This window comes from Microtus oregoni, unplaced genomic scaffold, assembly GCF_018167655.1.
Source record: "Microtus oregoni isolate MIOR12 unplaced genomic scaffold, Mior012 000001F_ref0000356, whole genome shotgun sequence".
NCBI classification, from domain to species: domain Eukaryota; kingdom Metazoa; phylum Chordata; class Mammalia; order Rodentia; family Cricetidae; genus Microtus; species Microtus oregoni.
The window spans coordinates 92,662,012-92,789,872 of record NW_024543060.1 but is presented as its reverse complement, the minus strand read 5'-3'; the positions used below and the strand labels follow the sequence as shown (position 1 = coordinate 92,789,872).

Below are 127,861 nucleotides of genomic sequence, written 5' to 3'. Positions count from 1 at the left end.
AAACCCAGAGGCAGACACTGGAGTTCAACCCGAAGATCAGAAAAGCAAAGCAGCCAGCCACTAAAGAGGCCTTTTTCCTCTCCTGACTCTTCAGACCGAAGGGGCGAGAGAGATCCTGTCTCCATGAGGCTCAGACTCCACACCGCACTGAGCTCACTGAGCTCCTTTCTTTCCCCCTTTGTATTCCTCTCTCCGCCAGCCAGATCACTCCTGTCTCCACCTCCTAGTGCTGGGATCACTTTCTGAACTCTGTTTTTCTTTTAGATAGACATTCAAGCATAAAAGGCCCAATGGCCTTGAACTCACAGAGATCCCTCTGCCTCTGTCTCCTGAATCCTGGGATTTAAGGCATGTACACCACTGTCTGGCCTGTACGACTGACTAGTGTGGCTGTTTTGCATTCTGATCTTCAGGCGAGCTTTATTTATTAAAACACAAATAATATAACACTATGGTGGGTGTTGTCTTGACTGTTGTCACTGACTTAGAAGCCTTCTGATCTTGGTTTGTGTTGTAATTTGCACAACTAAGCATGTGGCTTAGTTGCAGAGTTGCAGGAAGACAAAGCCCTGGGTTTCAGTCTGAGGGGGTCATGACCTTGCTTCTGTCTCAAATATTTTAATTAGGTTTTTTTCACTTTATTATTTCTTAAACTATATCTGCATAGAATGATGTCTCCTACAGCTAATTCAACCTCAGCTAGACACACACACATACACATATATACACACTTAGGAATTTAGATGGTATTGTATTTGGTATATGTATAAATGTAAAATCAAGTCTTAATTTCAGTTTATATTATATATTGCTTTTATTTACCCAGTATAATGCTTTTGCCTTTAGCTTCATTAAGTAACATTTTTTTTCTTTCTTTCTGTTTATATTCCTCAGAATGCTGCCCTGTAACCCCATCTCGAAGTTTCCAGGCTGCCATGTTTGGGGTTAGCTCAGGACTGCAAAGGACTGAGCCTTGTCCATGATCCAGCTGGGGTATCTTCTCTTTAAAATCTTGATCCGTCTGAGTTTTCAGAGAGCAGCAGACACTTGCTGTCGTCTCCTGCTGCACTTGGTGTTATAGACTCCATTAGTTACTTTTCTCCTTGCAGAAGCAACGTAAGGCGGGGCTGGAGGGATGGACTCAGTGGTTATGAGCACTGATTGTTCTTCCAGAAGACCCAGGTTCAAACCCCAGCACCCACATGGCAGCTCGCAACTGTAACTCCAGTAACAGCAGACCCCCACACCCTCTTCTGGCCCCTGAGGATAGCACAAATGCATGTACACAGACGTAGATGGAAATAACACTCATATACCTAAGATAATAATAAAATCTTTGTGAAAAGCAACTAAAGGAAGGTTTATTTTGGCTCATGGTGGAGGAGGCGTGAGGCAGGGGTGAGAGAGGAATGCTGGCTCTCACCTCACTGTCTCCTTTCTAGGACATCTGGGACTCCAGTCCATGGATGGAGCAGCCCACACTTGGGGGCTGCCTTCCACTTTAAACTGTTCTGGAAACATCTTTACAGAGAGGCCCAGAAATTGGTCTCCCAGCGGCACTGTAAATCCTGTTAAATTGGCAATCAAATTAACTGTCACATAATCTGTATTTTAATCCTTCTAAAAATCTTCCTATCACGTGGTGTGGTTTCCAGGTCCTATCATGTGCACATGCTAGCTGACGATTCAGACGTTTAGTTTTTACTTCACTGATTTAATGTATTCAAAGTTTTTTTAGTAGTTTAATTTTTTTATGTAATTAATTATTTTTCATCAATCACTGGACAGACTGGGTCCCTCTTATGAAGCAGCAATCGAGGAGGCAGCTTAGAGAAGACCCAGGGAAGGTGTTGGGAGATGGCCTGGTTGTCCAGTGCGAGCCACACACCGTGACCAACTGCAGAGCCTTCTGGGGCACGGGCTCCTGTTCACACCCTTCGTGCATGATTTCCTTTTTTTCCCTCCTTTTCTTTCCAGTCCAATCCTATCCTGTCCTTTCCTTTCACCTCACTCCTCCCCTCCCCTTTCCTTGCTTCTCTATGATTTGGTTGCTGGGTGAAAAAAAAAAAACCCAAAACAACAACAACAACAACAACAAAAAAACCCAACTCTTTTCTAAGTTCAAAGTTTCCCAGTAGATATTTTTTATTTCGTATTTAGGTCTACGGTCCATTTTGATTTAATTTTTCCATTTTATTTAAATTTGTGGAAGGTATAAGGCCTGTAGACAGGTTTATTTCTATTTTATATTGTTTTTAATTTTTATTACTGCAGCGTCATTTCTGGATAAAAGATTCCTTCTCCGTTGATGAGTCCTTCTTCTTCTGTGTACGTCTAGTTGTGCCTTCAGTATTTAGTTCCAGTAATTAATACGGTGACTCTTTCACCAATGTCACACTGTCTTGACTGTTGTTATCTTATACTAGTTTTAAAGACCATTGGGCATGAGTCCTCATCTTTGCTCTTCTTAGTGTGGTTTAGGTGCTTTTAGCCTTTTGTCTTTTCGTGTAAACTTTATAATCCTGGTCAATACCCACAAAGCACCTTGCTAAAGTTTTGATTTGGACTGCATCTCATCTCTATGCTAGGTTGGAAAACTTGACATCTTAATAATGGGTAGTTTTCTACTCCATGAACATTGGCCAGCTCTCCATCATTGCATTGGTAAGGTCGATGGTACGGTACATGCAGCGCCTAATGGGTGCATTGTTACGGTCGATGGTACGGTACATGCAGCACCTATGGGTGCATTGTTACGGTCGATGGTACGGTACATGTCTATCCTGATCAATGGCCGTGAAATCTCGGGAAGTACTGCTGTGGTTGAACAGAAAGTTCCCCACTGTGGCTGAGACTGCTGCCCAGGTCACCCACATTGCTCCTGCCTGAAGTCTTGGAATCCAGGGGTGGGCTTGTCTCCTCTCTCTCCCATCACCTTTCCTTCACAGACGTTTGTGCACTTCCTACTGCACACACATTAAGGGCTGGGCTTGTTGTTTTGGAGTCTTGCTTCCTTTATCACTATATAGTGCTTCCTAATAATTCATTATGGTCTTCTTTGTCTAAAACTAATACAGCTTAAGGCTTTCTTTCGGATAGTGTTAAATGGTTTGCAAACTCACCCAAAGCTACAGGAAGCCTCTTTCACTGACATGGGGGTGGGGTGTTAACTTCAAAGAGCTAATTAACTCTAGACTGTCATATTAGCAACACCCAACAGGTACATTCAAGCCATAGCTTGCGATGACTGATTATGTATGTATGTAGAAGTACATACATGCATACATACATATGTACGTGTGTCTGTGTGTATCATCTCTATCATCTATCTATCTATCTATCTATCTATCATCATCATCATCATCATCATCATTTCTTCCTTCTCTCTAGCCATCAAAAAGGCACAGAAACAATTACCCACCCAACATAGTAAGACTCCCTACCACCTGAATTTGCATCTAGAAATATTTCCCATAAAAAGGGAGCTGGCTGGGAGAGAAACGGTTGCATACTGGCCTGAGACAGGAAATGTGCCACAAGGGACTGGAGAATCACGGCACTCTACAGGGCAAGGGTATGCAAGTTCTACTGAGCTTGTAAAGACTTGGGAGTCAACCTGAACATCTTCCAGACAACGATGGACCAATTTGGGCATCAGAAGGAGAATAATCACAAGTAATTGGGGCACTGGAATATTCGTAACAACAAACTCCAGACCCTGCTGGTTCTCATACTGAAGTATGCTAGGAAACTAATTCATATTTGACAGTCTGTATAGGGAAGGATCAAATAGCTGGTCTTTACTGTGTGAAATTTACCTCTGAAAACACACGGCTGAAGAAGGGACATGTCTGTAAGCAGCGTGCTCTAGTTACTACGTGAAGAAGTGACAGGGCTGCCATGTTCCATTGTGCACTTCCAGGTGATCTAGGTATTGTACATCCAGGGTGACTGACATCACAGACAGAAGGGCGAACTCCAAACCATGAAACTATTAGAAAAAAACATAGGGAGAATGTGTCAGGGCATTGGTCTGTAAGTTTACCCAAAGGCAAGGCAACAAAAGCAAACATTAACAAATGGTATTACATGAAATTGAAAACCTTTTAGAGCAAAAGAAACAACAGGAAGAAGACACTACCTACAAATGGGAGAAATGTTTCATTCAACAGGGATTAATTTACATAATATATAAGAAACGCAAACAACACAACAACAAACACAAAACAAAAGCAAAGAAAAAACAAAAAACAAAGCAAATAAGATGATTGAAAAAACGAGTCAATGATATGAAGAGACATTTCTCAAACGGCTAACATGTATACGAAACTGCTCCACCCCAGTGATCCTTGGGGAAATGCAAATCAAAACCAGGGCATATATCATACCCCCGACTAGAATAGTTATTATCAAAACGACAAAAAAATGTTGGCAAAGACATGGGGAAAGGGGACTTCTCCTACATTGTTGGTAGGAATATAAATTAGCCCAGCCATTGTGAAAAACAGAATGGAGGTGCCTCAAAACTAGAGCCAGCAGTCACGTGACCTGGCAGTCTTGCCTCTGGGTATGTATTCAACACAGATAAAGTTATCATGTTGGAGACACTGCACGTGCATTTTCATGGCAATGCTGCTTAGAAAAGCATAGGATCAACAGGGCTGTCCAGTGATGGGTGAACAGGTATGGAAACGTGGTATAAATACACAATGGAATATTATTCAGCAGAGAGAGAAGAGGAGGGAGGAAACAGGGGGGAGAGGAAGGGAGGGGAGGGGAGAGGAGAGAGGGAGACCCACTCTCATGTTCTCAAGCACCATAACTTCCTAGTCTGTCCACAGTGCTGTCTCATCAGATGGGTGGCTGACTCAGGCTGTTGGCTAGTCTCTCCTTGTCCTGGAGGTTCACTATCACAAGTTCAAACTCAGGCGCTCTCTTGATTTCTGTCTCTCAACTTCCACAAAGTCCTATCAACTCCACTCTCTCCACATAGCCCCGTTTTAAATCATCCTCCCCTTGGCTAATGTCTGTTCATTCTGAAGTTGCTGTGGCAGGGGCCATGCCCTGACTGCTCAAGAGTGCCCTCTGCAATTCTGTTGGCTGCTCAGTAGAAGAATGGAGTCTCAAGACAGCATTTGGAGTGGAAACACCATGAAGTCAGTCATCACTGAAGACGATGGATATAAATTGCTCGGCACTGAGAGTCGGTTACTCTCTCTTCAAAATCCACCCAGAACTCTCACCCCGAGGAGAGAATCTCACACCGGGAGAGGGGAGAGAAGATAGAAGACTACCTAGACCATGAGGACCTGGTTGGAGTTGTCTTGTTTCAACTTAATCCCTCCTCCAGGCTGAGCGTGTAGTTAAACTTGCCGAAGTTGTGCATGTGACACCCAGCCTAAGCTTTCCTGTGTTCCTTGCCCCTGCCGTGCCCTGAGAGCGAGCAGGGCATCTGGCTCATTTCTGCAGTCCTAGGACCCAGTAGAGCGCCCCCTATCTAGAAGAAGCAGAATTCTGTCTGGTGGAGCAGGTGAATGATTTAATTTCTCCTTAGCCCTTGCTAGAGGTAGGGAACGCTACAGTGAGGCCACCAACCTGCTCTATCTACTGGGCCAATGAACTGGCTCAAGGTCTCTCGTGGCTTGTCATGGTCTAACAACTGGAATGACGACTTTGACGGGAAGGTTCCACAGAAGAGAGAGCTAGAAGGCTTTGAGGCTCCAGATCAGGTGATCTGCAGAAGCTACTATTTCTTTGAAGCCCCTCTGTGGCTTGCCCAAGCCCATCCAGGGGCTGTGGCTGGATTCCAGCTGCTGTCGGCCTCTCCTTTGCTCCTTAATCCAGCTTTAACGAGATGAGCACCATTAGGAGAGGCGGACGCTTACCCTTTAAGTGAGCAAAGTGACTCTTCCCAGAAGGACTGATTTTAATAACCCAGCTCAAGACCCCCTTTAGGTACAGGATGATTCTGGCACATCGGTTAAGTGTTACACAAAACAGACGTGAGTCTTCAAAATCAAAGGCGTTTTTCATTCATGTGCAAAAGGAATCAGTAAGCTGCATGAAAATGGGGGTGTGTAAAAGTCCCTGGGGCCTCCGGTCCACAGCAGGAAAAGCTCAGAGCAGATTGGACACAGGGGGAGGCAAGCTCGGCCGCCCATAACTCAGAGATAGGAGGCGGCAATCTCCCCGCATCCTGTTTCATGTGCGGGCTCTTGCTTCTGATCTGCCAGCAGTTGCCTAATTGGCAGTGACTGTTTCTGTGGACACAAGGGCCTGCTAAATGTGTAAGGCCTGCATTTTTCCAGGGCAGACTTTTTCCTTTGCACGTAAGCCAAAGATTCCTTCATGCACAAATTCTTTCTCACGCAGGTCACCGGATTCTTGTACAAGGGACATGAATGCTGAGTCCTCCAGACAGAGCGGAGTATTTGCACACATATGCATTCTCTGCTCACACAGAGCAGCACGGATGCTGGGTGGGAAGCCACATGCACATTGTGAAATTCCCACACTCGTGCAAATACCCCGTAGGCCCAGTATCAGGGGAACATTTTGGTGGTTTGGCCAGTCAAGAGGACTGTCCTTTTGACTCTGTCTCCAGTGTGACCAAAGGCTACTGGGGAAAATGGTCTTTATTACGAGCGTGTTCATGTGTGTGCATGCAGAGGCAGAGGACAACCCCGAGTCATCCTCAGGCAGACACTCCCCCCTTTGGGTTTTAGAGCCCATCAATCAGGCCGGGCTGCTTAGTCAGTCTGCACCTCCACAGCAATGGAACTACAGGGACATGCTATCATGCCTGCTGGTTTGATATTGCTGTTTTTTCTTTCCCAGTTTGCATTTTGTGTGTGTGTGCATGAGCACTTACGTGAACATGCATGTGAAGATCTGAGGATGATGTCAGGATCATGAATCTCTCTTCTGCCTTACTCACTGACAGTCTCTCAATCAAATCTACAGATCACTGAGACAGGCTTGCTATCCAGCACTCTCTGGGGACCCCCTTCTGTGCCGTCCGAGGCTGGACGTATAGGAGAGCTGCCACAACCACCTAGCATTTATTTAACTCTGGGAATCTGAACCCAGGTCTTTTAAGCTTTCCCTGGCCTCCATGCCTGGATTTTTTTTTTTTTTCGAGACAGGGTTTCTCCATAGCTTTTTGGTTCCTGTCCTGGAACTAGCTCTTGTAGACCAGGCTGGCCTCGAACTCACAGAGATCTGCCTGCCTCTGCCTCCCGAGTGCTGGGATTAAAGGCGTGCGCCACCACCGCCTGGCTCATGCCTGGAATTTTTACATGGGTTCTGGGATCCAATTCAGGATCTCATATTTTCAAGGTAAGTCCTTTCCTGGCTGAGCCATGCCCTCAGTCCCACTTGGGAACTTCTGAATGAAATGTAAACTGACCACTCTGAAAGTAAAGCTCTGGTATTAGCACAACAGGTTGTCCACTGAGCTGAGAAACAATCGGTGAGTCCATCTGATGGCTGTCAATAGGGTCTATATGGACCGGTCCACTTCCCAGGAATCGTGCACAATAGCTGATATCATAGGATAGTTATTCTGTGGCTGGAGCAGATTAACTGGGTCGGCCCCAAGGAATTAACATCATCCTAATTTTATCTCACTTTTGCAGATGAGAGGCTGAGGCAAACTGATCTGCCCAAGAAGGTCGGCTGTGGTAGTCTGTTGGCTGAGTCCCTGCTGTGGCCACAGCTTGCTCTGGTCTCTCCGCTGGTTTAGTGCAGGATGGCTGTGAGTAACAGAGTGTGTTCAAGCGGGCCCAGACAGGGAACAGAAGCATGTGCGTATTTACTGCCCTTGATTTCATTTAGATCCTGTGGCATCTGCAGCCTCGTGATCTTTGTAACGTCTGCCGCTGCGTGAGTTAGTAAGAACCTGCAGACGGAGCAAGTGATGGAGAACGGGCTCCTGCTTCATTTCCTGTATGGACATTTCTGTCTCAGATACCGAGAGACTGGACACTTGCATGGACATGGGAGACCCACAGGGACTAGGAGGAGAAGCTTCCAGCAACTCACAGGAAGCTACTAATGCGTCTCTGCTCTGAGGACCCAGTCATGGTAGCGTCTTGAAGTGCAGGCCATCCTTCAGGTTGCTTAGGGGAGGGAGGGCTCTCCTGCCACCACACGATGGTTAATCCCGATTTTGACTTGGCTGGTTTGAGAGGTGACGAGGTTAGTAAAGCACACACCCAGAGGAGGACTCGGGGGTCAGGGAAGGGAGGACAGTCTTTGAATGGGAGCGGCAGCATGCTGTAGGCTGGGCTGCCAGATTGACCGAGCACAGCAGGAGCTCTCTCTTTCCTGTCTATTAGCCTTGGTCTTGTCTCTCCAGGTTCTTCCTTCTGTAATGTACTCAGGCTTCTGAAGCTGTGAGCCAAAGGAAATCCTCCTCCTTAGCCGTACTGTCACAGTGAGAGCCAACTGACACCCCATTCAGTCCTCCAGGGTCATTCAGGGGGAAGACAGAACCACTGTCTTTAGGTAGACCAGAGGCTGAACAATTCCTGTTACACAGCAGCCAGAGAAATGCAAAGCTGAGGGCTGCCTATGTCTCTGGGGGTAAAACAAGACAAGACAGGAAATTGGAAAGATCCAGCACAAAACCAAGTCACTGCAAACGTGAATAACAATGGAGATGGTGACTAGTCCTTTTATGTCTGTGATGTTTATAAAAGTCCGTGGTATTATTCACGTAACAAGCAGCTGATGACCAACATGGTTTAGCTGATGCCATCCTAACTGTGGTCTCACCCCGGAAAACCTGGCTCTGAGTTCATTTCACACTTCCTGGTGGAGTTGCTCTACCCAGACATAGGCCAGCTGTCAGTTTCTTGAGGACAGATTTGTACAGCTATAACTTTACGTGTATGAGTGTTTGGCCTGAGCGTATGGTTATGCACAACATGGATGCCTGGTGCCCACAGAGCCCAGAAGAGGTCACTGCGTCCATTGGAACTGGTGTTGCAGATAGCTGTGAGCTGTCATGTGGGTTGTGGGAACAGAACAAAGGTCCTCTAGAAACATAGCCAGTGCCCCTAATCTCTGCACCATCACGACCCACAACAATTTCACTATTGCTTCAAAATATAAACAACTTTTACAAGATTGCCTAAGTCAGTGGTTTTGCTCTGGATGTAATTTTGTCCTTCAGGGGATACTCAGCAATGTCTGAGGACATTTCTGATTGTCATATTGAAGGCATCCTGCGAAAGAGGCACGGAGTGTGGCTGAACATCCTACAGTGACAGAGGGCAACTCCCCCACTCCCAAATATCATTTATACCTACCTCGACAGATGCACTTGTCTATCTGGACATCCCCATGTACAAAGACCAGGATGCTGGTCTCACAGTCTGGCACAGAGCGGGTGCCGTTCTGCATTGTACCTCATCAGCTGCTCCACATCCAGAAAGGCTGCCATGTGGCAGGATGGATTTCTGGAAGGGCCGGCAGCACAGGTGAGCCATGGAAGGGAAACTAGGGGCTGCAGTCTGGAAACAGCAGGCACTGGGGGGAGCCATGCGGCGGGTACTGGAGGACAGCCACCTGCTCCTATCTGCTGCTACTCTCCACGCGATGACTGCTACAGTGGAGCAGGCTGGGCAAGTATCACGTGGGATCAGGACATGTGGAAGGGCAAGGCAGGGCAGGCCAAGAGAACAAGCTTTCTTGAGTCAGTGTCCTTGATGCCCCACACATCCCCAGGCGAGCTGTACAGGAGGGTGGCATGTACGGCTTTGCTTTTAGCAGGTCCTGACATTCCGGCTATCACCACGGACACCCACAGGGTCTTTACGTCTGAGTAGCTGGTTGGAAGACTTGGGAGAATCCCTGGCCTACAGCATCTCCACTGTGCCAGGCTGCCCCATCCTCCAGGGCTGTCACCAGTATTTATCCATGGAGGGTGGTGTTCCAGCATCTCCTGATGCAGTGTGAAGCCATCACTATCAACTTAGCAAAGGCACACTAATGGACGCAGAGGATTCTGGGCCCACTGCTTGCCTTAAGTTTCACATTCCCTCACTGCCTCCATCGATGTGGATGGCTGGAAGGAATCCCGACTTAGATTTATTGGGCGTGGAATGGCGGCTATTATGTAGACTCCAAGTGTACTTCTACTCCACAACCTAGATCCGGGAGTGAGAAGTTTTGCATTGTTTAGGAACTTTCTACCATGATATCCCAAGTTACAAACTTGATTTCCTGAAGCCGATCTGCTAAGTGCTTCTGGAGTCTCAAATCAAACTGGTAGCTTGCTTTTGGCAACAAACAATATACTGGGCCGCCACTTCTCACCCGTTTAAAACTTCCTCTTCAAAGGAGTGTGACTTTGATTTTAACCCATCTTGGCCCCGTGGTCTGGAGTAGTAAAAGTCTGACTTGCAGCCAACAAATGAAATACACATTTTTCTAAGACACACATGGAGTCAATCCAGAGGGGAGAGGTGTGATTTTTACAGTTGTTTTTCTGACCATCCATTTCACAGCGGAACGGGCCGAGGCCACGCGGAGAGGCCCAGCCACATGCCCCTTAAGTGCTCAGTCTTGTGTGACTCATTACTGCAAATAAAGGTGTTGGCCAAACGGCACCCATTACGCAGCACCCAATCAGGACCTTGTTAGAAGCGGCCCTGACTCCCCACATGGAAGCGTTCTGTGAGCTCCAGCGCTGACAGCTCGCCCTGACTTTGATGTCAGAGGGAAACGGTGATTCCAAGCAAGCATGTTCTCTGACTCTGTCGCTGTCATTCCTCATCACGGCTGTGAGGCGGGGCGACTTGTCCAGATACAGTTCTGGAAACCCCACAGCTCCTGCATTTGGTCCCCCTTCCAAAGAGCCTGGGCTTGCCTGAGTTGTCCTGCTACTGCTGCCTGAACTGAGGAGCCCGTGAGCTCCATTCTTTGTGGGATCTGTTTTGGTCTGACGAAGCTCCCTGGGACAGAATGTCCTGCTCTGGATGTGATAGAAAGCTTGCTGTTCCCATGGAAACAAGAGCAGACCTGTGTCAGCCTGTTTTGGGCCAGGCACACTGTCATACATAATCTTAAAAAAAGCCCCAGGGAGGTACTATTATCCCTGCATTCTGAAGATGGGAAAACTCACGGAGCAAAGACAATTTGAGATCATCTAGCCATGAGGCTGAGCCTGTATCCTTAACTGCTTAGATACTTGGCAGCTTTTAAAAAAGTATTAAAGAATAACATAAACCCAATGCAAAAATTATACATCTTCAAAAAACCTTATGTGTTTGTTATGTACACATCAGTGCAGTGCTCACAGAGGTCAAGAGGGCTGGATCATTTGGAGCTGGAGTTACAGGTGGTTGTGAGTCTCCCAATGTGGGTGTTGAGAATCTTAACTGCTGAGCCATTTCTCCAGCCCCTGAACACATATCTCTCTCTCTCTCTCTCTCTCTCTCTCTCTCTCTCTCTCTCTCTCACACACACACACACACACACACACACTCACACACTCACTCTCTCTCACACTCACACACACACCTCCCTATGTCAACAAGACCTTAGAAGTGCTCTCCGTTCCGCCATCAATGCACAGGGAACTCTACAATGGCAGATTTCATTTCACAGATCACTTCTACCTAATTTTAAACTTAAGAAGACCCTAAAGAGCCTGGGGATGTGGCTCAGTTGGCAGTCTGCTTGCCTGGCTTGCATGGAGCCCTGGCTGGCTCCTCAGCGCCACATAAACCAGGCATTGTAGTGTACCACAAGCCTGGCACTGGGAGGGTGAGGGCAGGACGAGCAGAAGTCAGGATGACTTGAGGTCTGACTGAGCTACATGAGAACTCTCTCCCTGTGCTACCAAAGGCCATAAAGAACCAATGAGATACAAAATCTTTCGGGACTTTTCCAGGGATTAGTCTTTGAGATGACTGATAATATTAATGCAGTAGCAATACATTTTCATCATAATATGGTGTTCTACCATTTTAAGTACATCTGTACTACATAGTGCTGTTAGTAGGTAACCAGGGGCTAAGGCAATGCTGCTGGGATCACTGACCACACACTCATAACCACATACATGCATGCACATACACATTACCCCCCACACTCAGCCACACATCCACACACATATTTTCTTACCCGTACACTCACATACACATCCCCCCCCATGCACGCATGCGCACATCTAGGAGTGAATTGCTGTTTTGCTGACTGGGTTTGAACAGGTATTTCCCACATTTCCATCTGTGTCTTGAGAAGTACAAAGCAAGGCCTGAGCAGTTTCCTCAGGATCCCTATGTTGAAGCTGTCAGTGCTGGGCATCCAGAGAACAGTCCCTTTAAAGAACCACAGTGACCCTGGACGAGAGCTACACTAACCCAGAGGGACTCATGTCCCGACAAGCAGTGCCCAAGTGGTGCTTTGAGAGTGCACCAAGGAAAAGCCACCTGAGGGCTCACCAAGGGGTTTGCAGGCAGAAGCCTGTGGACTGGGGTGGACTCAGAGCCTTTGTAACTAAGACAATAATCCGTCATCTCGCCTACCTGTGATATTCTGCCGCAGCAGCCTGAGCTGACGGACCCAGGGGACGGTCAAGACCCCGAGTCACTCAGTAAGCTTTCTCCCTGCTGGGATGCCAGCCTGTCCACACCCGAGATTTTGTCTGTACAGCTCTTTCACTCTGCTGAAGCAGCTGTCAGGGTCAGGGTCTTGGTGAGACTTCAACCTCATCCCGTGCCACTCCAAACCTATTAAAAGCCTTGCTTCATGGGTGGCCTGGAAGAAATTAGCCATCCTTACTAAAAATAGGATTTAATTGGTAGCTTTTAAAGAAAGGGGCTTGGAGTAACCTTAAAAAAAATACACCTGCATTAAGAGTAATGAACTGTGGCCTTTTGATATAAGTGCCGGGGAACAGAACCCGGGTGCTAGGCAAGTGATTCACCCGAGTCACGCCCCAGCTCTCGCCGTCTTCGCAGTTATTCAGGTGTGCTCTTGGCTAGTTTTGGAACGAGCCAACTGCTCTTCTTTTCCTGACATCTTTACTGGGATCCAGTATCTTCTAAGTGGTGCAAACCTGGAGAACTGTAATTTCCTCCACCAAACAAGCAACGGCATTCCAAATGATCGCAACTGCTGGCCTGCAGGAAACAGACGTACCCAGTGGCATCTGAATTTCTTTTAAAAAAGACCACTATAGGTGAATATTGGATAAAGCCAAACAGACCAGAGGCTTTGGAATTCTTGCCACACCCTTGTGGTGGTATGGTCTGGGGAGCCCCTTGGCTACTCTGCCTCAGTTTCTTTAGCTGTAATAGGGAGCTAGTGAATCACCCCGAAAAGCTTCAAGCTTCTAAGGGTGGGTCAGTGTGCATGGGTGTTCTCGCAGCACCGCTGAGTTAACTGCTCTGTTCGCAGACTGGGGACCCCTTTCCATTAAGAAGCATATCCTGCTCCTCCTACCCCCAATACAGTGTCCATCCATTGTACAAACTGCTGAGCGACATGTCCTGGTGCCGGTACCCAGAACACTGTCTATTCCTTCTGAAGGACCCGAGTGTTCAGTAACAAGATGGTCTGGCATGCAGGGTTCTCAACCTTGACGGAGCTGGCAGAACCAAGGTCACCATGGAAAAAGTCCCTGTGATGTCCCAAGGAAGTACACAACACAAGGGAACACAGCTCAGTACAGGAAGATAGAGGGGCCATCAGTGAGGAGAAGGTGTGCTGGAGAAGGAAAGACGCGGTGCCTCCTCTGACCTCACGAGGCTCACGCGTCTCTGAAGACGCACTGAAGGAAGGCTGCCCCTTACACAGCCTCCTCTGCTCGGACAGAGCAGCTGTCCTGACTTCCACACCTTCCACACTGTGAGGAAAACAAAATGGGCCAGTCTTCAAGTCAGCGACCAGTATGGTCCCTTGGGCCAACTGCCTGGGGTGAGCAGTGCTCTGAAAAGCCCCGGGGCTCCTCAGCTCTTTCACGCTGGAGTTGACCCTATCAGTATGTTCTACCTGTGGGTATTCTGAAGAGCATTTCCAGTGTAGCATGCTGAGGACACAGCCCAGACCACTCACTACTCAATGCTTCTTAAGACTTTTTTTTTTCTTAAAAAAATATAAATAATACTTAGTACAAATATTTATCGGGCTTCAGGGCACAAGAGTTGAGAGAATGGACAGTTAACATCCTGGTAGGAACGGGAGGGACAGAGATGGCCAGGTGTCCACGCATTGTACCCAGGTGTTTGGGAGGTTCAAAATAACCTCCATGTGATTATTTAAGAAGGGACATTCTTACAAGGCAGGCAGCCCTGATCACATTCCACCAAGATTAAAGTCTCAGTGCGTGGGAGCAGGATGTAACCGCTGGCCCTTCCGTGCTGCAGAGAGCCCACGTGTCACTTGCCGACCTCCGGGTCAGTTTACTTCTTCCAACAAATCTAACCACCTGTGCGTGTGTATGGAGGACCAGAGGTGGACACTGGGGTCTTCCTCAGTCACTCTCCATCAGTTCTTGAGACAGAGTCCCACTGAACCTGCAGTGCACTGATTGGCTGCGCTGGCTGGTCAGTGAGCTCAGGATCTGCCTGTCTGCTCCTTACCCCCACCTCCACAGTATCAGGTTTCTACATGGGTGGTAGGTGCATGTCCAGCTCTTATGTGGGTGGCTGGGGATGAACTTGGGTCTTTTGTGTTTTTGCAACGATACTTCCCCGATGGAGCTAGTCCCAAGTCAATGGTCCTTGACCTCCTCCACATCTGATGAGAAACCAGAAGATGCTGTGGGGATTTTAAGGAGGAAGATTTTCTATTCAGTGCATTTAAAAACATAATAACATAAATAAGCTCAGACCCATAAGTCCAGCACTTGTGAGAAATGGAGGCAGGAGGACTGAGGTGAATCCAAACCCAGCTTGGGCTACAGAGCAAGAGTCTAACTCAAATCAAAATAAAATTAACAGTAGTTCAAGTTCACAGTCTCTCTAGCTTGTGCCCCTGTGACTCAGCACAATGCTGTGGGGCCGGCATCTCCCGTGACTGGAAGCTCTTGGTCAAGGTTGTCCAGCCAGGCTTCTGGAACTCAGAAGGCTGCTCCTTCTCCTCTCAGTTTGTCCTGAGGCAGAATGATCACACACAGAAGTCATTCGGAATCCTCTGCTTCACGCGGTCACCCCATCATCCTTACTCGTTGTACTTGGCCAGTTTCAACCTGGGGATGATGTTCATGGACTGCAACTCCTGGAAGAGCAGCTTGCAGGCATACGGGATGCGGAGGGAGGACACGTGGCACGAAGACTTGCAGAAGTGGCACCTGAAACCCAAGTCAGCATGTGTCAGAGGGGGCAACACAGGCCTGCACACGTTACTGCTACACCTCTCTCCTGAGCAGCCCATCACCGTCAAGACATGTTCTGGTGGCTCAGAAAGTTAAAGGGACATCTGTGGGCGCAAAACCCAGAATGATACAAATCATCCCCTACAATTTAAAATTATGTGACTTAAGTCCCCTAACTACACTTCTAGAACTTTCTCTTCAAGAGGGAAAACATTTGCTTAAAACTGTTTTTGAAAGAATCCCAGAATCCGGAATCATCAAGAACTGAGTCAGGTGTCTCAAGGAGGTCAGACATTTCCAGATGACTGCACCAATATGCCATGTGTTTGGGGGCTTCTCTGCCATATCGTTCTCCGAAACACACTTGCCAAAACAATTTAGTTCCTACCACCAAGGCACATCGTCTGATGGAAAAGAAGCCTTTAAAACAGGAGAACATCAGTGGCCTCAGGACTGGGATATCAGTATTTACAGTACGCTGTCCACTGCAAAAACACAGGAAGGTGTGTGCAAGCACGCGAGCATCCCACCTGGCCCCAACCAGCACGCCAGCCACGCCATGTCTTTGTCTCTGTCTTCTCCTGGCCTTGTCTTAATCAATGACTACAGAAGGTCCCTTGGGGAGAACATGAACTGTCCTTCCAGGTTTCACAGTTGAAGAAGACTCAGAAGAGCATCCACAGTGAGGCTCCCCAGGAACTGCTCACTGGGCAGTGGTTCTCTTTCTGAGACGTCTACAGAAGAGCATTACAGTCGCTCAACACAACAGCACAGACTCAGTTGCTGAAATGGGAGATGCTCGGGACATAGCCCAGTGAAAAACTGTGTATTTGGTTGGATGTGGTGGTACATTCCAACACTCCTGTAAGTTCAGTACCTGGGAGGCAGAGGATCGTTAAGCGCAAGGCCAGCCTAGGCTACATGAGGTCTTGTCTTTTTTTGAAAGGTTCATAGTTGGATCTTCCTCTATTATCATAATCTTCAGAGTTTGTGATTTAAAAAATAAGTAAAAAAATCAAAGAGTAAGGGCAATCAGCATGTTCCAAGGCCACAGTCACTCAAGTATGACCAGCAGTCACCTCTGGGAGGTGGGAACACCTGTGTCCCTGACTTGTAACTTTGGGCAAGGGCTATTTCTACAGCCAGAAAAATGTAGCTGCTTGTTTTCTGTGTGTGCGAGGTGTGTGTGCGAGGTGTGTGTGTGTGTGTGTGTGTGTGCTGTATTTAATTCTAAGTTTATCTGACAGGGGTTTGCTACAGAACCTTGGCGTGTCATTGAAGTTGCTACAGAGAGCAGCCTGGCTTCAAACTAGCAGCGATCCCCTTGCCATCTAGTGGGTGCTGGGGTGTGTGATATCACACTCTTTCCTGTTTTAAACCTAGAAAAGCAGAGCGAGTCCCGAGGATGAGCATTTCCACGGTGACAGCGACCTGAGGGACAGAACTCCGGGGGGTCGGGTGGGAGAAGGCTGCACCACCCCTGATGCTGACAGCAGAGAAACAGTGGTGACATAACCTTCAGCAACACAGAATCTTAAAAGACAGCCCAAAGACTTCCTCAAAGCATTAGGATCAAGGTATGTTTTAATGTGTCTGGGTGGGTCCAAATTATTCAGGAATCATACTCACATGCTACTTTAATTAAATTAGAGAAACAGACTAAACTGGAGTAACTTCTTCCTGGTTTTCCTATCCTGTATACTATATGGTGGCTCCAATTTCAGTTAATCTAGTTAAAATTTCCATATGTACTGGTTCATAGCCTAGATAACCACAATTAATATTCTGAATATATTCATTCAAAACATTCCAATGTTTTGTGTACATGTGTATGTGTGTGTGTACACATATATACATATATGCACATACATATGTAAGCTAATTTACTCTATGGCTGAACTACTTGCACAGGTAGAAACGTGACCAAGAGGAATAAGGTGAACTGATTTTAGGAGGAAGACAGCAAGAGGAAGCTGTGGGGGCACACGAGGTGCACGCCCAGTGCTGCATCTTACATGGGTTAATCACCTTAACAGGGCTCTCTGGGGTCCTCTGAGAAACAACAGTCTTCTTGTAAACCTCCCCACAGCAATGCCTTACTAATGTGCAAGTCACCCATGGGGTCCTGCCCCAAGACACTGAACCTCTCTAATTACCCAGCTGGACACAAGGCCAGGCAATGACAGGAAAGACGACAGCGTCATTATGCTCTCAGCCGGAGAGCAGCACCTGAAGAGGCCGCCAGACTACAGAACGGGTTAAGATTCCTTCCTGTTGGCAACAGAGTCTAAGTAGGGCACGCAGATCAGACACAGGGTGTCTGCAGATAAAGACGACCAGAAGACATAACCTGATCACTCCTTTCAAAGGACAGCACATGGAACCTGTCATCAGGGCTGCAATCAGATGAGCTAGACACTAGACAAAAGCCAGGCAGCAAAGGAAGCAGAGGTTTAACTGAGATAGAGCAATCTGTCCAGTCTTATGTCAGGATCCCAAGTACCGAGCATGAAGACAAAGGCTTGGGCCCTGGGAATCTGCTTTCCTTTTTCCCTTTTCTTTTAGAGGAGGAAAGAAATACAAGGAAGAGGAAATGAGAACTCTTGTGCCAGACTGGGAGATCTGAACATGGGGAACCAGGCGCGAGGCCCCATTCTATTATGCTATTGCTCTCTGTCTCTCTGTCTGTCTGTCCTTTCGTTATATAGCCCACAGTATGCTCTACATCATCTCAGAAGACAAACGGACATCCCAGGACAGAACAAACCCCATCTCACTGACAGAAGAGAGGACTGGACTTATTCTCATAAGAACATCAGCATCTCTGTGACCTTAGGGAGACGATGAACTGAGAAGTGGACACTTTTCCATCAGTGTCCAGATTAACCATTTCTTCATAAACAGATTCATCAATTCATCTATGCTGCAAACATAAAATAATCTGCTAAAAGGTGTGTCACCAAGCTAGCAAGGATATACTCTGCTCTAAGAAGCTCCCCTGCTCTTCAGAAAGCAAAAACAACCCCCCCCCAAAAAACACCATTTGTTCTATTTACCTACTGTTTGTTTGTTCATCCATCCATCCATCCATTCATTCATTCACTCACGTGTGTGACTGTGTGTGCCTATGTGTGTCTGCAGGCATGTACACGCCACAGTGCACGCCTAGAGGTCAGAGGACAACTAGTGAGGTTCTGTTCTTTCCTTTCCCATGTTGTCCTGGGGATGGAACTCAGGTCATCAGGTTTCATGCACCTTTACTTTTCTTTCTTTTTGTTTTTTTGAGACAGGGTTTCTCTGTGTAGTCCCAACTATCCTGGAACTCACTCTGTAGACCAGACTGGCCTTGAACTCACAGAGATCCGCCTGCCTCTGCCTCCCGAGAATTAAAGGTGTGCGCCACCACCACCTGGCTGCACCTTTACTTTCTAAGTAACTTGCAGGCCCAGCGCTCTGATGATTCCTGACCTGCTTGATCTAACCAAGAGAGGCAGCTTATAAAGGTGGCAGGTTGAGACCGTCTGGAAAGAGGCTTTGGGGAAAGTCTACAAGGAAAAGGTGGCCATGTGTTCCTCAAAGCCCAGCAGTGGCGGCTCACCTAATTTTACACTGTTCTCTCAGGGGGGTTCCCACCTGAGAAAGAGGAGCTCTGAACAGGGCTGATGAGGGGGGCTATTTTCCAACAATGAAATGTCTATCTTATACACTGTGAGACCTCGCTTCTGATAGACCAGAGAGACAAAAGGCTCTGTCAGCGATGTAGAGAAGCAGATCCTGATACCCCTAAGCAGATCGTTTTGTTCTCTGGTGGCAGGAGAGTGATCACAAACAAGGAAGGTCCTATAGTACACAACATAGACATTCCAGGGAGCATCACCCATGAAGATGGCTGCGAGACACCAGTACATGGAAGTAAAAACTAGAAATTGTGTAGTGAACTTATTGACAACCCCACAAGGCATCACTTAGCACTTACATGCTTCATTAGGCACTGACCAGCTGCAACCTAGAGAGTGCGGCCGTGAGACGGACTGCAGGGAACTGCGTCTGATACAGCGGACACCCAATGCATGCTGGGAGAGTGACCAGGACAGACACTGTCTGTGCATCATGGAGCATACAGTCCAAGTGGACTTACCATGAGTCAGGGGCACAGGACGTAGGCAGGTCTTTGTCCTAGCTTTCTCACTGATTCTAAGTAAGATGTGGTAATTTGGCTTTTGGGGTCTGAGGTTACCAACAATGGATCTTGATACAACTTCTCCAGAGTAGTTTTGGTTTTATTTTTTTTAATTCTTGTTATGGACGATTGCAAGCTACCACATGGATGCTGGGAACTGAACCCAGGTCCTGGAGCAGCAAGTGCCGAGCCATCTCTCCAGCCCATCATAATACTAAAATTAGGATAAAGTCTGTTCTACTTAGGAGCTTAAACTACAGCAGTATAAATACAGCATTAAAGACACCACATACAAACACACTCAGGTATGTATGGAACAGTGGGGGCACAAAGGTGGTCACAGACAAAGGCTGCGGAGTATTGGGTCTGGTGGAGGACAGTTCTTGGGCCATTATCGAGGCCACGGGATGTGGTCTAGGAGATGCGGTCACTACCCACTTACCAGCCGGAGTATCCCAGGAGCCCACACTGCCCACAGACATCAACCTCAAAGGCATCACTTGAGATCATCAGTCTCTCCAGCAAAAGCATACTCGCTCCATAGCCGATTAAACAGTCGCGTTCCATTTCTCCAAGACGCAAGCCGCCATCGCGGGATCGCCCTTCAGTGGGCTGCCTTTGTAGTAAATGAGCAGACATGCATTAGACATGGAAAATAGGGGCAGGATCACAGGCCTAACAAAGCAAGGCTTTGGTGCAGGCTCTCCCACAGCCGAACCACATCAGACAGTGACCTGAAACTGCTCAGTCTCCCGAGAGCCTCAAAAGATCAGGGCTACCACTGGGAGAAAAAAAAAAAAAACATAATTTAGTCCTTATCATACAATGTGCCATAATATAACAATTGTTTATACAGTCCCCTATCATACGATACACCATACTATAGCCATATATTGTTTATATAGTCCCCGCAATACTGGCGTTAGCGCTCATCACTCTTACAATCACTGTTACTAGGATGGTAAGTCTTTAAATTAGAGAGCAACGTCTGAGTATTTCCAGAGAGACCTCAGTTCTCTGTTACTTAGAAAAAGGAACCTGGGTCTCTTGTAGCTCTTGCAGGGCTCGGAGCTGCTTCGTTTTCGTGAACTTGCTGAGAACCTAGACCCACCTGGGGAATGGGAATGAAGAACTGCTTCCCCCAGACTGGCCTGTGGAATTTTTTAATTGTTATTGCTGTGGGAGCACCAGCCTGCCATGAACAGTGCCATCCCTGGGCAGGTGGGAAGCACCCAGAAAGCAGCGCTGCTCTCTGCAGTTCCTGCTTTGGCTCCCCTGGGGACGACTGTAACCTGTACACCAAACAAACCTTTCCACCCCAGCTTGGTTCTAGTTAGCGTTTTATCCCAACAGCAGAATGCAAACTAGAACAGCCGCACAGCCTGTCACTCCTCATGACACCGTGAACACAGGGCCTCCCAACGTAGGCCGAAATGTTCGTCTTGCTGCTTGTTCTAGCTGGATGCTACCGTGAGAATCAAGTGCAGAGTAGAGTGTTTGGAAGAAAAAGCTGCAAATGGAAAGATAATTAGAAGGCCTGAAGGAGCACTCTGCAGGGGAAACGTCACCATGAACACAGCCTTGCCCATTTTTATCGTGGGCAGACAGCATGGACAGGCACTCCCTCTGCCTGAGTCAGTGGACAAGGTGAAGGTGGTTATCCACGTGGGCAGACTCCAGGCTTGCATTTTGTTTTTTGTTTTATTTTTTTGGTTTTTTTTTTGGTTTTTCGAGACAGGGTTTCTCTGTGGTTTTGGAGCCTGTCCTGGAACTAGCTCTTGTAGACCAGGCTGGTCTCGAACTCACAGAGATCTGCCTGCCTCTGCCTCCCGAGTGCTGGGATTAAAGGGGTGCGCCACCACTGCCCGGCCAGGCTTGCATTCCATCCACCTGAGATAACTGCTCCCAGACAAGCTCTGTGCTGTGAAGGGACATTACAGCTGACTCAGAGGGAACAACACAAGACCCACAGGGGTCTTGCTGCTTAGGCAATAACTACCTTGAGAATCTTGGCCCTTCTTCTCATTTCGTCTTGAAAAACATTTTTAAAAGATTACTCTCTTTTATGTATGAATGTTTTGCCTGCATGTATGTGCACCACGTGTGCCTGGTGCCTTCAGAGATCAAAAGGGGCATGGGATCCCCTGCAACTGGAGTTATGGATGATTGTTAACTACCATGTGAGAGCTGGGAATTGAACCCAGATCTTCTGCAAGAGTAACAAGTGCTCTTACACACTGAGCCACCTCTCCAGACCCTTTCCAGCACTCTGAAGCACACACACAGCTATGTTTTTAATAGTCATTGCATCTGCTCAAGTTACGGTCAAGACTGAGTTTGGCTTTAAAAGAGCAAAGCCAAATGGTAGCTGCCCCATTTCTCTCCCGTCTAGCTAGCATGATCGGTGAAGATGAGGGTACTGGGTATTCACCAACATCTGTCACATGCTGTATCTGGTCCTCATTCACTATCACTCTGTGAAGTAGGTACTATCATTTGACAAGGATGTAGGCTGGAGGCCCCATTTCCCAAGGAGCCATCGCTGGCTTGGGACACACTTTTTCCCCCATACCTTTTTCTGCATGTTGAACCTATGAAAACAGATCCACAGCTACTGGAGGCCGTTCACCACCACACCGACAACATGCTCTGAGCTGATTTAACTGTGGCTATGCTGATCCTTCTGTCTTAGAGTAAGAAAGCATTTACCTTGTTTTTAGGTTTTACAGGAGCTTACAGCTGGGAGACTTCAGAATTTTAGAGAAACTGAATTTTTAAAGACCATGGAGCTTCTAAAACTTGGGATTTTTATATTGTGGTGTAAATATTAGTATGACATCCTGGGAAGAAATGAGAAGAGGAGAGCTGTAGCTGGATAGGACCACGCTGAGCTCAGAAGGGACCGGCTGTGCTGGCTAGCAATTTTTGTCTGTTTGTTTCTTGTTTCTTGTTTTTTTTTTTTTGCCAACACAATGTATGCTAGTCTTCTGGGAGCAAAGACTCAATTGAGAAACTGCCTCCTTGAGACTGACCTGTAGGCTTGGTGGACACTGTCTTGATTAATGAGCTGCGTGGGAGGGCAGCGCTCTCTGTGGGAGGTGGTGTGGGAGGCGCCATTTCTAGGCAGGTGGTCCTGAATGGTATAGGAAACCAGGCTGTGCAGGTCATGAGGAGCGGAGCAGAAGAGCCAGCAGCTCTAGGGTCTCTGCTCCAGCTGCTGGCTTCTGCAGTGATGAAGTGTTACCTGAGAGGCATAAGAACTCTTTCCTCCCCAAGTTACTTTTGGTCATGGTGTTTTTAATCACTAAACAATGCATCTAACACCCCAATATCTTAAGGGAAACAGAAGTTTCGCTGTTATTCTCCACAGACAGTGTTTAAGTTCTGACTGCTTCTGCCACCCAAGTGCTGCTCTTACCTGGTAAGAACAGCTCGTGGTCCTCGGGCCCGGGCATGCATTTTATCCAGCACCATGTGTTTCAGTTTCTGATAGTACACAGGTCCAAAGTAGATGTAGGCTTCTAAGGGCTCCCTGAAAGGAAAGTCAACATTGGGTTTACGGAGCATGGTTTGGAAAACTCGAGATAGCCTTCTCAGGCCTCGGCAGCTGCAGGTCCTTACTGTGTTCTCAGAGACTCACAACAACTGTGTGAGGACAACCTTTAGTCTACAGCCAATTAAAAGGCTGAACCAAAAACCACAGATGCATACTACTATATAAGCAGATGATGCTCTCACAAGAGATAAGCTACCAACAAGATGGCCTTCTTCATCGCCACCCATTTCATCAGGACAACATCTTTTCTTGGTGTGTTATTTTCTGCTGACCTTGTTTCTCTTCTCATCTCTAGACTAGTGGTCTACCCTAACAATCCAGGGAAGATTCCTCCTAAAGGAAACCACAACAGGTCATTCATTCTGCTCTAAAATCCCCAATGATTTTTTCCCCTGATATTCCACGTTGCCAAAATTGTACATGGCTGTTGTGCCAAACATACCAGAACTTCTGCCTCAGAATCATTGACCTCAGGCGTGTGCCAACAGTAATCTTTTGCCAGGTATATGCATGTGCCTGTCAACAGTATATTCCTTAGATGAATTTTATTGAACAACTTTTTCTTTTTTGTTTTGAGACTAGGTCTCACCATATTGCTTAACCTGGCCCGGAACTTGCCATATTGCCTAGGTTGGTGTCAAACTTGCAATCTTTGGACGTCACCCCCCATGATGACAGGTGAGAACCTTCCTAATGGAGGTCTCCTCCCTTACTCTCCACAACCGCAACCTCACTTGACCCGAGCGCACTCAGCCCTCTGTGCAACCATCACTACTGTCTCTGTTTATCGTCTTCCCATAAGAAGTCTGTCACCTAGCGCCCAATAAATGCTGTGACACACTCATCCCACTAGTGAATAACTACAGGAAGAGTCTCCAAAGAAGTGGCGTGAAAGACAAAGAAGTGACAGAAAAACAAGTAGTGTCTGGAGCAAACAGCCAGGGAATGGAAGCCTTAAATCTCCTAACTTCCTCAAAGAGAAGGAAGTACTCTCCAGGGCTGTCTGACCCAGCAGCATGCAGGCGAGGAGGACTGTGTCTCCACCAGTGAGCCTGAGGAGGTTAGGTAAGAGCTGGAGAGCGGTGTGAGTAGGACTCAATCCCAGTGCTCTCTCTGCCTGTCACACTGGCCTGTCTGATAAAACAAGTTCCCTTTGAGCAAAGCATGTTGTCATGTGGGAAGAGCAAAGGAGCCACACACTACAGAAAAGCAGCTGCAAACTTTGGCCCGGACGGCCTGGTCCAATTCCAGCGTGCCGGTGCATGAGCAAAGGCTACTGCGGTTATGAGTCATGGGTTTCAGCACAATGGGCACCCCAGGAAGTCACAGTGGAGAGGAAGGCATGGTTGCAAGGGCCCTCAGAGAGCCTGCTTTTGTTCCAGACACTGGAACAAAACTCAAGTTTTCTTGTACCAAGGTGGTCAGCCAAGGGTCTTTCTAGTTCTAATAACTGACTGCGGCTCTCAGGGATGATAACTTATGGCAGAATTTATGGACCTCTGGCACCCAACACTACTCCGCCATCCAGAGAGTGAAGTCACATGCAATTCCTACTTCTAGCTAAGATCAGGAACTTGGGCGAGAGCAGGTCCTGGGGGAACTCTGAGCAGGCGCAGCAGGGCTTCTCAAGCTTTGGCACGAGGTACTCCATGCAGGTGCCCAGGGAAGCAGTGTAGACCACAGCTGTGCACAGCACTCAGGATGCAGCTCACACTCATCTTTTCATGTACTTCTATTCAGGAAGCTGCACTCCCTCTTTTTCTCTCTCCCTCCTTCCCTCCCTTCCTTTCGATCTTTTTTTTTTTTTTTTTCTTTGAGAAAGGGTTTCTCTGTGTAGCCCTGGCTGTCCTGGAACTTTCTCTGTAGACCAGGCTGACCTCAAACTTAGAGATCTGCCTGCCTCTGCCTTCAGAGTACTGGGGTTAAAGGCGTGCACCACCATGCCCAGTGCAATGTCCCATTTCTTAAACGTGGCTTTTCTTGCATCAGGTTTCTGAAAACGTGAGGACTAAGGAAGCTCTGGACTTTCACACCTTAAGGTACGACATTTTCAGGGCTCTTACCTCTTTCCTTCTAGTGCTCAACAGCACACTCACCCTGTGATGCCTGAGGTGACGTAGTCCTTCCCCAGGTAGTTATAGCCATGGCGCACGAGGTCTTCACACACATCCTTGACTTTACTCCCTCCGAAGGCCGTGCCGTAGTGGAACCTGCCGTCTAACACACCTGCCTTGCCAGCCAGCAGTTCGATTAACTTTCCCACCTGCGGGGTGAGATGGGGACAAACTGTGAAGTGTCTCCCTGTGGTGCGGGGTTCTCCTGACCTAATTATTGCAATCCCCACAGTGACCAAGAGTGACAGACTAACACTGGCACTGACTGGTACGGCGTTGGGGAACCCTGGCCTAGGTGACTAACCTCCCCTACTGTTTTCCTAGTTCTCAGATATGGAAACTCAGGTATAGAGCTAAGCACTGAGGCCAAGGGCACGTGACCTGTGAGACAATTACAGGCTACAGGAAGCGACTGCTCAAAGAGGCATCCAGCTGCTTCACACACAGGGTTCTGTGGGGCCACAGAGGAGAGAGGAGGAGGGACTAGGAGTCTGTTGATCCGTTGGTGGATGGCTCACTGTAACCTAACTGCCTGCCTGCCTCCTTCCCTCAGAGCGGCACCCCTGAAGAGCCCACAGGTAACTGACCGTCATTCTCGATGGGAAGCCGTGCGGGTTCATTATGATGTCGGGACAGATACCAGAATCACAGAAAGGCATGTCTTCCTGGGGGACGATCAGGCCACAAACACCTGAGGGACAGGGGTTTACAGCACATCAGGCAGATGGGCAGGAGGGAAGAACACAGTACTTAATGGGATCTTCCTTGCTGTCTCTGTTCTCACTGCTCCAAAGCCCTCCCCACTGTCTCCATCAAGAGCAACAAAAGCAATTTCCCTGGTAGCCAAGCAGTTCAAAGACGACTTGCCTTGCAGAGAAGCACCGCAGCCGTGGACTGGCCTGTTGGCCAGACACACAATGGTGCTGTCCGGCTGCTCGCCCACCTTCCCTGAGTGCCACGAAGACCCAAGCACAGAGCCAGGCTGCTTGTACCCCAGAAGTGTCGCTACCAGCACTCTCTGCTCCCTGACAGCGAGGCTGTGGTCTGCTGGGCTCTGCACCCAAGCCACAGGAATCCAAATTCTCTGAGCACCAAACAAAGAATGATTAAATAAGACTGAATATGTAAAATGTGGTTTTACAAACCCATAACAAGAAATCCTTGTGCTGGAGCTGGAGAGAAGGCTCAGCGGTTAAGAGCACTAGCTGCTCCTCCAGACCTGACACCCGTACATGCAGGCAAAACATCAAATGCACATAAAATAGAAATGCATCATCAAAAAGGAAAGAAATCCTTGTGCACGGCTGAAATGCTAACAGGTGCGCCCGCTGGCTGCAGAGCTGGCTGGCTGGTCCACCTTGCCAGGACTTCCCTGGCTGAGCTTAACCTGCCTTAAGGAATTTTAATTCCTATAGCTTACAGCACATTAGAAAAGTGGTCTTTGATTGAACTTGTAAAGACCAACAAGAAAAGTAAGAGCCAAATCATTCTTAGGGCAAAAGGCTAGAATTAGACGTGGAATTCTAGGAATGAGAGCAGAGCGTGGCAGCCCCTTCCTCCCCCGGCTCTGCACTCCTCTGCCGTTCTCTAAGGCAGCAGCCCTGAGTATCCATCCCTTAGCAGGTTCTCAGAGATTTGCTGCTAAACAGATTTTTAATCCTTCTGATTTGTTTTTCCTGGGATGATGAGTAGGGATAGAACTTAGGTGCTCAATCTCCTTTATACAAGAACTAGAAGATTTGGGGGCTGGAGGGATGGCTCAGCAGTTAAGAGCTCTGGCTGCTTTTCCAGAGGACCTGGGTTCAATTCCCAGCACCCACATGGCAGCTCACACCTGTCTGTACACAGACATATATGGAGGCAGAATACCAGTGAACATAAAGTTAAAAAAAAAATTCAAGAAGAAAAAAAGGACTGGACGACTGTACACAGCAGCGCAGAATAAGGAGACAATGTTCTTAGATGGTGGTAAGACACAGACCTCCTTCCTCCGAGGGAAAAACCTGTTCCATTCCTGTTTCTACTCTACATGTAAGACGCAGACCTCCTTCCTCCGAGGGAAAAAACCTTTTCCATTCCTGTTTCTACTCTACATGTAAGACGCAGACCTCCTTCCTCCGAGGGAAAAACCTTTTCCATTCCTGTTTGTACTCCACATATTTTTTTAAAAAAATATCATCACACTGTTGGAGCTAAAACCTAAGCCATGATAAACACCGAGCTGCAGCCCCAGAACTGCAAACTTTAAAATAAAACCTTTATGGTCTGTGTATTGTGAAGAGCTGAAGAACAGAGGAAAGGAATCCACCGCATCTCTAGAATTAGTCTGGACTCTGCTTTCTAGTGGTTTCCAGCAAGACTGCGCTTGGGCTTCCGGAGTCGGATTCTAGAGCAGACAACTCTTTTGATAGTGATTTGATTGAGAAGGTCTTATTGTATCATGAATGCTTTTCTGTGCAACAGGAACAGCTACTTGTTTTGCTCAAATCCAGCCATGTGCTAAAATTTATGTCAAGTAGAGTATGTGGCTTTTATCTTCCTTCCAAAAGCACATCTTATCCATACTGGAATTATCTGACCAAATCCTAGAGCTGCTGGAAAATCTACTTTGAAAGACATCATTTGTAGATTCGCAAAGCAATGCACTAAGTACTGAACATGGCCATTCCTACAAGGGCTGGGGAGAGTCGGGGAGTCCAGGGACACCCCTAAACACAAATCCAAAGGAAAATGCAGTACCCTGTCGACCAGAACTCACAGGGATGCTGGGGTCGGCTTGGGAGAAGCTGCCATTCATCTCCCAAAGCTCCGAGGAAAGGTGGGAGGGAGGGTCAGGTGGCCCAGAGCAGACTGAGGCAGCATGACAGGCAGGTGAGAAGACTTGTCCTGTATCTTTGGTTGGGATTTGGGAGGGTAGGAAGGGAAGACTTGTCCTGTATCTTTGGTTGGGACTTGGGAGGGTAGGAAGGGAAGACTTGTCCTGTATCTTTGGTTGGGACTTGGGAGGGTAGAAAGGGAAGACTTGTCCTGTATCTTTGGTTGGGACTTGGGAGGGTAGAAAGGGAAGACTTGTCCTGTATCTTTGGTTGGGACTTGGGAGGGTAGGAAGGGAAGACTTGTCCTGTATCTTTGGTTGGGACTTGGGAGGGTAGGAAGGAGAAGACTTGTCCTGTATCTTTGGTTGGGACTTGGGAGGGTAGGAAGGAGAAGACTTGTCCTGTATCTTTGGTTTAGTTGCCGTGTTTAACTGAGCCAATTCAACCTCATTATGCTGTGAGATGAAATACTCATTCCTAAAACCAGAATCTAATAATTTCCTCCAAGTCTGATTAGTCTTCACTGCAGAGCTTCCTTATCTGCCTTTTCCTGACACTTGTGGAAGAAAGCACACACGCACAGCTTTTTTTCCATCCTGAAGCAGGACTGCTCTGACTGTCTCTGAACCAAGGGCACCTGTAAGCCAAAAATTAAATCTTCGCTAACTTAAAATTACTTGAGTCCTGAAACCCTTTTATATGCCAAGACGGTTCCCATAGCAGACAGCCTGTGTTGTTTGTTTTGTGTGAAAGTGAATGATAAAAGACCCATGAAATCGACACAGAAAGCCAGAACAGCAGCGAGAGGCGAGGGCTCTCCATCACTGCGGCTTCTACCCTCTGCTGACTCGCAGAACAATGGGGGCTACACATCCCACCGCAGATCCAACACAGCTGTGCATTTCATTAGCGAAGAGCACTAGCGACACAGTAAATAATTAACTTACTCTGCTCCGCTGCCTGTGCTATGAGACCAGTCATAGCTGACAGATTTTAATACATGTTAACACAAAGGGGCCGTAATGAGCTTAGAAGTTAAAACAAAATATTTAGACAGAATTTGACGATCTTGAATCTCAAATTAGACAGATGATTTTTAAAGTTCGCATTTTACTGAATCCATCAGGGGCAGAGAACATTTTCCTTCGAAGAAACACACTTCCTTCCTTTCTCTTCCCTTCCGGATTTCTCTGGTTCAGAAGTATTCGGGTCCTCACCACACTGGGAAGGTAGTTTTTCTTTCCTTCCAATGAAAAATTAAAACCGTACACCAAGGAACACAGGCAAAAAGTCCAGGCCAGTACTAAGAACTTTTCAAAGTTGTGGCCACTTCCCCTGAATACTGGCTTAAAATGCAAATGAAGTGCAGTGCGCTTCAGCGTGCTAACACCCCCTGGGTCCCTGGAAAGAGGGTGGACTAAGCCATGGCTAATGGGAGCTGTTGGGAAACCATTACTGATTCATACCTTAAAAGCTTACACAGCATTTCAGATTTTAAAATAAAATTCCAACCCCGGCTCATGCTGCTGTCTCAACTCCATTGTTTACAGCACAGCCTCCTGGTAGCAAAATGCAAATACATTTTGCTCAGGAACTTTGATGCACTCACAGGGGCAACTGGGAATTAGGCCACAGACTGTATCACAGGATTCTTAGCAAACACAAGTCAATAAAAACAGGAGCTGGGAAAGTTAGGAGCAGATGCCCTGCCAAGAGAATATTACTCCATCAGCACCCACACTAATTCCAAGCATAAAGAACTCACAGAGCCCAGGGAAGCTACAACTGAGGACTCACACCCTGTCTGGCTCCTATACTGAGTTGCTATCTTTATTGCAATGGCTTTAGAGAGAACCCAGAAATCATGTAAGAATGGGTTTGTTCAGCAAAGTCCAGTTGACATTATGAATCATTTGGTTTTCTTAAAATGTGTTTTTAATGGCTAATATTAATAGCAACTGACACATTAGATTTAGTGGATTGGATCTGTGTGATGAAATACTTTAAATTAAATAGGTAAAAGTTAATAGATCAGAAAAAAAATCGGTGTGGTAGCTCATGTCAGTAATGTAGGTGTTAGGACAACAGGGAGATTCTGAATTCAAGACCAGTCTGGCTACTCAGCAAGACCCAATCTCAAAAACAATCAAACCGACAAAAAATAAAATTAAATTTAAAAAAAAGAGAGAGAGAGAGAGAGAGAAGAAAAATTCTAGAGCCATATCAAGACAAGAGAGCAGATGCTAACTGCAGAAGATAACTCCAACGATCTATTTAATTCAAGAGCTATTTCCAAGGTGATGTCACTTTTTTTAATTGGTTTTAATGAGCCATATATTTTTCTCCATTCCCCTCCCCTTCTACTGCCCTCTCCCATGGTCCCCATGCTCCCAATTTACTCAGGAGATCTTGTCTTTTTCTACATCCCATGTACATTAGATCCAGGTATGTCTCTCTTAGGGTCCTCTTTGTTATCTAAGTTCTCTGGGATTGTGATTTGTAGGCTGGTTTTTCTTTGCTTTATGTCTAAAAGCCACTTATGAGTGAATACATGTGATAATTGTCTTTCTGGGTCTGGGTGACTCACTCAAAATAATGTTTTCTAGTTCCATCAATTTTCCTGAAAAATTCAAGATGATATTATTATTATTATTATTATTATTTTGCTGTGTAGTACTCCATTGTGTAAATGTACCATATTTTCCTTATCCATTCTTCGGTTGAGGGGCATTTAGGTTGTTTCCAGGTTCTGGCTATGACAAACAAAGCTGCTATGAACACAGTTGAGCACATGTCCTTGTGGCATGATTGAGCATCCTTTGGATATATACCCAAAAGTGGTATTGCTGGGTCTTGAGGAAAGTTGTTTCCTAATTTTCTGAGAAATCACCACACTGACATCCAAAGGGACTGTACCAGCTTGCACTCCCACCAGCAATGCAGGAGTGTTCCCTTTACCCCACATCCTCTCCAGCATAAGTTGTCATCAGTGTTTTTGATCTTGGCCATTCTTACATGTGTAAGGTGGAATCTCAGAGTTATTTTGATTTGCATTTCTCTGATGACTAAGGATGTTGAACATTACCTTAAGTGGGTGACAAGCAAATGGTTTCCTACTATTGTCAACTTAGCATTCCTAATTACACGTTGTGTGACAAACACTATCAGGAGGTAAGGATACAACTCCGGACAGGCAGAGGTAGCTGACCTAGATTAATCCAAGTGAACACTGGAAGCTAACAGCCTTCTACAACCGCATTTGCAACGTCTGAATGTTCTCCATGATGCAGAATACATCCGGATGCAGCCCCGCCCCCCTCTGGCCGCAGCGACCCAGGGCCAGGGCAGTGTCCACTGTTACACTGCTCATTGCTGATGAGTGCGGTCCTGAATAAGGCCAAAGCACAGCTACAAGCTCTCGAGTTTGCTCCCAATTAAGTAAGAAATGTTTGTAATAAACTCATGTCTCTGGGCCTTAATACTTTCAGAAATGTGAATTTCTAAATCAGAATGTGAAGGCTAGCCCAGGTGGTTGCTCCTGTCTCCCCTTCTCCAGCTATCCAATTATCCTTTTCTTTTTCCCTCCACCACCTTAAATCACGCCAAGGGGGGAGACAGGGAGGACAAAAACCGAGGTATCACCGCAGATCTATCTCATCACTTGCCATATCCTGGCTGATGTAACTTCAATTCGGCTCTTCCTTACATGCTAACAGATAAATAATGCATAAGAAAACTTGATTAGCTTTCTTATTAAAACATCACTCTAAATGAGAGGAGGCGCTAGAAGACAATGGTGTTTTTACACGGCTTTCCCATGAGCAGTTGAATGGTTTGATGTGATAAATTTGCATAGTCGGAGGCACACAAAGGGCTGATTAATTGAAACCCTTACATTGCTCCTGGAAGCAGCTACTGTAAAACAATAACCATAGGAACTTTACAAAACACACACAGCTAAACGTGTCAAGAACTTAATGAAATGTGTTGAGCCTACACTATTTGGAAACAGAATTGGAGATTTTTATTCGGGCCATAAAACACTAAACACCTTAATTTCAAAGCTTTAGTTGGATATTTACTGAAAGGGCAGAGGGCCACAGTGGGCCACAGAAAACAGGTTGAGCAAAGGCTTCTTACAATGAGGCGTCTATGTGAATTAGACATCCGGAGATGCTGGGGGAAATGCACCTTATCCTTAGGCTCTCACCATTACTTTCCCTCCCACTTAGATCAGACAGCCAAAGACAGCCAGTGTAGTGTGTCTGAAGGTGGCCAGGCAGGGGATTTTAAGATCCATAAGAGCTGTGTGAGGATAAGGTGCCAGCCATGTCGCTATTACTCTGGGCCAATCTTCTCACTCACCCAGTTCTACAGAAAACACATAATGAATGAAGATCTGGCAAAACTGGCTTTCAACTTGTGTGACAGACAAATTTCGCTCTCTAAACATTTTCTTACTCCTCATAAACCCTGCACAGCGCCACAGAAGGGCTTGAAATGTCTGGACAGGAAGGGCAGACCTTTCTTTTAAGATACACTCCATCAAAACATCAGCAAATTAACAGCAGATTACTGGATAATTTTTGAGGCAAGCAATCTTTTATAATGGGACTTATTTTGAGCAACAGTCAAAGATAACTATTCTAGAAAATTTTCCACACAAATACAAAGATAAACCAGTATAATGAAACCACTAAGTGAAAAGCTGTATTTTGATGAGACCAGGTTCTTCTACTTCAAAAACAACAGATGACGTTAGAGCATTTTCACTGGCTATCTGGTCCCAGAGGACGGAGTAAGGCACTAAGGAATGGACGTCATTATCTCAGATTTGCAGTTATTAAAAAGCTCCTATTTGCCAGGACAAACACTCTTGCTCAAATACAGTTTTTCCTTAGAAACACTGCTTGGCATTGCTGCGGTTCTGTGATCTGCGGGACCTTTGTTGGAGGTGCTAATCCTTTTTCACATGAGAGACTAAGAAATGTCCTTTCAGGAGAGTGATATATTGCTTTTCTCCTCTCCACATCAAAGGAGTCCACTCTTTCCTTGCTCGTAGTGAATGGCAGCAACAGAAAGGATATCCAGAAATATAATAATTCGCTTTGCCTGGACACTGAGATGAAACTTAACTCCTTAGGCTAATGTAATCTTTTGCTTTAGAATTAAAAAAGGCCAAGAATGAACTCTAACAAAGGCATTATCAGAGAAAACGTCTTAATATGAAAATATTTGGCCCTAATTAAAAATTGAGTTCCCTCTGTGTAGATTTTATAAAAAAGTCAAAGAGCCTAATACATGTGCTTCTATTTCGAAATGGATGTCTAGCTCCAGAGGAGCCAGTCAAGCATCCTGTGAATCTCTCTGTATCTTTATCCACAAAGCTGATGATGCATTTCATAAAAGCGTACAACACTGCAGACCTACGCCTCGGCTCTGCTGGCCTCTTTGGAAGGTCATTACATATGAACCATGGGAGTCACAGCTTCACTCCCAACTGAAGAAAGCGAGACATGGAAAAGATCAAAGCTCCTCTACAGAACTCAAATCCAAAGCAGATTTTGCTTCCTTTGTAAACACACAAGACACGTTCACTCTCTGCTGTCAAGGAGGCTCCACTGAGTAGCGCAGCACTCCCCAGATATTCTTCAGCAACAGCTGACTGGGCCAGTAGGAATGGACTTCCACACCTCACTGACAACATTCATAACAGATCTAGTGAAGACCCAGGGAAGTCTGCATGTACTTCATCAAGAGTCCCCGACTGTCACAGTGGACAGACTAAAATTTCATTAATGGAAATGCAACGAGAGGTGCTCAGAGTCTGCTGGCCTGCTTCTGATCGTCAAGTCGTGTTTGCGTGTGACACCATCTGCACCCAAGACTTTCTTCTTCAACAAAGCTTCTGTCTGCTTAGTCCTGTTTTTGTCTGGTTTTTGTTTGTTTGTTTTGAAATAGGATCTTACTATGTAGCTGTGGCTATTCTAGAACTTACTCTGTAGACTAGGTTGGCCTTAAAAACACAGAAATCTGACAGCTTCTGTCCCACAAGTGCTGGGATTAAAGGAATATGCCACCATGCCTGGCCTAACCTCGGTTCCTGAGTGATGGGGACCCTCCTTCAGTCATTGGCCTGAGAGGCTGGACCAGGTTGGGCGTGGCCTTGGGTACCAAAAAGGTATGGGCTCTGCTTGTCGCCACCCCCCCCCCCCCCCTGCACACACACACCTGGATACTGGATTCCATTCCTGCTCCTGGTTCATACAGAGGCCTGTGATCTGTGAGTCCCGCCTTAAATAAAGAACCCCTTATTATGCCCTATTCAGAGCTAGTATGGGATTATTTTATTTGAATTCTCCTTCACTGAGGGTCCAGAGGGTAATGCTGCAGAGACTGATGACCCTTCTACTTGCTATAGTGTGGTCTTCACTTACCACACTACTGCTCTGGACACGTTGTGGTATGGATTCTCTGATTCCAGCTAAGCCACTCAGTCCATGCTCTTTGATCACACACAGCATATGACTACCAGCGCTCGAGTCCCTGCCCCCAGTTGCTGCATTTAGCTGCTAATCACCCTGTTACCGCTGAAGTGACAACGCTGGAGCGGGATCAACACTCATGCTCTGTGACATTAGACTCTCCAAAATGCCACTAACTGCTGGGAAGCCTCCTTTAAGAGGTACTAGGTACAGACATCTAACCTAATCTCTGTATTACACATGTACTAAAAGAATCCCTAACTGCATCTTAAAAACAAAAACAAAACAAATACTCAAAACTAAAAAACCAAAACCAAACCAGACAACAAACCAACCAGGCCATCTCTAGGATCATGCTACTCTCCAAACACCAAGAGCTTAGCTCTGTGCTTAAGAGGCAGTGCATAAATACACGTCAGATCAAAACAGCCTTAAGGTTTCCTCCTGGAGAAGACCTATGGGTCAACCTGCAGACAATGCTCTACTATTTCTGAACTAGTCCACCTTTCAAGAGTGACAGTAAAGCTCCACTGACCAGTGTCCTTACCTTGGGATGAGTCTGAACCAAACAAACTGACCACATGAGGATTCGTGGTGTCACAATACACCCAGAACCCTACGAACTCTTGAGACTTCATCAGCCCATTCTGCAGATTGCCCAGAGCACAGCTGGTGCTGAGGACCACCGTCTCCAGCAAACTCACAACATCTAACTCTCTTAGGTCTGCTCCAGGTCCTCTCTGGGCTCCACAGACTGAGCTGTGCTGCTACGGTAGTCAGTGTGCCCAGAAGATCAAGAGAATGGTCAAAGGCAAAGGCTCAGAATTTTGCTTCATTTTCTATGTTTTTTCAAATTCATGAGAGTCTGAATTTTAATCAACTAAGCTACTAAAGCCTTAGCAGATGATCAGTTAAAGAATGAGTTAATTTTAGCAGGGAAGGGGCATAAGAGAGGACAGTTTTAGGGAATATGTCTTCAGACAATTCAGGACCAATTCAAGTAGTGTAGTGTTTGCTTTGGTGGAAGATACAGTTTTATCTAAGAAAACAGGATTTTGAAGAGAGACTCCCCTCAAGGAGACACAGGAAAGACTTGTAAAGGCTGTACCGCTTCTATGGAGAAATTTCCAGGACTGTGGCAATTCCAGGGGTATCAGAACAGTCAGGTTAATGGAAGAAGCAACACACCCAGGAAATTCTGCATTCAGATCTTGGTTTTGTGAGCATTAAGCTGTACCCAGCAAACAGACTCCCTGAGGTTCAAATGCCTCATTCTGTACAGCAGGAATCCCAGAAGTTACTACAACTGAACAGATAAAAGCATAGAACATACCTGAAAAGTTTGTAAATTATCAGCACACTATAAATTTGGGACTAACAGCATCACATATAACACTTGCCTCCTTTACCTAAGCGTCTAACAGACACCTCAAACTTGAGGTTCAAACTCTTAACCTGTGCCCTTGTCTAACACAGTAACATGGCTCCTCCCCATTCTTGTCAACTGCCCGCTGAGGCCACAGACACCCCACGGTTTAGATTTTCCTAAACAAATGTGAGAAAACTTTAACCCCCAATGTTGCAGTGTTGGGCGGTGGGGCCTTTTGGGAGGTGTTTAGGGATCGGGTGCCACCCCCTGAACAGATTAGTGCTGAGGTCAGAAGCATCTGAGGCTGCAGACCGCGGTCTCTCCAGTGTGCTCTGTGCCCTTTCACTGTCTACCAGGAGATGATGGAATTAAAAAGCCCTCAACAGATGTGAGACCTCTGGCCTTGGATTTTCTAGTTTCTAGAATTGTAAGAAACAAATCTCTGTATGTATAGACTACCCGGACTAACTATTCTAGGCATAACAGCACCGATAAGATGAAGTCAAGTGATCCCTGAAGGTCATGGGCCAGCCACTCTAGCCTCATCAATGGGTTTCAGGTTCACTGAGAAACCTACTCTCAAAAATCAAACAAAGGTGGAAAGCAAGCAAGAAAATATAGCAGATGGCAACTCGACCCTCTATAGATGTGTACACGCATGTGCACATGGCACCTGCATGCGTACGTATATATTAAACACACACATCAATACACAACAGCTTATAGAGAAACAGGACAAAGACGAGCACTGTGCTTTATGAATGAGCAGCACTGGACTTACTATGACAATGCCGTCAAAGTCCTCAGGGAAACAATTTCCATCTTAGACTATTCCCAACAAAGCACAGACTAATAAATGCCTACAGAGGATAGGACATGTTTATACATACATGACTTCCCACCACCCTTTCCTCAACAACTGAGAGAACAACTCATCTACAAGGAGAGAAGCTAGGTATGGGGAGAAGGAAAAGGCAAGAGCCCTGATGTGTTTGCTACGACCGTGTCTCCCTAGATTTGTGTGCTGGTGCAGACTTTCAGTATACCTTAGAATGCAGCTGTATTTAGTGATCACACGCCTTCAATTTAGCATCAGGAAGCAGAGTCAGGTGGATCTCTGTGAGCCTGAGGCCAGCCTGGACTACACATCAAGCTTTAGGTCAGCCAAGGCTACCTGGTAAGACTGCCTCGAAAACAAACAAAACCTGCAAACCCTTCTCCTAAAACAACAACAGGAGAGGTAACTATAGCGCAATGGAATCGCCAAGATAAGCCCTAACCCAGCAAGCTTGGTGAACCCCTAAGAAAAATGCTAGGGTTCCATGTGAAGAGGGAAAAATGCCATCTGGAGCAAGCCTCAGAAGAACCTGTATCTGCAGACAGCAAGAAAATCTACTGCTGCTGAGCCTGACAGATCTGTGGTTCTTACCAGAGCAGCCTTAGTATACGAATACTGTGTGTACCTAGCCTTCCTGCAACGGCTGCTCGGGACTTAAGAGAATAGGACAGCTTCTGGCTCTGGTCAATTGTTGGTTCATGAGCATTATTTAAAGTGTGCCCCACTCCGTGTGTTCAACATTAGATGTCTTCCTTAATTGATCCCTATCATATTTTTTTTGAGTCAGAGTATCTCACTGAGCCCGGAGCCTAGATTCAGCCAAACTAGTTGGTGCAAGTCCCACACATCCCTGTTGGGGAATATTATTTTCAGGTGTGTGACTTTTGTTTACGCTGCATTTGTTTAACTCTGTAGAGGTGTGTTATTGTGCCCGTCTAAAACACCTGATGGGCCTAATAAAGAGATGAACGACCAATAGTGAGGCAGGAGCAAGGGTAGGTGGGGCATAGAGAGGATAGATAGACGGAGAAAGGGGAGGGCAGGGGCCAGCCACACGGCAAGCCCCCGAGAAAGAAGCAAAGGAACGTACACAGAAAGAGAACGATGAAAGCCCAGAGGCAAAGGTAGTCGGGTTAATTCAGGTTAAGAAAAGCTGGGCAGAAACAAGCCAAGCTAAGGCCGGGCATTCATAACTAAGAGTAAGCCTCCGTGTGTGTGATTTATTTGGGAGCTGGGTGGCATGCACCCTCAAAAGCCAAAGGGTAATACCCCATACAAGAGACCCTGTTGTCCTCTTCCTCAGGGCTGACATCACAGGTGTTTGTACACGAGTCCTGAGGATCTGAACTCAGGGCCAGGGGAGACTCTCCCTGGCCCAGAAACTAAGTTCTTAATACCTCAGGGAACGAATACCATTGTGTGGAGCAGGAAGAAGGGAGACTGTGTGTGTCCCTACATAGACTCGTGATCCCCAGGACTATAAAGAAATAAGAGAATATTATTACTCCAAGGGAAAAAACACTATGCTACAGAGAAGTGATACTCAAATGGTTACTTATTTTGTATTGGATACTGTTTATGAAATTAAATGACTCAAAGTTCTGATAGTCAGCAAGCTGGGGCAAGATGTTTAGTTACCAAGTTTAGTGCTAAGTTACCGGACCCACCTAGCCACCTAGTAGTCAATAAGTATCAGCTAAGATGAAGGAGCATGTCTGAGAATACTTAGAACCATGAAGGTATAAATGGGATGGAGGAGAAGGACGGCTGAGCATTTCTTAGGGCACAGGGCCCCACTTCTCTCTCTGCAGAGCTGGAAGACCAAGGCCTCAAGAGGGAAAGTCACCCACCACAGACATATCACCAGCCCAAACCTCCACTTAAAAACACAACAAACTAACCTTTGAAACCACACGTGTGGGCCAGCGAGGTGACTCAGCAGGGAAAGGTGCTGGGTATCCCCTCTGATGACCTGAGCTGGAGCCCCAGAACCCACATGACGGAAGGAGAGGACCCCTGAAAGCCGCCCCCTAACTCCACCTATGAATGACCTCTCTCTCATACACGCAGATTCATAAATACTGTGGATGTATTCCTTGATAAAAGTCAGGCTTACAAGTAAATTTCCATTTGCCCAAGTGTCTTGTTCTCTCATTATTCGGCTAAAGCTCATCCTACCTATTTTCCTGTTTGGCAGTTTCCTTTTCTGCCTAGCTTTTCAATAAATCTGATAAACCGCAAGACAGGGCTATCCAGGGAATGAGGGCTAATCAGGAGGTTTTTACCTTGGATTAAAAGCCATCTGGAAAAAGAAAAGTAAGAAGACAAAGTCCTCACTGAAGTAAAAGGTCAGGCACCCTGGGAGGACGTCCCTCAGTTTCACAGAGAAGCATGTATGTCAGAGGCCCTAAGAGCAAACAGCTCTAAAGCCACTGCGTACACAACTGAGGCAGAGGCATTGCTGTCAGCTGTCTGATCCCTGTCATATAACAGTCTGGGGACACGCTATAGCACAAGCTTCCTGACATTTCACTGACAGGCCCATGCTTAATAAAACTTACAGACAGCAGTGCTCTGTCCACGCGTGTGTGCACACTCACGGGGTGTTCTCAAGGACAGGAGTGCTCTGTCCACGCGTGTGCACACTCACAGGGTGTTCTCAAGGACATCAGTGTTCTGTCCACGCGTGTGTGCACTCACAGGGTGTTCTCAAGGACATCAGTGCTCTGTCCACGCGTGTGTGCACACTCACGGGGTGTTCTCAAGGACAGGAGTGCTCTGTCCACGCGTGTGCACACTCACAGGGTGTTCTCAAGGACAGCAGTGTTCTGTCCATGCGTGTGTGCACACTCACGGGGTGTTCTCAAGGACATCGGTGCTCTGTCCACGCGTGTGTGCACACTCACAGGGTGTTCTCAAGGACAGCAGTGCTCTGTCCACGCGTGTGTGCACACTCACGGGGTGTTCTCAAGTAAAGCGAAGGACAAACCACCCATCAAGAATTGGAGGCAGCTTCAACTCTCACCTATTTACTCAGATGCTCTTACCAATTACTTAGCATCTGCTCCAAGAAAGGCTTCACTGGGCTTTATGACCGCAAAAACACATTTCTGCAGCCTTTACTAAGTTTAGCGGGATCAGCGCCTAGTGGGTAAGCACTGACATGCTCATCAGTCTCCAATTCTTTGTACACTGTGAAGTTAACTTGGGTGTGTCTTACTTTGGGTTGCTATTGTGGTGATGAAACACCATGACTGAAAAGCAGGCTGGGGAGGAAAGGGTTTATTTGGCTCACACTTCCACAGCACAGTTCACCACTGAAGGAAGTCAGGGCAGGAACCTGGAGGCAGGAGCTGAAGCAGAGGCCATGGTGGTGCTGCTGACTGGCTTGCTCATCATGGTTTGCTCAGCCTGCCTTCTTAGAGAACCCAGGACCACCTGCCAGGGAGTGGCTCCACCCCCATCAATCACTAAATCAGAAAATGCCTACAGCCGGACCTTATGGAGCAATTGTCTCAGTAGAGGCTCCCTCCTATCAGATGATGCTAGCGTGTGTCAAGGTGACATCAAACTAGCCAGGACAGTATATGACGTGTGTAGGCTGATATGGAATGGGGAACTGTCTTACAGTGTGGATTCTTGTAAGGAATACCTAAGATGAGAGTAATCAAAACACTATTACTAAAGGGTCAGTCCATTCTGAGGCTCCTCTCGAGCTGCAATGACCACACACACACAGAGGACAGAACGGGCTAAGCGCGAGCCTTCCTGGGAAGAGTCACTCTGCTGTCGTGTGCACTTCAGTGGGTAGAGCATCTGGGTTTACAACTCTGGGCACAGAAGGAAATGAAAATGAAGTAAACGATCAGATAAACACTTCTGCCATACAGACCTCTAAACATCACTAAAATGTTAGCAGGCGAATCTGAGAACACTGAAGATTTGGCATTGCGGTTACGGTTACCTTTCTGTCCATGACGACTGCTGAACTTGTCCCCGATCTCTGGACGCCGTGTCTGCCTTAGGAGCATCTTGATGAGGAAGGCATCCTCTGCGTTGGAAGAGATCATCACTTTCTCAATGTAGGAGTCTGTCGCACCTTTGTACCTGATGTGACGACAGAGACACTAAAATAGCTGCTGATGCCCTTTGTCAACATGCCACCCATACGACAACATGTCATCTATAAGACAACATGCCACCCATATGACATGTCACCCATGACAACATGCCACCCATACGACAACATGCCACCCATACGACAACATGTCATCTATAAGACAACATGCCACCCATACAACATGTCACCCATACAACATGTCACCCATACGACAACATGCCACCCATACGACAACATGCCACCCATACGACAACATGCCACCCATACAACATGTCATCTATAAGACAACATGCCACCCATACAACATGTCACCCATACAACATGTCACCCATACAACAACATGCCACCCATATGACATGTCACCCATACGACAACATGCCACCCATACGACAACATGCCACCCATACGACAACATGTCATCTATAAGACAACATGCCACCCATACAACATGTCACCCATACAACATGTCACCCATACAACAACATGCCACCCATATGACATGTCACCCATACGACAACATGCCACCCATACAACAACATGCCACCCATATGACAAAACATGTCATCCATAAGACATACTCTCTTCACTCCTGCCACAAAATATTCTGATATTCTCCTTTCCTGCTCTGAAAAATTATCCTTATTTTCAACATTAGAATTTATGATTTTCAAGCGCCCACCAGTTTGACCTCCCTACTACGATGGATTAAACTGTGAGAAAAATAAGCCCCTTTCCTTGAGTTGCTCTCATATTTTACCAAAGCAACAAAAACAGTAACTGACATGATAATGGATCTCACAATAATAAAATTTTAGTATAGTTTTTTTCATTAAAAGGATTAATCAAATTAGGGCATACAAACTCACAATGGAGAAGTATGCAGCTCTAAAGAGTGGGGGTGGACTCTATGTGCTTACGTGGGAAGATGTGTCACTGTATGTGTGGGCTGCTATAATAAAGTGACGTAGCTTAAAAAAAAGAATTTATGATTTTCCTTTTTCAGTGTCTGTTTATGATGAGGCAGACACAAGACAAGAGTGTTCAGCTATTCCTTTATTAGGGGCAGCAGTAACGTGCTCTGAGGTCTCAAGTTTGTGTGAGAGCGCTTGCCTCAAGCAACAGCTGAGCTTCGAGGGGAGATTGTCCAAGTCAGCCGAGAGCCTGACTGCGTTTCCAACGTCCCTCAGCCTACTGACCATCCACATTATTACTGTCGCACACGAGCTTGCCTCGTGCATTTTTTTGTACAACAGACATTATGAGGAGTCTATCAACATCCAGATCCCTGGGGTATGTAGATACAGCCATTAAAGGGTAGAATTTGTGTACAAACGCAGCTTGCGTCCAGCAGAAAGAGGGAGAATGGTCAGTCTGTAGTATGGGTACCAGAAGTCCAGGGAATCGACTGCTGGGGCCTAGGATGGCGATGGTGGCAGACAGGCGACTCTAGAGTGGAGACCTGCTCAGGCAGAGGGAGCAGTCTAAGCCAATGTGAGCGGTCCAGAGGTAGAAGAGACAGTTTCCTAGAAATGCAGGCTGGTGTGTCCATAAGGCAAAGCCAAGAGGGGGGCATGCTAGGGAACCTTCCCCATAGGTGACTGTCATTTAGAATTTTACTCTATTTTCTCAAGAGAGTCACACAGTCAGATGGGTCAGAAAAGAATCACCTGGGCAATCCAGAAGTTAGCACACAGCACAAAGGGGTAGTCAGCTAGCTGCCAGCTTGGGTGACTAGACCACAGTAGGTAGAGGTAGACCGTCAGTGCCGTGGGCGTGAGTGTGTGAGTGTGAGTCTGAGTATACAGTGTATGTGAGTGTGTGAGTGTACAATGTATGTGAAAGCGGGTGTGTGTGAGTGGGTGTGCATGAGCGTGAGTCTGAGTATACAGTGTATATGAGTGTACACATGTATGTGAAAGCGGGTGTGTGTCTGAGTGCGTGTCTGTGAGTGAGCACGTGTGACAGAACCTACAACAGGAGTTACTGAAATGGCGCCTGTGCCAGGAGAAGGGAAAGCAGGGGCTTGTGCTGCCAGGGACTGGCTAGACGCCTATCATCTCCAAGAGAGATTCGGAGAAGCCACTCTTGGGCAAGGGAGGAAGACGGTTTGGCCTAGCTTCAGCTCAGGCACGACCTGGAAGTGGCAACAGGCAGATGTCCTCTGGGAGACATCAGTGAAGAGCCAGGGAGTGAGGCTGGGTTTCTCCAGCTGGAAAACAGATCCAGAAAAGGGATGAGTGGCCAGTCAGTCAGGATGGGATAAGGTCGCCACCAGGCCACACAGGAGCAGCAGCTGTGAGGGAGAAACTAGACCAGCAGGAGGGTGAGGTGAAGGCAGTGGTAAACAAAGCCAAGGGGAAAAGCTTTCAGTGCATACATGTTTTCAAAGATCAATGCAAGTCACACACTAGGTGACCAGGTAGATGGGAGACGAAGGCTAAGCCACAGGACTACAACAGAAGACACCACTGACCTCGGCAAATCTGCCCAACTCTGATTTCCTCAGTTGTTTACCTTCCTCCTGTCCTAGGCTGTGGGCACTACAGGGCATGGATGGCCCTGGCTGGCTCACTGCTCTGCTGTAACTAGAATTCCTCCTGGAGCGGGGCTAACCGTGCTCAAGAAACATCCGTGGCTGTGAAGAACATAGGCTGCCTTTGGTCACCTGCTCTAGGACTGTTTCAGTAGAGCAGAGAGACTGGAATTTGGGAGTCAGTGGAGAAGGAACAGGGGTGACCCAGAAAAGAAAGAGAAATGGAAGGGGAACAAGCTACAAATGCACCCAGATCCAGAAAAGGCCATCTTTCTTCTAAGATGAAAACACTTGAGCACATTCTCGACAGTGGGAAAGAAACTGGTTTTAAAAACAGGTGGCCAACAGGACAGGACAAGCAGAGTAATTGGGACGCCAGCAGAGGAAAGACTTACACATGACACATAATCACACAGAACACGTAATTTCCCCATTCTCTCGTTCTATCAAGGCATGAGAAGTACGCACGTGATGGGCACATCTTTGTACTGTGGCTGCTGCGGTACATTGCTTCCCTCCAAAGGGATCTGAGTCACTGTGGGCATGGACTTGTTCACAAGCACTTGCTTGTTTTCCACTTTCTCACCTAAGGAAAAGAGCATCAAACAGGCCACTAACATCTACATAGAATGCAAGACAGATGGGCACAAAACTATGATAGACTTGGCTTCTGAGATCCAGACATGGAAGAAAGACACAAGCCACCCCAGTGGGAAATAAAGTTCAACAGGGTTCAGAGAGAAGTTTGTAAGAGAAAGAAATCAAACGGAAACCACAAGGTGATAAATGAGACACTGAGTCAGGACTATGTGTAGGTGAACACCCCCACACCCCACACACCCCCCACACCCCCCACATCCCTCCCCAACTCCCCCGTCAACAAGCGCAAGAGGCTGCACCAACACAGAGTGCCCCCGCAGTCAGCAGCAGTGTCTTCTGGTATCAGAATAGATTAGGAGCACTTCTTATCTATAGACGTTTCAATCAGAACCAATTTACCACCAGCTTACCTTAGAAAGGGAGAAAAGACATCTCCGGTTTTGCTGTCTCCATTCTAAGGATCAGCTACTTAAATAACCATCCTCACGCTTATTTTCAAAGCCATGGTGGTCAGTGTTCACACATCACAGCAATTTCCAAGGACGGAAAAGTAGACAGGCTGAAGGGGACTCACCCATGTGTGGCCTGGGGATGGGGGTGGGAATCCTAGCCCCCCACAGGACTGTCCACCCAGGGCTCATCTATGACTAGGTGGTGTGGACGGTGACCGTCCCCGTGCTCCGCACAGCCCCACTCGCTCTCTTCCTCTCAGATAACCGCAGCTATCAAACACACAGGTTTGATCCTACCTTCCCATCTCTCTTTAGCAGACACTGCTTACCCATCTGCAGTCCTCAGCTCATTTCCTTAGAGGATCTGCAGATCCCCCACACTAGGGAAAATCCTCTTGTATGTCACACAGTGGTCTCACAGCTATCTCTATGACTGCTTACACTAGATGTAACCTGACATGTTGCCTGTGATCTGATGATAAATATCAGTCTTCTACACTAGCCTGTAGAACCTAAGGCAAGGGCTGTGTGCTGTACAAATGAGTTCCTTACACATTTGTTATTATAATGAAGTCATTTCTGTTCAAAGTCAAACCATAAGCAGAATGTATAAATTAAGAAATACCAGCATAGACACAGAGTCAAGACCTTATTCAAAATAGTGTTTTAAGTTTGGCTTTTCCATAATTTAAGATTATGCCTAAGATACATTTTTACTATGGAAAGAAATACGCAATGCACAGGAAAACAGCTCGGAAGGAAAGTCATTGAAAATAATTGCACTCACTGAATCTAGATGGGGGTATTACACATTGGTTCTTTCTGTCCGGATAATCAACATTACAGAAACATTGTTAAATAACTCACAATTTCAAAAAGTACACACTGAAATTCATTATTTTTTAAGGGTTTTTACCTGGAGAACAAATGCCATCTGCATCTAAAATTTCATGTCGCCAGATGGGTTTTCTGGTAGCCGCATCCAACATGGGACCCATCACTTTATCAAAAGTCTGATTGGTGTATCGTTTCAATGTGCACTTAGCATTTTTATATACCAGGCAACGCCCAAAACCTGAAATGAAACCCCCAGTAGGTCAGAATCCATAGAATATGAGACTGTGGTAAGACATGGATTTACAGTATTCAATAAGACACCTCACGTTTCCAAAACAAAATGAAAAATCAAACCTTCAACTACTGTTGGTAAACCAGGAACTGGCACAAACCCAGACAACACAGAGTGGCTCACAGTCCTCTGCCAGCTATGTATGCAAACACTGTGATTTCCACTCCCGCTCTCCAGCAGGCGATGCACTAGATCACGCCGGAGGAAGGTGACACAAGGCCATGAAATACCAGAGTGTCAAGGGGCCTTGGAAATCAGTTTTGCCATTCTTTTCTTTTACAGACAGTCTGAGTGAAGGCCAGAAAATTAAACAACCACAGTCACCCAGGAAGTTGGTAGCACATCTGAAAACTGCCCAAGTCCACCAACTCTCAGGTCAGGATGCTCAGCACAAACTCTGGGTAATTCTGCTGAGACCCCTGAAAGATCTTTTCTTTGATCCTGGCATTTACGGTTAGATCTAAGCAAGCAAGCAGAATAGTATTTCCACAGAAGGGGAGCACCTCCTCTCCTATAAATGCGGTCCCTGCCTCCTCTCCTATAAATGCGGGGTGACTGTGGGCTGAGAAGAATGCAAAGTGCACACAGTCATTTGTGAGTCTCTCCCAGCGACCTGGGCAGCCACAGCACACTCGGCACAGGGAGCCAGCTGCTCTGCAAACACTGCATGATCCGAAACTGAGACGACATCCACAAATGGCCCCGTGCTGCAGTGCATGCGAGTCCAAACTGTACAACGTCATCATTGGTTTCTCCTAAGCATAAGTGAATATTTTATTTACAGGCGGGAGCTTAAAAGCTAACAAAGGGCAAATGCTGATCATTAAATTGTGGCTCGGAGTTTCTGATGGACATCACAAAGTCTTCGGATTTCCACATTGATGTTACCAGTTAATCAGAAAGAAAAGTATCCAGTTCTAAAGCATGGCTGTTGTCACTGGAGGAAAAAGGGGCATAAATTCAGTGCGGCTAACATTAATGCCAGTGACACATATCTAGGAGTACTATGATGGCTGCCTAGCAACGAGGGAGAGGGAAGGGGAAGCATTGTGGGTATGCCAGGGAGGGAAGGAACTAGAGGCTGAATAGAGAAGTCAGCCTGCAGACCAGGTGGTGCTCGCTAGGGCACGCAGTAGTGACCTGTGAAAGTAAAACATTAAAAGAAGTGGAGAATAAAAAAGGCAGACTACACGATAAGGATAATATACATCCCTAGCTTCTGACATTTGGCTAACAAATGCATCACAGACTTGACATTTTCTGTTTGCCCTCTCAACACAGGTTTATTGTTGCGTGTATTAACAGATATATTAGAAACAAACAAAACATACTTTAGTTAATAAACTGTTTAATTCCTGACAGAAAAAAAATAATCTCATTTATTTTTCTCTTTGAGAAACTTTCAAGCTACTAATAAAGTAATGAAGATCCTGAAGTTGAACATTTAATACTTTTTTCAATGTTAGGCATTAAAAACAAAGCAAGCAAACAAAACCAACACAAAAGTATAAGAGGTCTTACGATTCTAGACATGGCAGTGACCTGTACCCATGAGACCTCAACAAAATGGCTACCTAAACAAGAGCTGCACAAAGACACTAGCTGAAAAGCCGAGGTAGACGGGAAATGTACTAGTTTCTACCCCCGAGCTTGAGAGCTGCAATCAATGGCTGCTGAGAGGGAAAAAAAAAAAATCAGTCTTCTCTAGGGAGGAGGTCCCTGACAGCTCAGTCAATCCCAAGTGGTCAGTTCTAAGCACATGTACACACAGCAACGTTAGATGGACTAAGACATTTTGTGTGTGTGTGTGTGTGTGTGTGTGTAACAATAAAGAAGTTATTAAGTTGCAGAGAGTGGTGAAGGAGGGAGGAAGAAAGGTGGGAATGATATACAGTACTGATATGCAATTCTCCATTTAAATAAAAATGTATAACAGCTCTAATTTGTGTATAAAACTCTAATCATTTGAAACCTGCACTGCATTCTAACACCAACAATCATCACTCAGTACAACCATCGCTCACTACAATCATCACTGACCACAACCATCGCTCATTACAACCATCACACAATACAATCATCCCTCACTACACTCATCACTGACCACAACCATCGCTCACTACATTCATCACTGACTACAGCCATCACTCACTCCAACCATCGCTCACTATAACCATCACTGACTACAACCATCACACACTACAATCATCCCTCACTACAATCATCTCCCACTACACTCACCACTGACTACAAGCATCGCTCACTACAACCATCACACACTACACCCATCACTGACTATCTCTAACTCTGGAGAGAGCTCCTCTGGTGTTGAAACTCGGGGAAATCACTCACCCCTGTCGAGAGAGGCCTTGTTCAGCACAAGAGCGTCTTCAATGTCATAGCCGCTGTAACTCATCACAGCAACGGTTGCATTCTGTCCCGCTGGCAATTTCTCAAAATCTATCAACTCAATGGTTTTTGTTTTAACCATGGGTTTTTGTGGATATGCCAGTAGATACATAAGTGTATCAATTCTGTTCCGCTGGTTGTAGCCGATGGTACCTTTATTATATTGGAGAAAACAAAACCAATCATTATATCCTGTAGAATAATCAGGTAGCATTGAATTTAAATACATTAAATTTGCTTAACTAAAATGAAGAAAATCTCAGGCTAAACATTTCAAAGACTAATACCCATATGGTAGCCATTGAGTTCTAAAGCAACTTTTCTCCTTAATAATTAAAATCCCAGAAAAATATAATCAGAGCAATAACAATCTAAACAATTTCAACTTTTTGGACTTAATACACACAACTGATCCTATTTTCACAATTTTAGTTGTGACTGATTAATTTCACAAGTTCAGTCAACAAACCTGTTATGATGAAGACAACATTGGGTCCTCACATGCAGGAGCTCACACAGCACAAGGAAACACACAACTCACAGCAACAAAAGTTTGAAATGAAAAAGGAGAAGAGAGAAGGAATGGGGTGAAGAAGAACTCAACTGAAAGCAGACTAGTATGCACCTGTTAATTTGTTATGTATGAAGCAACAACAACAACAACAAAACATCTGCCTGCACCAAACACTAGGAACACTTGGGGGGAAAGTCAGGATGAGGAGCCGGTCACCCTACAGTCCTTACAAGTATGTGTTACTGGATCATTGTCAGCTACAAGAGAAATCTGAACTTTAACCCTCCTCCCTCAAGGAGAGTCTTCAATGGGCACAGGGCTGGCTGTACAGCAGAGTCCTCTAAACGAGGCCCGCCCCACGGTAAGATCACTACTGAGCCCTCTCCACTTACGAATGACTGAGGAGGCGAGGTGTCAGCACTAGGAGAAGCTGGCTTGGTTCTTGCACGTGCCTTCATGGTGACACGGACACAGACCCATCAGCCCTAAGTGCTGCTGTACAGAGCTAAGCCAAGGTGTGCTTTCACCTTGAGCCAAACTCTGTAATTGATTTTCTTTAACTTCTGCATCTTTGTGTTATCAGATCACCTGCATTCCACCCCCATCACTACCCCCCCCCCCCCCATCAACAGCAACCTTAAACCAGGGAAAATACAAAGATCTGTCACCCTATGACAGTCACTACCACGGGCAACGACCGGAGCTGCACAGGAGGCGCCGCAGAGTGCGGGGCTCATTACAGTTGCTCAGGAAATGTCAAGTGAATTAAAGTGAAGAATTCGTGCTTTTTAACAGTGTGTATACATTTGTGCTTAAATCTTTACAAAACTCATCGAAAGTCAGCAGAAAAGCAATTGTCAGACTGTCTGCACTAGGAACTGTCTATTTGTGCTATTCTAGGGACAACAGAGATGCTGGACAGGACCCGACAGTGCTCTCTCAGTTCTTTCTAGGAAACCATTTACATCTACGCTGTGACTGCAGTTCCAGCTGTGGCGCTGACTCAGCTTGAGCTCAGGATCCAGGCAGTGTCCCACTAGGCTGCCAAGACATGGCCTTTGAAACCGAGACAAGCATTATCATACTGCAGGGGAACATCAACAATGGCCTCGGAGCCTGATCCTGCTACAGACGGTGCCTCAAGCCCAGACATAATTCTCAAGCACTCCTACTGGCCTATCATACTGCAGGGGAACATCAACAATGGCCTCGGAGCCTGATCCTGCTACAGACGGTGCCTCAAGCCCAGACATAATTCTCAAGCACTCCTACTGGCCTATCATACTGCAGGGGAACATCAACAATGGCCTCGGAGCCTGATCCTGCTACAGACGGTGCCTCAAGCCCAGACATAATTCTCAAGCACTCCTACTGGCCGCTAAATGGAGGAACAGCAAGATCATTTAGCACATCTGGGGTTACGACTCACACACAGTGTTTTTGGAAGCATCATGGATGTGCACATCAAAACAGCACATACAAACTCAATTTCTAGACCACAGACTCTCACAGGCTCAGGCTAAGGTGTCCTCTGCTGCTCCATTCTCCTTAAAGAGCACTGAGGCCTGGGGCTACGGTCCAGCGGCAGTGCATGCACACAGCTAACACAGAGGGCACCTACAAACTGGGATTTGCTTCCATGGCCCCACTTCACTGAAACCATTGTCTCTAGTGATTCCCTTTGCTTACTACCAAACATGATTTTTCTACTCACCACATTTTCTTGTTATCAGCAGGCATTGCAAAGTATACAAATGTACGTTATAGCAGGGAGAAGGTTATTTAAGGTGAGATGAGTGAGTCTATAAACAAGTAACAAAGTAGTGTTATGGAAAAACAACATCGTATGCGTTTAATATTTCTTCTATTCTTTGCCCTCCATATTAACCATTATCAGTTAAAATAAAAGGTGACAGTTAACTTGTAGACACCACCGAAGAATCAGGAGGAGTGCCTATACCTTCTGCTGTCTCTACCAGCAATGTCTGAGCCCTCCCACTGATCTGCACCCAGACAGCCTTTTGGGTGGAAGCAGCCTTTGCCTCTATTGTTCCAGGAACAATATTCTATGTATAGGATCCTCAGGTGGTTTACTAGGCATTCATGAGACAACTGTACCGCTGAGCAGCCTGACCGGCACAATGGCCATTCTGTATATTCTATGAGTGCCTCATCTTTTAACTGGGTTGTCTTATTATCAGAGTAATAAACTAAATAAATAAACTAGACACCTATGCATAGGGAGAATGTGTCCTCCTACTCTGTGGCCTGCATTTTTACGACTCCAACTATCATTCAAGAGCAAAAATCTAATTCTCAGAAATTTATTTCATAAATTTTTCTTATAACAGTTTATACCCTTTGTATCTATCCTATGCTTGAAAGCTGAACTCAAATCATATGCTCTCAAAGATATTTCTTTCCTTCTTCAAGTTTTAGTTTTAGTTCTTATGTTTATGGGATATGATTCATTTTGTATGAATTTTTCTATGATATCAGATAGGAATTGATATTCACTTTTTTACATATAGATATACAAAATAAAATACACTTAGTTGAGAATTTTCCTTTCCCCAGTGAACTGCTATGGCTGTCAGACTTCAGTTCTGCGTGCCCACACCAGGACATGCACAACCACCAGCAGCCCCACCCCAAGGGAACTGACGTCTGCAGGCTCCTGCTCTCAGGCACATACTCTCCTGACTCCTGCACCGTGCACATAATTTTTTAAAAAAAACTTCACAAAACCCAAACATTAGTTATAAAGATAACTTAGTGTATCAAGATGGGGGATAATGATTCTAAACAAGTTCAGATCAGAGCTGGGTGTGTTGGCACACACCTTTAATCCTGGCACTTGGCTGGCAAAGGAAGGTGGAACTCCAGGAGTTTGAGGCCAGCCTTGTTTACATAGTGAGTAGGTCAGTCAGGGCTACCTAGTGAGACCATGTCTCAGAGAGAGAGAGAGAGAGAGAGAGAGAAAATCAACTGCCTATAAATGCTTGCACCTCCTTCTCTAACTTATTAATTCTATTCCATTCAATCATACATCTACTCTTGAAGCAATATCATATTGTCTTTATTGTTATAGCTTCATAATAAATCAGAATCAGGTTGTATGATTTTTCCCATTTACTTTTCTCTAGCCTAAAACTGCCCCCCCCCCCGCCGATTGTGTGTGCATGTGTGTATGTATACGGAGGTCAGAGGTTAATGCTGGATTTTTTTTTTCTCAACCATTCTCCACTTTGTATATTTGTTTTGAGACAAAAATCTCACTATCTAATCCTGCTAACCTGGAGCTCACAGTGATCTATCTGACTCTGCTTCCTGAGTGCTGAAACTAAAGACCTTGTGCCACCTAATCCAGCTCTATGCTAGAGATTCATTCATTTATTCACCCATTCATGCATGTATTTTTATTTCAGAAACATGTATTAAGTGTTTACCAGAGAGATTCCATAAGAGATATATACTGTGACATAAGCTATTCAATCACTCTGGAATTCAGCTTTCTTGTCAGAAAAAAAAAAGTGCATGCCTCCCAGACTGTTATCACGCCTAGAAAACAGAAGCATGTAAGGAAGTCTGGGGACAGGTCAGCAGCAGAGCGTGTGCATGAAGGAAGCCCTCGGTTCAACGCCCAGCAACACTCCCTCCTCTGTGTGGTCATGATGATAGCAGCCAGCTGACACTTTTCTGGTCTTAACCACAGGCTGAACTTAGATGGACGCAGCAACTTTGTATCACTGTAAGGGAGGCCACAGAAACCACAGAAGCGGAACCACAGGGACCCGGCCCCTCCAGTGAGTCCAGCATGAACCGCAGACACAAGGGTGTCTGACACCTGAGAGACTTGAGAAGACTGGGAACATTTCATCCAGAGGCTGTCACACAGGCCACAGGTAGAACAGCTACAGTGATTAAAAGACCTGACTCAATCAAAAAAAATCCTCATGGCTAAGGTCTTCCTCCGGTTTTTAAAACTTCTAAACAAATAAACACATAGAACAAATAACGGGACAGGAGAATGCAACAACATTTTACGAGGGTTCTTGGCCATCACATGCTTTAAATATCTTAGTTCCAGGACATCCTGCTCCAGTTTAAACAGGAAGAAGTGGTCTGTTTAGAAACAGACTCTGCTGAAGACAAAAAGAGAAGCTGTCCCTGCTCCTCAGGTTTTTTGCTTTGGCTTTTTCTTTTTTTTCAGTCCCAGCAATTGGGAGCTGGAGGAAGGGGGAGGGCTGGAGGAGGGCCCTGATGCATATTCATTAACCTGCTGATAGAGACTGAGTGACCCTAAGGACTGTCTGCAGACTAGTAAAACAGGCAGGATCTGAGACTGAGACTCTGAACTCAGCCTTGCAAGCGCGCACAGCCTCAGCTCCCGCACACAGCCAGAGGTTTCGGTCCTGAGCCACACCCACAGAAGTGAGAGGGTCTCAGCAGCAGAGATGCCTGGTGTGCACCTGAGCTCTCCTAGCTTAAAGAGGCTGCGATCTAAGAGCTATATGTGGGACTGGCTCTCTGATGTGTCTGAGCAGGTCTGGTCCTACTGTGCTTCTTTGTGGAGAGAAGGAGTTACCGGGCTCCATTCTCTGAGGGTGGTATCAATAGGGCAATGGGTTGGAGACACAAATCTTCCAGGTTGGCTGGAATATTTAGTGAGCCAGTTCTGGACAGGACGAACAGACAAGTAACAAGTGAAAGACTACTTTGGAAAACCCACACAGGCTCTGAGATGAAAGCGGTCTTCAGCAATGCGTCCTTTTTAAAGTGGCTTAGTTCCTAGCTGCCAGGACAGGGAAGCTCAACTACCCGAGGCAATCCTGCTAAAGGGCTGGGCTTGCCTCAGACCTGGGCCTTGGATGTGTCTTCTCTCACTGACCTCCTCCCTCCTGTCTGTCACACAGACTCTTGCAGCCATTTCAGTACCCAAAGGGAAATACGGCCAAGCCATGCGCCAACTTTAAATGCACTTCTCCACGCTTCCTTCCCAGTCAGGTGTGTTTTATAATAGCAGACATTAATAAAGGCTTTTTTTTTTTAATGACTTAAGATATTCAGTGGCTTTTGTCTTGCAAGCGTCAGCAGTAACGTCAGAGGATTGTATCCAAGGAGCTAAATGTGCAGGACCCAGGGTCAGAGCAGCTGAATACACCAACCTCAGAAAACACAGACAATGAATTGCAAATGACAGTCACAACAAAACCTTCACACAGAAGACGACAAAGGAACTCTGCAGACGCTGGATTGGCTTTCTGTGCACACTGATCCTGCTCAACTGTGTGTGGTAACTAACCCAACGCTCAGACCTGTGGGGCCGCAGAATAAAGACTCTTTTTTGTTTGTTTGTTTTGTTTTTGGGGGGGAGAGTTGTGATAAAAATAACTTTTCCTTCATGTAAGTCCACTCTTTCTTTTTATAACAGTTTCTCTAGCTGGAGAACTTCAAACAGAAGGAGCGGCACTAGCGAGGCAGTGATCGGTCTGGGGTGATTCTGCTGGAGGTTCTCCACAAAGGTGGATTGTTTCAGCAGGCACTCGCGCCATGACACGGTGACAGTCCTTTCAAGGCACACAGGGCGCAGTACCTGGAGCAGATGGACATGGATGACTGGGAAGTGAAAGTGATGAGCCACTGTTGGGATTTTCCCACTGGGAATTAGTCCCCACGGCCCAGGCGTTAGGCCCTTCAGGTAAATGGTGTGCGGCCACCATGCTTTTCCTCTCTCCACAGCCAGGCAAAGGGCACACGGAGCTCAGGAAGGCACGCCTACACTTCTTGTCTGCACTGAGGACACAGACTACTTATCGGCCAGTGAAGCTGAGGGGGCAGAGGCTGAGCATGGCCATGCAAACCTCCCTCGACCGTCCACAAGGCTCCCGTGTGATTAGAAATGGCATGTCTAAGGGAATGGAAACTTGGAGACATTGCCAACAAGTCTGCAAGTCAGGTCTGTCTACGGGGTGGACTCCTCAGACTGCTGTGCACCATAATCACCTTCCATGCAGCATATTCTCCACCACAGCTATCTTCTTACCATAAAGGTACACCAAGCAGCAAGGCCCCGTGAAATGCTTGCTCAGATTTTCTCTCTGAGAGGCGCTTCCCTTCCGAGAGCCAGTGCAGTTCCAGCTTCACATGGGCTCTTTCCTGTCTTCGCCCCCAGATCCTGCATACTGGTCTAATCTGCTGGTCCCCCCAACTGCACTGAAACCCCCTATGCAGAGAGCTCTGTCTGTTTTCAGGCTCCTTCTCCCCATGTCTGATCGCTAGTCTTGCTCAGTAAATGCTTTGGATGGGTAGATAAATGGAGAAAGACGGGGAGGGAAGGAAAATCATGGACTTGGAAACTGGCATGTAAGCTTAGGAGACACAGTGGCAGCTACCAGCACAGGATAGGCCGTGATTACGGGAAGCCTTCTCACTCCTCCCCTCTCCACTCCTGTACTCCAGGGCTCTGCTCTCCACAGCTCTCCTGGTTGCTCACACATTTCATGGCTGTGATGCTTACATCTACTTTTATAATTATGGGAAACTTAAGATGTGCTTCTTTGCTGGCTAAGGAAACTAGCTGAGATCTCCGTGTCTGTTTAAGCTCCTGCAAGCCTCACAGTGTTGTCCTCTCTTGTAGTCGTCTGCCTTTTAAACTGCGGCTGTCCTAGTCAGCAGCTGCATCTCTGCGGCTACCAGCAGCAGCGAGGCCACAGGAGCCCCAGTCTGAAGACAATCTGTTCTCTCAGGCACCAAGTCTTTCAAAACTACTAAGAGAACTTACCTAAATCTCTGTCCTGCTAAAGAACCTAAGACTCCAAGGCTGAGGTAGAATCCTGCTTCCCAGGGCGGCTGAATAGCAAGCAGCTAACCTAATTCGCCTCCTCGTGTCCCCCAAGAGGTCCTCATGGTTCTTCTCACCCCTGCCCCTCGTTATAACCCCTTCTCCACCTGGCTCCTCCCTTCTTCCCATCAGCTCACTGCTGACTCAGCCTCCAGACCACAGGTGAATTTTAGTTAATCAAACACATCTTTGCATTATTTGATAAAGATTCAGAGCATAATCAAAGTAACATCCCTTAAAATAATATTCTACAACATCACAGAGTTCCACAGGCCCTTTGAGCTTGGAAACCCCCGGTATCACCAACATCTGATTTGCCCAAACACCATTGAGAAGAAAGTGAAAGTCTTTCTCTAGTCACGCAGACGCAGGTTTAACAAGGCGATCTTACCCATGGCTTGCTTGCCCATAGCGCACTGGTAGGTGTTCCTGGGAGACTGGTTATGATGAGGGTATGGGATGAGTCCAGCACAAACACCGAGAAGAGTGAAGGGCTCAATCTCCAAGTGGGTGGTGTCTCTGCGAGTTAATGAAGATTGAGGCAGTTTAGGCATCAAGTACCAAGATCAGTCTGCTGAAGGATATAAAAATCACTGTTTCCTAGCTCCCCAAGGGACTTATAAGATAATAAACTTGGATGCTGGTGAAACTGCTAAAATAAAAACATGACAGACCTAAGAATTTGAACTGCCCTGTGATAAAAAAAAAATTCCCATCAGTGATGGAAATAGAAGAGAAACGCTGTAAGTGTGCAACACCATCAGGTGTGGAAATAGAAGGGAAATGCTGTAAGTGTGCAACACCATCAGGTGTGGAAATAGAAGGGAAACGCTGTAAGTGTGCAACACCACCAGGTGTGGAAATAGAAGAGAAACGGTGTAAGTGTGCGACACCACCAGGTGCACACCGACGGCACATTACAGACAGGAATCTCCGCACCAAACATGGGAGCATGGTGCAGTGACTAGCACGCAGGCAAGCCCTCCTCACCCTGCTATCAGTAAGAGCCTGCATCGCTGGGGCACATCTTTGAAAATGAGACCCCTCGAAGCTCTGCAGACAGTGCTGGTTACTGAGCAGTGAAACCTTAGGATTTTGAAGAACTAAATTTTAGGTTTTTCCCTATTTTAATGGATTTAAAATTTGAAACTGAAGTTTAAATTTAAATAACTGTTTCTTTTTTAAACATATTTCAAACAATTTACATTTGTGAATCTATTCAACTGAAAAGTTCTCTCTGATTTAGCATTCCTAATGAAATTTAGTTGTAACTATATAAAAGATTTTAAAGATTTACAATGGGAAAATATAAAATATCTCATTAAAAATATTCATTACATGACAACAATATTTTGGACACTGTGGGATAACAAAAATATTAAAAATAAGGCTGGAGACATAGTTAGGTGGTAAAGAACCTATTTAGCATCTGTGAAGCCCTGGATTCAATCCTTAGTATCCCCTCCCAAATTAATAATTAATAAGTAATAATTAATCATATTCTTTTCCTTTTCATATGGCTACTAGAAATCCACATGTATTGGTGGCTCGCACTGTTCTTATAGGATAAGTTTGTTACAGATACCTGGTTTGATAGGGGTCAGAATGTTGGTTACTTCATAATACATTTCTGCAGAAAATTCAGGTTGGGACAAAATAATAAAGTAGCTCAGATGTTTTCATGGGAAAGAGCAGCCAGAGTATGTAAGGGTTTTTACTCAAAGTAATACATATCATATTCCAGAAACATGCTATACAGTGATCCTGTGTTCCTCACCCAAAGGCCCATGCCATAGAAGGAAAGGAGATTTCTAAGAAGCCAGGTCCCCACCCACTGCGGAGAGCTACCTGTAATGGACCTGGTCAAAGCGCTCCTACCTCCTCACCTCTTTCTCTAGCGCACACCAGGCTGTGTCCCCACGCTGGAGGGGGAGCATCTTCCATGCCTCTCTACTGCAAGAGCAGCATTTTCCTGAGGACAGAACCCTTGTCAGCAGGGTGGGAAAGGGCCTGGGGGCTTTTGTTTTAGGAAGCACAGCTGACAGCTGAACTTTCTACACTAGAATAAACAAGCATCTGGTTAGGGTTGTGGCCCAGTGACAGAGAACGTGGCTAACACGTATGAGGTCCTAGGTTCAGTTTCTGTACTGGAACAAAACAAGCAAACAAACCCAGAATTTGCTTTAAGTCCAGTGTTTTGCCTAAATACTAGCTAGGATGAAATTCTGTAAATAAAATTTATTTGTAAAATGTATTTGTAAGGTATAAAGAGTAAGTTAACTTAAAAAGAAAAGGAAACACAAAGTTTTTCTTTTATCACAAAGTGACATATATAAAATTTTATAGTCTTTCATAAATATTGAACATCTAAATGCTCTGAGTTTTAGCTTTATGAAAAAGAAAACTTATTTCCTTTACAATCATAACCACTGTAAATTTATCCTGAACAGCGATTCAGCCATTTTACTACATGTAACATACATTTACTTATTAATCAAACAAAACCACTAAATTCCAGCAGGGAACAAGTTAAAGAAACTATGTATGGAGGCAGTAATGTGCCCATGCTGACACGCTGGTCACAGGATAGCTAACTAGATTGTGTAAACACTCCCTGCTGCCCTGTACATGCCCTGAGGGAGCACAAAAGCAACGAAGGACATGGTAAACAGCCAGCACCGGGTACTGTGGGGAGAACGCAGGCTCCTCCTTTCCCTGGATCACTACTAGCTGAGAATGGCCTTGAATTCCTTACCCTGTGACCACTACCTCTTGAGTGACGGGATTACAGGTATACACGACTAAACCAGGTTTTCATTTTCATTTTTTCCAGACAGGATCTCCCTCACTTTGTAGCTCTGGCTATCCTAGAGATCCGCCAGGCTCTACCTCCCGAGTGTTGGGATTAAAGGCGTGTGTCCCGCTAAGGCTTACACTACTATGTCTGTCTTTTCTTTGGTGCTGGGACTTTTATGGAGGGCTTTGAATATACTGGGCAAGCACTCTGCCAACCGGGTTACACCCCCAGTTTAAGTTCTTTTTTTTACTTTAATTTTATGGACATCTACATTTACAAACATGTCTAGACCACGAGGAAAACAGGACGACCATATTTTAAAATAAAGTGAATTTGATCAATACAATATCTTGGTGATGGGGTAACCCCGTTGTATGCAGTACATGATACGTCAGTGAAACACAGATTTGTATAGTATGGCAGTGAGCACTTGCAGTGAAGAAGGTGGAAAGATATGGGTCCTCAGACTTACAACAGAGAGACCCCTGACTGCGGGTCTGAGGGAGAAACAGGGAGGACCAGGAGCCACCAGTGATCAAGGTGCTTGAAGAGAGATGCTGACACAGTAGGTCAGGGGAGGTGAAGGCAGATGGGGCCGGGGAATGGAGCCCAGTGGCGTCTGTGAGAACGTCTGAGGACACCGAAGGCTGCTGGGGGACAAGCAATGCTGCATCCTAGACTAAGAGGAAAAGTGGGGTGGAGAACGACACTCAGACCTGGGCACATCTTGGAGGGTCATGTGACAAGAGAGAGTCACTCATAAGTGTACTACAGGCGAAACGTGGTGGTGCACACTTTTAACCCCAGTTCCTAAGAGACAGACACACAGGAATCTCCAAGTCTGAGGCCAGCCTGGATTACATGGTAAATTCTAGATCAGTCAGGATTACATGAAACTGTCTCTGAAAAAAAAAAAAAACTACTACAAAATAATTCTTTTATATACACCTTGAAATGTGGAGTATAAAGGTAATTTTAAAAGCTCATCACCTAAAGGCATGAAAATTCTGACTAGAAAGCATAACTTATCAAGTTATAATACAAGTATGTATTTCTCAGGTAGCATAAAGGAGGAAATGACTTGTTTGGGATTGAAGATATGCATATGACTAATAAATTCCCTTTTAAAAATATAATTGAGAAAATTCCAGTTTCAGCCAAGTGGCAAGCACCACAGAGGCGTGCAGATGTCCTCTGATGTCTTCGACATGGGACGCAGACACTTGGAAGATACCAGCGTGGTAGAAGGAATGTCACGAGCACACTGGCATCTCAAGTTCACACTGACACATGCTCAGCAGTATTTGTACAACATACTATATGTGGGATTCCTGCGCTAAAAGATTCCAGACAACATTTGTACAACATGCTATGTGTGGGACTCCTGCTCTACAAGAATTCAGACAAAATCCTATCTAAGAGAGACAAACACATCTTCCGAATCCTGACTCGCAAGCTCAGTGCTTACAGCCGTTGGATACTGAAGTCGGAGAGGCAATTCTTTTTAAAAGTGTACACTAAGTATCACATGGCAGGAGAGATGATCAAAGATTACTTGTGAGCGACTCTGTGGCACTTCACTGGGACAAACGACAGCTATGCTTTATCACAACACCGACCCCCCGACCCCCCACAGGACCTAATGGGGACAGTGAACACAGACAGTCCTTTCCATGGACAAGTGGACTTGACTGTGGTTGTTACCAGTCTTACTTACTTATTAATCGTATGCTCGTAGAGTGCAATGTTACAATCATTTTCCTCATTCACATCTAAGTATTCCACTAGACTCTCGTGTAAGAAATCTTCAAAGTTCCTGGGGAAACAATGGTAAAGGAGACACTGAAGCACCTTGTGGTCGTTCTGTACACGACAGAAGACCTGGTTCTCACTACATCCATAGTCCCATTCTTTCCTACAGAGTACTAATGCATTGAGATACCTAAAACCCACTGTTGATGGGTCACACGTTGCTAAAATAAAAGCACTGAAGGTGATTCTTGCCAATCTGGTCCCCACTCCTAGAACTACTGACTTTAGAAACTGTGGCGTGAGGGACACAGAATGTACATAAGCAGCCAGGTTCTGAGGGATTTCCTGGGTGAAGCATTTAATGGAGAGAAACTTACAGCAAGGCTCTACAACCTCACCAGCTACGGTGTTACGTACTTCCTCACATGCGGGCAATGGCACATGGCATGATTTTTAACTGGTTGCTGGTATGTGGTGGGGAGACAGTAATAGCCTAGAGATGAAAATATTCGCTCCTTACAGTATATATCAAAGAATGCACATATTTAGAGAGATTATAAACTTCTACCTTTGGTCACTTACCTGTAACCTTGAGCCAACTCTTCCATATGCTTATTTGTGACTGCTGGCTTTTGTTTCTTAACAATTATGTAAGGCCTAGGACAGGAGAAGAAAAACTCACTAGAAGAATGATGTCACCCAGTTCTATTTACCACTGTGGAATATGAGAGCACAGACTCAGTTTCTTCTGGAATTGCTTGAGGACATGGAGTATTTTTTGCTGTACGAACATGTAGGGTCTTTCTTGTGCTCTTGGTGATTTTAGTTACTAGGAGGCAATTGAGGTCTACAAACTTTTAAACCATTGACCCTTCTGGGCAGTGTGGTGAAATCCTGTAACACCTGCTGCATTCTACGGGGGAAGGGAATTACCTTTTTCTCTAGTGTATCCATACTACACAGCACTAGCAGGACACCTCCCTGTCAGTCATGTAGTAGCAGCTTCAGTTACCTGACTAAAAGGACGGTACAGTTGAGACTGGGTACTGATGGTTTAGGCACCCACTGGGGAATCCTGAGACACATCCCCATACAAGAGAACTGCTGTGAAGTCTATGGTGTCGGCAGGCAAAGACCTGTCACTGAGGACAAAAACCAGCATCTCTTCTGAGGGTTCGGAGGAGACCCAGATGTTTGAGATTGCCGGTACATGACAAGCGACACTGAGACAGACTAACAGGTGACTTGCCTCTGAGGGCTTTGTCACCACAAGGAAGTGCCCACAGAGACTGGCAGGCGGCATGGAAACGCCAAGGGCTGCTGCTCTTGGAGAAGCAGCTCGTAGAGAGGAGCAATAAGCCAGCAGGCAGGCGTGTCGTCGGGACCCAATATGGATGCGAAGACTGACGAGCACTGTGAAGCAGCAACGGGGCACGAGTGAGTGAACTCAAGAGCTGGGCGATCTCTTCAAGGAAGTCAGCAATACCTCAAACTCTCGGTTTTAGCTGAGGAAGCAGAGACCCACCCCTGCCCTACTCTCTCTGGGAGCTCAGGTGAAGGCTCACAAGAGAGAGCAGAAGCCAGAGTAGGAAGAGGCCCCTTACTCAAAAATTCTCCCGCTCCAGTTAGGTCTGCTACTGTAAAATTACTTCCGAAAAACACCTAACATTTTTAGAACAAGCTTTATTATATGGATACAGTGAAATAAAGAAATTCCAAACAGGAATAGCTTAGCACATGCCATTGCTTCTCCTGCCCCCTAGAAGACCATGCTGTCTCATACCTGCTTTCTTCCTCTGTTTAAGACAGGATCTCACCAAAGACACCAGGCTCACCACACAGAGATCCACCACCAGCCTCTGCCTCAAATGCTAGGATTAAGGCCACTGAGCCACCACACCCGACACTCGGTCAGCACTTACACAGTCTACTATACTAGTCAGTTCTTCACCCAGCCACAGGTAGGCGCCACCACTCACATTTCACAGCCAAGGAAAGCAAACGTCAGAAACTCTGGAATACTCAGAATCATAGTCACTAAACGGTCAGTTAGGACTCAAGTGTGGGTATCCTGTTTTCAGCAACATATAAAAGAAACCAATTCTGAACAGGCTAAGTGAAAATTACTTTACTACAAGCATTAAGAATTTGCCAGAAAAAAGGGGGAGGGGCTGGAGAGATAGATAGCTCAGAGGTTAAGAGTACTGGCTACTCCTCCAGAGGTCCTGAGTTCAATTCCCAGCAACCACATGGTGGCTCACAACCATCTGTAATGAGATCTGGTACTGTCTTCTGGTGTGCAGGCATGCATGCAGACAGAACACTATAAACATAAGAAAGAAAAAAACAAAGAAAGAAAGAGAGAGAGAGAGAGAGAGAGAGAGAGAGAGAGAGAGAAAGGAAAAAAGAAAGCTACCTTGCTTAAAAAAATTAGCCAGAAGGAATGGGAATCGAGGAAAAAGGGGAAATACTGAGAAGAATGAGGAACTGGGACAGCCAAGAGGGTCCAGGGAGCGCCGAGTAAGAGTGCCTGGTGGAAGGCAGACACTGGTGGGTTTCTGTCTGCTTGAGGGACTCTACTCACCGAGGGAACAAAAGGAGTCTACTTTTCTAGTTACCTTCTTTATCTATGTCTTCATACACTTACTCTTGGCTTTCCCTGGCCTCTTCCCCTCACTCTCGGGTCAAGTAGCAGAACTCTACTAAAACTTTAAAGCTCAGCAGAATACAGGGGTAAAAACTACGATTTCTGAGGACTGCCAAGAAAAAGCCAATCTCCTCTCCTCTAGCTCCGGGTATGTAGCTCAGGCCCGCAGACGGCCAAGTTGCTCATTAGAGAAGACAGTAATTCAGATAATGGTCTCCCACACATCACACACCCAGGAAGACAACACATAACCAGCATCCATTCATACTACAGTTGGTGGCTACTGGTAATTATTTCTGCTTCTCCTGGCAGATGAACCTGTCTCCCACTAGCTTTCAAACCTGCCATTAACTTCGAGAGTGTTTGATAACTGAACTAAACTCATCTCCATGACAGGAAAGGCTAAAGCATCTTCAAAACTAAAAGCAAGGCCATTTCTTTCAGAAGTTCACATAAAAAGACTTCAGTTCTTTACAGCAACATACCTGCACAACCGTCCTCCATCAGAGGAGATATAAACACATCGATCTGTAAGATTTGTGGAGATAGAGACAAACTCGTTGATGTACCCTGCTCTCCGCATCAGCCGAAACGTACTGACGAGCTTTCTGTGGTCTCGGATGACACCTAGGATGTTGCCTAAACAGAGAAGACACAGGTAAGTCAGATAAAAGTAATCTGATTTAAATTACCCATCCAGTATTAGTACTGAGAAGCAAGGAACAGCCATTTGAAAACAGTTACTAACACGAGAACTGGTCCACAGGCTCTGGGAAGCAGCACAAGGGTGTGCTCAAAGACAGTCTGAGGGACTTGAAGCCTGTGGCCATCACTCCAGACACTGACTGAGAAGTTCCCCAAGATTGGCTTCACTGTCCTTGGCTGTCAGCATGGTCTCGGGGGCATAAGGTTCACACTAGAACAGGCAGGTGTGAGGAAAAGGGCTGAGAACCCTGCCCTATAGAACCTGCTAGGAAACCAAGGTTTCCCCTCCCAGGGTTAGCATGAGGACTCAGAGGCACAGGATGATGCGCAGACTCCTGGGAAGCACTGACAAGGCAGGCAGCTGACCCTGACTCCAGAGCCTCCGTTATAAAGGGCTAGTGACTCCCTGACTGGGAGGAAGGGGGAAAAGAAGGGAAGAGCACACCAGACAACACGCAGCTATCACATCAGAAGAGGAAAGGGTAGGGCACACTGCTGCCAGCCGCTGGGGCTTTGAAGGAGGAAATGGAGATGCTCTAGAGGAGCACAACATCCTGCCCCACTGCTGAGCTGTAGGTGACTAAATAGCTGAACACTGTGAAGTGAGCTGATGTGATCATTTCTGCAGAACCGTGTGCGTATTTAACTAGCTGTTGAGATATCACACGACGCTTATTCAACTATGGATGCTTTAGCCGCTTAGATAGATGGAAAGCAGTAGATGGGCCCAGTGCTGTTCTTCCGTGTTCTCAGACTCTTGGGTACCACAGCCAAAATATACACTGCTCTGTTACCAGTTTTCTTCCTTCAAATCAGCGTCTCAGTCAGCACGGGAGCTCATGTCCACTCCCCTCTCTGGAATCCATCTGCCTGGAATTCCTGTGCCAGATACCTATGCAAGCTATCTCCAATTAACAATCAGTTGCTCACACAGAGAGATCAGTTCCTTCAGTCTCACTAGGTACACAGACCATACTTAAAGGCGGCCCCACGCCCAGCAAGTAGATGGCCAAGATGAAAGAACTCAACAGTACTTTTGGAGATTTTTCTTCAGTCTCATATTCCTTTGTTGGGTATTTTTGACCATACTTTGTATTTTTATGGCGTGTGTGTGTGAGTGTGTGTGTGTTGTGTGTGTCTGTCTGTGTACCATTTCTTTAGCTTTTTCTTTTGGTTTGGTTTTGTTTTATTCTAATTCATTTGTTTTCCTCTTTGTTTTCTAAAGAGGCAGAAAAAAAGTTGTGGACTTGGAAGGGCAAAAAGGTGGGAAGGACATGGGAGGAGATGAAGGAGGGGAAACCATAATCAGAACATATTGTATGGAAAATACTTATTTTCAATAAAAATAAAATACAACTTAAAGGTCTGTCTGTGGCCATAACTAAAGCTTGTTTATGTTTTAACTACAAAAAGAATGGATCAAAGGATTTTCTCTCTACTCTCAAAAGATTGCTTAGGACAGTGGTTCTCAACCTTTCTAATGCTGTGACCCTTTAATACAGTTCTTCATGTTGTTGTGACCCCCAAATCCCAAAACTATTTTCATTGCTAATTTATAACTGAAATTTTGCTATGGTTATGAATCATAATGTAAATGTCTGATATGCAGGATGTCTGATGACCCTTATAAAAGGATCACTTGACCCCTAAGGGGTTGCAGCTCACATGCTGAGAGCCATTGGCTTAGGAAGAGCATGTCTCTATAGCATACTTACCATTCAGGAAGACGAGAAACACATTGGGGTAAGAGAGCTCTTCTCCACAGAGTAAATTCACATCTTCTACTCCCAAGTTACCAGCCAACTTAATAATGGGTCCATCTTCCATGTCAGTTGTAATATGTGTCATAAGGGCCAAGTTTTTAACCAAACCACAGGCCTAACAAAAAACAGACAGTCATTTCTAAGAATGGGCATCAGTCATACAAAGTACAGCTTGTATTTGAAAAGGCTCACCTCTTTGTTGGTGGCAATATAAAAAAGTACAACCTTGAAAGAGATGCTTGGGAATTCACACACACACACACCTCAAACAAGCACATCACCTTTAAAATGTGTATACTCTTTAAGCTGAGGAATTTCTCCTCGGATAACAAGAAAAGACATTGTCCCGGCTAGTTTATTGTCAACTTGACACAAGCTAAGATACCTGAGAAGAGGGAACCACAACTGAGAAAAATGTCCCCAGAAGATTGGCCTGAAGGCAAGTCTGAAGTACGCGTTAGTGACTGATGTGGGAGAGTCCAGTCCACGTGGGTAACACCATCCCTAGGCTGGTGGTCATGTGAAGTATAAGGAAGCAGGTTGAGCAAGCAAATAAGCGGCATTCATTCCTCCATGGCTTCTGCTTCAGGTCCTGCTTCCAGATTCCTGCCCAAGCTCCCTCAGTGATGGAGTGAGACATGGGACTCTAAGTTTTATGGCATTTTATCACAGCAATAGAAACCCTAACTAAGACAGAAACCGGTACCAGGTCAATGGGTCTTGCTGTGACGGACCTGGTTGTGCTTTCTGGAGGACTGTGGTGGCATATGCACTTTGGGGTGGAAAATCTGCGTGCTCAGAGCTCAGCAGGCTGTTGTGCGGAGGCTTGGAAGGTAGGGACACAGATGAATGGAGACAATGGAGGCCTGGCTTGTGAGGTTTCAGAGAGAGGTTTGCAATTCCCTTGAAGACTCTATCAGGGCTACTCAATATTTTGAATTAGGAACTGTTAAAAGGAAACCTTTGCTTTGCGAAGAAAACTGATACTGGTCAGCTGGAGCTGAAGAATCAGCAGTGATTAAGAAGTCCATCACCATCATGGCAAATCTGGGTACCCTGAGTGCTGTGGTCTAGAGGGGGCCAAGGCTGCACCTTGTGCTGGCAGCCAAACTTGATAATGTAAACAACTTCCCAGGGGGCATGAAAGGGTCATGGAGAGCAGGGGAGGCTGGGCGCTGGGAAGGCCAGGAGAGACCACTGATGGACGTGCCGCCTCAGTGGAAGTAGATACCTTCAGAATGTAGGGGTTACGGAGAAAAGACAAGGCTTGGCACCATGTGGCAGGGTCGGAGTCCTTGAAAAGAGCCTAGGAAAGGCTGCTGCTGAGGGTTCAACCCCCAAAAGCAATAAAAACTCTAACTAAGATAAATTGAAAATAAATTTAGCTATGAGAAATTTAAGTAATTGAAAGTTCACGATATATATATTTGGAAACTATATTAAGTTTAATATGAATTTCCTTACGGTTTAAGATAAATTAGAATTTTTCTAAAAACCATAGCCTGTTTGAACTAATTTTCACTTTTTGAGTTCTAACAAATTCCTACACTTTGAAGCCTATACCTTCACTTGCTATACACTTATTTTTTTTCATTCAACGTACATTTACAGGACTTCTATTGTAGGAACCTGGAGATACAGAGGTGGTCTACCCTTCCTCCTTTACCTGGAGATACAGTGGTGACCACCTTCCTCCATTAGTTCATGACTCAAAAGGACTAGAATCAGGTGATACTAACAACAGTATCATGGGAAAGCCTGGGGCTAGAGAGAGGCAGAGGACATAGGCTTGGTTCCCAGCACCTACACTAGGCAGCTCACGACAGCCTCTAACTCTAGTTCCAGGGGCTAGAAAGCGCCCTCTTCTGGCCTCTGTGGTGCCTGCATGCAAATGGTGCACATAGATCCATTCAGCCACACACAAACACAGACAAATTATCATTTTTTTAATCTATAAAAAGAAGCCAAGAAACAGAGGACAGAGTGAGGCTAAGTAATTAAATCTCGGAGAATCCAATGATTTGGCTGTCAGGTAATGGCTTGTGCTGTGCATACAACTCACAATCACTGCAGGTCTTTGGCTGCATGTGTCAAGTTGTCTGCAACTGTCTATGGGGTCCTTTAAGCACAACTAAAGAAATCAAGAAGCTACTCAAAGATAATTCCGAGCATCAAAGGTCATGGCTCTCTCAGCTGTCTACATCCTGATCACCTCTTTACTATATGTCTTGATTCTCAGGGTGAAGTGAGAAAGAGATGCTGACTCAATTTCTGAAAGGCCTCTGGCTTTGGAATAATGTGATAGAGCCCTGACAAACCACAGCGGTATTTCTCGCCAAATAGCCAGTTAATCAGAACAAAAGAAATAACCTGTGGGCCCAGAAGCAGGACCCCAGACTCCCATCCCAACAGGTGTGACCTCCGACCCCAGAGAGACTCCATAGCACCTTACCTCTCCTTCAGGTGTGTCAGAGGGACAGAGCATCCCCCACTGAGACGGCTGGAGAGAACGAGGACCACTCACTTTTCTTGTTTTCTCAAACTGGGAGGAGATTCTTGTCATCATGCCAAGAGCAGAAATATACGACAAACGAGACAGCACCTGGGTCACGCCCTGGCGGTCCATTTTAAATCTCTTTAGAGACCAATTTCCCTGCAGAGAGACGAAGCACGTGAGACGACTGTGGATGCACATACAGCGTGATCTAACTATAGAAACCAAAGCCAGAACTCAACGAGGAGCTGCTGGGCTTTCTAGGCACAGAATGGGGCTACTCTGTGACTAGTGACCAGCTCCGAGCAGTCGCGCAGGAGAGTCACCTTCTCTGGGATTCAGGGTCCACTGCCCGAGGCAGCTGAACCAGAGGATTCCACAGGGAGCAAGAAATGGACCAGTGAGATGCTAGTGAGGGCGCCACACACCGCAGGCAAAACCTACCTAGAGTCCAAAGAGAACCCTACGACGCACTGTCAGGTGCCTTCCAAAAGCAGTGCTGAGACAAACACAAGCACAGAAAAAAGGGCTCTAACAGCATTAATGAGAGACAGTCATCTATACTTTCTTAATCTAGGCCCAAGGAATATGAAATTGTCTATTTTAATTTATCATGGCCTTTTTTTCTTTTTCTTCTTCTTTTTTGTTGGGGATCAAACCCAGGGCTTGCAAATGCTAAGGTGCTCTACCTGAGCTACAGCTTCAGCCCTAAAACTGTGTAGTATTTACATTAAGAAATACTATGTTGTCAAATCAAGAAACATCAATTTAAAACAAATTTCTGTCATTAGTGAGAAGATGCTATAATGCTGAACTCTATTAATCTGTATGCTAATCTGAAATATTAATAAAAATGGACTTACAAGTAAATTTTGAATGTTAATTTTATCTTCTATATACTGAACACATCAGATTATATTTAAAAAATTTTTTGTTTATATTAGTTGTACACATTAAATATTATTCTCCAAAACCATGAAAACATAGTAACATAAATTGTAGGAAATGGTATGCATCAAAAAAGCAAAGTAAAAAAAAAAATCTCAAAAGCCATTTGACTCAGTTATCTCCAAGACATCACAGAGGATGTCTGTGTGTGTTGGGGCGCGCCACGTCCTCTTCAAGAGCCGGGTGAAAGATATTCATGTTTTCTTGAGAAAAGTTGACAGAGGACTATTAACACAAACTTTTGAATTCAATTTCAAGAGAGCACTTGTGGATCCCAGCTTTTGAAGCCTCAAAACAAGAAAATTAGTGGACTTTTAGGACGGTGTTCTCAACCTTCTTAAGGCTGCAAACCTTCAGTACAGTTCTCATGCTGTGGTGACCCCAGACATATAACCATTTTCACTGCTACTTCATCACTGCAATTTTGCTACTATTTTGGATCATTATGCAAATATTTTCAGATAGAGGCTTTCCAAAGGGGTTATGACCCACAGGTTGAGAACCACTGTTTTTGGAGCGCAAATACAGTTTATATTAAAATATGACTTTTTAGGAGATCTCCCTCATGAATTAAAATTTTCATTTGTTAAATTCAAAATCTATTTCTTAGGGATTTTCAATTTTTTTGACAGTTTTAATAAATGCTAAATTCTAAGCATAAAGCTCTACCCCTTAAAAGCCAAGAGCAAGCAGGCAGGCAGCCCACAGACTGCTGTGTATCAGCTGGCTCCAGAGTAAGACAGACCTGCAGCGGAGCTGAAATGATCAGCCCACTAGGAAGGAGGTGGGGGATGGAGCACAGGAAGAAGCTAGCTTGGTGGGACACACCTGCCACAAGGCCTAGTGCTTTCTAAGTGCAGGTGTCGAGAAGATAAACCGGTGTTCTGCTGGAAGAACACAGTCAGGCAATGCTGACGTTACAGGTCTTCTGCCTTGAGAACATAGACCAGGAGGCCAACATGCCCAAGCAGAGGTGGGCTGCACCTCTTCCTTAGCTGTGGCTGGCTCTATAAAGGCGGCCACACAGACCCACTAACCCTCTGAAGCTGCAGTGAAGAAGTCTGCCCTATTGTTTCATGGTCATGGGACTCAAAGCACTGGGCCATATTGTTCTTTGTTGGGGCAAGATCATCCATAAAACTAATTGTGTGTCTGGAATATAATATGTGGGGCAGACTTCATCAGATAGACCTATAGTTGCTAAGCTTTTAAAAAGAGAGCAGACACCTATCTGATAACCTCTTGTGAATAGCCTGGCCCTGAATACGCAGCAGCTGCAGGGGATGGGTTCAGGGCCCAGAAAGAAACAGCTGATGGATCTCCGAAGAATATAAACCCTATTGTGAAATAAAACACCTTTGTATGGCTTTGGACAAAAGCTGCCGACTAAGAAATCTGCCTGATATATGTCAATTTCATTACAGGAAGAAAATGGAGGCAAGTGCCTATGAAAAGGAGGATGATTAACAGACCAAGGGATCTCTCCTCTCCCTGCAAGTGCATTTTTCACAGTGCCATGTAGCAGGAACTATATCACAGCAGTGAAGTCACACACTCGTCCTCCTCAGTCTATGAGGGACCTGCTCCAAAGGCCCAGGGGATGCCTGAAATGCAAGAACTCCAGAACCCTATATGCATATGCAGTTTCTCTCCACACCCATGATGAAGTTTGTGAACTAAGCACTGTAAGTAATTAACAACTAATAAAAAGTAAGAAAACCATAATAAAAGCTATTTAAATTATGAATGACAGCAGTAGCTCGTACGGCTAAATGACTCCACACTTGAACGAACTACAGCGACAGCGGCTATGTTAACAAAATTCCCACTGACAGCACTTAAACTTCACACTATTTTTCAGGGAGAATCGGTGATCTCATGTTTCTTTGATGTAAATGTATCATTTATGACTTTATCTCTGTCACATGTGTTCCCACTATCCTTCCTACTTCTAGTCTACCTGACCTCTCAGACTGCAGAGGAGACTCACGGTGGAAATGGCGTTCACCATGCCATTGGTGATCTGGTCTTGGCGCATGTGTTTCACAACGTCAAACTGGGCTGCTCTCTGTTTAGGGATCACCTGGTCTGCAATCTTCTTCATTTCCGAATTAAATTTCTTGAACAAATCTTCAAAAAGAAGAGATAAGAGCTAGAAGAAAAGGACACAATGATTAAGCTTACGTCTCAAAGCTCTGTTTTGGGGGGAGGGGGGAAGAAATTTAAAAACTAAAACAATACATTTTTATAAAATCCAACTTAATGAATATGTACAGAACTCTGACGGACAGAGGTCAAACTCTACGTAGGAACGCTGAATGAGAGCAAAGGTGATAGAAGCCTTTTTTGCAATCAGATATTTAATTTAGAATACTCCAATCAGAGATATTTAATTCTGATTACTCTCACATGTTTACGTTTCACTGACCAATTTTAATTTACAAAGAAAGTCACTGAAATCTGTCAAATTGAAGCTTCTGTAGATCTAAGGAAAGCGCAGTAATCTCCACTTGTAACAACTCTCCAGAAATGAGAGTCACTGGTGGTGGGCACTTTGAGAATAGGTTTCCTACTGGAACCTGCACGTAGTTAGATAAGGGCAAAGTACCAACTATAAACTACAACCTATATCAACAAAATGTATATGAGAACATTAGCAACTAATGAAAATGAACAAAAACTAGTTCAAAGTCATGGCAAAATCTGAAAAACACAAAACCCAAGAAAGAACTCACACCCAGAGTCAGGTCTGTATTTCCTGTTGAAAGAGGTCCAAACTCCGCCACAGCTAAGCTCCGCTGTCGCAGAAGGCCCAGGCAGGCATTGAGACAAGAGCGGGGGCTCGGTGAAAGCATGGCCCAAATCCTACAGCCGACTCAGGCCAACTGTGGGTTATCTTGGGAGTTTAGAATTCTTCAACTTCAGCACAGGAAAAACCAACACTCAAAAGTTTTGTTTTCTTCCCCCCATGATTTGCTCATATAAAAGAGTAAGAGAGAAATACACCTTTCCTGTGTTGGAACAGAGGCAAGTTTCCCTGGAAGTGGAAAGCTAGTCTATAAGCAGCTGGGGAAGGTCAGGAAACTTCCTGCTTATGTGCCTCAGAGGCAAGAGCGCCTGAGCTCAAAGGGGGCAGAGGCAGAGCTGCCTGCCCAGTAGAGTGAAGGAGAAAATCCTCCTTGCTACCCACAAGCCTTGCACCTAGAACAACTAGAGACGCACGGACAGAGCTCCTGATCACTAATGTAAAAAAGAGGGGCGACGCCAGAGGGTGAGGTGGATTCCAAGTCCAGCTTCCATGGCCGGAAGAGCATGAAACCTTCCAGGTCAAGGATCACTGCATCGGTGCACAGAGGGGCCCAGCCCACAGGGAAGGGTCGGGAGCAGATGGCTTCCCTCAGGAAACTGGGGACAAGGAAGAACATGCATCTCCACATTCCTGCTCAGTACAGCAGTGGAGATGGAATTCAGGTCAATGGGGCAAAGGAGGGATATCAGTAATGAGAAGGAAACCACAGAGCTGCCTTTCCTTGACGCTGACTCGTCTTGAGAAGGCCACAGGGGCTCTAAAAGGAACTGCTTTAGGACAAGCATTTAGCAAGCTTGCAAGATACAAGCCCAGTAAACAAAAGGCAGCTGTATTTAAACTACTACCAAGAGAAAGACTGAAACCCTCACTAGGAGATGCCCCAGTCACGGAGTGTATGACTGAAGTTATTCAGTCTCTCTAAACTGTCCTACAGATTCAAATGCAATCTCCCGTCAAAAGCCACCAGTCACTTATTTGATTACTCATTTATTAAAAGAAAAAAATAGAGATACCAGTGTTAGATTTAAGTAAAAGTTAAAATATCCGTTTATCGTCAAGTTCAGAAAGAAAAAACAAAAACATTTCACCGTCCCTAGAGGAAACTCAAGAACTAAATTAACCTCCAGCAAACTCGATTTTAAAACTATTTAGAGGCCATCCATGGTGGCATACACGCTTAACCCCAGCACATGGGAGGAGAGGCAGGTGGACCTCTGTGAGTTCCAGGGCAGTCAGGATGACATAATGAGAACCCATCTTTTTTTTTTTTTTTTTTTTAAAGCACTTTAGCTAGCATTTTTCTCTTGCCTCTTACACATCGATTACGTCTCACAGGAGCAAAGAGATGATGAAAGTATTATTTAAAATCTAGATAATGAATGTGTTAAAATGAAAATATTCGATACCATGACTTTCCATACCATAGAAAAATAACAGAAACGGAAATGATCCTCATCCGTGACTAAGAAAGCCATCAGGAGATGACCCGGGATCCTAGGCCCCAGTTCCCAGCCCTCAGTCCACGAAGAGACACTGCGGGGCAGCACATCCTCTGACAGGACACAGCACTACCACCCATCACGTAGTGCAGCCAGAGAACACAAATGTTCCTGAGTCCAGTCTCTACATTTCAAATCAGACACGTGCATACATACGACACACACCAGCATGTCAGAGAATCAGACACGTGCATACATACGACACACACCAGCACGTCATCGAATCGGACACGTGCATACATACGACACACACCAGCACGTCATCGAATCAGACACGTGCATACATACGACACACACCAGCACGTCATCGAATCAGACACGTGCATACATACGACACACACCAGCACACGTCATCGAATCAGACACGTGCATACATACGACACACACCAGCACACGTCATAAGGAGGCTGGGCGCTGAAGCATATTTCTGTAATCGCAACACTTGGGAGGGAAGAGGCAGGAAAATCCAAAATTTGAGACTAGTCTAGGATATATAGCGAGTTCAAGGTCAGTGTGAGATGCGCTGAGATCCTGTCTACCCACAAAACCTCACATCTGCGGCCTAAGCAGGCAGCTCTGGGGTTAGTGCTTTGGTCTACCCCACTACCACAAGCCCAGGAAGTGTGTGAAGGGCTCTCCTCTGAGGACATCCACTTAGACGGTTCTGGGAGAGACCAGCATATGGACCAGAGGACTGGATGAAGAAGGTTCACGTGCTCAGCTGATGTGTGCAGGCATCACCTAACATGGGGCTCAAATGGAGCAGAAAGGCCGAGAAGGGCACCTTTCCTTGAACCCCAGCTCCTGCACTGCATGCAGGCCTCCCGTCCTCCATGGTGACCCCAGGTTCTCAGGCCTTCAGCTTCAGGCCGTGATATACAGCACTGGCTATGAGACAAAACACACACTGACCTCTCTGGCTCTCCAGCGTGCACACAGCATATCAAAGGACTTCTCTGCCTTTACAGCCACACCAGCCACTGATGTAATTAGTAAATTCATTCATTTCTCTGACCCCTTATTGGTTCTATTTTTCTGCAGAGCCATCAACCAAACCTAGAATGTAGGAAATTCCTTAGGACAAAATTACACTTTCTTGAAACACACACACACCCAGACATGATGAGAAGGAATCTAATATACAAATCAACCAATCAACAACAGCTCAAAGATCCTTGATGACAGTAAGAAATTACTCTTTCAAAACTTTAGGTTTGAAAATGATTTAGAGACATATCTTATTGTGTATAATGTAATTTCCTGATCTACTGAAATAATTTGATGGCTGTATCCTGTTTAAACAATCCCCTTGGGACGCAGAGGGGATGGGAGGGTGCTCAAGAGGATGCAGACGGAACAAGATGAACTTCTAATAATCACAGAATACATGACAGCTGATTTTACTATCTTTATATATGTGAAGATTTTCATACTCATATTTTCATTAAAAATAACTCTCAAAGATACTTAGAAATAAGTCTTATTAAAAAATATATTTTTGCCGGGCGGTGGTGGCGCACGCCTTTAATCCCAGCACTCAGGAGGCAGAGGCAGTCGGATCTCTGTGAGTTCGAGGCCAGCCTGGTCTAGAAAGAGCTAGTGCCAGGACAGGAACCAAAAGCTACAGAGAAACCCTGTCTCGAAAAATCAAATAAATAAATAAATATAAAAAAAATAATAAAAAAATATATTTTTGTGTGTGTCTGCAGGTGTGTGGGCTATAGCAGAGGCACTGGAGTAAGAGTGGTGGTCGTGAGATGCTGATGTAGGTGCTGGATGCCAAACTCTGGTCCTCTGAAAGGGCAACTAATGCCCTTAATTGCTGAGACATTTCTCTAGCTTCAGAAATAAACATTTTTTTTTGTGTATGTGTGTGTGTGTTTTGTCTTGCTTTGTTTTATTTTAAGAGGGCAAAAGACCTTCGCTGGATAAGAGTAGACATCTTTAATGGAAGACACGAAAGAAAACCTAAATAAGATTTATGAATAAGGAGCTGGAGAGATGGCTCAGCGGTTAAGAGCACTGCCTGCTCTTCTAAAGGTCCTGAGTTCAATTCCCAGCAACCACATGGTGGCTCACAACCATCTGTAATGAGATCTGGTGCCCTCTTCTGGCCTGTAGACAGAATACTGAGAATACTGTATACATAATAAATAAATCTTTAAAAAAAAAAGATTTATGAATAAGACTGATATTTTAAAATTACTAGTTTTCTCCAAATTTTATCTGTAATTCTAAGGAAAATCCCTACAAGAATTTTATGAAAATTAGCAGACTAATTCTAAGATTTATAAGGAAAACTCTAAGACCCTAAAATAGTCCACCTTGTGCTAAAGACAACAGACATACAGGCAAATGGACCGAAAAGTGAAGGATCGTATAACAAGTGGTTCTGGGAATAAAACCTGGGTTCTCTGAAGGAGCAGCTCATGCTCTTAACTTCTGAAGCATCTCTCCAGTCCAGTCCTTGACCTTCTGAAAGTCCTGCCTCCACCCCGAGTCCTGGGATTAGAGTCAATGCACTGCCATACTGTGAGAGACTGAACTCAGGAATGTGGGCACGCTAGGCAGACAGACACCCTACCAACTAAGATAAATCCCCACTCTGAAATAGGGTTCTTTATACCACTCACACTTGTCTGAAGAACAAATACCAAAGATATAAATTTCAAAAACAAAAAGCTCAAAATACTGAAAAGGAGAGTTAACAAAGCTGATTACAAATAAAAAATTGTTAAAAGGTGTCATGAAGTTAAACGGAGAATTCAGGCAAGGAGAAGATAGCTATAGCATACATAATTCGTTAAAAACAGGACCTAGAACACTCAAATTTTCTTCTTGAAATTAATAAGGATGCAAACAAGATATTTCAAAGCAGAGGAAATAATAAGGTTAATAAAGAGCTCAATCTCATCCGTTAAGGAGGAAATACAAATAAGGACACAAGATGCCACTCTGAACCCCAGAGACAAAAGTGTCAGAGTCAGGCAAGAAGATGCCACTCTGAACCCCAGAGACAAAGCGTCAGAGTCAGGCAAGAAGCGAGGGAGGGAGACACAAGGCAGTGCACACACTTGGGCAGCCAGTCCTCCTGATCTAAGTATCTACAACAGCAACCAGGAGAGGTGACCAAGGCGGCTAGGATAAAGAAAAGGGAAAGCACACAAAGCTCCTGACTGGGAGACTGGGCAGAGCAGTATTTACATTCATGGAGTCCACGCGCAGTGGATTATAATTCAGAAATAAAAATGCACTATGGTGATACACAATACTGTTGAATCTTAAAAATAACGCTGAATATAAAAATTATAGATGAATTGTATGATATAAATTTATTTTATGAAGCTCAAAAATAAACAAAACTTATATTGTGGCAAAAGGTTTACAATTTTGCTGTCAGAGCTAGAGGCAAAGCCAACAGTAAAAAGCAGTGTGCTGCTCGGCACCCACAGCCTCACGGGCATCCATGCTTTTGTACACACTCACACACAGACGCACAACTAGAAATAATAAAGACAAAAAACTTGCTGGCACACACTTTTAATCCCAGCACTCAGGAGGCAGGCGGATCTCTGTGAGTTCGAAGCTAGCCCAGTCTACAGAACAAGTTCCAGGGCAGCCAAAGCTACTATTACACAAAACAAAAACAAAAACCTTAAACACTGTAATAAATTAAGATAATAATAAATGCAAATAACTCTAAGTGCAGAGAGAAATGAAGCACAGGCAAACGGAGGGGCACGGATGACAGTCTGAGCTGAGAAGAAGCCTTTCGTATCCATCGCAACTGTGCCCTCATAACACACATCTGTGTGATAAACTCTAATTTATGCTAAGGATGACATGAAAATAAATGCTATTAGATAACGTATTTCACACAGTTTGGTCATGGAAGAGCAGGGAGCGATGAAAACCAGGTAAGGTGGTTGTTGCAGAACTGGAGGTTAGCCCAGCACCAAGGGGATGGATCCGCCTCCAGATGGAGTCTGAACACAGCAGCTCCATCTTGAAGGCACAGAGAGGCAGAAACCAGAAGATATTCAGCAATGGCTACATTTCTTGTTTTTAAAACTTTTTACCTAACAGTTAACTGCACTGTGAGATGGGTCTAAATGGAAAGAAAAAATAGAGACTCCCATCCCACCGATCTAGGACCCCCTCAGTTCCCTTCTTGGTTTTATTGGATGAAGAACTAGAAAAAAAGCAACCCCAGCTAATAAATACAAATAGCTGTAAAAAATTCTCAGAAGGGAAAGAGACACGGGGAGAAACCCAAATTATGTGAATAAACTTTGCCCAACCTCTGGCTGTCCCCTGAAGTATAAAAACAACATGGGCAGGCTTGTGAGCATTCTGACCCGCATGGAAGTGTTAAGGATTCTAGGCCTGAGACAGAGGTTCTGTCTGTCCATGGAAACATGCACCCTTAGTGTATGGTCGTCCGAGCCACAGTCCAGAGAAGTCACATCCTCACGGGGCCTTGCCCTTCAAGCCCTGTGCAGTCATCCACTAGATGACCAGTGGTTGACCTCCACCAGCACCATGTGAAACAGGCAGACAGCCCAGTTCCATCTGAAAGCCTGACCCACAAAATTGTGTGGTCTAAGAAATGAAGCCACTGCTTAGGACAAGCGTGTGCCACAGCACCAGATAATGGAAATATCAGTAACATCAAGTTCACAGAGAGGAAAGACTGAGTAGTTATTACTAGAACAGGGAGCTGGCATACTTCTTCAACAATATAGTAGCTATTATTATAAACACCAATCTCTATTCATAATTATACTCCTATTTCCCACATAAGCTTTCCTTTGGTAAACAGAACATAAAAGCTCAACATATTGGTTTGTGATTTAAGTCAACTAGCAAAACATTTCAATGATTCACTTAAAGAGGAATTCTGAGATCACTGAAAACATGTAAGTTGGTGATTTACCAAATTCCCTGCTGACTATATTCCTGAATTTATAATGGGAAAGCAGACTTACAACTTTGAACAAAGAATTACTCAAAACAACTAAGTTTTCCTTAACATCAAAAGAATTTTTCTAAACTGGACCGTTTTAAATGCCTTTCCAAACCCTTGGGTTGGAGACACCCATCTACTTTTCCACTAAAATCAAGTCTGCAGATCAGGAAGCCAGGATCTAGGACTTGAATGTACAAAAGTGTTCTAAAAAGAAAACTTCCTCCCCGAGAGCTTAATCCTTCCCGACAGTGGGACCCAGCAGTTTCACTCAAGGAAAAAAAGACTGTGGGAGTGGACGCAGGTGCAGAGGGGGAGGGACCACCAATGCCCGTTCCAGCCACTTCCTGTGGGCCGCGCAATGGAACCTGCACAAGCATCCTACACAGAATCAAGGGCCCTTAACCGGACCTCAGAGCCCAGCTCTTTTAATTAGTCCTTACACTTAGCTGCTTTTGTCTCAAATGATGAAGTTGTTTTTGGATTCCAGCTCACTCTTTTGTGGCCTCCTGATTCAAACACAAGAAAATGTCCTTGGTGCTAAACACTAGTGAATGGGCTCACAGAGTCACCCACACTGCTACAGGAAAAAATTCCTCCTCTCTAAAAACGTCAACTTTAGAAGTAACGCTGTCCAGTTACCGAGCAGTAAGAGGCTGTGAGGCTAAGCCACACAATGAACCACAAGATCTAGCCTGGAAGTAAAATGATGACAAGGGTCGGATGCCTCGCTAATATTCAACACTTCCTACTGCTAGTTTGAGAACTTTCCTCCTGCTGAAGACAGAAGCACCACTGAGCAAATCATATTTAAGGGAAAAGTGCTGACAGCTCATCAACTGATTTTCAATGAAAATGCTAAAAAAATTAATAAAGAAGCTAAGCCGCTGAAATACAGTTTCACCAATTAGCTTAATGTCAGAGAATTCTAATTAGGCGCCTTGAGATTGCTATTTAGTGTTTAAGCCTTCAGAGTGCCAAATTCTCCTTTTCACACAAACTGGTTGCAAAATTAAAGACATTAGGCAGCCTTAATTACATTATCAGAACAGCTGGGATTAGGCAATCTCTGAAGTCAAGACGGCATTCTTTTGTCCGGGATGGAAATCCCTGGATTTTGGTGCCATTCCATATCTCACCCATACAAAGCAAGCTGCGTTAGAAACAAAAAATTTGCAGACAAAGAACGGAGTAACGTGCAGCAAATAATGAACACATTACTGAAAAAGAAAAGGTAAGTGCAAAGATTAAGCCTGAAATCAGTAGGTTTTGCTAACACCTACTGGCGACTGGCCTGGCAACTCTCTGGTGGCAGCCAGACTGAGGGAAAGCTCCCTGGGCCAGTGGAGACAACTCTGTTATCTAAAGCTAAAGCACGCTTCCACTGCCTCGTCCCTTGGGTGGGAACCAGCAGCTATTGTTCTTACACATTCTCGCCAACACAATACCTTCATGTGCTTACACTGTTCATTAAGCTATGTTTTCTTGCATGTGGGAGTCCTCTTTTTAATTCTAATTTCTTAAGCAACAGGATATCCTCTTTAGCCTCCTCCTCATTCCCTTCCATATTCCTCTACATAATCCCCCCCCCCTTTTTTAAGGACTTAACAGCTTGATTTTTTTTTTATTGAAAAATGGTGAAAATGAGGATTAGAGATAGGAAAGGGTAAATCCTTGCAAGGTGAGTGGTCAACCTGAAGGTGGTGAAACAGGAACTAACCTTTAACCAGAGCTTCCCCATACTCCAGATCCCGACTCTTCACAAACCTAAGAACTGTTCTAACTTCTAACTTTAGCTGTTGGGGCTAGATAGATGGGTTAATGGGTTGCTGCCCAGCTTGATCAGTTTCCAGGACCCACATGGTCAGGGAGAGAACCACCCCTCCTCTGCATCATTGCTATTGCCTCTGTCTATTCTCCTCCAAACCCATTCTCTCCCACCTGAAACCCAACTCATGTCCCTCCCTGAGTTCCATTCCCAGCACCCATGCAAGACAGCTCACACCAACCACCTGTGGCTCCAGCTCCAGGGGATCTGATGCTTGAGCCTCCTTAGGCACCCAATCTCGTGCACACGTGCACAGACACAGACAGACACACACACACATATACACACACACACACACACACACACACACTTGTCAGTCTATCTTCCTCCTGTATAGCCAGCAACAGCACCTAGGAGCAAGCCTGAAATATGGAGGTATTGTGGAAACATTTGTTAATTGAAGTTGTTAATTGAAACTAAATTAAATTGTTAATTAAGTCAACTGTTAATACCACTTAAAGTCACAGTTCAGCTGGAACAAGGGGAAAAAACATCTCAGCAAAAGATACAAAACAGGTAATTTAAAAACCACAGACTTTCCACAGTGTAAAAAAACCACTAAGTCATACGCAAAAGTAATACTTCAAACTAATACATATATAAATATATATATATATATATAGTTTTTATTAGATTTGGATGACTTCATATGTAAAGTGACTACAAAATCAATCTTATCAAAGAACATAAAATTCTACCTGTCCCGCCAACTCCAGCCGCTTGTTGCCATAATAGTCTCTGTCGTCGACTTTGTTGTCTCCTTGGGCCAGAATCACCCTTCTCACCATCACTGCTGTGTAGATGCACTTAGCTTGGAAATTGAACTCCTTCACCTGTGATTCAGAAACCAGAAAAACAGTTTGCGATGGTGCATGCTAAATGAAGGTGCTTCGAGAAAAGAATCAATGTCACATTCAAATAAAGAAGCAATGAACTGTTGGAAAATTCTCCCTATTTTCAGACATTCAAATAGTCTATAAACTTCCCAAGAGGTGTTTAGACTTTGTGTCTCTGCATTTAATGCCTTGGGTAGTTTTCCTTCAAATATGACGACTGTACCTGCTTCACTTATGGTCCCCACGCCACTCAGTCACTGCCCACTGTGGATTGGCCTGCAGTGAGTCTCACTGAGATGTGGTGGAAATGATGCCTAGCCTGGTCTCTTCAACCCTTATGTCCACTGGCATGTTCACTGTCTTGAGTCCCGAGGCATCAGAAAGCAAGCCTAGGACACAGTGGAAAGCAGCGCATTTGGCTGCGAGCCAGGTGGACACCCAGCCCAGGGAAGTCGTCAGATGACTCCAGTCTCAGCTGCCGTTTGCAACTTCACAACAGCCCCAAGACAAGCAACCTGCTCCAACCGTGGGTTAAGACTAGTGAACCCACTCCAACCGCGAGTTAAGACTAGTGAACCCGCTCCAACCGTGGGTTAAGACTAGTGAACCCGCTCCAACCGTGGGTTAAGATTAGTGAACCTGCTCCAACCGCGGGTTAAGATTAGTGAACCCGCTCCAACTGTGGTTAAGACTAGAGAACACAGACCAATGACTGATACAACACAGTTATGTTTAGCCACGGAGGTCTGGAGCTCTTTGTTATATAGGGATAATAATTTATATTCTCAGTTACTATTTACAGAATTCTGTGTTCTATTTCCTTTTCCTGGACTTCATGTTGGGTAAGTTGAACTGATCAGTTCTAACTCTTCTGGCTATTTAATAATCAAAACAGTTATTTTGCTTATCAGTGAGGAAAATATTTTATTTATCACATTTTTAATTTTCATCAAAGCCTAGTTCACATTGCCCTTTCACATACATAAATGCTAGTGGACTTATAGGTAGAAAGAAACATAAATATTCATAGCAGTCATCTTTGCTACACTCTTTGGTTCTTTAATTCATTTTGCCCATCTCCCTTTTTAACTACTACATGCTTGAAACCCAACCCTAGACCTAAACTGATGGAGGAAGGTCATTGGCTAATAATGCCTTGGCCCATTTTATTGGTTAGGACATAGGTAGGTGGAGTAAACAGAACAGAATGCCGGGAAGAGGAAGTGAGCTCAGAGTCTCGACCGCCCTGCTCTCGGGACCGCCCTGCTCTCGGGAGCAGACGCCTGAGAGAGACGCCATGCCCCGCTCCCCGGATGAAGCTCCGACCCAGGATGGACATAGGCTAGAATCTTCCTGGTAAGCACACCTTGGGGTGCCATACACAGATGATTAGAAATGGGGTAAATTAATATGTGAGAATTAGCCTAGAAGAGAATGGGCCAAGCAGTGTTTAAATGAATACAGTTTGTGTGTTGTTATTTCGGGCGTAAGCTAGCCGAGCAGGCGGCCGGGGTGCTGGGGACGCAGCCCCGCCGCCCTATTACTACACTAAACTGAAATTAATTCATTATGAGCACATTTTTCCAGGACAATGTCCACAATCACATGGAAAGTGGGAACTCTCTACACTGATAACTGCACATGACTTGTAGACTACACACATGACTTGTAGACCATATCCATGACTTGTAGACTACACACATGACTTGTAGACCATACACATGACTTGTAGACTACACACATGACTTGTAGACCATATCCATGACTTGTAGACTACACACGACTTGTAGACCATACACATGACTTGTAGACTACACACATGACTTGTAGACCATATCCATGACTTGTAGACTACACACATGACTTGTAGACCATATCCATGACTTGTAGACTACACACATGACTTGTAGACCATACACATGACTTGTAGACTATACACATGACTTGTAGACTACACACATGACTTGTAGACCATATCCATGACTTGTAGACTACACACATGACTTGTAGACTACACACATGACTTGTAGACTACACACATGACTTGTAGACTACACACATGACTTGTAGACCATACACATGACTTGTAGACTATACACATGACTTGTAGACCATACACATGACTTGTAGACTATACACATGACTTGTAGACCATACACATGACTTGTAGACTACACACATGACTTGTAGACCATACACATGACTTGTAGACTACACACATGACTTGTAGACCATACACATGACTTGTAGACTACACACATGACTTGTAGACAATACACATGACTTGTAGACTACACACATGACTTGTAGACCATATCCATGACTTATAGACTACCAACAGCAGTTCAGACATTCCTTGGAGGGGGTTAACATGAATTACCTGAAATGGGTAAGAGGATCTAAACTGAGCATAGAATGCTGGAATAGAACTGTCAACAGAACCTGGAGACTTTTGAGTATCACCCCTCTTAACAGTTAAGGTTTTTCAATCTATATATGTGTCACAGTCACCTGAAAGACTTGCTATAATACATATGGCTAGGCTGAGGGTCACTCTGGAGTTTCTGACTAATAGGTCTAGGGAGAGTTTCACTATTTCTAGCAAACTCCCAGGTGTTAGCCAAGAGAATGCTCTTGAGCCTGGGTCTTGAAGAATGACAAACAGTATTGCTTTATCTTGGTAATATATCATTTTCCTGTATTACTCTCAAAGTTTTAACTTATGTAAAAAACAAAAAAAAACTGTCTCAAACTATTTAAAAACTCTAAGTCTTTTCCTAATTCATATATTCTTTAGTCAAATATTTATAGTTAAAATTTAAAAACCATAGTTCAATCTCTTTGCAAAAGGGCAAAGGAATTACACTTTCTGAGCCAAATTTAGCAAAGTTCTGCACAGCCAGCATGGTCACCGAGGCTCTTCCTGACATCACAGATTAAGGTAAGCCGGGCTGCTAATGGACTACACCACCTTGGAGAACTGGGAAACAAACAGAGCTCTCTGCATAAGCTATACCCCTGAATCACCACAAGGGACTTGGGAGGAAGTAGTGTTACTTCATTATGAAGAAACCTGAGTTCAGAGAATTCAAATTAGTTCAAAACCGAGACCTGGACAACTGCATCTCTAACTCCAAAGCTCTATTAGCTACCATTACCCACTTTTGCTGTCTGGAATTTTAAACTCCTTTCAATCATCCATAAGAGCCTAAAACAGAGTTCAAATACAGCTTCAATGAGAGGAATTTTATAATTTTCTGAGTAGATCACAGACACACAAACAGAAGCTACAGAGCAGTGCAGACATATACACCATTTGCTCACAGTGTTTTAAGGTAAGAAAACTGAACCTAATGCCACTACAAGGCTGGTCTACATCCACAGATTCCCTGAAGGGATAGTTCGTAACTCTGTGATTAGATCATACATGATGGAACACTTGGGAGCTACGAGTTAGCAAAAGGGGCCCACACATTCACTGAGGGAAAGAATGACTCCCAGCAATACCTAACATATGATGAGCTAACAGAAACACAGCCCACTTCAAGGCCACCAGGCAGGCTCCAGCTTCTCTCTGCACACTCACCAGCTATGGATGACAGAAGCGAGACACTATGGAACTCAAGGCCATGGGGACAACTCAGCAAATGAGCATTTTAAAGAAGTGATGCAGCCAACCCTGACTACAAACAACTGCTGATAATGGGAGCTAAGTTCCAATGGGGCAGGACAGTGCCTAGCTCTTGGGGATGCACTTCCAACAGCAGAAACCGCATTCCAGAGTCTTTGGAAGGAATCCACAGATCTCACAGACATCATTCATTCACAGCTGGCCATTACTCACGGGGACGTGGGTCAGAATGGTAGAAGCCAGGAGTTCTCTTGCTTCTTCTATGTTGGTTTTCTTTGGTCCACCTCCCCACACTCTTTGTCTTCTTACTTTATTCCCTATATATTTTAGTGCCTATAAAAGAACAAAGAGTGTCTGAATTACATCACTGAGATCATCAGTGCCAATGGGCTGTTAGAAGCAAAGAAGACAAGGACCCTGGGTGTACAGACTGCTGCTTTGTGAATAGTCTCAATATCATGAATCAGCAACAAAATACCATAGCACACTGACAACCTGATACACAGGTTCCCTTGAACCACATCATTTGATTTTTAAAAATATTTTATTTCTATAAAATTGACACATAATTATTTATAGGGAATTGAGAAACCATAGATAAAAAATGTGTTTGTGTGTATCTACAAGGCAGTCATCAATTCTTCATTCAGAATATCACTGTGAGATGGGATTGTTCTTATTTAAAAAAAAAATAGAAAAAGGAAACCATGTCAAGATCTCTACACTAAGAGCTACAGGGTAAAGAAAACCCAAATAAATGCTGGATGAATGTCATGAACTGGATGACTTGATGGTATGACTTACAGTTGAAATTCATCCTAAATTACATAATTGGTCATTTTATCCCCAGCAGGATTAAAAAACCCAAAATTGGTTGATTCTTAAGTCCTGGGTACTACAATTAACATGGATATGCAAAGGGCTTGGATAGCTGACATCATGGTTTCAACTATAAAACTATAGTAGCCAGGCAGTGATATCACAGGCCTTCAATCTCAACCCTTGGGAGGCAGAGGCAGGTGGATCACTGTGGCTACACAGACAGACCCAGTCTTCAGGATGAGAATGATGTAACTATAAGTAGGGAGAGAAAGACAGAAATAAACCACACCGAGGGGTGAACTGGCTCTTGACAAAATTGTCCAAACAAGTCAACGAGAAAAGCTGTCCTTTGAATGACTGGTGGAGAAACACAGCTCAGCACCCAAATGTGCACAGGAGCCTGGGCGTCCACATCACATCGAAAGGAGAAACTAACCTCAGATAGGACTTGAGGCCTGCCAGGTGTTGGTGCACGGGGCTTTAATGACAGCAACAGGGAGGCAGAGGCAGGAGGATTTCTGAATTTGAGGCCAGCTTGGTCTACAGAGTGAGTTCCAGGACATTCTGGGCTACCTAGTCTTGAAAAACAAACAAAGCAAAAAAAAGACTTTGTATCTAACACAGAAGCTGAAGTATATGATTCCTAGAGAAAGACACAGACAATGCCCTAATCTGGAACAGGCAAAGACCTCCTTAAAGAGGATACAGAGAAAATGTGACTGTAGAAGACAGAGGTCAACAACACTGTGGAAGCAAAGAAAGCCGGAGCAGTGTTTGCAATGTGAAAGCTGGATATGGGGTTTATATCCAGGCTTCGTTTATATTTTGTTTGTTTTGGTTTTTGTAGACAGGGTTTCTCTGTGTAGCCCTGGCTGTCCTTGAACTCACAGAGATCCACCTGCCTTTGCCTCCTGAGTGCTGGGATTAAAGACATGTGCCACCATGCCTGGCTCAGACTTCATTTTTAAAAGGAGTCTGAAATTCATTAATAAAATGATGAACAATGTAGACAGTGAACTAATAATCAGTTTGAACCCTCACAAAGAAAGTCACACATCAGAAGTGCCTGACATAATCTGCCATCAGAAATGAGTATTTAGGCCAAGATAAGATAATGCTACACACCTGCTAGAACATCTAAAATTAAAAAGACACAACACCAAATAGTGTGAGAACAAGAACAATAGGACTTGTTCACTGTGGTCAGTAATTAAATGGTATGATCACTTGGGGACTGGGAAAGTGTGGCAATTTCAGCCTTATAAAAGTCAAATATGCACTGTTTTCTTGACCAGTAATTCGACTCCATGTATTTACCCCAAAGAAATGAAAACTTGTCCATACAAAGACTTGTTAGTGGTAGCACTGTTCAAAAGCAAAGGAAAGAGATCCAAATGAACATCAACACAAAAGGGAAAAGCTGGTACAGACATACCACAGAATATTACTAAACAATAAAAAGGGAGGGGCAGCATGGATAACAACATGAAAAATACCACGGAATATTACTAAACAAGAAAAGGGAGGGGCAGCATGGATAACAACATGAAAAGGAACAACAAACAAGAACCAAAAACTTTCAGGAAAATTTTGGAGAGTATGCTTAGCAAAAGTTAGACACAATACACACAACCTAATTCCATACATAAAGCTCTGGAACAAATAAGGTAAAACCATCCTAATATCAGGGGTGGAGTAGTGGGGGGGGTGTCAGAGGACAGAGGTAAAAACCAAGGGAACATAAGGAAACTCAGGGAAAATGGAAATACTGTCCACTTTGTAAAGTTACATGATTAAAGTTACTTATCTCTAGATAAGAGCAGACCCTGAAGTGCTTAGTAAGCAACAAGGAACTGAATGAGGGAAGCTCACCTGGCAGGAAATGCAAGTAATAGGCAGCTCAATGTTCTCTAATGATGGAAGGTCATTGGTTAAATAAAAATAAACTGCTTGGCCCTCGTTGGTTAGAAGATAGGTGGGAGGAGTAAACAGAACAGAACGCTGGGAGGAAGAGGAAGTGAGCTCAGACTCCACAGCTCTCCTCTCGGGAGCAGACGCCTCAGAGGGACGCCATGCTCCGCTCTCCCGGGCAGACGCGATTCAGCTCCGACCCAGGATGGACCTAGAATTTTCCCAGTAAGACCGGTGCTCACAGATTATTAGAGATGGGTTGATCGGGATATCAGAATTAGCCAGTAAGGGCTAGAGCTAAAGGGCCAAGCAGTGCTTAAATGAATACAGTTTGTGTGTTGTTATTTCGGGGCATAAGCTAGCCGAGCAGGCGGCCGGGTTGCTGGGAATGCAGCCCCGCCGCCCATTTTACTACACTCTAAACTGAGAGGTCATTGAAGTTTTCTCCAAGATTTCTCACTTTGAGGAAAAAAATGAGAGAGGTACAAGGAGAGGGGAATCCCTTCTGATGTCACACTGCCAACTCTTGCCTGGGTACCCAGTGATGCCACAGTGTGAGGACTGCAGAAACAGTCTACCAAGGCAAGCCAAAATACTATTCCTAGCAACATTCCCCAAAAGGCACCTATACACCTTGACAGTAATAAAAACCATATAAATAACATAGACCGAGGAAATGGTGGAGGCTAAAAACAGGCATGAAAGCAAACCACACCTACACTGTAAGCAACTGACTGAAGCATCACACCTTCAAAAGGGCTAAGGGCATCTGTGGTGTGCAGTATCCTCCAAGACAAAACATTCCATCTCACAGAGAAGCTCCAGGAGCAGCAAGGTAAACAACTCAACATAGCTTCAGGAAGTCCCTGAAACTGAACAGAGTCACCAGGACCCTCCCTGCCAGAGAAACAAATGAATCTGAGAGTTCCTCCAGGACAAGTGGAACTGCAGGACCAGCCGAGCTGCTTGGAAGAGCTTTAGACCAACTGAGGCACTTGGAAAGGACGCTCTCCACCCTGGTGAGATGCCCTGCAGGCTGCGCAAGTGCGCTCAAGACGCCGAGCTTGACACCCATGCTCCTGTAAGCAAGCCTTATCTACACTCTTCTAATAAAACTCGCTGGTTCACCAGGTTGGCCGTGGGTGGTGTCCACACTTCGGTCTGTCGTGAGTATGTTGTGTCTCCCCCAGGAAGTTTGGTCACACACACTATTCCACAGTGAAGTGTGCTTTCTTCATGCTCATTCAGAAAAGGAAAGAACACTCGCGTTTTCATAACCAATACTGTATGTTCAATGTAGCAAACATTTGGATTATTATTAACCTAGCACATAGTCTGTAAGCAACTAGAAATTCATATTTTCTGTTCAGGGAAACAAAACATTTGTCTCTCTGAAGTTAATGATTCCATCTTTTCTCTGACCTAATCTCACTGAGTTATCTGAAAAGCTTCCACAGTTTCTCCTAACAGACACAGATGTGAGTTTCCAACCACCGTGGCCCTTGCTCACACAGCACTGCAAGGATACCTGACTGAGCAGGTGACGATGTGGAAGGAAGTTATCGGAGCCCTCGGTGACCATTAGGGCACCATTCACTCCTTCGTCACAGAAGGAACAGCAAGCCGCCCAGAGTGAACCTGTTGTTCAAAGGACAAGTATTCATTTTCTACTTCTGCTCACTTCTTAATGTTTCCCCTCTATGTTCTTAGATCCCTAGACAGGATTCCTTGATTTATTTTATTTTAATTTTTTTTGGAGGGAAGGGGTGTTGTTGTTGTTGTTCTTGTTGGTCTTTGGAGACAGGGTTTCTTTGTGTAGCCCTGGCTGTCCTGGAACTTACTCTGTAGACCAGGCTGGCCTTGAACTCACAGAGATCTGCCTGCCTCTGCCTTCCAAGTGCTGGGATTAAAGATGTACACCACCAATGTCCAGATACTCCTTAAGTTTTGTTTTTTTTTTTTTTAACGAAGATTCATGCCTACCAAATATTTTACTTTCAAGAAAGGCCAAAAATAATAGTACTTCCTAATCAAAATAATGTTTCCTGATGTTATCTGCCCAGTTATTTGAGTCCATTCCCCACGAGTGTGGAGAGAGTAGAGCAGTGAGGAACACTTCCTAGTGCTGTGCTCTGGAACCGCACGTGCTAGTACGGCATCGGCCTTCCTAAGTGCATGATGTGATCTAAACACCCCCAAGACTGACCTCAGTTCAGAACACACAAACTCAATTAAGTGGGAATGTTCTCTCTACATGTATCACAGGTGACCAGAAGAAAGAGACCCAGGATTTATATTTTCCTTTAAGTATTTCACAGGCTAGACAATGTACAAATGGACAAATTCAAACTGCCTAGTCTAGTTCTATAGAAAGACATCCCTGGCTCCCAGAGGGCATGAGGAATTACAAAGAGACTCCCACGTTCTCTCCACTATCATGGACGCTGTCCCTCTGGAACTGCGAGCCAAAAGGAACTCTTCCTTTAGTTGCTTTTGGTCATGGTGTTTTATCATAGCGACACACCCCCAACACTGCCACCAAAAGGGTATCAAAGAGAAAATGAAAGAAGGCAAGCCTCAGACTGGAGCTGCCAGGGCTTTGAAAGTGTGCTATCCCTTGAATGATATCCCCAAATGGTGCCTGTTACTGAAGTACACAAGCAGCCTCCTCTCCACGAAGCCCTTTTCTGAAAACTCCAGAAACCACAGGCTGATGACCGGCACAGGCGGACTTCTTCCTCCACTTTACAGAGGGGGTCAGAACTCCTGTGGCACTATTCTCCTCGAGCCCCTTACCAGACCTACACCCCCAAAGTCACTGCAGCGGTGGCTTATTGAGATGAACAGCACTGAAGTCTCAATCCACAGCAAAGGACACCATGAAAGGACACACCTGCATCTGTGTGAAAATCTGAGCTTTCTGGCACTCCTCCAAGCTGGGCCCAAATGCAGCCATCACGTGCTCCTCTGTTCCAATCATCTGCACAATTTCCTGGTCACTCTCAACACCCATGGCCTAGGAAGGGAAGAAAAGACGGAGAGTGTTGGCTCTGTGTTCACTCACTGACATTTGCTTATGCTAATCTGGCATTGTTTGTGGGTATTACTTCTAAGCAAAAGCCAACTCTTCTCTTAGAAACGGTGCCATCTGGCATTGGCAGCCATAGCCCAAGCTGCACAAGAACCTGAAATAGAAATTGTCATTTAGGAAAACAAACACCCTCAAATATTTCTGCATGTGTAAAACGGTTCCAATTTTTTTTTAAAATATTCTGAGAGTCTCACCACGAAGAAATGAGGCTGGGAAGTCTATCAGAGAGGCCTGGTCACAGCAACAATAGCAAACTTAAAGCAAGACCCCCAAAGGTAGCAAGTCAGAAATAAACACAGCTGAAAATGAGGGTAACCCCGACTAGAAACCTTAAGTCTTGCAAGGTGGCAGTGGCTGCGCGTCTCTGTTGTCGCACATGGTCCTGTGCTCACTCACTCACTCACACACTTGGCCAGAGAACCACCATGAGGAGAGACACAGAGTAATCCCACCAGCCCTCTCCTGGTGTGGATTCTTCGTAGCCAGGGGGAAAAGTCGTGTTTGCACCAAAATGCCTTCTATTTGGAGAGAAGACTGAATCAGAGGAGAAATAACTGCCCAGTCAAGCTTGTCACTTCTCTTCTCAATTTTCTTCCACACAGAGAAGGAAACGGAGTTCCCATCTCCTGTGCAGGGAACGTCAAGGACATGGTCCTGCACACCACTGAGGGTGTCTATCTGGAAACAACTCTATTGCTGTCAATAATATGACAGAGATAACACCAGCCCTATCGCTGTCATATACGTCCGTCACTGTGGTACCAATGGAACCCCGCCAGTGACAGAGATAACACCAGCCCGATCGCTGTCATATGCGTCCATCACTGTGGTACCAATGGAACCCCGCCAGTGACAGAGATAACACCAGCCCGATCGCTGTCATATACGTCCGTCACTGTGATACCTATGGAACCCCACCAGCGCAAAGTTCTAGGGTCACTCATTAGACCCTGAAAATTCTGAAGATGTGGGGGATGCTAAGTAGCTGCTATGTCCCCTTTATACCAACTGAGGGGGTCTGAAAATGTCCCCCAAGCCCCTACCACCAACTCCTCTGAGAGCAGAGTAAACGTGGTGTCTCCTGTGTGGGAAGAAATGACCTGCTCAGCTTTGGAGGCTCGATTACAGACACTGTAGTTTTCCTGCTTACTCCTGGCGCCAAATCGTGAGGGCACCCACGAAGAATGTGAGAATGTTGAGAGGTTAAAAAAAAAAAAAAAAAACCAACCCTTACAGCTTCCTACCATGCTGGTGGTTGCCCAGCATCAGGTGACAACAGAAAGACAGACTAATAACAGAAAAACCCTGAGCCAGAACCACCCAGCCAAATCACCCCCAAACTTCTGACCAGCAGAGCGAAGATGTGTTTTTGTAGCTATTTCTGAATTGACATACCCCTTCCTAAAAGGAAGAGGAGGCTCACAAACTCAGGAAACTGAGGAAGCATAGGAACATAGGGGACTCAGGACGCTAATGCATCTTACACAGAGCTCAGAACACTAATGCACCTTACAGGACTCAGGACACTAATGCATCTTACACAGAGCTCAGGACACTAATGCATCTTACACAGAGCTCAGGACACTAATGCATCTTACAGAACTCAGGACACTAATGCACCTTACACAGAGCTCAGGACACTAATGCATCTTACACAGAGATCAGGACACTAATGCATCTTACACAGAGCTCAGGACACTAATGCACCTTACAGGACTTAGAAGAACAGGAAGTTTTAGGACTCAGCCAGATGTGCAGTGGCACACACCTTTAATCCTAGTGCCCAGGAGACAGAGGCAGGCAGAGCTCTGTGAGTTCAAAGCTGGCTGGCCTGATCCACACAGTGAATTCCAGACTGCTGCAGAGTGAGACCTTATCCCAAAACAAAATAAAGCAAAACAGAAAAGTTGTAGAAGTCAGGCTGTCTTTCTCCAAAGCCACACAAGCTCTGAACAAACTGCAGGGAGAGGGAGACTCTTTACTAAAAGTGCCTGACACCTGAACAAGAAGCCCCAAGACTGTGGCTTCAATGAGCTGTCACCCATGCTGGCATGGCCCTCTTGGTTCTACAGCTGCCTCGAGTGATCCATGCTTCTGTTAGGAGCCCTGCACCCACATCCCACAAGCAACCCCAATGAACTCACTGCTTCACCAAGCTAAACCAGGATGGAGTCCCTTCATTCATATGTTTGTCCATGTTTTCCCCAGGAAAAGTCACACAACAGGGTGATAATTCATATCCAGCTCAGACAGCAAATGTAACAACTTTAGGAATTAAACTCACTATTTGAACAAAGAGTTTTATTTTTGAAACAAACTGGCCTTGGACTGTTAATCCTCCTGCCTCAGCGTTCCCAGTGCCGGGATTATAGGCCTGTGCTTTTGGTAAAAAGTAGATCCAAACTTTTCCTTCACATATAAATTCTCAAGATTCAAATCACATTTTTTGTTAATTTTTGTAGCCATTTTATCCCTAATTTAATATAAAGCATTTATTCAAGAGGCTGGCAAGATGGCTCAGTGTTTAAGAGCACTGGCTGCCCTTTCCAGAGGACCCAGGTTCAGACATTCCCAGCACCCACATGGCAGCTCACAACTTGTCAGTAACTCAGTTCCAAGGAATCTGACACCCTCACACCAATGTGCATAAAATTAAATAAATTACTTTTTTTTAAAAAAAGCATTTATTCAAGTAGCTGCTAAGATTAATGTCACTATTTAAAAACCATACAAATTCCTGAGCTTCGCCTTTCATGATTAAAAGGTTAGCAGTTCAAAAAGCGACTGATTTTAATTTTTTTAATAAGCAAAGAAAGTAGTCATGCTATTAAATCGGAGTCCAATTGGCTTATTTTAGTCACTTTACTGTAGCAAAATTTCCAAGTGAAATAAAAGACTACAAGCTAGTCATGTACTTTGGAGTTTTATAATAATAATGGAAACAAATCCTTCCTCATTCATAACTTGGTTGGTCACACAAGTTGTCCTGGTATGGGATCTAAATAGTAGTAGTTTTTAAATTCCCTAACACTTCTGGATGGCTTAAAATGAATCTCAACAGACTGCCTGGCCCTCCAAACACACCTAAGCTGTGGAAGAAAGCTGTGCCAAGCAACAGTGACAGATGCCATATGCAGAAGACGTGAGGACTGCCAAAGCTGTCCCACAAAGGCTAAATCCTTCCACCAGGTCACTGAGATGCAGGGGCTGTGACTCAGCCAAGTCTTGTCAAAAGAGCCTCAGCTCCAAAGACTGAATCAACTTTAGCACTGTGTAGCCTTCAGCAGTCATGGCTACAAATAAATAACATATCGCCATGGAAACCAACAAAATGCCCATCCATTTTGATTCACAGATGTAATTTAGACACCTGAAAACTAGCATTCTGTGGAACTCTTTGTACTCCTGAATCCTCATCACGTCCAGTGGCTAGTAAGTCCAGAGAAAATGCTATAAACTAATAATTGTAGGGAAATGGCAGGGTGAAGTTTGTCTGAAGGTCCCATGGTCTGGCAAGAGCAGATCAGAAGCCCGGAGAGGCACCTTTTAACAAGCAGCATGAAACTGTCCTCCCGCACACCTACAAAGTGTAACTCCTAAAGGTCGGGAGAGGAAAATGCTAGTGAGTGATTTTCTGTAAGGAGCTGACAGTCATCACTGTGGACAGCAGTCCTGGCAGACAACATGGGAACAGCAATGACATTTTTAAACTGCAGTTGTTTCCCTCTACAAATAAAAACATCCGTAGAAGTTGGCGTCTGAGGAACAAAAACAAAGCCCAGCTCCCGAGATCCTCTTGGGCTACAGATGCCACCACAGTGCCAGTGCTGAAAGCCTGTGACAGAAAATGGGGAAAGGGAAGATTCATGGCAGGAGAGCCTCTGTGCAGTCAAGTCCATAAATAAGGCTGCTCCAGGACCTACAGGCTCCACCCATCATATTCAGCCTCAGCATGGCGTCTAGAAACCCTGCTGCTTCTGCCACTGTTAGCCAATTGTTGGTGACGATCAACAACCATCAGGGCCTAATGACTGTCAAACATACAACACACAAAGAGAAACATGTGCCTCTTCCAGCATCCCGGTTTACTTTCCCCAGCTTCTGACAATGGGTAAGGAGGGCCGAGCAGAGAAAAAACGGCACATTTCTGGGAACAAGTGACCACGTCTGTATCTAACAAAAGCACCCAGGGAGGTAACTTTTCTCTTGAAAGGTGAGTTGAGGACTCAGAGAAGTTGGGAGTTCTGCCCAATATCACACAGCCACTAAGTGGAGAAGCAGAAATTTAGGCTTGGTGTAGGAGTTCCTTCTATTTGTTGCTTTCATTGGTTTAATAAAGAAACTGCCTTTGCCTTTTGATAGGGCAGAACTTAGATAGGTGGAGTAGACCGAACTGAATGCTGGGAAGAAGGGCAGTGTGGCAGACGCCATGAAGCTCCTGTCCAAGACTGACACTGGTTAGACTCTTTTCCGGTAAGCCACAACCTCGTGGTGTTATACAGATTATTAGAAATGGGTTAAATCAAGATGTGAGAGTTAGCCAATAAGAGGCTAGACATAATGGGCCAGGCAGTGATTTAATTAATACAATTTCTGTGTGATTATTTCGGGTGTAAGCTAGCAGGGCAGCCGGGACCAAAAGCAGGCCCTCTCACACAACATAGGCTAAATCGTCTGTCTCCTAGATCTTCAGTACCCTGCACTGTCAGCAGGTAGTTCTCAGCAGCTGACCGGAACACTCCTGAAGAGAAGGACCCAACAACGATGACCTATGATCAAAATACTAAGTTCACCTATCTGAACTAAAAAAGTTTTAAATGCTTATTTTAAATGTTACATAGTGCTTATTAGATAATTAGTGAACACATTTCTGGAAATTAAATGCAACACTTACCAAGTGTTAAAGAGATATACTCCCACTTCCAGGATTAAAATCCCATAATCTATCAGCAATGGGTATGAACATGTATGATAAGGACAGTCATTTTAGGGTGTGTGTAAGACTGAAAACATCCAAGTGGGAAAAATACCTGAAATCATACTCTAAGAAGCTGCAAAGTAAATTGCACACATAATAATCACTAATGGCGATGATGCGGAAAGATGCCATAACCTATCATCATGTAAAACACAAAGTAAGTTGTTGCGTGTATCACAAGTCACAAAAAATAACCTGCAAAATATATAAAAACATGCTATATTTTTCAGAGCCTTTCTTCATTTATAACTGGTTATATATAAAAAAACTAGACTGTTAATTCAGTCTTTTTCTAGATAGAACTTAAGTCAGCTGTTTATGCTTACAATATAAATATTAAATATTAATATAAAATTATTTTATTAAACTTTGGTCAGATAGTAAAAAAAAAAAAGTTTACAAATCTTTTCAGATTTTTAATCCATGCCTGTATGTCATTACATATTTTCTACATGTGTGATAAAAAGATCATAGGCTTTCTGGTTAATTAATACTCCCAGTCTAAAAATAGCAATGCTGTGCATCCTCATGTTTAAAACTTTAAAGAAAAAAAAAAGAGAAGTGCATGAATACATGGAGATATACTGCCCTCTGCTGAAGATATAACTCCAGGCTGACAGATAAAACGTCTACATCACTGCCTGTGTAGCACCAGACACTGCTGGGTGCCGCAGAATTCTCCTAAGAAAACAAAGTTCCTTCTGTGCATGAAAACACAAACTTCAAAGAAAGGAACTAAGACAGCAGCAGTGCGAGACTCTCTGGACTTGACATAATGGTGCTATCACTATGATTACAGTCATCCTCTTATAAAGAAAATTAACAACTCCACCTTTTATAGAACTCAAAAGTGTATATACTAGGCATAGCTGCGTTTCAAATAAGGTTATTTCTCAAGTTAAAGGACCTGACTAATCAGCACGTACTCGATACTTGTGAATGAGTGGGACATATCCCACCGTGACCACAAGCCAGACTTGAGAAGCCTGATGCCCAGACTACTGTGCAGTCGGGGACATCTTTAGGAGTAGTGCTCAGTCTCTTCTTGGAGACTCCAAATGGTTTTCCTTTTTAAGCAGATTAGTTACACCGCTGCACAGGATCTCTGTGTGTGAATTCCATTTCTACTGTAAGCAACTGTGGGACAGGAACACTGATCCCACAGAGAAACTGAAGGATGCTACTGAGCAGTGCTCATTGCTAAGATCACCTGGCATGCTGGGCTGTGCTCCCTGGAACCATCTCTTGTCTCTAAGATCACCTGGGTATGCTGGGCTGTGCTCCCTGGAACCACCGCTTGTCTCTAAGATCACCTGGTATGCAGGGCTGTGCTCCCTGGAACCATCTCTTGTCTCTAAGATCACCTGGGTATGCTGGGCTGTGCTCCCTGGAACCATCTCTTGTCTCTAAGATCACCTAGCATGCTGGGCTGTATTCCCTGGAACCATCTCTTGCCTCTAAGATCACCTGGTATGCTGGGCTGTGCTCCCTGGAACCATCTCTTGTCTCTAAGATCACCTGGGTATGCTAGGCTGTGCTCCCTGGAACCACCGCTTGTCTCTAAGATCACCTGGCATGCAGGGCTGTGCTCCCTGGAACCACTGCTTGTCTCTAAGATCACCTGGTATGCAGGGCTGTGCTCCCTGGAACCATCTCTTGTCTCTAAGATCACCTGGGTATGCTAGGCTGTGCTCCCTGGAACTACCGCTTGTCTCTAAGATCACCTGGTATGCAGGGCTGTGCTCCCTGGAACCATCTCTTGTCTCTAAGATCACCTGGGTATGCTGGGCTGTGCTCCCTGGAACCATCTCTTGTCTCTAAGATCACCTGGTATGCTGGGCTGTGCTCCCTGGAACCATCTCTTGTCTCTAAGATCACCTGGGTATGCTAGGCTGTGCTCCCTGGAACCACCGCTTGTCTCTAAGATCACCTGGCATGCAGGGCTGTGCTCCCTGGAACCACTGCTTGTCTCTAAGATCACCTGGTATGCAGGGCTGTGCTCCCTGGAACCATCTCTTGTCTCTAAGATCACCTGGGTATGCTAGGCTGTGCTCCCTGGAACCATCTCTTGTCTTTAAGATCACCTGGTATGCAGGGCTGTGCTCCCTGGAACCACCGCTTGTCTCTAAGATCACCTGGCATGCAGGGCTGTGCTCCCTGGAACCATCTCTTGTCTCTAAGATCATCTGGTATGCAGGGCTGTGCTCCCTGGAACCACTGCTTGTCTCTAAGATCACCTGGGTATGCTAGGCTGTGCTCCCTGGAACCATCTCTTGTCTCTAAGATCACCTGGTATGCAGGGCTGTGCTCCCTGGAACCACTGCTTGTCTCTAAGATCACCTGGTATGCGGTGCTGTGCTCCCTGGAACCACTGCTTGTCTCTAAGATCACCTGGGTATGCTAGGCTGTGCTCCCTGGAACCATCTGGGCTCTGTATTAGTCAAGTTAGTCATCGAGATCCGTGTAATACATATTCACACCTCATACCGTGTAAAACAAACCACAGGACTTTCAGAGAAGAATATCAATTAAGCATTTCTACAGGAAATAGCTTTTCAGGTTTCAAGCCAACCCTTAAACAAGCCTAAAAATCCAGTTCAATAGTAAAGACACATGTTTATTTAGAAACAACACAATCTAGACGCCTATAAAAAAGAAGAGGTCTGGAATTTCCTAAGATAGATCCTGTAGATGTCCTTGCTCCTGAAACATATTGTGGGATATTTGTACACTGTGCAAAGATTTATTTGCTGTGATTGGTGTAATGAAGAGCTGAATGACCACTATCTAGACAGAAAGAGGTTAGGTGTGACTTCCAGGGACAGAGGACTCTGGAATGAAGAAAGGCAGAGTCGGCAGCCAGATGGAGAGGAGACAAGAGGTTGAAGAGGAAAGTAAGGTAAAAAGTCACAAGGCAAAATGTAGATAACATGAACAGATTGATTTAAGTTGTAAGAGCTAATGGGACAACCCTAAACTAAGTCCAAGCTTTTATAACTAATAAGCAGTCTCTGCGTAGTTATTTGGGAGCTGGCTGGCGGGACACAAAAAGACTTGCTACAGGTGGAACAGTCTGTTAACAGGCCTGTATGGTGGCTAATCCCCACTGTCGACCTGATGAGCAGGCTTCTGCGCATGCTGTGGGACCTGTCTTCATTACATTACTGAGATAGGAAGACACAGCCACTCTGAGTGACAGCACACCCTGAGCTGTGGTCCTGGACGTTATGAAAGATCGTGACCAGCTGCCTCAGGCTTCTGCCATGTTGGTTTTCGTGCCACGATGAACTACAAAACAGACCACTTTGTCCTGGGTGCTGCTTTTGTCATTTGGTATCTTACATGGCAAGAGAGGAGAAACAAAGTCTGCACATACAAACATTACACCACACCCAAGATGTAGTTACAAGACCAAAAACAGAGCTGAAAGAAATAATCTGCACTGCACACACAGACAAAACAGATCTATTTCTACTCATGAATCTGTAAACTACCCCTTGAAAGGCTCATGAGAAACTGGTAGTGGGATCTCTAGGTAGCACTCTATGGTTAAGAAGAGGGTGGAGAAAGGCTTATTCATGACTATACCTTTCTACACTCTGGTATCTCCTAAAAAAAAAAAAAAAACCAAACAAAAGAATAATATACAACTTAGATATGATACTCCTAGGAACCCTTACCTGTCCAATTCTACCTTACCTAATTCTATATAGAAAAAAACAAAAATAAAAAACCACTAGGACAGGTGAGTTGGTTAGGTGGGTGAAGGTGCTACCACCAAACCTGATGAGCTGCATTCATACAGAATCCACACAGTGGAAAGAGAGAACTAACTTCTACAAATCCTCCGGCCTACACACACACACATCATACATACACACAAACACATACAGACACACACACACACATCATATATACACACAAACACATACATACACACACACATACAGATATACACACAGACACAGACATACACACACACATCATATATACACACAAACACATACAGATATACATACACTACAGACTGTACATTCATACATATATATATATGTCAACACTCACACACATGTTCACAAAAACAAATAAAATGTGATAAAAAAATTTTAATTTTTCACCATCATAATAATTTAATTTTGATAGAAATTCTTTCAGTGTTCAGAAAGAGAGCAGCAGCCTTACCTTGAATATGATGACGATGGGTATGTCTTCAGACAAGGTGTTGTGCCTCAGATAAAACCGCCCTTGCTTCACAGCCATGTTGGTTCTGCTCTTCTTCTCGTGGGTGGAGCTATGAAGAAACATGGGCAGTTAAACTGCATCCCTATGCAGGAACTCCAATAGCAAAGATCAGTACCCTGTGTGTTCAGCTGTTCAACAAACAAAATCATCCCTAGTTAATTGGCTTTCAAAGTTACACAAGTTCCTGCCACTTCTGTGAACACTTAAAAACACTACAACTGTTTCTCCACCTTCAAGACTATGGTGGAAATATTGTGATGAAGGAGTGCCTTTCTCCCTTTGACCTAATTCCCCTTCCCTTCCCGCTGTGTGATGCTGGCTGGTTCGTGAGGAAGAGTCTTGTGTCCAGGCTGGCCTGCACTTGCTATGTAAGGACGATCTCGAACTCCTGCTCCTCCTTCTACTTCCTCAGGGCAAAGGTTACAGCTGTGTGCCATAGCGCCCAGCTTCTAACTTACGTCATTTTTATTCTACCTGAATTACTTTGATCCAATGTAGGACATATATTCATGACTGATTTTTTTTGAAGAGAAAAATTTCAAAATGTGTCAGAGCACATTCTAAGAAATGAATTTTAAAATTAGTAATCTAAAAGAGTTGCCCACAGTATCAGCACATGGTGAAAAGCCCTCATTTAGCTCCTTCTGTCCGTGTCTCAGGAAGGAAAATCCTAACAGACTACCAAACATTGCAAAAGCTCTGTGCAGCTGTAACAGTAACACATACTGGTTGCCTACTACACTGCTATCATGTGGCACACACGAGTTCTAATCTCCACATGACCATATGTACTAAGAGTTCCCTCTAAGGAATCACGTATGAGGAAACTGAGACTTAGAGAAGCTACGTGATCCCCACTGTGGCATCACGTGCAGAAAACACCTTCAGGATTAAATCCAGAATGCTCTGGCTCCAAAACTCTGTGCAGTTGAAAGAGAAGGGTGCTGAGGACTCTCACAGTCAAGGAGACCCCGAGTTTAGCCATGAAGCAGAAACAGTATCATTCATCCTGAATTAAAACACATAATATAAGGTGACGGTGGGCGGTGGTGGCGCACAACTCTAATCCCAGCACTGGGAGGCAGAGGCAGGCGGATCTCTGTGAGTTCGAGGCCAGCCTGGTCTACAAGACCGAGTTCCAGGACAGGCTCCAAAGCTACAGAGAAACCCTGTCTTGAAAAGACAAAACAAAACAAAACAAAACAAAAAAATAAAAAAAACGCATAATATACCATAGAAACTGAGTGGTTCCTATTAAGTCTTGGATAAGCAGGACATGGCCATTACTGTCAGCTGCCTCTCCATGGGAAAGAAGCCTACAGCACTCTCTGCTATAGGTGACAACAAGCTGTAGAAGAGAGACTACAGCACTCTCTGCTATAGGTGACAACAGGCTGTAGAAGAGAGACTACAGCACTCTCTGCTATAGGTGACTACAGGCTGTAGAAGAGAGACTACAGCACTCTCTGCTATAGGTGACTACAGGCTGTAGAAGAGAGACTACAGCACTCTCTGCTATAGGTGACTACAGGCTGTAGAAGAGACTACAGCACTCTCTGCTATAGGTGACTACAGGCCGTAGAAGAGAGACTACAGCACTCTCTGCTATAGGTGACTACAGGCTGTAGAAGAGAGACTACAGCACTCTCTGCTATAGGTGACTACAGGCTGTAGAAGAGACTACAGCACTCTCTGCTATAGGTGACTACAGGCCGTAGAAGAGAGACTACAGCACTCTCTGCTATAGGTGACTACAGGCTGTAGAAGAGACTACAGCACTCTCTGCTATAGGTGACTACAGGCCGTAGAAGAGAGACTACAGCACTCTCTGCTATAGGTGACTACAGGCCGTAGAAGAGAACTACTGCACTCTGACGCCTCACCTAGGCTACATTCTTCCTGCCCGCATAACCCCCGAGTTCCAGATCACCCTACAGGTGCTGCGGCTGCAGACAACAGGTGCATCTGAAGAAAGCTATGCTGGGCAGCTAACAACAGCATGCTCAGTCCATGTACAGTTCATGCAATATTATACATCAAACAGTCCTTACTTACAAAAAGCCCAAAAAGGAGTATGAAAACCTTGAAGTGCTTTTCTGTCTTTTCCTTAAGTTTCTTTAATGCTATAAATAAAGTACACAACTTAAATTAACCAGTACCTTTCCAAATGCCACCTTCATGTCCAACATTGAAATCAATATTGTATTTACAGACTTATACAACAGATGAATTTTAAATATACTATCTACTATTGAAAGAAACACTGTCCCCGCCACATGAGAAGGAACCCACCCACTATTGCTGAAATGATTAATATTTTGAAAAACACCATCTGTTCCCCATACCTGGTAACTGAAGCTCCAACGGCCCCTTTCCTATCCGCCTCCACGATGATCCTGTTCTTGGAAAGCTGCTCTTGGATAAGAATAACTTTTTCGACTCCTTTAACAATGAAGTAGCCACCTGCCCAAAGGGAACAAGAAAAGCTCAGCACCTCTTTCCGCACCCAGTGTGAGTAGGTGCCGTCGTGGTCTCCAGAATACCAGTCTAGACTGGCTCTGAACTCCTGTGCCCGCCTCTCAGGCTCAGATTGCAGCAGGCGCCTATGACCCTTGGCTTCAGCAGCAGCAGCCGTGACCTTGAGGGGCTGCTGACACCATTCTGTGACCCGACAGCCATGTCAGCACATATCCTGAAGACACAGTGGATCTGACTGCTCTGCTGCCCTGGTTAGTCTTGTTTTACCTCCTGAAGACACAGTGGATCTGACTGCTCTGCTGCCCTGGTTAGTCTGGTTTTACCTCCTGAAGACACAGTGGATCTGACTGCTCTGCTGCCCTGGTTAGTCTTGTTGTCAAGCTGACAGGCTGGAAAGAGGGGAGCCCAGCTGAGGAACTGCCTCCATGTTTCTGGCCTGGTGGGCAAGTCTCCGGGGCACTGTCTGGATTGCTGATCTGAGAGGGTCTAGCCCAGTGTCCCCTCCCTACACAGAAGGGCCTGAGTCTTAAGAAATAGGAACGTAAGCCCAGGAGCAAGCCCAATGACAGTGTTCCCTCGTGATTTCTGGTTTAGCTCCTGAACTAACTCCTCTCAATGAGGGATTATGACTTGGAAGAGTAGTAAACCTCTTGAGTGGCTTTTGCTGTGTTCACCAAAGCAGCGGGACAGGACAGAAAAACTAGGACGGGTGTTTCTGTGGTGGACCTGACCTCGACGGTCTGAGGGGACTTGTTCTGTGGATGCTTGGAAGGTAAGAGGACGGAAAAGGCAGACAATGGGGTCTGGTTTGTAAAGATTCAGAGGAAGCAAAGGGCTGTTTGTGTGGTATTTTTCCATTAAGAATCTGTGGAAGTGAAAGCTGTTTTACTGTGACAATGAAGGCTGGCTATCTGGGACTAAGAAGCAGTTGTGACAAGTGAGAGACCAGTATCACTAATGAGGAATCTAGGAAGTAAGTTCCCAGAGTAAGCATACAGAAGGTGTGGTCCAGAAGGGACCAAGCCTGCATCACAAGCTGGCAGCGGAACTTGATATTTAAGTCTTCTGTGTGGTAGTGGTTTGGCAGCATCAAAACTACGGGACTGACGGAGTCATGAAGAGAAGGGCTGGCACCATGCGCAAGTATGACAGTCCCCAAAGAGAGACCAAGAGAGGTCGTTGGTGGAGATGCCTGGATAGTGGGATGTCTACCAAGGACATGGCAGGTGAGCAGTGAGACTGATCTGCGCCTATTAACAAGCTATGATCTACGGATGGCAGAACCAGAGACACGGAGTAGACCACGAGCCGGAAGACCATCGATGCATCTCAGAAGTCAGACACTGAACTCTTTACATTGCTGGATTCGGATTGTGTTTTGATCTGATGACAACTGTGCCCTGTCCTCCTTGGAATAAGGAAGAATATAATTTTTTTTTTTTTTTGCGGCTTTACAGAGGCCCACACATTAAGAAACCTTGAATTTTTAAAAATACCTTGAACCTTTAAAGCGCTCCAATTTTAAAGACTGTGGAACTTAAACAGTTGCAGTATATTTTGTATTATTTTATTAACATGAGATACTGGGAACAAACCAGAAAGGAAAAGCTGTGGTCTAACAGTGATGTGTGTGTGTGTGTGTGTGTGTGTGTGTGTGTGTGTGTGTCTAGCTGATGAGGGGGTGAAGGGACTTGTTAGTTTTGTTGTTGTTTAAAGAGGGAACCTCAAATGAAGAACTGCCTTCATTCAGCAGACTGTCCCATGAGAGCTGGATCTTCCTTAAGCAGGTGGGTTTGGGCTACAGAAGACAGGTAGAGGAACATGAGCCCAGAAGCAGAAAGGGGAATTCTTCCATGTTTCTGCTGCAGACCCTGCTTGAGCTTCTGCCCAGACTGCCCTCAATGTGAGACTGTGACCTGGAAGTGTAAGCCAAATAAACCCCTTTTCCCCCAACCTTCTTTTGGCCAAGGTGAGTACAATGGTAACAGAAAAACCATCTATAACTTCCACATATTTTACCAAGCCAGCAGGCATACCAGACAGATTAAAAAAAAAAATTGGAATTAAACAGATGGAATTTTAGATCTCCTAAGCACAGGAATGACCTGGGATCTTCAGTGGAAACTGATACCTGCTACGACTTTTCTAACGGATCAGGAACAACAGTAGACCATGATTAGGTTTCCAAAATAATGTTCATACTGAATAAAAGTAATGGGCAGTTATTACAGTTTTTCACATAATTCAGGACAGAATGAGGTTTGATGTGCAAAATATAAGCAAAGTCAAGGTAAAACATTTAACTTATAAAACCTTGGTTAGAGTCTAGCAAAGTAAGATTCTTACTAAATTCTTTCTAAAAGTAACCAGGTGTGGTGGGAAATGCCTGTAAGCTGGGGGCTTGGGAGATAGAGGCAAGAGGATCAGGTGATCGAGGCCAGCCTTAGCTATATAGTAAGTTAAGGCCATGTCTCCTTAAAAACAACGAATAAGGAAACAACAACAAAAACCTCCCAGACACAAGGAGTTCAAGTAAAGCAGATATCAGCCAATTTAAATCCTACATAATGGCATTTGGAAAACCTCTACATTCTGTTGTTTGAAATTTTGTCAAAAATTGTCTAGAAATCAGCACCAAAATATATATTTTAAGAGCTTAAACAACAGCAAAAAAATTCATTTTTCTCTTTTCTATATTTAACATAGACTGTAATAAGCTACTGGGGTCTTTTCAGAATAGCTTAGACAGTAACTTTGAGAGAGTCTAGAATTTCAAGTATATCAAAAGAAACTACTGAACAAAGGCAGAAAGAGAAGAACAAGCCCTGACAACAATCAGAAGTTAGGCTACTGAGATTTAAAGCTAACAAAAGAATCGCACATTTTTAGAAATCTAGAATAAGGCTGGTACCAAACCTTCAGAACTTTATGAACAGCTTCCCAACCTCATTAAAAGGCAGAAAGGCTACAGCAGAACACCAGAAAAACAGACAGAGCAGGAAAGCGGGGGAGGGTACACCCAAGCCATCACACATACCTGGGTCTAACGGGCATTCGTTCAATTTGGCAAACTCTGCTGGAGTTTTCCCTGTCAGAACACAGTTTGAACTTCGTAGCATGATGGGCATTCTGTTTAAAGTCAAACAAACAAAACGTTATTATGCACAGACTGGGGCATAAAAACACAGAGAACACACAGCAGAGGGGCCTGCACCTCTGGGTACCATGTTAGAAGAGGTTAGGAGATTCCACGAGAGAGCAGGGAAGACCCAAGATTCCCACACATATTTTCTGGCACAGATAACAAAAATCTACAACGGTGCTGGATAACAGCAATGGCCCAGCTGAGAAGAGGAGTACTAAGTGGAGAAATTGTCAAGAATGTTACTTTAGGAAGACTAGGAGGCGGATTCTGGAAAGAGGAGTGTAAGCACCATGTAAGAGCCAGACAGTCTAAAGCGCACCTACTCAGACTTCTAGAAAAACTTAGGAAAAGGGGAAAGGCAATGGATTTTGAGATGTGTGAAAGCCTTCACAGTACTATCTATACATAATAGAGGACCACACCCAAACACGCAACACAGCAAAGGGGAAGAGAGGTGTAAAACCAGAGCACAGGCAGATTACCTAAGGAAACTGAGCAGACTGACAGACCTGAAGGACCAAGAGAGAACAACCTACATCTGGGTGTTCTCTTAGTGCCACACGGAGGTCACGCAGAGAAACTAAAAATTAGTAAGACCCTCACTAATGAAATTTCTAGAAGAAAGTTTCTATCTTCAGAAGATGGAAAATAAATACCAAGCCAAAGTCTGACATGAAAAACGAGGGGCTGGAATAATGGCTTGTGGTCAAGAGCACTAAAGACTCTGCCAGAAGACTCGGCGTATGTTAACACCCATCTCTAAGGGATCTGCTGCCTTCTGCCCTCCTTCAGAACAAAGCACACATGTAGTGCACATACATACATGTAGACAAAACACCCATACATGTAAAATAATAGTAAATTAAAAAAATAAAAAAGCAAAACAAAAGCACAGAAATGTAACTAAATGTTAACTTTATAAAACAACGATGATTTTCAATTTATGGGTTAAAAAGCAAGACAAGAGAAACATAATATAACAAAAGTCAAGGTTTTGACCCATGTCAAAGTTTTCTAAGATGTTACTCTTCTTAAAAGAATAGTAAAGAATTATACTCAAACTCTGTTAAGTTTTGCAGTTTATTTCTAAAGTAGCATAGCCAGAAATAATATGCATGCCTTCCAGAGCAGGTAGGAAAGAAAGAGCTCCCATTAATCCAACGTGATGCAAAGCAGAAAAACTAAAAACATAAAGTTGGAAAGATTTCAAGTCCAGAATACACGTACAGAAATATATGCAAATATCTACTTCTACACATGTAAACTGTGTGTGTGTGTGTCTCTGTATGTGTGTGTACAATAGATGTAAATGAGCTACACTCTCCAACAAATTAAAAAAAAAATCTAGGTACACAAGGTTTACCTCAAGAAAACCAAAACCAGGTGGTGGCGGAGCACACCTTTAATCCCAGTACTCGGAAAGCAGAGGCAGGTGGATCTCTGAGAGTTCGAGGCCAGCCTGGTCCTAACTATTTCTACGAAAGCCTCAACATATGTCCCTAATTAGGAAAAGCACGTTCCAAAATCCTAGCTGGTGCTATCCATTATTTCCAACTTTCTGGGAGACAGTAACTCTTCCCTAACTACTGTGACACATCAATGTCCAGGGTAAGTACATATGGAAGGCAGCAAGAAGGGCGGTGCAGGAGAATCCAATGAAACCCTAACTGACCTACTGAGCACCCACTGCTAGTGTCGGGAGAAGAAAAGGAAAGCATTTCCCCAGCCTTACAAAACGTTCCACAATTAATAAGAGCCACAGCTCTGCCTGGCCCTTACTCTAAGGATCCACAAAGGAATTCCACGAGATAGCTACTGCTTCCGGAACACTCCTGAGGGAGTCAGGCAAAGCAGACTTATTAATTTGCTCAAGATCACGTGATGGGGCTGAGCTCCAGGCAGTGGCTCCAACAGCGACTTCTCTTCTCACCTGCCAATGGGTAAGGCGTTGCGGATTATCCTCTGGCTGCCTCGGGTGTACTCAATGTCCACGGTGATGGGGGCAGAGTACGTCATGTCCCTCAAACGGCACTGCAACAAATCACAATTACTGCCCCTCTGCTCTCCAGAGCTCCCCCTAGGAGCACGGCCCACGCCAAACTGAACTTTCCCCAAGAAGGGGATGACATCGTGTACTGGCCTACATATTGGTACAACATCCCTGGTCCTGCCAGTCCAAAGATGGAACATTAACCGAAGAGTAATTTTCTTCTCATCAACCTGGTGCAAATGACACGTTATGTTTGTTTCCACATGGTTACAACAATCAGACTGCTCCTTGCAAATCCACCCATAAAGACTAATCAATGAGGCTGGTTACATGGTTCAAAATTGTGAACTATCACAGAGGTAAGAAAAGTATAAAAACTACACCATAAAACACCTTCCCAAGAGAGAACTATACACAAAGACTCATCACACCATGCTACCAGCTTTTAAATCATCAGGGGGATTTGAGAAATTGTTGGGATGTGTGTTAACTTGACGTGATAACAAGCTAAAGAATACCTTCAGCTAAGCCACAGGAAAGCACACACAAATTCTCCAGTGCCTTCACATTACTACACCGCATATGTTAATATGGCGGTTTACAGCTTCAAGACAGAATTTCTCTGAACATTACCCACACAACTCTTTGTGTTAAATTTCATCTGTTGCTTCCACTGAAAGTCAAGTTTAAATTTCTTTAAACTTTTCCAACAGTGGCTCAGATTTTAAATTTTTAAATTTCCTATTCCTGGCCAATAAAATTTGCTTATGTGGGGATAAAGGAATGGCTCAGAGGTTAGGAGCACCAGCTGCTCTTCCAGAGGACCCAGCTTCAATTAAAACAAAAATCTTAAAGAGTATACAGTAAGAGCAGAGCAGACTCCAGGTCAAAACAAGCAAGTTCAGGTAAGGCAAGATGCACAATTACCTCGTGAGGGGACACTGGTCTCGTTACATTGAAACTTTCTTCAACATCGGGAAGGCCAACGTAGATATTAAGATATCTGAAAGGCAAATTTCTTTCATCAATTATGTCTTTAAGAACATACACAAGTGATCCCTGAGTCTTTGAAAGGCACCCCTTGCTGAGGACGACAAACAGAGGTGATGGCTGACTTATTCTGGACGTGATAGTTCCTATAACTTTGCAAACGAGGGAAATGCTATGGAAGTATGTCTGTGAGTGCGTGTGTGCACAGGTGCACTGGAGACAAGGCACTAATGCTGGGCTGCTGCTTCTAGAGTATTCTTAAAGATTTACTTTTATTTTATGTGTTGAGTATTCTATCTGCATGTCAATGCACTGTGTGCATGCATGGCACCTGCAGAAGCCAGAATAGGGCACTGGCTCCCTGGGAACTGGAGTTAAAGAGGGTTCTCAACCACAAGGTGGGTGCTGGACACTGAACCCAGGTCCTCTGCAAGAGCAACCGGTGCTCTTAACTGCTGAGCCATCTCTCCAGTCCCGTACCTTATTTTAGTCAGCTGAGTTAACTACATTCAGGCTCTGGAACAGCCTGTCTTCACACACCCAGTGCTGGGGTAAGATGCAGACACTGCTGCAGCCAGCTTTCACATGAGGGTCTAGGACCCAAGTCAGCACGCCATCTACACAGCCACCTCTCTGCTCTCCTAGGTATACCTTCAGAAGATAACGCAGGTAACACTTTCAAGTAAAGATATATGAACAAAAGGGCTTACTGTGTGACTCACTGTGTCATACTACAGATTCCATGACAAGGTTTTTTTTTCTTCTCTTTTTCACTTATTTTATTTTGTGAGGGAGGTTGCGAGGGCAGAGGGTGAACATGAAGGGACAGGGAACTGAATGAATGGAGATGCATGGTGAAGAAGACACAAAGAATAAAAAGGAGAAAAAAGATAAAGTATGTTTTAATAGAAAAATATTAGAGCTGGTTCTATATAAATAACACCCAATGAGAACAGCAATGTGTAAGGCATTGCCTGTGCTATATGAGCATTCGAGTTTTTGTTGAATTGAACAAAAAGGTGGACTTAAGAGACAAAAATATACACTCATTGGTGTAAAAGGAGGGAGGCTAATGGGAAAGTAGTGATGTTCTAACTACCAGAAGCAGCTGGAAACTGGGTGGAAAGAATCAGGAAGGAAGCAACAGCTTTTGAAGATACTGTTTGGCACAGGTCTAACTCCTCTAAGGACAGTATTGTGATGCAGTCAAAAAGACAGAGTTGAAATTAACCCAGAATGAAGCACAAATCTTACTGAATTACCAAGGAACAATGTAACTGCTCTGAAATGGGAAGAAAGAACAGCGTCCTTAGGAAACAGCAGTTTCCTTGTGTCCTGTCAGGCTGAAGGCAGGAAGTCCAGTATACGACTGTCCTCTAGTTAGTGAACATTCTTGCAGACATATCAGTGTGAGGTCACCTGGTATATAACCTGAGGTTGAAATTTTTAAAAATTAACTACAGATCTATGAGCCCCATTTCTCACTGTCAGGATAAGGAAGGGAAGACTGTTAGAATGAGTGGGTACTGTGAGCCAAGAATCAGGGGCCTCAGTCTAAAGTCTCCAATGCAAACTAACTGAATAGGACATAGATGTGTGCATGAACATGTTAGTGTATGTACATTTACTTGCTAATGCTGTCTGCCTTAGTGGTCATATGTAGATGTGTAAGTACAACCTTCTAACAAAAGAATAAGGCACCTTGAAGGAATGGTTGGTTCCCTGATGGGGACAAAGAAAAACACAACAAATATATAGTATAGCCTATGGTTCCAGAAAGTAAAGTGGTTGTTGAAATATCACAAGAGCCCATTTTGGAAGGACATGGAATCAAGCTGAAGAATTTCCCTATGGCAAAGTTAGAATAATCTAAGTAAGAGAATAATAATGCAGGCTTACAAACAACAGAAAAAACTAAAAACTGTGATCCTGGACTTAGGACGGGAGAATTGTCTGTATTCTGTCAATCATGTTTTAAATAAACTCTGATTGGTAGGTAGGTAGGTGGGAAAACCAGACAGGAAGTAGAGGTGGGGCAAAAAGAACAGGAGTATTCTGGGAAGAATGGGCCAATCAGTTTATATCTAATGCAGACTCTGTGTGATTCTTTGGGGCCTAACGACTGTGGGAACCGGGCAGGAAAGAAACCACAACAAGCAGGACCTCATGTTACACTGGACTGATAAAAATATAATATACAAAAGGCACAACGAGGGCATGGGAACATTAGAAACTGAAGGAATGACAGGCAGTGGCGGTGCACGCCTTTAATCCCAGCATTTGAGGACGGCTGATCTGCAGACTGGGTTCCAGGGAAGCCAGGGCTACAGCGAGAAACAGTGTCTCGGAAAGAAAAAAAAGGGGGGGGGGGAGACTTATAATTATCACAGAGTAGTATTATGGATAAGAACCATCAAATCGGTAGTGAGGAGCTGTGTATGCAGCTCAGCGTAGAATACCGGTCTTGTAAACATGAAGTTAGGGGTTCAATCCCAGGCACAATAAATTTTTCTTAAAGAATTAAATAAAATTAGTGGTGAAAATACTGAGATTTGCGTTGTCCAAAGGATCTCCCTGTAGGTAGTTATTATAAAAAGAAAAGATAGTATTCTTACAACAGAGAATTCTGAAAGACAGACACCACATTAACTAAGAAAACAGTGTTAAAATCGCCAGCCACAAAGGACGTTGGCAATTGTATCCTCTGAAAAAATGGCAGAAACATGGCTTAAAGTGTGTAACTTAAACTAATCATGAGTTAGTTCCAAATACTCAGAAGGACCCTTTGCAAAATTTCCTCATGCTGGGGAACCTCCTTCAGCCAATGGCCTTTGAGAGGCTGGACCAGGTTGGGTGTGACCTTGGGTACTGAAAAGGTGTGCACTTTGTGTGTACGTTCTCTCTCTCTCTCTCTCTCTCTTTCTCTCTCTCTCTCTCTCTCTCTCTCTCTCTCTCTCTCTCTGTCTCTCTCTCTGTCTCTCTCCCCTAGATGTTGGGTTTGGTTCCTGTTCCTCATTTGTGCAGAGGACTGTGATCTGTGAGTCTCCCCTAAATAAAGAACCCCTCAAAAAGAAAAAAAAACCTTAGTATACCCTATTCAGAGCTAGTGTGGGGGGACTATTTTTTTTTGTGTTCTCCTTCACTGTCAGACTACTCTGTCATAAGTGTCATGGCCAAGAACCACCAGGCAAGACCGAAGACTATCAGATTCTGGAGAACAACAAACACAATCGCAGCCTTGAACACCTAGGTGCCTTGGCAATTCAAGGGCCCTTGAAGAGGACCTGAAGTTGGGTCCCCAGCACCACCCCAGGAATGGTGCCCCAGGAATCTGAAGTCCTCTCTGGCCTCCAAGGGCACTTGCGCTCAGCTATACACAAACTCACACCTAAATATAGTGGAGGATCTGGAACATCCTGACTCAGTCTTATGATAAAAAGCCATCTTATTACAGGCCAAAGTAAGTTCAACCCTGTCTTTTTGAAAAACTTGGATCTGACCAGGTCTTGACCCATTTTCTGGAATTTGACATGTTCTATATTCTATGCCCTAACTTCCATCCTGATTAATTCTGTGAAATAATTCTGAAATGTTCAGTTAAATGCCTAGGTAACCAAAATTCACCTGGAAATCCACCAACCCTTGAAAGTCTACCAGTCTTGCAGTTTTGGGGGTTACATGAACCCCACTTTCTTCTCTTTCTCCTATGTTCGATGCTATTTTCTCAAACCCCACTTAAGGGAGAGAGCCTCATATGACAGAAAATAAAGCTTGCATAATTTGACCAAAGAATTTGGGTCTTTACTCTTGTGTGGTGGGATTAACAAGAGAAAGGCAGCCTAACAGAGGGCCAGGGGCTGATTCTGCTACAAGAAACAGGGTGAATGGGAAAACACCAGGTCAGGTCTATACTTCAGCAGGCAGCACTCCATGAATTAACTCCCTGGTTCTGAGGACTGGGGTCTGATCACAGACAGGGAAGTAACACAGGCTGTGCAAAGAATACTAAGAACTTTTTCTTTTTCTCAATGATTTTTCTATATCTATAACTCATCAAAAGAAAGGCCAGCTTAGAAGAACTACAAGTTTTAGTAACTTTTCAATTAAAATTCTATTTACAATCAATTAAAAGCTAAATGTGAGCAGTTGACAATTAGTTTACTGAATGGGTAAAATAACAGCTGTACAAGAGATGTGACAGCAAGTACAGCCACGCCAGTATTTAGAAAACAATCAGAGCCGGGCGGCGGTGGCGCACACCTTTAATCCCAGCACTTGGGAGGCAGAGGCGGGTGGATCTCCGTGAGTTCGAGACCAGCCTGGTCTACAGGAGCTAGTTCCAGGACAGGCTCACAAAAGCAATCAGAATAAACGTAAGAGGAGCTGGTTTCTTACTTTAAGTACCACATGGGGTCAGCGTCGCTCGTGACCTTCTCATTGGCTTTCATTATCTTCTTTATCTGCAGCAGAAGTCAAGGTTAGGGACAGAACTCCGACTTCCAACTGGTCCTCAATTCACGTCCAGTTGGAATCCGATGCTTACCTCCACATTAATGAAGTAGTTAAAGGAGTCTATATGCTGCTTCACAAGGCCTTTCACCTAAACACGGAAGAATAAAGAAAGGATGAAGGATGGCATAATGCACAGGTGACATGTGTCACTCTGGCCACAGGAACCAAAGTTTCTCAAATACAAGTACGGGAAAGAATAATAAATGCATTTAGTTACAAAAAAATTAAAAGGACCATCCAAAGACTTATTGTGTTATAATCAATTATTATTAAAATCAAACAAATAATTACCTTTAAAAATGCTGGAAGCAGCCTCCATTTTTCCTGTGGACCAAGCAATAAGACCATGAGAATTCTGCAGCAGTAACTACAAAACACAATTATTCTCCAAAACCACAGAGAAACCCTGTCTCGAAAAACAAAAAACAAACAAACAAAAAAAACAATTATTTTGATACACTAAGTTTACCACAGTACACTGGAAGAAAAGCAAAAGGGGGAAATTTTATCATGTAAATGCTACTGTAAGAATGTTTATACATGTGCATATGCACATAAACACGCCCCCATGTACCACAGGTACATATACTACATATACTACAGCCTCTTCTTGATGACAAGATCCCAAACACTTCTCACGTTTATTCTCACGGCACATCTGAGTGAGGCTTGTAGTCTGTCTGAGCGTGGTGAGAGAACCAGAGTTCTTTCCAAGTCCAGCTCCCCAGGACTCAGGGGTCAGCTCACACCGGTGTCTGCTCCTGCACTGAAGGACTCCTCCGCTCTTAAGCTGTATGACTGGCCTTCTGCCACTACGTAACATGGCAGCCTCTTTTCACTCTTCTCAGCTCCTAAGGAAAGGCCCCGGACAACGGGGGCTTTGTGGCAAGCAAAGATTGGCTTTGACTTCAGGGACCTGAGAGCCACTAGAAAGTTCTGAGTGGAAGGGTCACGTGATAGCTCTGTGCCTCTTAACTAGATCATTCTGGATGCTGAGTGCTAATGAGCAAGGCAGGCAGCAGGAAGGTCACTGCGCTAACTGGCTGACTGCAGGAACACAGGCTGATAACAGGACAACCAGAAAATGAGAAATTGTTAGCTCGGAGGCATGATCTGGAGCAAAGTCAGTGAGATTTGACAAGAGACTACACGGCTCCCTGAGAAAAAGTGAAGGTAAAATGAACAGCAGGGTTTCTGGTCTGAGGAGGGAGAGGAACTGGGCCAGCATAGATGAGTGCTGGGGATGTGAGTAGGAGCAGCAGGTCTTCAGGTTTGGGGTGCTGGGGACGTGTGTAGGAGCAGCAGGACTTCAGGTTTGGGGTGCTGGGGACGTGTACAGGAGCATCAGGTCTTCAGGTTTGGGGTGCTGGGGACGTGTGTAGGAGCAGCAGGTTTTCAGGGTTTGGGGGTGCTGGGAGTTTGGTTGGTGCAGGCTTAGTCTGAGATTCCAATCAGACATTCAGAGAGGAATGTCAAATGGGCAGCAGATGCCTGGAACTTACAAACAGTGTAAATTAGGCAATAGTTATTAAGACCAAGGGACGATGAAATTACCTAAGGAGCAATGGAAAAAAATTGCACAAAATGAGATCAAAAGCCTCGTGCAGGGATATACTCTTTAATCCTAGCATTTGGGAGGCAGAGATGGGCAGATCTTTGTGAGTTTGAGGCCAGCCTGGTCTACATACTAAGTTGTATGGCAGCCAGGAATGCATAGTGAGACTATGTCTCAAAAACTGGAGAGAGAGAGAGCAAGAATTTCTAACATCTAAAAATGAGGATGTAGGGAGGCCCCAGAAGGCAGGCAAGCCAGCCTCTGATAATAGAAAGCAAGAATGGTTTTTGTTTTGCTTTCTTTGGGGGGAGGAAGGGAGCTGAAAAGATTGTAAGAGAAACTTTTAGAGTGAAGGAAATGTCCTAAAGCATGTATTGGGTAACAGTTGTTTGGGTATTTGCAAGTATCAAAACCAAAGCAACAAACATTCAATATCTGTGTAATATTAAGTTGCATTATATCTGATTAAACAGAAAAAGAGCAAACAATTACAGCTTGAATTAAATTCCTTTGCTGACATTTATGTAACCTGGCCTATAGGACTCTGGAAAATGTAGACAGTTCAGAAATTGCCAGAAGATGAACTCTAATTCAATATGACTGGTGCCCACATAACAAAGGGGAATTTGGACAGACACACTCAGGGACAGACGTCAGGGTGATACTTCTGAACACAGAGATATATCAAAGACTCTCGAATCTGGTCAGGGCTATTCCTCCAACTTCTTTCCCACCATTGCTTGTTCTACCTGCTGTGAGACTTTGTCTCTTGTATGCATCTACTTTCTTGTTTTTTCTCATTCCCAATTGTAGAATAAATTCTCGGGCTGGAGAGATGGCTCAGAGGTTAGGAGCATTGCCTGCTCTTCCAAAGGTCCTGAGTTCAATTCCCAGCAACCACATGGTGGCTCACAACCATCTGTAATGAGATCTGTGCCCTCTTCTAGCCTGCGAGCATATACACTGACAGAATATTGTATACATAATAAATAAATATTAAAAAAAAATAAAATAAATTCTCCATCATATGACTTCCACAGGAAAGCACTGACCCTTCCTACAGTATCTGTGTGTCTATCGCGAGACTTCTGCAGGAAGGCACTGACCTGATGTGGGAGTGTCATATATCAATCTGTTGATTTCATTGGTTAAGCAATAAAGAAACTGCTTGGCCCTCATAGGTTAAAACATAGGTGGGAGGAGTAAACAGAACAGAATGCTGGGAGGAAGAGGAAGTGAGCTCAGACTCGACAGCTCTGTTCTCTGGAGCAGAGAAGCCATGCTCCAGTCTCCCGGGCAGACGTGAGCGATGAAGCTCCGACCCAGGATGGACGTAGGCTAGAATCTTCCCGGTAAGCGCACCTTGGGGTGCTACACACAGATGATTAGAAATGGGCTAAATTAATATGTGAGAATTAGCCTAGAAGAGGCTAGATAGAAATGGGCCAAGCAGTGTTTAAAAGAATACAGTGTCCATGTAATTATTTCGGGGTATAAGCTAGCCAGGCGGCCGGGGTGCTGGGGACGCAGCCCCGCTGCTCCTATTACAACACTGACCCCTTCCTACAGTATCTGTGTCTATCGCATGACTTCCACAGGAAGGCACTGACCCCATCCTACAGTATCTGTCACAGTTCCTTGTGTTTCTAATACTGTTATTTTCTCCAGTCTTAATTCTCTGTAGTGGGCTCCTCAGGTCTTGACATTTTTCCTGAATGAATAAAGTTACTGGCTTTGCCAAAAAAAAAAGGCCTAAAATGACACTGGAGACTCAGAAATTGACTTGCACTCATTTATACTGATTTAGTATGGATTCTCATTGAGTTTTATAAACTACAACTTCATAACTAATGAAATTTACCTGAACAGTACTTATTAGAGTAATATTTTAATGTGCTGAATTAAATGAAAATGTCATTTCCTTTTAGCTGGCTATTTACTATCCAACTTTCTAACTTATATTTCCTCTACAGCTCTCTAGACAGGAGCCCCTTTTTATTTGAGTTAATCATTTCTAGCATATTTGTTTCCTTCATATTATATAGCATGGTAAGAGAAGTTATTCAAGCTCGGGGGCAAGTAATTATTGATTGATAATTTGCTGATCTTGATTACTTATTGGCAGTGTCCTACCAACTTAAAACAAACAAGCAAATAAGTGGACGAGCCTCCTGACTTAGGGAGACGTGTAAGCAAATGGAAGACACTGGGTAGGTGTCGGGAGAAGAGTATGCAGAAGAGCAGGCCCACACGGGTTGAAGGAGTTGGTGGGGCTGAGAACACGGAGGATGTGTATGCCTCGCTATGGGTCAGACGTGGTGAGGAGTGTGGGGACACTACTGCATGAGACGGCAGCAGGTTCCTGTGAGCAAGGCTACGGTGGTTCAAATGCTGAGTCAGGGGCGGGGAACACCAAGATCAGAGAGCACTGTAGTGGTCTGTGAGCCCCACAGCCACTCACTGAGCTACGATGTTCAGAGGGCCAACGGACGCAAGCAGTTAAGACAACTGTAAGGAACATTAACACTGGAACGCCACACTGTGATCTACACTTGAGGAGCATATAAAAAAAATTTAAAGAAAAAAACAAAATACCCTCATAATGTTTTAAGTAAGTTTATCATTTGTACTGGCCATATTCTTAACTACCCTTAGCTGCATGGACTACAGGCGACAGACAGGCCTGTGAGCAGATCCTGTTGACTAGGAGTAACGAAACATTGTGGCTGGGCGGTGGTGGCACACGCCTTTAATCCCAGCACTTGGGAGGCAGAGGCAGGTGGATCTCTGTGAGTTCGAGACCAGCCTGGTCTACAAGAGCTAGTTCCAGGACAGGCTCCAAAACCACAGAGAAACCCTGTCTCGAAAAACCAAAAAAAAAAAAAAGAAACATTGTGAAATAAGCCAAACACAGAGGCAAATAATGGGTATTTTCCCTAAGAGACTTTCAGGAACTCCCTCTGAGCCACAGAACCTCCTACCTCCACACCCCAAAAGCTGGGATTAAAGTCATGTGCCCGCACACCCTGTTTACATGTAACTCCCTGTTTAAGTGTGAAAACGGAACTCGGGTGCTCTGGAAGAGCAGCCAGCAGTACTCGACCCTTAAGACACCTCTCTGGGCCCTAAGAACGTTTTATCATTCAGTACAACTACTAGTCAGGACACCCAGTTTAAACACTTCGAAGGTACTTTGTCATTCCTAGGGAGAAAGCCTAACACCTTCTGACAACGCATTTCAGAATCAGGACCTTTCGTTTTACCCCACTATAACGATTTATTTCGGTTTCTCTGAAACCAGGCAGAGCCTGACACTCTGTCTGGATTTCTCCCCTGACCATCTTCAATCCTAATCCCCCCATTCCATGCCAAAGATTTCGAGGCTCCGGGCAGTGGTGGCGCACGCCTTTAATCCCAGCACTCGGGAGGCAGAGGCAGGCGGATCTCTGTGAGTTCGAGGCCAGCCTGGTCTACAAGAGCTAGTTCCAGGACAGGAACCAAAAGCTACGGAGAAACCCTGTCTCGAAAAATAAAAAAAAAAAAAAAGATTTCGAGGCTCAGAAACACTGTATGTACCTCCATACATCTCAGAATGAATTTAATCATGCCCATAACTGCACTACAAAGCAACTATTCTTTAACTCTTGAGAATCTGATTTAAAAAAAAAGTTATAGGGGCCAGTCAAGATCAAAACTTGGGGGAAATATTCAGGCAGTTAAAAATGTCTGCAGTCCAAAGAAACTCTGGGCTAAAAGGAACACGATGACAGCGTGGGATTCACATTTACTGGGAGCACCGCAGCGGCTGCGGGACGCCATGATATTGGTTCCCCACGGAAGAACGGGAGGGCAGACCAGTTCTTGCCAGTGCACCTCAGCACTAGAAATGCTTCACCCGCGAGGCGTCCGCTGAGTTTCTAAACCCGGGACGTTGCAGAGAATTCCGTTCGGGCTACCCCAACACGCGAACTCCAGACCGCGTCGACTCGCACGCGCGCAGCTCTGAGCATGCGCAGAAGCCTAGGGCCCGCCCCCGTCAGCACCAAGGCTCTCCCGGCAACGCCTCCCCGGTCGCCTCCAGCCTCTTCCGCCGCCTGCCAGCACCGCGCTTACCTCAACCGTCGGAATCGGCGCCGCCAGCTGCTCCGGGGTCAGGCTCCCGAACTCCTCCGCCAGCACATCCATCCCGCTCACGGTGAAGGAAGAAGTCGACAGAACGTCCACATCCGCCTCTGCTGCTCCAAGCAAACGGCACGCGGAGGCTGGTGTGCGTTGTCCTAAAGTGTCCCCGCGGCGCTTGTTATCGGAGGCGCCGCGGAAAGGTTCCGCCTGGTTCCGGAGCCCGGAAGTGACCGAGCCGGATGTGGGAAACGGCTCCTCCTGGTGTAGTTCTGAGGTTTCTTCTGGCTAATCCTAGATCTCCTATCAGGCAGGTTTACTGCCCATTCCCCAAAATGATTGAGCACGGCAAAATACAGGAGTTCTAACTGTATAACTCATCCGAAGAATCATGAATCATAGACAGTGGCCACAACATGAACCCCTGAAGCAAAGACTTCATTTAACTCCTTCTAAAGCTGTTTGCGCTGCGTAGGAAGAACTGTTTACCGTGGCTAGTAAGTGATTGGTAAAATAGTCGATGGTGTGCGTGTAACGGACAGCCATAAACCGCCCTCAGAATGACCATAGTAGGCTGGGGAGAAATGCACAGTAGTGAGAATAAATCCTAACAAGATAGTGTTAAACTCAGAGATGCAGCATCTCCCGTTAAATTACTCCCGCCAAAGTTTAGCGTGAAAAGATTGACCGGCTTTAACGGGTAGGTGAATGAAAATAAATAAATAAATAAATAAATACAAAGGAAGCACACGACTGCTCCTCCCTATCAAGAATGTGTATTTTGTCACTAGCCTTTGAAGCTGACATCAAGGACAACCTCTACAGCCTTCTATATACCCTTGAGTTTTTCTGCCAATGACAATTTGGGGCCTAATGAGCCATGGTTCTGATGAGAAATGACAAATTTTGTTCCTGTGTAGTTAACCACTTAGCAATCATTCCTCAAGACACTAAAAGCCCTTGAAGCTTGAAAGAGATTTAGAACCTCATCAATTACAGATGCAAGTAAAGCAAGGTGGCTACATTATGCTACAGTATGAGGGAGACAAGCAGTGTGAAGGAAAGACAAGGTTAGTAGCTGCTTCGTGAAGATTTAAACATGGCTCGAACTTACGTAGCAATGGAATTGCAGGGGTGGACTCGAATTTGGATCTTGTGATCTCGGTCCCATTCTACTTCTTTCGGAACAGCAAGTGGAGAATGTTAGGACAAGAACAGGAATGTAGTGGGGGCCCAGGAATAGGAGTCAACCACTCCCTTGTTTCACCCCCACCACAGCGGGGTGAGTGTTGGAATCAGGGACTCCAGTGAGGTCAAGCAGCAGCAGCTTTATGAGTGTGGCTGGATGTGTGGCGATCCACACTTAGTCTCCATGTTTTCCAAGACTGACTCTTCAAACCAAGCTGGTTCTGTGAGGAACTCTGTTCATTCAGTTCCTTCACCACTTGTTCTCAGGTGTTCTTACTGTTAATAACACGTGTTTCTGTGAGCATGTGCGAACACACACCACACACACAAGACTGGTATCACCACCAACAGGAATTTTTGCTGCAAGAGCTATCTTGTGTGTGGCCTTCTCCCATTGCAAACATTCAGCGATTATTTTTATCCCCTTCAGGACAAAAAAGGAAAAGGAAACTAGACCATGGCACCCAAGAAACATTCCACCTTTGTTTTGCTTCCGTCACTTCATTCTTATCTGTTGTTTTCTGGATTTATTGCAACTTTTAACCATTGCACTCACTGCTCAGCCAGAGTCTACTGTGTCCACTCAAACACTGTTGGTTCTTGGACCGTTAATCCTCAGTGTCTTTTAGGCCTTAGCCTAAGAATTATCCTTCCCACGGGAGAGGTCAGTGATCTTCACTAGCATGAATCACATTTATTTTATAGCCCCTATTAATTGTTCACAACTTTTTCATTGGCGTGTTTAAAAATTTATTATTTAGCTGAGTGTTGGTGGCAAATGCGGCAGAAGCAGGTAGATCTCTTGATTTTGAGGCCAGCCTGGTCTACAGAGGTAGTTCCAGGATAGCCAGAGAAACTTGTCTCCGAAAAAAAAAACCTCAAAATTATTTTTAATATATATTAATTATACTAAATAATGGTCTCATTATGACATTTAAGATAGTTTCTATAGTGTAGGCTAGCTTTGAATTTGGGATCCTTCGCCTGGCCTGCTGACTGCTAGAACTATACAGATTGAACCACCACACCTGGCTCATTATAACATTTTCCAGGTATGTAATATACTTTGGTCACATGTTCCCATTATTCCGTCATTCTCCACGCCCACCTCCCACAGTTCCCTTCCTCTTTGATTCATTAAATTGTCCTCCTTCCATATCTTCACTGTAGACACATTCTGTGTGAGAGGGGAAGATACAGGATTTATTAAATCTAGCCTACTGTGCTTTGACAGTGTAGGGCACCTCAGGAATTCTCACATCCTCCTTGTGTAGGGGCTACGCTAATCTATGGGTCAGTTTTAGTATTTCTGCTGCTGACGTGATACTCGTGGATGCTCCCGAGGAGCTTGTTAACTGAGGGAACAAAGCGATGCCATGGGTGGAAGGCTCTGAGGAGCAGCACAGCCTGGCAGAGCTAATACAAGAGCCCAGGGCAGCTTTAATCCTAGACCTCTGTAAACCCAAAGCCAGTCTGTATATATATTCAATTCCAGGCCAGCCAGGGCTACGGAGTGACACTCTGTCTAAAAAGAAAAAACAAAGCAGGAAAAAGAAACAAACAAATGCTCAGTATTCCATTCTGAGAGCCCAAGGGAAGTTAGAAAACTTCCTGATTGTCCTGAAATCATTTTCAGCATTTTATGATATAATTAGCACGAGCAATACTTGTTTCAGCAGTAAAAGAATGGAAAGAGGACCATGTCAGCTGCTTAATAAAGTTTTTATTACAGAACATTCATGTTATGAAAGCCTCAAAAGTAGGAACGAATATTTAAGTGAAAACCAAATAAACACACCAAGGGCTATGATTAAAATCCTAATAAATGGACTTGGCTAAATCCAGACTCGAGACACAAATTTATTTTGCCACTTAACAAAAAAAAAAAAAGCAGAATGCCCTTCATTTTCAATATACTTTTTAAATGTTTGCACATTGTATTCCTGCAGGCAACTGCAGTATAATCAAGTATATAAACAAAAACAACTCCTTTTAGGTTGAGTGAACGAGCCACATAGAAATACTCAGTATAAATGTGTAAGAAAACACCAGTATTATATAGGTGGTGTAAGTCATTACAAAGTACTTTTCTTCATTAAACCTGTCTGCCTTAACTTGGAAATGATACACAAAAGAGTCTATGGCTATGTGGCCCTTCCGGATGCCGACGTTACCAGACTACACAGGTTCAGTCCAACACTGCTGTGGGGACAGCACTGGATATGTGCCGTTGGTAGAAATGAGGACAGGACAGTGCGCCAAGGGCTGACTTCCATCTCTTCTCCAGCGCCAGCTTTACATCAGTTGGTTGGCAGTGAAGCGTCCGTCTTCCCCACAGCTTCATCCCTCAAGAGCAGCTTTCGGAATATATTTGCATAGATTGGTCCATACACCTGTTTGTTGAGATTCACGATGTTTGTGAATTGACAGCCAAGCACTTCCAGCTCCTGCTGAATGACATCAAGGCCCAGTGGCACAGGAGGCAGGCTCTTATGAGTGCTTGAAAGACAGAGCAGGCTTCTCATGTACACCTGGATCCGTTTGTCTAAAGGAAAAACAACGGTATCTTTACCTGTTCCATTAAGTACATAATCTTTAATAATAACAGTAAGACTCCCATTTACCCCTGCCTGTACTCAAGTGTCACTGCAGTTCCTCCATTAAGGATGCAGAGTATTTCTTCATCCTCCGTCTGAACTGGCTTTGTCACCTGTTTTTGCTAACGTACAATGTTACAGAAATGCCAGGATGCTAGATGCATGCCTAAGCTTCAAGATGCATGACTAATTCCACTCTGCCTACCATCAGCCATGTGAGTAAGGCTGAAACTGCTGGGCAAGACTGCAGGAGAGATCTACGGGAGGGCACTCCAGAGAGCCACCTTTCAAGCTTCTGATAAGAGTCTGGCCAAGATCAACAGTGCTACCAGCTTAAGCCACAGAAACATGAATGAGTTGGAGAAGGCCAAATAACTACTCAGTTGACCTACAGCCTTGTGAGAAATAAGTAGATAAAACTTAGTCTATAGAGTATTAGGATGACTTATATATAGCGAGAAATGGTTGATCAGAAAAAACTAAGTGCTTTTGTGAGGTACAATTTTTTTCTTGGTTTTTCTAGACAGGGTTTCTCTGTAGCTTTGGAGCCTATCCTGGAATTCACATTGTAGACCAGGCTGGCCTCGAACTCAGAGATCCACCTGTCTCTGCCTCCCAAGTGCTGGGATTAAAGGTATGAGCCATCACTGCCTGACTGTATGGTAAAATATTTTTACGAAAGTCAAATGACCAACATCCACCACCACCACTGAAGCTGGCACTATCAACGCAACAAGCATCATATTTGTTTAGGGTTTGTTTTGTTTTTATAGAAGCATTTTAAAATCAGGGATTTCATGCTGAAATCCAAATTTTTGGTTCTGTAAGAAAAAAATCTAGAAACCCAGCACACTTGGGATTTCAACACAACACAGAGGAAGTTGGTCCACATAACTGGGTTTCCCAGAGACAGCGAAGCCCATGCCTACTGCTCTGGTATAGTTCAAACCGTACTGTGCAAAGCGCCCTGCCCTCGTAATTATTGCCCATGCCCTCTGCACAGGAGGCTGCGGAAGGGCTGCTCCACAGCACTGCATCAGTCACCTCCCTTGCCTACCCCCCTGCATCTCTTGGTGACCACAGGATACAAGCAAGTGCATGCAGTGATTGGGCTAGAATCAAATTGGACAGTAATGCCAGCCAGACCGACCACCAGTGTGCAGCCCTAAGGGCTCTCCCCAGCTTTGGAGACCAAACCTTCAAACCTAAGAATGTTTGCTAATAACACCGTCCACTGAGGACAACAGTTATGACATGAAATCAGACTTTTTCCCACCTTTGGAGACAAAAACCTGGGGTGGCCTCAAGCATACTATGTGTCTGAACTAGGGATCCTCTCGCTGCCACATTCCAAGTGGTGGGATTTACAGGTATGAGTCAACATGCATGGCTTTTGACACTAATCCAAACTCTTATTTTCAAACACTGTTTCCCACAAATTATACTTTAACCCAAACTGACCCTGGAACCTGAAAATTTCCAACATCCATGTGTTAGAATTTTTCCTCTTATTAAACTCCTGTCCCACTCCATTCCCTCTCTTTCCAGATCTCCTTCAATGCTGGATCTAAAGTAAGTTCTGTGGTCTCTCTGACCATCTGTTGCAGACTTCCACCAGGTTACATCAGTGTGCATGTCTTTCTCCTATCTTAAAAGAGTGAGCTCTTTGAAGGTACAGAGGAGTGGAGGCTATGTTTCTTTATATTCCTGGCCTGACATCTGGCACAAAAATCCTAGCTGAATGGAAATGGGATGAAAACAGTTTATAAATACCAAAGTGAAAACAATGGAAGCCTAGAGAAGGCAAGCAGAGACAAAATAATTCTCACCTGTGCGTTTCAACAAGGAGAAATTATTCATGTATCACTTAGGCATTTGAAAAAAAATTCTCAAAAAATGGAAATGGCTATGGGCATGCATATACACATGTAATCCATAGATAATTTTTACCTTTTTTTATATATTGGGGAAAGTTTTGGTTTGAGAGAAAATTCCATTTCTAACTATCTTTTCAAAGCATTATGGCATAGTGAGAGGTGTAATGCCCTTGGCAAACAGACCCCCATCAACTGAAACACGGGGTGGCAGAGCATGGGTGTCACGTACAGGGAAGGCCCATGGCCAGCACTGCAGAGCATGGGTGTCACACAAAGGGAGGACCCGTGGCCAGCACTGCAGAGCATGGGTGTCACGCACAGGGAAGGCCCATGGCCAGCACTGCAGAGCATGGATGGGTGTCACACAAAGGGAGGACCCGTGGCCAGCACTGCAGAGCATGGGTGTCACGCACAGGGAAGGCCCATGGCCAGCACTGCAGAGCATGGGTGTCACACAAAGGGAGGACCCGTGGCCGGCACTGCAGAGCATGGGTGTCACACAAAGGGAGGACCCGTGGCCGGCACTGCAGAGAATGGGTGTCATGCACAGGGAGGACCCGTGGCCAGCACTGCAGAGCATGGGTGTCATGCACAGGGAGGACCCGTGACCAGCACTGCTGAGCATGGGTGTCACGCAAAGGGAGGACCCGTGGTCGGCACTGCAGAGCATGGGTGTCACGCAAAGGGAGGGGTTGTGGCCAGCACTGCAGGGCATTTCCTATATGCCATGATCTAAATATTTAATTTATGTTGGTTTCTCATCATGCAAAAACTCAGTGAACTTTCCCTTAGACTGGGCCTAACTTCATCACAGATACAATCCAAACACTTTGTCACAAGAAACCCTAAAAATAAAATCCTTTCAAAATGATTATTATATCAACAAGTAGTTCTGCCTCCTCTTTGGCATTCATGTTTTTAAGCCAAGAATACAAAAGCATTTGTTCAGTTTGAAGCAGTCAAATGGAGTCCCTGCCAAAGACCTGTTCTTGTCTTCCAGAGTTAAAAGAGAGGCACTTAAGACTGTCACTTGAGCAGCTAAGGAAAGGATACTTTGAATAAGATTTAAATACCTTCAATGTGCAGAACAGCAGGCAAAGCTGCCCTGGGGAGACCTGGGAAACTAAGCTGCTTTACCAGATTTTAAGAGGCGTCTCCTGCCCCCACCCCACTTCCCACTTTATATCCAGGGCACAGACACACTGTGAGTTCAGGGCTCCAGCTCTGCCCAAATACAATTAGGGATATGAACCCTGCAGCCAGATGGGCAAGGTAAGAATCCCAACTCTACCCTGTTAGTTTATTTAGCCATGGCTACTACCCTGTTGGTTATTTAGACATGGGCACTACCCTGTTGGTTATTTAGACATGGGTACTAACTTAACTACCCTGTTGGTTATTTAGACATGGGTACTAACTACCCTGTTAGTTATTTAGACATGGGCACTACCCTGTTGGTTATTTAGACATGAGTACTAACTACCCTGTTAGTTATTTAGACATGGGCACTACCCTGTTGGTTATTTAGACATGGGTACTAACTACCCTGTTAATTATTTAGACATGGGTACTAACTACCCTGTTAGTTATTTAGACATGGGCACTACCCTGTTGGTTATTTAGACATGGGTACTAACTACCCTGTTGGTTATTTAGACATGGGTACTAACCACCCTGTTGGTTATTTAGACATGGGTACTAACTGCCCTGTTAGTTATTTAGACATGGGTACTACCATGTTAGTTATTTAGACATGGGTACTACCATGTTAGTTATTTAGACGTGGGTACTACCCTATTAGTTATTTAGACATGGGCACTACCCTATTAGTTATTTAGACATGGGCACTACCCTGTTAGTTATTTAGACATGGGTACTAACTACCCTGTTAGTTATTTAGACGTGGGCACTAACTACCCTGTTAGTTATTTAGACATGAGTACTAACTACCCTGTTAGTTATTTAGACGTGGGTACTAACTACCCTGTTAGTTATTTAGACGTGGGTACTAACTACCCTGTTAGTTATTTAGACGTGGGCACTACCCTGTTAGTTATTTAGACATGGGCACTACCCTGTTAGTTATTTAGACATGGGCACTACCCTGTTAGTTATTTAGACATGGGTACCACCCTGTTGGTTATTTAGAAGTGGGCACAACCCTGTTAGTTATTTAGACATGGGCACTTTACAGTGTGCATTAAGTACCATCTATACATTCAGTACCATGTAGAGAAGCAGCAGATAGTGAACACATTCGCTGTGCTCATAAGGTCTGCATACTAGTGGGGAGCCAGCCACACATGTTTGTTTCTTTCCCCAGGAGCACAATTTCTCCGAGCACAGCTGCTCCTCTGGAGACCAAGGGCAGAGGCTAGCAGCCTCTGCTGCCACCCACAGTGCTGTACCCTGGCCCTGGTCCTTTCTGGGGTCAACGTGAAGCCTTGGACCACCTAAGTAGCCTGTGCAGCTGAACTTCTGGTATCCTATGTTCCCAGGAATAAGAGTAAGAGAAATGATTGCAGAGCCCCTGAATCCATAATAAAATGTCACACTGCTAGGGCCCAACACTGTACTTGGAAAGCTTACAGGTTAATCTGGGATATACTCTATCTCCTGCCTTCTATGCTATGTTTTCAGCCGCTGCATAACTGAACACTTTTTTTTTTTTTGGTTTTTCGAGACAGGGTTTCTCTGTGGTTTTGGAGCCTGTCCTGGAACTAGCTCTTGTAGACCAGGCTGGTCTCAAACTCACAGAGATCCGCCTGCCTCTGCCTCCCGAGTGCTGGGATTAAAGGCGTGCGCCACCACCGCCCGGCTCTGAACACGTTTTATAAACACCTGCCTTTGTCCTCTTTTCTGGTGACACCCTGCTTGTGTAAGGGAACGGTCTGTGTCTCCCCTACACTGATCCTCGGGTTCAGCAGGCTGTCTCAGAGTTGATCACACATTTCAAGATTAAGTTCCTTTGTCTCTCATCACCGAGACCAATTCAAGGACAAAACCACAGGACTCCATGCTGGGTCAATGTTAGCTAACAGAGGGGTAAGACTCCTAACTCTTGTGTGGTGATGTGGGATTCCCCTCTGTATGCTGTGAATGTGTTTTGTTACCACTGGTTAATAAACAAGATTCTTTGGCCTATGGAAGGGCAGAAATAGCCAGGCTGGAAAAGATAGAGAGAGAGAAGGCAGAGTCAAGGAGATGCCATGTATCTGCTGAAGGAGAAGGACGCCAGAACTTGACCAATAGGCCACAGCCTTGTGGTGATACACGGATTAATAGAAATGGGCTAATTTAAGATGTAAGAGCTAGCTAGAAATATGCATGAGCCATTGGCCAAACAGTGTTGGAATTGATATAGTTTCTGTGTGATTATTCGGGTCTGGGCGGCTGGGACACAAAAGCGCGGTCTCTGTCTATGCTTAACCACAGAGGATGATGGCAGAGTAAGCCACCTTAGTGTGCAGGCGTCCACTCCACAGGGGCAGTGCTGAGAATGGCGTGATGGAGCAGACAACCCGAAGCAGCCAGCCCCATCCCTGACCCTCTCAGCTGCAGGAGTCCTGGTGCGTGCTCCATACTGCCAACTCTCCCCCCAGCCTGACACCGAGAAGTTGTCTGCTTGACCAGCAAACACAGTGACAGCCCGTTCGTGATGCCTCCCAGGGGACCTCCGTTCTCTCAGGTGTGCTCACTCTGTGAGCCGCACATTCACCCAGGATTTCCACATCACCACACTGTCTGCATAAAGGCCACTGGCTGAACAGAGAAGCAAGGCCTATGGAAACATCCATCTTTATTTATACTTTATCTGTCCCTTCAAAAGTAAAAGCTAAGTGTCTATGTCAACTACTCTATGTCAGCTTAGTAAAGTCATCAGAGAGGAGGGGCCTCAACTGTAAGATCAGGCTGGAGGCAAGCCTGCTGAGCGTTTTCTTAATCAGTGATCAATGAGAGAGGGCCCACACCATTGTGGGTGGAGCCACCCCTGTGCTAGTGGTCCTGAGGTCTAAAAATAAGCAAGTTGAGCAAGCCAGGTAAGCAAACCAGTAAGAGCACACCTCCACGGCCTCTGCATCAGCCCCTGCCTCTGCCTTTCTGTCGCCTTTGCTGCTTTCAGTGATGAGCTGTGTTTAGTACTGTGTACTAATATGTAATAACGTAGTAATACGAATTTATGACTGACACTTAAACCTCATCCAATGCAGCGAGTTAAAACAGATTCAAACCGAAGCAGAAACTGTTTAAAAATAAAGAGGACTCACCCATCAAGGTGCAGACAGGATTGTCCTTCTTTTCGAGGCTTGAAAATTGACCAATGAGATTAGCTTGAACCTCAGCATTTAAAGTGGGTGAGCCTCTCTCTTCCAGGGCCTTATTAACTTCAGCACAAGTCTG

At 44.9% G+C, this 127,861-nt stretch overlaps 2 protein-coding genes across 2 annotated transcripts in view; both read right to left on the bottom strand.

Annotated features, from left to right (window-relative positions):
- Nucleotides 1-14,026: 14,026 nt before the first annotated feature.
- On the bottom strand, nt 14,027-117,982 carry Polr3b (RNA polymerase III subunit B). Its single transcript, XM_041674642.1, has 28 exons — nt 117,793-117,982; nt 112,416-112,448; nt 112,156-112,212; nt 112,008-112,072; nt 107,550-107,625; nt 106,563-106,663; nt 104,525-104,616; nt 101,355-101,472; nt 98,950-99,058; nt 89,592-89,714; nt 84,179-84,298; nt 80,197-80,331; nt 70,387-70,548; nt 67,407-67,607; nt 64,907-65,069; nt 62,972-63,125; nt 60,422-60,496; nt 59,805-59,903; nt 55,682-55,809; nt 47,876-48,085; nt 45,311-45,469; nt 43,811-43,928; nt 40,654-40,796; nt 25,769-25,872; nt 25,164-25,330; nt 22,930-23,043; nt 19,954-20,127; nt 14,027-15,307 (listed from the first exon to the last, which is right to left on the bottom strand). Exons 1-28 carry the CDS (start codon nt 117,862-117,864, stop codon nt 15,178-15,180), a joined length of 3,402 nt encoding a protein of 1,133 aa, XP_041530576.1. The 5' UTR covers nt 117,865-117,982; the 3' UTR covers nt 14,027-15,177.
- Nucleotides 117,983-120,689: 2,707 nt separating this feature from the next.
- Tcp11l2 (t-complex 11 like 2) overlaps nt 120,690-127,861 on the bottom strand; it is a 21,807-nt gene continuing 14,635 nt past the window's right edge. Inside the window, exons 8-9 of the mRNA XM_041669114.1 lie at nt 127,729-127,861; nt 120,690-121,531 (exon numbers count right to left, since the gene is read on the bottom strand). The exon at nt 127,729-127,861 is cut by the window's right edge and continues 40 nt beyond it. Of these exons, the coding sequence (XP_041525048.1) occupies nt 121,287-121,531; nt 127,729-127,861 (378 nt within the window). The 3' untranslated portion in view covers nt 120,690-121,286. The remainder of the gene's footprint in view (nt 121,532-127,728) is intronic.

Excerpts from the sequence above, each read along its gene's own strand:
- Polr3b (XM_041674642.1), bottom strand. The coding sequence starts at position 117,864 with ATGGATGTGCTGGCGGAGGAGTTCGGGAGCCTGACCCCGGAGCAGCTG. Across the intron at positions 84,299-89,591 it reads AGATTTTCACACAGATGCAG|GCACTAAAATATATAGGGAA; the intron begins GTGTGTCCTTTC and ends GTTCTTTTATAG. Across the intron at positions 40,797-43,810 it reads TACAAAGATGTGCCCATCAC|GTACAAAGGTGCGACAGACT; the intron begins GTGCGTACTTCT and ends TCGTCACATCAG.